The sequence below is a fragment of the Carassius gibelio genome, chromosome A1 (assembly GCF_023724105.1).
Source record: "Carassius gibelio isolate Cgi1373 ecotype wild population from Czech Republic chromosome A1, carGib1.2-hapl.c, whole genome shotgun sequence".
Lineage (NCBI taxonomy): Eukaryota > Metazoa > Chordata > Actinopteri > Cypriniformes > Cyprinidae > Carassius > Carassius gibelio.
The window spans coordinates 3,875,488-4,019,666 of NC_068371.1; the positions used below are offsets into that span (position 1 = coordinate 3,875,488).

Below are 144,179 nucleotides of genomic sequence, written 5' to 3' on the forward strand. Positions count from 1 at the left end.
GATGCGCAAAAATGGACTTTGGCGTGAATATATGCATGTGTTTGTCATGTGCATAATACGCGGTTTTCCCATGTATATGATACAACATTTGTTGGCATGCATATGATATGCAGGTTTCATGTACAAATGATATGCATCTAGCCCACAACCCTAAACCCTATCATATAAATACGCTCAGTTCAATTGGCAAATCCCTTTGGGTGTAATGGGATTTTCCGATATATGGTGCAAGGGCACTTTAGGGTTATATATTCACACTACCTGCTAAAGCATCTTCTGATGGGGACAAAAAAACAAAAAGCCAATTTGTTTGTTGTTCACAAGTAAAGATTAACATAATACAATTTGGCTTTGGAGATGCCATGCATATGCTTTTGTTTTCTGTTATCTGTAGACTACAGTCATCATGTAATGCTGCTTTTGTGCACCAGATATTTCAGTGATGTAAGCAATGTTAGTTAGATTTTAAATGGTGATCATTTTAACAATGCAAGTCAGTGGGAGACTTTTCAAAATTTTCTTAAGTATTTTATAAAATGCATTAATTATCCGTTTATTTAAAAAGTTTTAATGGAAACATGCAAACATCACTCCTTTCATTAAAAAGCTTATTATCATCTGATGCTATTTTGTATCATATTCTATTGATGATTGATTTTTACATTCAGAAACCCCATAATACAATGGTTTCCAATTGTTTAAAAGAATCCTCTTAGGGTTTTTATTGGAAGGGAAGAACAGGATGCTGTCACAAACCATTATTTACCATTATTTACCATTAATTAACCATTAATTATCACTTTAAATTGATGTAGATATTGTGAAATTTTGCTAATCATTTAATGATGCTACTTAAAAGCTACATAAAAAAACCTTCCTCTGTGAATCTGACTGCAATGGATGAATGATACAAACATTGACAGCCAATCAGAATCCATCCTACTGTAACGAGCTTGGGACGATATCACTTGCTGGTGTGGACGCTAATATCATTATATTTATAGTTATCATTCTTGGTGTGAACGGAGCTTAAATCTAGATAGGTTTGTAATTTTAACTCTAAACAATAATGGTATTTGGACAGAAATGTTCATAGTAATTCGTATAAAATAATCTCTTTTAGGGCACTGAGAGAACCTACTTTTGTAATGGGACTTTATCCTACAATGTTCATAAGAAAAACAGTATTTTTATTGAAGTAGCATTTAAAACGTTTTAATGTTCTCCGTTCAGTACGCAGAAAATACCACAAATAGTTTAAATAATACATAAACACAAAAATAAGTATGTGTTGATAAGTCTGAGAGGCAAATTAACAATTTTTCTCCATAGACTTTCACTGTAAGTAGATTTTTAGTCTTAGTGTATTATTATTATTATTGTTTTGTGATCACTTAGTTAGTTTAGTCTGTACAGTAACTAGTTATCTGCTTGTATAACTTTGTCGGAAATAGGCAAAAGTGTCTTTCTTTTATGCTTCCTGTTTAACAACATGGGATTTAGATCGTTGTTGAAGTATTCCTTGATGCTCCGTGTGTGGAAACGCCGCATTTGTTGCGTTTGTTTCAATGCAACGGATATTTTAACGCGTGCTGCCTGCTGTCAGTCTGATGGAACCGAACCCCACCCAAACTCATATTTTATTCCAGGTGGTCCGAGCTGAGCAGTGCAGTCCTCCCAGAATCCACAATCCCCCCCCCCCCCCCCCCACCTGGATTTTTCCTGGATCTCTTGAGGGAAAAGTAGAAATAATTCCCTTTGTCTTTCGTTATAATTCCAGACTGAGATATCGTTTTTAATAATGCCAGCTTTATGTTTGTTAATCTAATATGTCTGGTTATATTTAATGTGTATGTGTGTTTGAGTGTGTGTCTTCTGTTTCCACTTGTTTCATATCCATCCTTTATTGTTTCCACCTTTCCCAAAGTCCAGTTATGGGCTACGGCAGGAAAATAAAAAAAACAAATTAGAATCTTAAAGCGCTGTTATTTAATTACCCCAATGGCTATGGATTTGCAGTGTGTGTATGTGTGTGTGTGTGTGTGTGAGAGAGAGACTGAAGAGGGCAATAGAAAGGGCAGGATTATTCTTCTTTTTCAATTTACAGAAGCCCCACTTCCCACACACTCCCCAGAACCATAACACACACACACACACACACACACACAGTTCATCAGCCCCCCCAGCCACAGAAAGATAAAGCAGCATTATGGTAAATTCCACTTAATGACAATTTTTTTAATTTGCTGAACACGGCTGTCTCTCGCATCCCGTGTGTGTGTGTGTGTGTGTGTGTGTGTGTGTGCACGTTTACATTTTAGTGAGTGAGTGAATGTAAGGGAGGCCTAATTACAGTGTGGGTTGGATGGGAAGCAGAAAAGCCCTTCTCTCTTCCTATCAGTGGTAAGGGAAAGGGAATGTAGCCGATTAATGATGGAGTTTATCTCTTTTCGTATAATAACAATCATGAAAAGTCGATCTGCCCTTCAGCCCGATAGAAAAACATTCCCAGAGGAGAATTGAAGTCGCAAGCTAGTGGCTTTATTAAGCGTTTAATTTTTCCTTCTCGTATGTTTGTGAATACGTCGTGGAAGCAGAAGGAAAACTAAAGGTTTGGAATATTAGATAACTGTCCACACAGGGAATCACAGTTTTGAAATATATATACACTGTATAGAACATGCTAACAGATTGGTGTCTAGTAATGATGTTCATGCATCTCAAATACATTCAGAAACAAGCTATACATCTGATACTGGTGCCAAAACTGCTGCAATAGTATTTAGCATATTTAAGCATATGCATGGTGTCTCAGTGCTGTTCTCATTTGTACGGCAGGGCAAGCTGGGGACACATTTCTCTGGTGGGCTTTTAAAGCAGGTTTGTCACAGACTAGCGTTGTGACGAGTGACTGAGCATGACTGAGATGTGCATGTGCACACAAGCTGTTTCTATCGATGCACGTGCAGTCTGACTACCAGTACTCTTGCATCAAGTTTACATCCTTTGCATCATTATTTTTTTCATCTGTTTCTAACATTACTGGATTTAGATGAATTTCTGTAATCACTCTTAAATGAATGTAAGTTCATGCAGAGTTATGAATGTTTACAGTACATAACAATTCTGTCCATTATGTTTTTTGCATTTGTTTTGTTTGTAGCTTCATGTCATTATTAAACCCTTATGACTTTGTTCCATGGAACACAAACTAGAGCTGTTTTTGACCATGCAAACAAAAGCATATGTTATCAAGCTTCTAAAAATGACATAAAATCAACACCAAATTAGATCAGACGACTTAAAAATAATAATACTTTATGATTATTTTTTTTATAATTGATTTAATAATTTATATATAATTTATAATATAAAATAATATAATTTATAATGAATATTTTTAATTTAGTTTTTAATATTTAAATAAACAATGTATTCAGACTCCTTTGAAGCTTTGTGTTAGAAATAGACAAAAACATCAGTTTTTACTCTCAGAAAATATATGGTTTCCAATATGAATGCGATTTGAGAGCTATAATTTTGAACAAAGTTAATATTGACAAATAGAAATTTGAATTGTTTTTTTTTTTGTTCATTTTGGAGTTTGATAAGCCCTTGGCCACTGTTCTAAAAAATCAGAATTTCTCCTTTTGTGTTCCAAAAATCCTTTTCTATTTCTAACTGTTTTTACATTCATTTTAATTAAGTCAATTTTTGTATAATTTTCAAAGCTTTTGCCTTGCCTTGCCACTTAGGAAGGAGAGTCCTATAGGATTGGAATGATATGAGGGTAAATAAGGACAGATTTGAATTTTGGTGAACTTTGGTTTTTTTATGGTTGAAGGCTTTGTTTTTGTTTTTTCATTATCTTGACATCAGATTACCAAGTACAAGGAGTGATGTTGAGTGTGTGCGTGTGCTTTTCTCAGTCCCATGTGACTCTCTTCCCTCATCCCCTGTCACTTAATCGTCTGCCACTCTGATTGGAGCGTATGGTTGCCTTGTTTCCGCCATGCTGTTGCCATACCGTGCCCCGCTGGGCAGTAATTGGGCCCCCCCTGGGTTGCAAGAGGCAATGGCACATTGACAGACAGGTTTGGCCACCTGCCCCACCTCCCTCTTTACACGAGGAGTCAGGAATGCCATGATCGTGGCAGCATGCACTGTGTGCCATGATGAACCTGGGGTAGAAGGCACGGATTTGTCCACATGCCACAGTATCTTCTTGTACCAGCAGAGTTGGTGTAATATGGACTGATTGTCAGATTGTTTGGCAGACTTGAGGATATCCTTACTGTACACCATCGTTAATGAACATTTACCTGATTTCATATTCCTTTAACTTTTTCCTTTTAATGCTAATTATATTACTACCAACTAACCCAACATTTTTGCTTGTATTTTTTATTTTTTGGGGTTAAAAAACGCCAATTACAGGAAAAATTTTGGCCCCAAAATTATACATGGGCTACACAAAATATGTATTTATTATTTAAGAGAGGGATCATAATGTTATGATACAAGTTATTTGACACATGCCTGTGTATGTATAGAGGCCAAAAAAAGGTTATGATATGGTTATGATTTTTTTTTTTATGCATATAACCATAGAAAATTGTGCATGCATACACAAAGTCAAACAAAACATGCTAATTCTATCATAATTCATATTTATGTATTAGATAGCATTACTTGGCATTGCTGTTACATTTTTGTTGGAACACAAAATTCGAGGACTTTTAACACATCGTTTATAATATTTACTCCAACATATTTCAATTCATCCTGAATAATGAGTTAAATGTTGGCTGTTTTTGTAACAAATAGCTATTATATGGCTTGAGAAAAATTGCAATATAGTGCACAGGTCATATGAACTATAATATTTCCATACACTCACAGCTTCCAAAAGTTTTTTTAAGTGATATATATGCCCCTAAAAAACCATTCAGTGGACAGCTGTTAAAAAAACAATAATTGTCTTAGCATGGAGAACATTCAATAATCTTAAAGATCTTTTTTCAACACTAAAGCCACGCTTTTAATGTAAAGGTCCTCGTGGAACCATAGATGCCAACAAAGAACCTTTATATTTAAAAGTGTTGTTGTTTTTTAATAGTTTTCGGTGTCTATGATTTGTTTCTTGTATGGCAAGAGTTGCGTAATGATTTTTGAATAAATTCTACTTTTATGTGTCTCTGGTGAAATCGAGGCATTCAAGTGAGTAACTTATGACAGAATTCAGATTTACATGAACTGTCCCTTTAAAAACAATATAGAAACTGTGTGTGTGTGTCTTCCAAAGATAAGGTGATAAAGTTGTGTGTATGTGTGCAATAGAGATATCAGCGTAATCCATGTTGCAAGGCTCCACAGCAGAGCTGCAAACATGAAGACTGAGCATGAAATGAAATGTGCCGCTGTAATCCATAATCGACCTGTACATGATGATGTATTGACTGAGAGGGATACATCTCAACATGTCTGTCTCTTTCTGCTTGATTTGATGTCCTGGTCCTCTCTTCCAGCATGTTCTGTTTGTGATCCAACCGGATGCTTGAATTTAGTCGAGTGTGAAACACTAGTGAATATGTTTTCTGCACTCTCATGTAGTGAAGTACCCCGTGTGTATATTTTGTCTTTGAAGTGTGGCGTTGTTGCACACTGTTTGGTTTTCACACTCACATTCACCACTGCTCACCTAACTCACTGTGGTCTGTTCATGGACCATGATGCATTTCACTGCACCGCTCATTTGAATTCTGCCTTCCGTCTCCTCCGTCAAGTAGAGATTAATTGCCCGTGTGGATGTAAATCTGGCATTTCTGATATAAAGACAAAGGTTTAAAGAATAAAAAACAGCATGAAGGAACAGAGAGGACAGAGTTGTGGCTTAGTAGATGGTGGGAAATAAGTGTTTGAATCCGGCTAGCAACACATCTTTTTCCCATTCCCACATTAATTTCCTGTTCTCTCGCTGATTTCATTTCATTTCATTTGATTGATCATGAGTATGAGTGAGGAGATTATTTAGCTGATGAAGGAATTGGAGGAAATGGAGGAGAGAAAGACATGCCTTTGGTCAAGCAGATGTGAATGCTGTGTGTGTGTGTGTGTGTGTGTGTGTGTGTTTGATCACTTTTTGATTGGATTAAGGTCTGCTCTAGGCAGGGTGAATAGGGACGTAATGCATTTGCTCTGTGGTCCATGTCAAGTGTTTTTTAGGGGGTCTGTGAGGGCTGCTGACCCCCCATGACTGCCCTTCTGTGGGGCATCTATGCTTCTCTGTATCATAGTCTCACAAACCAGACCTATGACTTAACGGCAAAGAGTCTGGTCCACATCGCAGCTTATTCTGGCCAAGAAACGCCTCTTAGACAGGAAGAGAATGCGACCAGCCATAGTTCATTTTGCATTCTACTTGGAGGTTAAATAAGACTTCTGTCTACATACGTTTTCATACAACTTGAGAAATCAGTTGGAAACAACTGATGTGATCAATACTATGCAAAAAAAAAAAAAAAAAAGATTTTAGTTTCAAACTTATTTTATGATAAAAAAAAAAAAAAAAAAAAAAAAAAAATATATATATATATATATATATAATATATTTTGACTTGTCCAACCACAAAATGTGAGGCTTTTTAGCAACGTTTTATAATTTTATGTTATTTATACATTATAATTATTACACATTATAGGCTATATTTATATTTTATTTAGTATTTGTAAATTATATCAAACAAGCTCTAAAGAATATTAATTCATACAGACAAAGAAACAAAAACAAAAAAATATTTTGCATACTTTCTAAAATATTACTGATTAGTTTTTGATACTTAAACTTTCATACTACTGCCTTTTTTAGAATTGTATTCTCTTATGTTCACCAGGGCTATATTTATTGATTAAAAATACAGTAATAACAGCAAATCTTGTAATTTCTTTTAAATAAATGTAATTTATTCCTGTGATTTTCAACTCAAAGCTGATACGTCAGTGTCACATGATCCTTCAGAAATCATTTTAATATGCTTATTTGTGTTTGTGCTGCTTAATACATCTATGGAGACTGATATAATAATTTTTTTCCCCAAGGTTTTTTAATGAATAGAAAGTTATTCAGCTTTTTTTTTTTTTTAAACAAACAAACTGTTGAACAGAAGTATATGTTAGCCAAATAGGTCACGTGACCATTCTTTGAGTTGTCCCTAAACACTTACATTGACCCTGGTCCATCGGAGGGCTGACTATATTTTCGTGTCCTGCAATAAGAACCAAAAGTGGGACTGAACGTGAGCAACTTCTCCCATCCCTTTCTCTCTCCCTCTCTTAAACATACACCCTCACACACAAAGGTGCACGGGGTCGCACACACTCGGCCTCCATTGTTATGAATGGCTGTGTTAATCTGACTGCTGGCCCCTCTTCCGCTCTCTTTGTCCCGTCCGCAAGCCCAGTGGCAGAAGTCAACAGCACTGCACAAAGAGCCTGCAGAACTGGTTAACGGCGAGGCCTGCTTCAGGCTTTGATCAGCTTTTTTAGGGTTCAGTCCCATGTTTCGTCTCTTTGAGCCGGGGAGTCTGCTGGAGGAGGCTGAATGGTTTCATTCGAGGGAGACGAGTGCGGAGAGAGTTGCTCAGGATGGATGCATGTGTCACTGGTTTAGTTGGGGATGTTATGTGCTGTCTTTACAAACACTTTCATTTATCTTCAAAACACTATGTATTTTGAATTAAATCTGAGACATATGTTCCTGCGTTGAAAGTCCATTGCCCCAAAAATGTCCGAAGAGACACAAATTCTTCATATCACAAACCGTTTTAATTGCTGCATTAATTCACATATAAACAGTGATTTACGCACACAGAGCACATCAAATATGGAAAACATAAGTTCAGACCTGCTTGCTAGACACTGTTCAAATTGAATACATTTACATTGTCTATAAATTTTTTTCGAAGCGTGAAAGTTTGTTATTTTTAAAAATGCAACATGAAAATCTAAGCTAGGGACTGCAGATGAAAAGTAGTTGTTACTAATTCTGGCATATTTACATGGTGTATGTTTATATGAATGCATATGGTCCCTATTAAATCAATAAATAAAAATGGATGAAATAACATGAGCGTGAGTAATTGATGACAGTTTCCTTTTTTAAAGTGTAATATCCCTTTAATACACTTTCTCCCGGAAGCCCATTTCTGCCACTGAATAAAAAAAAATAAATCAATGTAATTGCAACTTTTTATCACACAATATAGATTAATATAAAAATGCAACTCTGAGGAAAAAGTCAGAATTGTGAGATGATAAGTTGCAATTATTGTGTTGTTACACTCTAAAAAATGCTGGGTTGTTTTAAACCAACTTTGGGTCACATATGGTTGTTTTAGTCCATATTTGACCCAAAGTTAGGTTAAAACATCCCAGCATTGTTTTGAGTGTAATATGCTCTCTCTTTCAGCTAAAATCACCTAGGTCACATCAGCTGGGAAAATAAACTGAATAACCACATACCGTAGCTGTTTAGCATTTAAAGCATTTTTTTTTTTTTATTACTGTTGTATTTGATTTAGCCTCTCTAAAATCTTTTTGGTTATAAATGCAGTAATGTATTGCCACTTAACAGTAATATAATACTAGCCAATAAATTTGAAAAGGACACATAGATGATTTTAATGGTGAACTTGACCTTCAGTTTCTGGATTTGGTTAGATACTGTTGTGTTTTCACCAATGAATGCAATCCAACATCAAGGTCTTGTTCCGTTATGGTATTGAACGCCTGCTTTTTATGATCCATTCATTTCAGATAAGTCAATAATATCCTGCTTTACCTTTTTTTTCTCTCATTGAGTATTCTGCTTCATTTGGAAATGCATCTCATTATAAATGCCTTGCTCAATGGTGGGAGCCTCAGATTCTTTTAAATGCATAATGCATGCAAAAATCGCAAGCTGCAAACAACAAAGTGGAGTGAATTTCATGCCCATAGTCAGAAGTCTGGCTGAGTGAGACTACAGTGATGGTATTTCATGGAGCACAATAAAGAAATCCATATAATGTCTAGAGAAAATAATTTGTTAGTATGACATAAATCTCGGTATGTAATGAAATTTCAAATCTGCCATGTTTGCTCCTGGTGGCTCATGGGTGGTCAATGAGTTTTAGAAGTACTCATAAACAGCCAATATGATAGTAATATGCATGCTAATAAGCAACTAGTTGAAACTTTGTTCAACCATGGACCCAACGATGGTGGCCGGGTGCATGCCAGCTTTCTTCTCTCTCAGACTATTAGTCAGCTGGAATTCATTAAAACACACACACACACACACACACTGATGAAGTTGCACCCTGCGTGCACAACTCATATTTTTATTCGTTGGTTCTGTTAATTAGCATGCCTATGAGACATACAAGTAGCATCTGTCGCTATTCTGCTATTCACTCCCTCCCTTGTTTTCTTCTCATCCCTCCATCTTCGTCTCGCTGCAAGGGTTTTGTGTGATGTTGGTTTTGGCTTACTCTGTAGCGCCCCCTCTGGTAGGTTTATTTTATGTTGTTGCCTATTGGAGAAATACTATTTTATTATTGGGTATTTGATGAAGACTAGGTGGATTTATGAAAATATTCCTAATATTCATATGAGAAGGAAATTATAGTGTCTTTTGATATATGTGTGTGTGTGTGTGTGTGTCATTGTGAATTGGCCTGGCAGGATTACCATAGTGAAGTCCTCCTTTCGCTGGCTTTGTGTGATTGCTGGGCCGTGACTGACGAGGCATTTCCCCCTAGTAGAGACACAGAGGTGTGTGTGTGTGTGTGAGAAGTGGGGGATCAGGATTAAAGGAAATGTTTCCTGTTTATTGTACTGGGGTCCTCAGGGATGTTTGGGGGGCATTGTTGCAATGATTTTTTTGGTGTGTAGATTAAAAAAAAAGACATTCATGAATGAATATATATGGTTTGTTTTCGTTATGACCATTTTTAATATTTTGCATTTAAGTAAAAAAAAAAAAAAAAAAAAAATATATATATATATATATATATATATATATATATATATATATATATATATATATATATATATAGTGTTTGTGTGTCTAAATGTTTCTTTTTGTGTGTGAAAATATGAATTAGAATTTTGTTTCATGAATTTTTTGTACAGTTTGTGCATGAAACGCTATGAAATTATCATCAGTAAATTTTTTATTATGCTGAATTTGATGGCCCTGGTCAGCTTTGTGTATTTTCATTACTTTGGAGTCAATGGAGTTTTATATGTGTGTGTGTGTGCTGCATTTTAAAGCTGTGTTTCTTGATCTGCAGCTGTGTATTGCTGTAGTAACTGTCTCTCTGTCTCTTGAGAGTGAGCTAAAAAAAAAGAAGAAGGTCAAATTAGGGGAGTGGGCCTCCTGTATTATCCACACACACACACACACACACACACATAATCACACAATCTAAAGTTTTATCTAAATTCATGTTGATGGTTTCAGTTTGTTTTTCTCATGTGCTGTTCTTTTTTTTTAATAGAATATGCAAACGATGAAGGGAATAAAAAGAACTGGACCATATCAGAAAAGGATAAATGGGTAATGTTGCATTTATTTTTATTTATTTATTTTATCAAATTTCAAATTGATATTTTATATACTTTTCAATTTGTTTTTTTTTTTTAAGCAGAAAATAATTGTTATTTTTAAGGATTGTCTTTCATAGGAGGTGATTACCATTTTGTCTCTCTCTGTGTGTGTGTGTGTGTTTAGGCTCAGATCTGTAATAAAGGAGCTGGCCCGAGGCGCATCTCAAACCGTTACTACGCTGAAAAATCCATCACGTGTCACAACTGCAGGAAGTCCGGCCATCTCTCTAAAAACTGTCCCACACCAAGGGTATACGATTATCCACCCTTCAGTCACCTGTCCCACAGCAGAGATCGAGACCCCCTCATCTCCACTCAGTGACACCTATAGTACTGCATTAGCCCAAAAACCTGTTAACTATTTAATTTAGCTGTTCTTGCAAAATGCTACAATTGACCAATCAGAACCAAGTCTTTCAAATATCAGCCCATTGGATATAACATAAAAATGGATAATTCATTAATGCTTTAAAGACAATGCCATATAGCAACTTAAAAGTGTTGGTAACAGTCAGTACAGAGATTTCAAAATGTGACCATAGCATTTTGAGTGCTGTTTGAAAGCCGTGTCTATCAGCGGATCCATCTATGAGATGATATATATAAGGCATCTGCTGATAGACATGGCTTTCAAATGCTCCCGTGTGTATCTGTGCAAGCACTCGGTGAAGAACATGAAACGATGATCACTGTAGCCAATCACAGACATATCTGTTGAGTGTCTGAACACAATGACCAATCAGAGCTGTTCGTGAATCCGCGGGAAATTCTGGAATTGTCGCTTTTTTTTTTCAGTACTGACATCTGTACTTTTGACAACACTAGTCAACTCAAAATTGTCCTTATTGTGACTTTGTGTGTGTGTGAGCAGAAGGTGCCATGCTGCTCATTATGTGGGCTTCGGGGACACTTACTGAGGACCTGTCCGAACCGTCACTGCTCGAACTGCTCACTGCCCGGCCACACTTATGACGACTGTCTGGAGAGAGCTTACTGGCACAAATGCTGCCGCCGCTGTGGCATGACCGGACATTTCTTTGACGTGAGTAGTGGTGTGTGTGTGTGTGTGCATCTATCTCTTGGGCCATTATTTCTCTCATTAAGACAGACGCTTCACGGGCTGTGAGTGGGACACACTCCACAAGAGGGGCGCTATAGCTTGTTAAAACAAAGGTTGGGAACACATTTTATAACTAGGGATGAGTCAGGATTGATTTTTTTTTTTTGCTTTGATCTCTGATCTTGCATTGTTTTTTTTGTTTTTTTTTATTGTTTTTTTTTGCATCTCACGCAATGAGCGTTGCATTTTTTTTAAGATGAGATTAAGTTACAAATATTGTCCGCTCATTGTATTCAGTGGTGTTTTTGAACAGGAACACATTCCCTCACCGTAAAAGCTGGTTATGTTTATTCATCTTCTGCTGTCTTGTGATTGGGAAACAGTTTTAATATAATTTTGGCATAGTTTTAATTGAAGCGGAATTAGCCCCATTCATGCAGAACACGACAAACAAACACATTTAGGATTCGGGTGCAGTTACACAATCCTGCTTCAAGATATTCTGCTGCATTCTATTAGTGCAAGTAAAAAGTTGTTCTGATCATCAAGTTCTCACATCACATGATCATAACCATAATGCCCATCATCCTCTAAGACTATAGTTGTTTATGAATCTAGAATGAGCAGAAAAGTTGATCTTGCTGGTTAACTGAACAAACAGTTCTTCAGCCGCCAGCACAACATGACTTCATTATGCTCATAATCTATAATTACACCAGTCTCAAAAACTGCTGTGTGGTGTTTGTTAATGAACTCTGAGAGTTAACAAATATCGGCCGGTCCATTTTCTTTTCAGTTTCTGGCTCGCTCTAATACACTTATTCATAATAAATGGCCGCAGTTCTCAAAATGTACATGTTTGGGATGTGTAAATGTTTTTATGAATTTATTGTGAATGCAAACTTGTTTGCATATTTTTACTTATTGTGTGAAGCCTCAAAAAGTTTTTTTCATTTTATTTCCTTTTTTCACTTTTATGTTTCTTCCTCATATGGTTTCACTCTTCACTTTTTTTTTTATTTTAATATTATATTATTATAATTAAATGTTTTTTTTTTTTAAGTTATTTTCTATTTAAAGCCATCTTTTTTTCTCCATGTTTAGTGATTTGTAGCACTTCCTGAAAATTAAATGAATATTTACTCTGATAACATGTTCAAACAATATTTGTGATCCTGGAGCACAAAACCAGTTTTAAATATCTGGGGTATATTTGTAGCAATAGTCAAAATAGTCATGTTTTTTTTTTTTTTTTTATGCCTAAAATCTTTAGGATATTAAGTTAAGATCATGTTCCATGAAGATATTTTATACATTTCCTACTGTAAATATATCAAAACTGAATTTTCGATCAGTAATATGCATTGCTAACAATTCATTTAGACAACTTTAAAGGCGATTGTTGCACCCTCAGATTCCAGGTTTTCAAATAGTTGTATCTCGGCCAAATATTGTCAGATCCTGATGCACACTATACATTAACTGAAACCTTATTTATTCAGCTTTCCGATGATGTATAAATCTTAATTTAAAAAAATTGACACTTAAGACCAGGGTCACATTTGTGCTTAATTTGCCACCAAGCTGATTTGGATGTGTAAATATGAACTTGTTTCAAATTGGTATACGTCTAATGTTCCTCAGTGTTCAAAATACCTTTTATTCCCCCCATCAAAGCATCCAAATTTATTAATCTATTAATTTATTTTTAGCAGTGTAAACTACCTGATAAACACACTGCACTCTTTCTTTTCCTACTATTATGCTTTCCTTTTCAATTCCCCCCCCTTTTCGCTTTTCCACTTCCTGTTCCATTTTCTTTTCCCTTTTCGTCATTTCTTTGTCTTTTTTACTTTTGCATTTTCATTTTATTTTTTCATTTTAGCCTTATTTGTTTTCTCTTTTCATCTCTTCTGTTCTCTTCTCTCCTCATTTCATCTCTCATCGTTTTACAGTTTTATCTTAATTTTCATATTATATATGTACATTTACTTTCATGAACTGGTTTTCTCTTTCAATCCTTCAAAACATCAACAGGTTCATGAATAGTTTCTAAACGGGCCCTAAAAGGTTTGACTTGTCCCTTCTGCAGTACACTTAATCGAAGAAGACAAAACTAAGCTTGGAAATGTATCCTAGAACAGAAACAAAGGTGAAAAGAGTGGATGTCTGCACCACTCCATGGATTTATTTATTTTTTTTACCATAAAGATTTTTTTTTTCTTAACTGTTAGACGTCATGTAAATATTGGGTTTCAACCGTGTCTTTTTCTGTTCTCAACAGGCCTGCCCAGAAATCTGGAGACAGTACCACCTTACAGTAAGCTTTCTTTCCTTAATCTCTCCTACAAAATATGAAGGATAATTTATGCACGAATCCATACAGAATCTCCCTGAGGGAATTCCAGGTGACCGACTGTGTTAAACATCTGAATCAAGGGAGTCATTTGTGACAGATGCATGCAAAGATGTCAGTCAAACCTCACATGCATGCAAACACACACACACTCATGAGCACTAGAGTCATGACTGTGGCTTGCAGAGAAAAGACTCTGTGTCCTGCTGCTTTTGTCTTTGTGTGAACGAGTATAAATGCTGGACTCCTGATGCTTTCCTTCACCACAAAGGGCTGCTTTAAAACTAGCCTTCTGTTAAAGTCACTCTTCAAAAACATCTCGGAGATATTTGTTACTTTTAAAACAAAACAACAGGATTTGTTGCATTGAGTTTTTTTTTTTGCTCAGACTCCTAGAATATAGACCTCAGCCTAAGAGAAAAGCGCAGCTTGTTTGTCAATTAAGAGACGTGATAAAGCATGAAATGTGCTGCCAGCATCTCGCTGCGCCGAGCAGTCACTCGACCCGGCACACACACAGTCTAATTAGCTAGGCTGCCTAATGAAAAGGCCAGATCGTTAGCACTAGCCTGGTGCGCGGGGTGGAGAAAGAGAAAACAGAACGGTGGGGTGAAAAGAAAAGGTTGCATCAGGCCTGTAAAAAGCTGCGTGGAGGGGTAAAAGTCTTTCAAATCTTCCTCACTTCTACCGTTTCTCAGCTTTATGATTTCTTTCCTCAGTGTTGAATAAAAAGTGTTTCCTGAGTTTGTTCTGATTAAGTTCATGGCACCAAGAAAGAAACTAATATTATTAGCAAAAATGTATATATATATATATATATATATATATAATAAAAAACATAATTAAAACCTAATTTCCTACAATAAAACCCAAGTGTACAATGGTCTAATTTAGCTTTACAGGAAAGCTTCTGCTACAGTTTTTCACTATATTAGTTTTATATTGTTTAATTACTGTTGATTGGCTTCTGCTTGGTTAAATTACTGCATGTCTGAAATCTATGTATAACTGGACAGTTTAATTTAACTTTTATTAGATACATTATTTGGAAACATAGTTAAATGTTACATGTGTTTACTACAGTAAAAAGAGTAAATTATGCATAATTGCAAGCAACTAATCATAATCTCTGACCCTATAGTAAGTACATGTAGTTAATTAATATAATTCAGCAATTATACTGTAATGTCACTTTAAAATAAAGTGATTCAATAGTGTGTTGATGTGAATTTGCGTCCAGAATTAAAAATACGATGAGACACAACAAATAAACAAGTAAAGAATAAAGTGATTTACACAGTTCGAAGGAGTGTTTTATGGGAGTAAAATTGGAAATATTATTTCAGTGGTAGCCATAGTTATCAAAAAAAAAGTTTTATCACACACAGTGTCTTAGTGGAGGACATATGTGGACTTCTGAGAGTCTGCAGGCTTTATAATGGTGTAAAATATCATGTGATGGTTTCCTACAGGTCCACTTGGTTCTGCTGGGCTGAGTCCATCTGCATGTGCAGTACTTTCATCCTCTGGGTCCTGCCCTGCTTCTGTGTGTGTGTGTGTGTGTGAAGGTACTTAAAATGAATCACCCTCAACAGACGCCTTTAAACTATTCTGGTGTCTAGAGGGCTCAAAGTTAAATACAGTACAGATAGCCCTGTGTGTGAGTGTGACCGTGTGTGTGTGTGTGTGTGGTGCTTTGGGAGCTCTGGCCTGTCGCCCTATGCTAGACCCAGTCAGGTGTGAAAAGGCATACTGTCAGACCAGTCCCTTTCTACTGGGTCTGTTTATACTGTGTGTGTGTGTGTGTGTGTGTGTGTGGGCAAGGCCTGCACCTGTCTTCACTTACAAACAACCACTCAACTCTGTTAGGTTTGCCACAAAACCCAAAGGAGACAGACTGAGAGAAGTGCGAGTGTTCACTGAGAAGCTACGCAGAGAGAGGAGGATTTACAAAGCATATGTGTTGTCTGGGCCACTGTGTGTTTATTCTTTTCCTTGGTTCAAGATTCTTTTTTTTGGCCACATTATTATATAATATGTTCACAACATGCTTTAACAACACTATAAGGACATCACTTACTCCAGAAGTTAAATCAAATATTCATTAATCTTAAAAGAAATACAGTTTTAGGCGTGTTCTGTACATATGCACAACTGGACATATTTCCATTTTGTTTAGTTGCATTTAGCAACACGTTTACAGAGCTTTTATGTTTTAATTCAGATATTTTACAGGTATGAAGGGGAAACGGGTTACAATCCTTTAAGAGAATATTAATGAGCAATTACCTTTTTTAAAACATCTTTATAAAATCCCTGCTTTCCTCAAGCTGATCAGCTTCGTAATCCTTTACACCGTCATGAAAATGAATTGTTAGCAAAAGTGAAATGAATGAGGAATGTACAGTTCATGGGTTCAAAGTGATCAAGTGATTATAAAGAGAAATTCAACAATAAAGAGAAATGGTTTCACTGTTGATATAAACATTTCTGGATATTGTTCTGTAATATATTTATATTTATATTTATATTGTTCTGACATTGCAAGACCGAGCCAGATATGGTCCAAAAACCTTGTGATGAATTAATTAATAGCAGGAAACTTTACTTTTTCAGTATAAATAATATTTTGCAGGTTGATTGGTCATTTAGCTATATCGTATGCCATCAGAAGATAGAAAGGTCTGGACTTCAAATGTTTGCACGGGAAGCAAATATATAGTTTGTTGATGGCTACATACATGAAATGTGATGTACATGTGGCGCCATCTACTGATTCAGCTGATGTACTGCAGTTATGAGGGTTTGGCTCTTTTTATTTGGGCCCTTTTGCAACCGACTAGCAATCAGATGATGTATTAAAGATTTAAACATCAAAGTGTAATTGTAACTCTACATTTATCTTCAATAAGTATAAACATTTGTGAATGTGTGTGCTGATATTTGTGTGAACGTAAAGACTGAAGAGAAACTTTATCTGACAGTTTATTTAGAGTGTTTTTATCGATTAGACTGCCTTGGGAACAGCTCAGTGAAAATGTCAAAGCAGAGCGCTCGGATAAAGCTGTTCTTCCTCACGGTGAAGCTTTATAAGAGACATCAGAGTTCAGGGGAAGAACAGGTTTTTAATCAATTTAGAAATGAACATGTGTGGGAGCTTGAATTGAGAATTTAGTTTGAATGCATTTTGATTAAATTGATTCTGATTTTATGCTCAGGCGGCATTCATTAGATCTGAAATACAGTCTTATTGTGAAATATTATTCCTATGATCAAAGCTGAATTTTCAGCATCATTACTCCAGTCTTCAGTGTCACATGATCCTTCAGAAATCATGCTGATATGCTGGTGTTTAAGAAACATTTGGTGCACAAGAATCATTTCTTATTACTTTTTTATGCATTTATACAGGATATATTTTTTCAAGATTCAAGATCATCCAAAAATTATATAAATATTTTGTAATAATATAGTATTTGATTATTTTTATCAATTTAATGCATCCTTACTGCATATGTTTTTATAAATATTTCATTTGCATATTGTTTTTCGGTTGATTTATTGGTTGTGTGGTGTCGCCACCTAGGAGGAAAAACTTCAAATGCTTTAGTAGATGTTTGTTGTTTGCCCTTTTGGAACTATTCTGATGTTTTCATTTTCTAATACCATTAATTTATCTCTCTTTGTGGCCTTAAGCAAATATTTTTTCTTTCTTGTCATGTCTTGTTTCTTCTGAGTCATGCTTTGAAACTCAGGTTTTCATTTAAGCAGAAAACATTGGGAAGTCTTTGCTTATAAACCGATTATTTTTCCTTTCAGCTGTTAGATTAGCTTTTTCTGTTTATCAGTCTGGAAAATGAAAATGTAACTAGAAAAAGAAAAATTATATATGGGAAAAATCATATTGCTCCTATCCTACCCATTTTTAAGCATAATATAATTTCTTCTTTTCTTTCCTTTGGTTTTTTTGAGTTTAGTATGAAGTTTTTTTTTTCCTGGAAGAATTGATTCATGATATTGTGACCTCGTTAGATGCAAACCCCTTCATCTCTGATGCAAAGACCGTTCTTAGGCTCTTTCTCTTTTTTCCTTTGCTTCTGTCTCTTTCTTAAACTCACAATCCCACACGCTGTCTCTTGCTCCTCCGCTGGTTTGGACGATGGCTTCTGGTTATCAGTTGGAAGGCAGGCACAGAGAGATTGGTGTGTGTGGCATTGCATGACAGGCCAGGGATCGATAGCATTATAAGGCATGTGTGTATGGCCGAACATCAGTCTAAGAGTGTGTATGTGTGCGTCTTTTGGCTGTCAGTTTCCTGTGTCTGCATTTGAATTACAAAGGCAAGCAGAGCTGGCATGAAAATATAAAAATGTATATCTTCTTTCTGCCCTACATGTCGCATACACACACTTCTTACTGAACTGAGAGAGACAGAAGAGTAAACGGTCTTCAGCTGAGAAACAGAAATGAGTCAGAGCATCCTTTTCTTTATCCTCTTTACATTTCTGAAATATTTTGTCGAGGAACAAACATGAAAAAGATGAATTTAACAGGTTTGTTGACATAGCGTTACGACACTCTTAAAAATAAAGCTTTCAGAAAGGGGTTTCACAGCGATGCCATAAAAGAACCATTTTGAGTTTCCCTCTCAGTGAAAAGGTGTTTTTCGTAGTGTATTTTCATAATCCAAAGAACATATTTCCATAGGAAAGGAAAGCATGGATGCTAAAAGATCTTTGCCAGTAAAGAACCTGTTTTTAAGTTTGCATAGCGGTTGTATGTTTTCAGATAACTTGCATTAGGCTGATATAAAAGTCAAGTCTATTTCTTTAGTTTATAGTACAACTATGCATAAAATGTTTTGGTACAATATTTTGCAAAGGGATGTGTGGTTTGAGGTTTAAATGTAGAAACTGAATTGGCAGCTAAATGTAGGGATTAATTCATGATTTCTGAAAAATGTTCGGAAAACTTTTTTTTTTCTTTTCTTATACTTTCTGAACATATCGGTGACATGCCTTCAGTATTGCCACTTTTAGCCTAAGAAGAACATCATTGGCAAACAATGATATTTTTATTTTTTGGGGTACATTTTGTCGATTAATAATTTTGCCAAGTATTTGGCTGGTTTGGGTTCGTCATGGATAAATAATAGGTCCCTATCTTAATGAGTTTTTCATTTATTCATGCGATTCGTTCAAAGCTGCTGATTCAATATGATATTATCATAATACGATAAATATCCTACAACCCTAGGGCTATCAGAGGTTTTATGCTTGATGTGCTATATATATATATATATATGTATATGTATATGTGTGTGTGTGTGTGTGAATAACGTGAATATATTTTTCAAAATATTTTTACTTGTGTGTGTGTATATATTTACATTTATAATTTAAATGAAATATAAATATTTTAAGTGTAAATAAAAAATATTTCTTATGTATAAAAGCATGTTTGTGTATTTATATATACATAATAAATATGCTCAGTACACACACACACACACACACACACATTATGTAAACAAAAACGTTTATTTTATATATGATTAAACATTTGACAGCACTGTTATATATTATTACTCCTTAATTTGAATGGATTGTATCAGATTGTGAAGTGAAGAATTCAGAGTAAAGAGTTCAGAATGTTCTGGATCCCCCTTAAATCCAGAAAATTGCAAAATAAACCCTGATCTGCTTATCTCTCTCTCTCTCTTTCTCTCTCTTTCTCTAAAAAGACATGTTATAGGTCAATCATGGTTTTTTAATCCATAATCTTTATTAGTTGTCTAATGAGTGATGCCATTTCGATGGATCATCTTATATTGAATCCATGCCGGGATGAAAAGGGTGAATGTCTTTACATGATTTCTTGTCACCTCACCCCTTTCCTCTCTTTCTGGGGGGTTCTGTAGAGTTTTCTATTACATATGCAAAAGTCACCCCAAATCTGCCACCTCTCCGTAATCCACCAAACACACAAAGACTGTTTACACTGTGTGTGTGTGTGTGTGTGTGAATTGTGATGACACTGGAAACAGTTTGAATCTGATGTGGGTTTATGGATTAAGGTTGTGTCCGTCTGTAGCCAAGGTGTGAAGCACTGTTGCCAGGATGGTGTGTGTGTGTGTGTGTAAATGTGTGTTTTATTTGCTTATGCGTGTGATTGTGTAAGCACAAGGTCTGTTTTCTTTGAGGAGGAAAGGGTGGTGGTTTCACTTCAAAACTTCATAGCATCTATCATGATTTTAACTGATCCGTAAGTCCGCTTCAGAGGCTGTTTTGTAGTTCTGGTTGGTTTAAATACGTTTAGTGTTGGTTTCTTTTTTATAGAGTTAGATAAATGCTTAGTTAACCCCCCCCCCCCCAAAAGAAAATTGGTAAATGAATAAATTAACTCGAAGTCAGAACATGAATAATGCACTGAATGCTTTTCGTTGACCAAAATAACCAATTTGACTTGCTCTCTGATTGTGGACCCCTCTATTTACCACAAATTTCTCACTACATTTTTTTTACATCAAAAACAAAAAGCACAAATATTCCTATACTCTATAAGATATTCCTTGAAACAAAATGTCCTACAAAATGTCTTAAATTTACAGTATAAATGTTTCAGGTACTACAGGTTGGTTTATTGGTGTCTATATTTTACAACTAAATGTTAACTGAAAATGAAACACCCTAATGTACATCACCTATTTAAAAAAAATTATATTTAGATTTAAAAAAATATATATTTTATGTGTAACAAAATGACTTTTACCGGGAATGTTTGACTGTAAATTATACGCTCATTAATTTGTTTTACTTGTTAAAAAAACACTCTTGACAGTATTTTATAATAAATTACATATTTTGTTAAACAATTTACAAATTCTCATATATGGCATATATTAAGGTATTTTTCAGTTAACCCCTTAAAAGATTTTTACTGTAGAATTTGTATTATTATTATTATTTATTTTATTTATTTATTTTGCATTATCTAGATTAAAAAGCATCCTTTTTTAAAGACATATTTGATGGTCACTGCTGGGAATGACATGCTACCCAACCAAATAATAAGGTAGCAGCGAGGGTCACAGTAAGACATGTTTTGAAGCTACAAACAAGATTCACGTTAAAATAATTTTAACTACAAATCAATTTGAATGAGAAAATATGATATATTTCAGATTCAAATTTGTCATCACTTTGTTTTAAATTACTCTTAACTAACTGAAAAAGATGGTGCAATTGAAAGATATTTGTGGCTACGAATGTAGTTTTGCACAAGCTTGCGTGCACAACACACACTTTAACTTGTGTGTGTGTGTGTGTGTGTGTGTGTTATCAGAGGCCAACCTCTGCCCCGATAATCCTTTCAGATCGAGGTGATACACACACACACACACACACACTAAAGAGAGGTAATTAATAGTGCCACTGAGCAGCTCTTATGCACAGAGGATTGATGAAGGAGGGGTCGCCCTGTCATCTTTTTTTGTTCCTTCTTTCTGTCTTCCTCCTTTTCCATCACATTCGAGCGTGAGCGTGATAACAAGAGCTCAGGGGCACAGCGTATCTGTGATGGGGGAGGGTCTTCTTACACACCAATTTACATGAGATATCTGCAGGAATGAGAATGAAAAAAGGTGGATAGAGAGGTACAGTTGAAAAGAAGAAAGAGTTAAAGGACAAAGGGACGGAAAGAGAAACAACAGTAAGATTTAGAAGTAGTGTGAAGTGAGCAATAGAAACATTCAGAAATGCGGAAAACAGGACAGAAAGAAAGAGAGACAGCGTGTGGAAAGGAGGAAGATATGTTTAAAATGTGTCTGCGTGCGGGCTTATAGAAAATGTGCATATATGAGTGTGTGTATGTCTCGATGCCCCCTTGAGGAGACATTTAAAGACAATATGTGTGTAGTTCCCGGCCACACACACACACACAGATGCATGCAAACACGTTTCGCACCAGTCGGCTTACCCTCTTTATCCTGCTGTATTTACGGAGAGCGATGGAGCATGAAACGCATTTGGGCTCCTCAGGACCAGATGGAGAAACACACACACACACACACACACACACACACACACATGCACACAGGCATCCAAAGCTGGCCTTATCACCAGCGCATTACTGGGTTTTATTGATACCCTCGGTAATCACTCCCTTAAATCACCTCAAAGAAAAGAAAAATCTAGAGATAATCTGAATGTCTGTGAGAGAGGTGTGGGAGGAGGAGACCGAGAGGATGATGGGAGAAAGAAAGTGTGATTGGGAAATGCAAGGGAGGTTTATAATAATTGAATTGAGTGAAGTCGAGTAATATAACGCAGGTATTGGCTGACATACGAGCACACAAAGGGCACAAGTGCATTCACACGCCTGACATGGCACAAATGCACATAACCGCATCGTAAAAATGGTCCATTGTTGAAAAAAAGCATCATCAACATTCTGCTAAACTTCTCTTTTTGTGGTCCACAAAGGATATAAACAGAGAGTAAATTATGACAGAATGTTCATTCTTGGGTCAAGTGGTTCTCAACCAGAGGACCGGGGCCCACCAAACAACAAAAAACTCTTTGTCTGTTAAGTGATTCCTTTATTTCTTTGAAGAACTGGGGCTCCCACTGGATATGCAATGAAACCTCAAATTAAAAGTGTGTTTTCTATACACACTTCCTTATTAGTAAATCATGGATTACTGGAAGAGTAATGTACTGTACATTAATTGGTTAAAAAACGGGATCGCTGAAGAAGTTTCAATTTGTGGCATGTCTGTAGATTAAAGTTAGTTTTCAATCTGTAAATGGGACTGGGGACAGTCAGACGGCCTTAGGGTCACTGTCGAAATTGTACAGCACTGAGTGTTAATGAAGGAATTTCTCTCTATGTTTCTTGTTATAGACATCAAATACAAGATTTTATGCATTTTGCTCAAAGGAGGCAGGCAAACTCTCATTCTGAAGTTTTTGTGACTCTGTATCTTCACGTTTCTCTGTAGACCACTAATGGACCCCTCCACAAGCCCAGTGATCCAGATGCCTGCAGGAGACCGGCCTACTGCTATAACTGCTCTAAGAAAGGACACTTCGGCCATGTGAGTGGATCAGCCTCATCTATGCTGATTGCTGATTGCTTTCTGCAATCAATAACAACCACAAAAACCACCCAGCAAAACATTTAAATACCATATGAGATTAAAGTGGGTTTTCTCTGCAGGAGTGCACTGAGAGGAGAATGTATAACGGGACGTATCCCACCCTGCCATTCATTTCCTATTATGACACAAAGAAGGACATGAATTGCCGGAATCATCGACTCAAAAAGCGAGCCAAAGGTTTGTTCTGATAAGTTGATTAAGATCTAAAGATTGAGACCTAAGGATTTAATGAAGTGTGTCTCTTACAGAACTTCAGGAAGCAGGATTGATTTCACCTGATGGAGCTTTCATTACAAATACCCCCCATCCGCCCAGAAAGAAACCTAAAACCAGCCACAAATACTCACACAACAACCAGCTCACGCCGAAGAGACGCATCGCACACACACCCAAACACCATCCAGAAGCGCACAAACCGAACACACACTTGAATTTCAAGCAGAACTCACAAACGCCAGGAAACCACAGCAAACCCACGCCACAGAGCAAGGTTAAACCGCAAAAGCAGAGCCAGAAGGAAGCCAAAAAGAAAACGCAATCTAAACGTATCGTTTTAGATGAAGACGCAGACTTTCCTAGAGGCTGTGAAAAGAGCCCTCACACCACGACAGTGTTTTCATCCCCTCGTGAAGACAGTGTGACGCAGAAGAAGCTCTTTGGACTGGAAAAGAACAATGAAAAGAAAACCGATCAAATATCGAAAAAGAACGAGAGGAGAAGGAGAAAGAGACAAAATAAAGCTGCAAAAGGTTCTCCTATGTGTCCCTCCGAGGAAAACCTTTTTCTGATTAAACAAAGAAAAGTATGAAGATTAAAAAAAGCTAATTGTGTGTGGTTGGTTTTGGCCCGTCTTCCTCCATGATATATTAATATTAATATTAAAAAGTGCATTATTGTTTGGGAGGGAAAAAATTATACATTTAGCAAACATCTGGTATTTTAAAAGCAAGTGTCCTGCCTGAACATGATTTTATTTTAAGTACATGCTGACTTCTGTAACATCATGATTAAATTAAAGTTTGTTTGTATTGATAATCTGTTTGAGATCTTTTGTAAATGACTAATATCATCAAAACAGAGAAAAAAAGGTCCAGAGGACTTTTATTTTTCTTTCTCGATGGTGGAGTTCGGGGGCGGGGCTATCTGTTTTGCCAACCAATGGCAGATGTTGGAGTTGAAACCAGTTTAAAAGCAGTCATTTCTGCAGTATTTTTCTAAAATGAAATCTGTGCTTGTCTCTTCGCTTTTCAAACAGGATGTGCATTAATATAACACCAGTAGGTGGAGAAAAGTGTCTTAATCAGACGTTCAATCACTTAAATAACACCGATTCATTCAGAAACAAAACAACACTCTGGTGTTTAGCTCAGAGATGCTGAACCAGTAAATTCTGCTTTGACTTTGTTTAGAATGTTATTGTTGGTGGATCAGAATCATGGCTGCTAACTCACATTGACTTTTCTCACATTCTCACCACACAATGCAGGATTCATTTTCAAAGAGGAGAAAAATATAATATCTCATAATAGATGTTCAAGCAATGTAAGTTCAGACCTTTAGGCATAGGAAATGACAATATTATATAAAGTTATAATGCTCTTTTAGTAATGCTCTTGATCTGTGTGCTGTGATTTCCTTTATTTTAAAAATCTGTTGACAGTATCAATCCCAGTTCTTATTGATTTCTTTAAACTAGCAAAAGAAAGAGTTGTTTACAGGTTTACATTTGCATTTGACGTCTTGCAGTGTGAGTGAGTTTGAATCATGAAACAATCTGGCCCTTGTCTGACCATGAAGCATGTGTGTGTGTGTGTGTGTGTGTCTCATTAGAGTGTTATGCTAAGAGAGACTGATGATGCTTTGAATGACAAATGTTCTAGGAAACAACTTCCTTTTAATTATAGTAGCAGTGTTGCCAAATCTTTAAATCTGAAACACAAGCGATATCTCTCCTCATCGATCAGGTCATGACATTTGTCTGTATCCGTCTGCAGTGTGGGTGAATATCAGCTTCAGTGTTTACATGTTCATTTACTGGGCACTGAATGAAATATGAATCAGAGAATCTGCTTTGAGTCTCATTTAATATAAATTAGAAATGATCGAAAGCATTTTTTTAATATATAGTCATATACACAGCTCGGTTTGAACGAGATGCGAGTGTGTTTGAGTGGAAGACAGCAGTGTCCTCTTGAAGAGCTACGTATGTTTGCTTTTTTTGATTAACTCTTGACAGATAAGACAGCCAATGTTGATTAATTTTCTGAAATCGAATCGTCTTAGCCGTTCAGTTTGATTGTAATCTTTTTATTAATAAGATCTCAGGCAAACACACCTGCCCATGTAGTCTCCGATTTAAAGTGGTCAAATCCCTGTCTTCATCTGTGTGGTGGTAGTCATTACTCAGGACTGAATCCGCTGTGTGTGTGTGTGTGTGTGTGTTACTGTGCAGGGCTGTGAGGGTTTCCAGGTGGATGTTTGCGGTGTGTGTGCAGGGGTCAGGAGCTCATGTGAGCTGTTTAGTGGGACACTCTTTCTTTCCATGCTTTCTGTTGGCTAACACAAGATCCTGGACATTCCCGCTGGAGCTGGAGCTCAACGAATCAAGGAAACACAGAAGACCAGGAACTATTTTGGAAATTGAACTGAATTCCTGCTAGCTCTTCTTTTTTACTTCACTTCAGGATCATTATGATGGCATGCTCGCTCACTCCTCATATAAGGTACAATTTAGTGTCCCATTAAGGATTTAAAACATAAAATGCAGTAGGATAAAATTGTCAAACAATAATTGTACACTACCTTTCAAACTTGTGGGGCCACTTTTGATTTTGATTATTTTTTTTAAATATCACCAATGCTCAAAAAAACAAACAAACAAAGCATCACTGAGCATCTCTCATCCTAACCAAGTTCCTTCAGACCTCTGAACCAGTTCCTCCGTACAGCCTCAAACACCCAGCAGTGCTACCTGTGGAACAGGTACAGTACTTTAGTTATTAGTCATTACATTATGTATCAAAACCTTGCATCGTGTGTTTGTGGTTCTTTCCTCCTGTTTAATTTGAACTAAATATGCTGTCAAAAGATCCCTAGAAAATGTCCGAGACAGAAATAGAAAATAATTGTTAGATTTTCAGTATTTCTGGCTCTGAGACATGAAAACACATTGATGTATCTGATGAACAGTGTTCTGTTTTATAAGATGACACAGGTGACACACACACACACACACCATTCTTGCATTCCAGGCCATTGCAGAGGTTCAATAATGTCTCACTGTTTAAAATCTAAATCAAAACCAGAGTAACCATACTTTTGTGTCTGCATATAAAACCAAAACAGACTGGTATTCTCTTAGCAACAGACACATCACATGACAATGTTATGTGTTCCTGTCTGTCTCTGTTTAATCTGTTTGTCGGATGTGTGTGTGTGTGTCATATCAGGACACAACTGTGTATAATGTCATGGGTATGACACAGGTATTACAAGGAGAGGGTGACTTATGAGGACATAACCCATGTCCCCATTTCTCAAAACGCTTATAAATCATACAGAATGAGTTTTTTTGAGAAAGTAAAAATGCACAAAGTTTCCTGTGAGGGTTAGGGTTAGGTGTAGGGTTGGTGAAGGGCCATAGAATATACAGTTTGTACAGTATAAAAACCATTACACCTATGGGATGAACCCACTTTTCACGAAAACAAAACTTCATAACATTTAATCTATATTTTTTGTCCACTTAAAAGAAATGTAGTTCTATAAACTTAATGTGATGCATATTTGTTGATCTTAATGTGATGCATTGATTTGTTGTAATGATGCCAATAAATTGAATGTGTTTTAAAAACACAATGACCAAGTTTATGTTTTTATCATCAGTTAACGCAGATTCTGAACTAATATTTGTTGTTCCACAGCTAACCATATTTTAACCGCATGTTCATACTTTTTAACTGACACGATGAACACATTTAAGCTGATTTTAAGCAATGTTAATAATGTTATTTAGAAAATGTCATAATCTAAATAAATCCAAATAATAGTACACTTTTTTTTTGTTAAAGTTCAAGAATCTTTGCTTGTTTCTTACCTGCAATGAATTAAGGTGAACGAATGCTACATCTATAAAGCTCCACAAATCAGGTGGTATATTTGATGTAAAAAAAAAAAAAAAACATACCTTTAATCTCTTAGTATCTCTCTCTTTGTGTCTCTCTCTCTGTAGACGAGTCCTGCAGGGATATGTACTATAAAGTGTGGTGGTGGTCCAGGCCTGTTTGTGTGTGATGCTCTCGGGTCATTCAGAAAGACACACTGCGTAGAATCGGGCGATCTGGCTGCCTTGTTGTTGGGATGTGACACCAGCGCTCTTAATTCCTGAAAGATGATGTACAGGTCTCATCATGACATCATCCCCCACCTGAGATGACATCACTGTTCAAAGACTTTAAATATCTGTTCACTGGCCTTTTTTTTTTTTTTTTTACACAAAATGAGAATGCAAATGAATATTTATTGCAAATAAGACAACCATGCCTCTTTTACTTCATTTATCATGTCTGAAAAATGAGCAATGAGAGATTTCAAATTACTCTTTGCATTTAAATGGTTATTTATATGACTAATAATTTACGTCTAAAGATTCAAAATAAACTCTTTAGCATTTGTCTAGATGTTAAGGCAAATACTAACTCTAAAGCTTTATAGAAAGGGTTACAAAAATGACACAAAACCTGATGAGGAAGGGTTCTAATATGTAGGAAAAAAAGAAGAAGAAGTTCCTTCGTACAATAAAACAAACGTTTTAAATCACTCTAAAAACCTTGCTTGTCATATATCATCTTAATCTTGGTCACTGGTGTCATGAAATAACAATTAGGTTCATACATTACAAATAGTTTACCCATGTGCTGAAATGGCCCCTCAAAAACTAAAATCACAAATCATGTGTAAATATTTCTCGATTTCAGTCATGCATACATTCTCACAGAAGCACATCAAAAATAAAAAGCATGCTTTTATATGTAGCTTTTCATGATGCACATTGTTCCAAAGAAGCTTTGAAAAAACTCAGCTGGAGAAACGCACCTCCTCAGGGTTTCTCATATTTACATTTATTCAGGAACAAATAATATATCCAGCCCTGTGCTGCATCCCTTTACAGAAATAGACCACTGCTGCCCCCTAGTGGAGGCAAAAGGACACGTTTAAATTCTGTATAATAACCAGTTTATTATAATACATTTTAAAATATATTTGACCTAAAAAAAATTGTGTTTTTAATTGTTTTACTCACAATTATTTTTTTTAAATAATTTTTTATCCTCAAAAAAGATACTTAGAGTATTAGTTTCCATCCATTTAACTTGTCATAATAATTGTGACATTTTACTCGCTTGCTCAATGTATTGCACTGTACTTCAACATATGCAACATTTCTCATCTTTAAAAGTATACTGGAGGATTTAACATTAAATTAGATTTTCATTTTATTCTTTATGTATTTATTATTTAATATTAGATAATATTAGACCATTCGAAATATACTAATTTATTCTAAGATATTGTTATATTATTTACAACTTCTATTTTCTGGGACTAATAGTCTATTTACATTAGTAAAATAAAAAAAAAAATATCCATTAATCCCCACAAACACTAGTAATAGTACTTCAGCTTGAACTAAGCCAAAGCAATGTTTAATATTCATATATATATATATATATATATATTCATATTCAGTTTCAGCTTTATTTCAGCACTGCATCTAAACAGATGTCTATCTGGAAGCGAGATCAACATTAGCAAACAAAGCGTCTCCTCTAGTGGCAGGACAAGCTACAGTATTACAGCTATATAGTAGCTCTAAAGTAAGGTTTTTTGTGGTGCTCTTTCTCTGTTGTTTTGTCTCCTGCACTCATGGTCATGGCATCTCTGATAACACACTTCTTCTTTGAGGTCCACTACAATTCTATGAAAAGAAGAATTAAGATCATTTGTAATTTGTTCCAGACCATCAAAAAGACCATGTAAAGCAATGCAAATCACAGCGGTAGAGACTCACATCATGTTGTTGCTCTTCTGAAAGCTAGCACTTCACATTGTGGCTCCAGCGGATTTTCTCAATATCATAAACCAGCAGCAGTTCAGATGCAAAGCAGCAGTCAGATACGACATTCAGTTAACAGCATTCGGCTGAAATTATTCCTTTTGTGAATAAGGTGCTTTCAGCAACACGTGGGCATAGAAGTTTCATAGAAGTGAAAGCATGGCACCATCTCTTTTTGTTCCTGTCACTTACTTCCTTGAATGCCATCCTTGCACACGAGTGTCAACACAAAATCTTTCACCTCTTTAAATGGAGACTGCTTCTGTTCACCTAACAGGTCTATATGGAGAAGGCAGAGTGAGAAGTCTCTACTTCTAGTAGTTACTTGTCAATGATGCAAACAGTAAAGCATGTCATTCAAGCAGGATGGGAAATGAACTTTTGGTCCAACAGTCCAATAGGAATAGTTAATGTTAAATTTCATGTATATTTAAATGTTTATTTTATACTGTTTGTATTTAATGCATATTTTAAGTGAACTACATTGCTGCACTGACCTGAAATCTGAGTTAATTTACTCATTTGTTTCCATAGCTACTCATTAGTTCTCACCTGTTCTGATTCTTGACATCATCTATATAAGCCCTCAGTTTTAGTCAGAAACATTTAATGGGAATAACTATGTATGGAAAATTTACTGTATAAATTAAAATAGTATATCAAATCATTCTGTTATATCTTCCAGATAGTTGAGAACCATCTTTGTACAAAGTTTGGTTAAAAATAGCCAAAACGTTGAGTTTGACTGTACATACAATTTCATGTCTTTTTTTATATAAATAACTTGTTCCTGGCATACTCTACAAACGACATGAAATAAAATAATTCTACATTTATTTCGTATTCCAACCAATTTAATGATAAAAAAAAAATGAACTCAAAACTTCGTTTTATGGTTTTCAGGAGAGATGCACTAAGATTAGTGTTAGGCAATCAAATAAATATAAGTGAAATATATATGTCTTTATTTTTTATGTATTTATCTTATTTAAAATTTCCTTTTACGTACTACGTTGTTTCGTCAAGCATGCCTTGCTGAACGCTGATTGGCTGCTGCTAAGCGGTTGCTAGGAGAGATCAAAGACGCGTCGGAGAGAAGCAGCTTGGGAAGTGAAACGTTTCGACAAAACAAAAATGAAGGCACGTATTTCTTTTTTTACATATATAAAACAGCAATGTCGCATTAAAAAAGGTAATATCTCTGTTTGTAGCGCACATGTGCTTTGGTGAAGACGAGTGTTGGCGTGTTTTTAAGAGCGTCACGGACAGCGTTAGCACGACGGCTAGTGAAGTTAGCTAGCAGTTCATGTCTTAGCAGAAAACATAAATGCGTGTAAATAATATATATATACATATATATACTTAGCGAAATATCGATTAACTAAAAAAAATGTTGATTTAAAGAACTGGTCGGTTTGTAACTTTATATTTGTTGATTATGTCGTTTAGAGTAATTTGTAATATGTTATTGTATGACTGTAATTGATCAGCGAACTCTATTGATGTCACATTTTGATGTTTGTCTCTTTTCAGCGTGTTTTCACGCTGTCAGAAAAGTCCTGGTCTGGATCATGTTTGCAATACAAATGGCAGAAAACAGTAGGAAACTATCTTGCAGTTGCAGGGTGAGAAACTGCTGGTTTATTACTCAATCTATTCTGGGAGCCTGTGAGTTAAAAGTGATGTATGTCATATTTTATATATCCACAGCCCTGACAATTTAGTAAAAATATTTGATCGGCATGGGCAGAAGGTGAATGAGTTAAATCTCCCAGGGTAAGTGAGCATTCAGACACCTTCTGTATATCTGACACTTTAATTGGAAGAGAGAGTTATGATGTGATTTGGTTTCTGAATAACTAAAGAGCTATAATTCTTCTCTTTCTGTTGTTGCTCACACTTGGATATTTTTGTGCATGCAGGAACTGTGTGTCTCTCGACTGGGATAAAGATGGCGATATCTTGGCTGTGCTTGCTGAGAAGTCCAGTTCTGTTTACTTGTGGGATGCAAATGTTAACAAGACCTCACAGCTGGACAGCGGCATGAAGTTAGTCGATGAGACGAGAGAGAGCGAACATGTTATTGAGAATAAATCGATTGAATCTGATTTCAATCATGTTTTCTTGTTGACACAGAGATCAGATGTCATTCCTGCTCTGGTCCAGAACTGGGCCGCTGTTGGCTGTTGGCACATCTAAAGGAAACCTGCTCATCTACAACCAGCAAACCTCACGCAAGATTCCGGTTCTGGGTGAAATTATATTTATTACAACTTTCAGTGTATTCATAATATGTTTCACATATATATTTTTGGCAGACACATGCACAGAAATAGATTTGCTGTATGCAATAAACTCTTCAAACACACTGGGGGTTTGATACTTCTAATATTTCTTTTAATTTTAAACTTTAAAACTGTTTTGAAAGCTAGGGATATGCCGGTATCAACTTTTCCAATTGCGGTTAATTGCTCATGCTTTCATCACAGTATACGGTATTATCATGGTATTGAAGTTTAACATTGGACATAATACAGTATAATAACAGGTTAAATAACTTTTTTATTATAACAAAAATAACTGAACATTTAAATACAATAAAGCAATACAGAAAAAAATATATAAAGTTAGGTTTTGCACAGATTAAAGTGCAAAATAACTATAAAGACCAACAGGTATAATTTTACAATAAGACTTCATTAGTTAATAATTAACATTCACAATGAGCAATAGCTACATTTGCTACAGAAGTCATTAATCTTTTTTATTTTATTTCTTAGTTCATGTTAGCTCATTAAACAAAACCGTTGCAACTTTAGATTTTTACAACATTATAAAATATTATACATTATAAAATATTGTAATACCTAAGATTAATGAATACGTTTTTTCAACTATGTTTTTTAGTTTGTTAACTAATGAATTAACCAATGAAGCCCTAACGTAAAGTGTGAACGAACAATAAAGAATCAAAACACTTTCAAACAATTATCTAGGGCATGTTATAGTCCAAATTAAAATGAAAAAAAAAAGTTTGAAAATAAATAGCCTATTAAGTCTAAATACTTTAGTATTTGGCGCTGTGATGAACATCATAGCGAATACACAAACCTGAATGGCTATTTAAAACTATTTAAATATGGTTTAGAAAGTAGCGCAGCTGCTTTATTTATGGGGTTTCCAGAGTAAAGGCTGCTTTTTTCTGCAGTTTAGCGCCATCTGCTGTCAGAGAGTGAATGTGCTTTCATTCAGCACATCTCTCACATGTTCCTCCATGTGCTTCTCATGTGAAATTCGGAATAATTTGTAATATATAATTATTCATGGTATTTAGGAGTGAATATTCATTAGCATATTCATTACCGTGATGTATCACATTTCCGACTACCGACATTTGTCTATTAAAAGCATATTTTCCTCTTTATTTTACTATTTAATCTGGGTAGAAATTTGATTAATTTATGAAACCTGAATTTTATAGAGTGCTGACTAGTTTTCACATCATGCATGTGTTCATGTAGGTAAGCACACAAAGAAAATCACTTGTGGCTGTTGGAGCTCCCATAACCTGCTGGCTTTGGGCAGCGAAGACCGCAGCATAACCATCAGCAACCACGAGGGAGACACCATTCGACAGGTGCGTCAGGGTCCTCAGAGAGAGAGAGATCCTGTAATGCTGTATATGTTGATTGCAGACCTATAAATAGCATAATCTATCTCCCTTTTTTCTTCTTCAGACTTCTGTGAGAGCAGATCCTGCAGATGTTCAGTTCTCAGTGATGAAAACAGACGAGAGATCATCTCCAGGAGAAAGCACTGTATGTTCACAAGCTCATTACTTATACAGTAGGTAGAAATTAATGTAAGAGCAAAATCTTAAATTGCAATAATATTTTTACGCTTTTTTATACATTACAATTTTTGCAAAACAATTTTTAAAATTTTTATTTTATTTTAAACTTTATTGGAAAATAAAAATAAAATTTCTAAACCCTAAGCATCTAATTTTTTCTTCATCTGCTCAGAAACATTGAGAAGCAACTTCTGCTGGCTGCTTCCACCAAATCTGTTTTTTTTTTTTTTTTTTTCACGTTGTTTCATGAGTATGAAAAAATATCTATAGATTTACTAAATGATCTTTAATTTACAGGTGAGTGTGGCTTTGGGGAAGAAGACTCTGTTTCTGTTTAATCTGAATGACCCTGATAACCCCATAGAACTGGCATTCCAGCAGCGTTACGGCAACATCATCTCCTACCGCTGGTACACACACACACACGCATACATGCACGCACGCACGCACACACACAGTTTTAATATGCATGTCAAAGTCTGGCTGTAGGTCATTTTATAATTATAATAATACATTTTATTTGTAATGTACCTTTCTTATACCTAAAGAATACAAAAAAAATACAAAGAGAAAACAAATCACTCAAATCAAGTAATTGCACATTTAGTTGTGTCTTTCATGTTTCTTTCTTTCTCTAGGTATGGGGATGGCTATATCATGATTGGCTTTTCACATGGCTACTTTGTGGTCATTTCCACACATATCCGTGAGATTGGCCAAGAGTTGTTTCAAGCGCACAATCATAAAGACAGCCTGACTAGCATCGCCATCTCACAGTCTCTAAACAAGGCTGCGTCCTGCGGGGACAACTGGTAAAAGTGTTCATTAGTATGCACCTCATAACGGTTTCATCCACCACTCTTCTTGTGCTTTGAGATAACATTATTATATCTCCCTGTCAGTATTAAGATACACGACTTGACTGATCTGAAGGAAATGTATGCTATAGTCACTCTGGATGAGGAGACCAAAGGTAAACTTAATATCTGGTGTGTACTCATGCAGTGTATTTGTATGTAAAGCATTGGTTCTTAGTTCTGTGGGTGTTTTTCTCAGGCCTTGATCAGATGTGTTGGACTGATGACGGCCAGCTGCTCGCTGTATCTTCTCAGCAGGGATCTTTGCACGTCTTCCTCACCAAGCTGCCAATATTGGGAGACAGCAGTGGCACTAGAATCGCTTATCTTACATCGCTGCTGGAAGTTACAGTCGACAACCAGGTGGAAGGGGTAAGAGACGACACACAGACATACAGTTGCTTTCTAGTGTGCTCTGGGTGGTCGCTAAATGGCTCAGCTTAAAAGAACCTGCAGATATGGTCAGAGGGATTTTTTTTAACCCGTTGCATCATCTCTGACTGCTTAGAAAATGAATGGCACACCTTATGGAGTCAATATAATGTCGCATTTATATGCAAAATAATTAAGTTTTGCAAACAAAATAATGAATTGCAAAAAAAAAAAAAAATGTAGTATTGTGAAAAAATTACGTTTTGCCAACAAAAATAAATAATTGTAAAACATGAATGAAACAGCGTGAAAGCAATGATTTTGCAATGCATATTTTCCATGGACAGATCTACTCATTTATTTGCAACGCTGCTTTTATTTTGCATTTCAGTCAAGTTTGTTTCCCCTTTGCGCTTCACGTTTTTGTGCGTCTTGATTTCTGGCACTGTTTTGACATGGGGGTGGAGCCAAGGGAATGATTCAGGGCACTTGAGAAACTGCATAGCAACACTTATGTTGTGTTTTGGCCAGAAAGTTTTTTAGAAGATGTAAAAGTATAATTTATTGATAGTTTTTTATCTCTTCTCAGGAGCCCCCCGTTGCTATTGCAGTGGAAGTAGAGCCTAGTTTCATAGCTGTTGGACCATATCATGTTGCTGTAGGCATGAATAACAGAGCATGGTTTTATGCGTTAGGAGACAGTGGTAAGTGAGAACCAGCATGAATTCACATTCACATTCCCTCAGGCAAAGGGAAAGTTTTGACTTTCTGTATTCAAAGGGAAAGTTCACCCAAAAAAGAAAAATCGGTCATCTTTTGCTCTTCCTCATATTGTTCTGAACCCATAAGACTTTAGTTATTCTTCACAAATTAAGATATATATGAAATCTCTGTTCATCTTATAAATCAATCATATTTCTTCACAAGACTGCTCGAGTCATATGGATTATTTTTATGACATTTTTATGACCGTATACGTTTTGATTACTTGGACTTTCAATGCAGGACAGAAACCTGTCAGATTTCAGTAAAAATAAGGTTTCATTTTGCGTTTTAAATTAAATTAAATTAAATTTACGCATTTAGCAGACGCTTTTATCCAAAGCGACTTACAGTGCATTCAGGCTATCAATTTTTACATATCATTTTAAAATCTTATGTGTTTTTGGAATGACATGATGGTGAGTAAATGCTGACAGAATGTTCATCTTTGGGTGAACTGTCCCTGAAAGTGTGCATGTGTGTGTTTCAGGTGTGGAGCGTGTAAAAGACACCGAGTATTTAGGAACAGTGGCCAGTATGTGTCTGAACTGTGACTATGCTGCTGCCTTGTTTGAGGGGAAGGTCCAGTTGCATGTGGTAAGAAGACAATCATGTGAAAAAATGTTTTAATTGGTCAGCTTTTTCATCTTAATTGTTGTTTTCATTTGTGTGTGTGTGCATGTGTATGAAAGATTGATGGAGATGAGCAGGTTGTTCAGGAGGACAGACAGACGAAACTGTTCCCAGAAGCCGATCAGAAATACCGCATACTCAGTCATGCTCTCACCTCTGAGTTTCTGTATTATGGGACGGACGTGAGTTTTTCTCCTTTACCTCGTTTTATTAAACCGATAGTTATGGTTTTAGATGCTAATTGGTTTGTGTTAAATATACTTCATAAATTGCATACATCACCTAATTCCTTACTATACAGTATGCAAAAACTAGTATGTCCAAAATGCAGCATTCATTAAACATTAGCCGAAAAGTACCCTGAAGGACACTTTACTATGCCACACGAGCGGAGACCTAATATTTTTAAATGGCATGAACACAGCTTTACATCATATTTGACATGACAGTGGATATTTAAAATATTATTAGTATTAATAATACATTAAAACAATCTTAACAATTTAAAAAGTACAATCAATATGTAAACTGAAATCAAACAGCATTTCTTTATCAAAAAAACAAGTTCTTGAAACGTAACAAAATGAATTATAGTTAATCAATCTACTTATATTAACATTCCCGGTTTCTGTTAATAATACATTATAGTTCTGTTATTTTTATATGGTATATATCCTCTAGCAAAGGATGCATAGGATGAAAGTTTATGTCCTTAACATTTCGAAGTTTTATAAAAGCAGTAAGGTACTAAAGTGTGTGTAATGTGTTCTCTTTAGTGCGACTGTTTCTTATATAACATGACCTCATGTACCTTATTAACCTAAACTTGTATCATTCTGAATGTTTTTCTGCTCATCTTTCTTTCTGTAGACCGGCTTGATTCAGTGTTTTTATTTTGAAGACTGGCAAAGTGTGAATGAGTATCGGCACACAGTGGGTGTACGCAAAGTCTTTCCAGACCCCAATGGAACACGTCTCGTTTTTATTGATGAAAAAAGTGACAGCTTCCTATATTGCCCGGTACAAAAACATATTTCATCTCTTAAAGGGATAGTACACCTAAAATGACTTCCCCTCATGTCGTTCCAAACCTGTGTGACTGACTTTATTTTCAAAACATCTTCTGAAGAGAATATTGGTAACCAAACAGTTGTGGTGACCATTGACTTCCAGATAAAAGGAAGTCGATCAGGTTTGGAAAGATCACGAGGGTTAAATAAATGATTACAGAATTAAAATTTTTGGGTGAACTATGTATTTAGTGAGCAGTAGTAAGAGGCTAATGTGAATTCTGTATTTCCTACAGGTGAATGATTCCGTGTTTGAGATCCCAGACTTCTCTCCTGCCATTAAAGGGGTATTGTGGGAAAACTGGTTCGGCAATAAAGGCGTGTTTGTGGCGTATGAGGAAGACAAAGTTTACACGTATGCCTTCCACAAAGACACCATACAGGGTAAAACTGATATCACTCAGACATTCTTTCAGTCGTTTTGAGGAAAACATGAACATTGCCTTGGAGAGATAAGCCTCAAATTGTCAAGTTATGAGAATATCAACATATATGCAATGCATTGTTTTTTTCTAGGTTCTAAAGTGATTCTAGTAGGTGCCACCAAGTTGCCATTTTCCCATAAGCCCTTGCTGTTGCATAACGGGGAGCTGACATGTCAGACCCAGAGTGGGAAGATTAATAGTGTGGTTCTGAACACACATTCATTCCTCAACAACCCACACAGTGACACCAGTAAAGACAAACTCCAGCCGTTACTGCAACAGGCTGTTATGCTCAAAAGGTATTTTCATGCTACATTGCTAGTTTATTGTGCAGGCTTTACTAAACCAAGCCAAATAATACAAACCTCAATGCTTCTGGAAGCATGGTTGTTGCATGCATAATGTATTAGTGATTGCAACTAATTTGACATCGGATTTCTTCAGCTACAGTGTGTGTGTGTGCAGGTTTTCTGATGCGTGGAATATCTGTAAAGCTTTGAACAGAAGCGAGGCATGGAGTGAGCTGGGCAGGGCATGTCTTCATCACATGGAGGTGGAACTGGCCATCAGAGTATACCGCATGATGGGAAACGTCGGCATGGTCATGTCCCTAGAGGACATCAAGGTGTGACCGCATGTCAAAATGTCATGAAACGACAGAATCTGGTGAAGGATTCCAGACTACTCCAGTTATTTTGTCAGCATAAACCCTACCTCTTTTTTACAGTCGACTGCAAGCTCGCATTAAGATCTGCGTCTATCCTGTCAACAACAAATAAATTATGTTTTGATGATGGATATGTGTGGAAGAAAAGATCTGTCACTAGTTCCGTTGCATTGCAACTATAAGGCATCATACAGTATATGCACTGCGGATTCAAAGCTGTTCCAAAAGCTGTGCATCTGCCACTAACATTAAGGCATTGCATGTATCTCTCAAAGAGAAAGTAACGCTCACACGGCAGCATTTACAAGTTTGCTGTAAGTTAATGCCAAGGTAATATAGTGTGTATGTCAATAATTGTTGAAAAATGATATCTGTCTGAGAAAGGGCTCCATTTAGGTGTAGTAGTAGGTTTTGGAAAAGAGCAATTTTTAAAAACGAGAAGTTTAAACTGTTTAATGCAATGCATTGTTTTTCTTCAACTGTGTCTGTAGGGAATTGAAGATCAAAATTTGCTGGCTGGTCATTTGGCCATGTTCTGCAACGACTACAACCGAGCCCAGGACTTGTATCTGACTTCTTCTTATCCGATGGCAGCTTTGGAGGTAAAACAGACATGCACACACATGCATGAAACCTCACATGTGTGCATTTAAGTATTACTTTTATCACTGTAGCAGTTGAGCTGTTGTGTGTGTAGATGAGAAGGGACCTGCAGCATTGGGACAGTGCATTACAGCTGGCCAAAAGACTGGACCCTGATGAGATCCCATTTATTTCTAAAGAATATGCCATACAGCTCGAATTTGTGTAAGTCAGCTACACTGCATTAGCTAATCACATACGACATCACATGCTCATGCACATGTTCCTGTACCTGACTGTAATGTCATACGTTGTTGTGTCGCCTTCTAGTGGAGATTATACAAATGCACTGGCTCACTACGAGAAAGGCATAACAGGAAACAAGAAGGTGAGATGGGATAGAACATAGAACATAGAACATAGATCCTGCATCTTGCATTACTTCCAAAAGTGTTGCAAAAGCTAATTTGTCTAAGAGCCAATGATATTTATAGTGTACAATAGCAGGTTTATTCAGCTGCTTCTTGAAAGATGTGATGGATGGAGGCCCGTAGTTGGCAGGAGATCCTGATACGTGTGTTTGTAGTTCCAGGATCATGATGAGAGCTGTCTGGCAGGAGTGGCTCGTATGTCTATTCGTATGGGTGACATCCGTAGAGGAGCCAACCAGGCCATCAAACACCCCAGCAGAGCTCTGAAGAAAGACTGTGGAGCCATTCTGGAAAGCATGAAGGTGCGTGTTTGTGTTTCTGAATGTGTGTTTATATCTCATTTGCGTCTGTTAAAGAGTAGTATGCTGTGATTCATGATGTTTTTGTTGTTAACTGAATGCTTTTTTTGTGTGTAGCAATATTCAGAAGCAGCTCAGTTGTATGAGAAAGGCCAGTACTATGACAAAGCTGCCTCTGTCTACATACGCTGCAAGAACTGGTAATGCAACTTCACCGCAAAACATCACAGATTTGAATGTTGTGCTGTGGAAACCTGTGATTTGTGGCTAATGTTGATCTGTTGACTCAGGGCAAAGGTGGGCGAGCTTTTGCCCCATGTGACTTCCCCAAAGATTCACCTGCAGTACGCCAAGGCAAAAGAGGCAGATGGCAAGTATGTATCAAATGCAGTACAGTCGCTCCAAGAAAACACACTTCCAACAACATATATCATTTATATATATGTATTTACTGTTATTAAAGATTTTCCACCAAAATGCAAAAAATAAATAAATTCCACCTTCTCATTAGAATTAAACCGTTGTTTTTGCGGTTGACTGTTGTGTACTACTGTGTGAATTGAGATACAGCATTGAGGATAGTTAAAAAATTTTAATTTTTTTTTCTGATTGACTGAAAATATTGAAAATGTTTTCAGCTCAGTTTAATTAATGGTTTGTTTCTCTCTAAATAGGAGCACTTGAATTCTAAAAGATAGTGTGTTTATCCAGGGAAACGTTTCTTCTCGTGTCATGAACATTATCATAAAATCATGTTCAAGCAACACTTAGTCCAGCATTCCCTGATTGCCACTTTCCAAATTTTGCGAATGTGAATAGATATAAAGAGGCAGCAATGGCCTATGAGAGTGCACGAGACTGGGACAACGTCATTCGGATCCTACTGGAGCATCTTAACAGCCCTGAGGATGCTGTCCGCATCGTACGAGAAACTCAGTCCATCGAAGGAGCCAAAATGGTGGCCAGGTGAGTAAAGAGAGAAACCACAAAAACCTCTGTCTAGGAAATTACCCGTATTTTTCGGACTATAAGTCGCACCTGAGTATAGGTCGCATCAGTCCCAAAAATATGTCACGATGAGGAAAAAAACATATATAAGTTGCACTGGACTATAAGTCGCATTTATTTAGAACCAAGAGAAAACATTACCATCTCCAGCCACGAGAGGGCGCTCTATGTTTTCAGTGTAGACTACAGAAGCAGCATAGAGCGCCCTCTCGTGGCTGGATATGGTAATGTTTTCTCTTGGTTCATTTCTCTCGGTTCATGTCAAATTAATTTTGATAAATAAGTCGCACCTGACTATAAGTCGCAGGACCAGCCAAACTATGAAAAAAAGTGTGACTTATAGTCCGGAAAATACGGTAAATGATATAATTTCTCCTCTTTTACAAGATGTATTCCTAACCAGTGAAAGTGCATTTTCCAGATTATTAGTCCTTTGTTTGCCTGACAAATGTTTTGTGACTGCACAGGTTCTTCCTGCGTTTGAGTGATTATGGCTCAGCGATCCAGTTCCTGGTTTTATCACGTTGCAGCGATGAAGCTTTCCAGCTCGCCCAGCAGCACGGGCAGATGGAGGTCTACGCTGACATCATCGGTGAGCTCTCTGATCTCCTCACTCCTGCTGCGCAGTACATGTCCACATCATATATGTGCTGATGAAATATGAGTTATAGTAGTTTTCAAAATAAATAGTTCAGTATGTCAATGCTCTGTTCATGTGTCCAGGTTCGGAGGCTACAGTAGAGGACTATCAGAGCATAGCGTTGTATTTTGAGGGGGAGAAGAATCATCTTCAGGCTGGGAAGTTCTTCCAGAAGTGTGGACAGTACAGCAGGGTACGAGAACTGTGTGTGCTTCTTTTCCTGTCTTTCCCTCCCTCCCATGCATGAGTGCACTTTCTCTTCATTTGCTCTCAGTCTTCGACACACTTGCTCGCCCTTCTCTCTTTGCTCATTAACTCCAAAGGGGTTCTTTACTCAACTGACTGTGCTAATTACCTCCGTCATTAAATGCGTATTAATATATCTGTGTCTGTCTGTCTGTCCACACACAGGCGCTGAAGCACTTCTTGAAATGTCCTAGCTCTGATGACAGTTTGTCCATAGAGATGGCCATTGAGACAGTGAGTACAGCTGGGGAGCAACTCACTCGCTCTTTACTACACTACAGCTCACATCATTTATTTTGAATAGTATTACCCAGAGATATCACCAGATCCCGTCTGATTCCCATTTCTAGATAATGTTTTTTAAAGACAAGAAATAAACAGATGTCAATGTTGCCTGATGCTTGAATTCACTTGCTTAAAAAAATAAATAATACAAAAATGTTATAGATTTATAATTATAATTAATTTCTGTTAAAGATTTGATCACTGTCTGTTTAACAGGTAGGGGAAGCAAAGGATGAAGCTCTGACCAATCAGCTTATTGATTATCTGATGGGGGAAAGTGACGGAATGCCAAAGGTAATATTATCTGGAATTAAATTAAATTCGGAATTTTGTTTAATACATTAATTGGAACTTAATGAATCGGAATATGACATTGTTCCTCAAAGAAATATAGTATATTTTAGTTTATAATAAAAATCTATAATAAAAAAATATATAATGTTTTGTCAAGATTTAGTTTAGCAAGATGAAATAAAGTGATCAAAAGTGAGAGTGGAGACTTCTACATTTTTACAAAACAAATTCAAATAAATCTTGTTCTTTTGGACTTTATTTTCATCCAAAAAAAAATACAAATGTATCTGAAAATGTATTATGGTTTCCAAAAAAAAAAAAAAAAACAGTTTTTTGATCAGCAAATCAGCATTAAAGACACTGAAGACTGGAGTAAATGTAATAATACTTAGTACACATTTATACATTAGTACTCTTTTAAATAGAGAGACTTTTAAATAGACTTTTACATATGTTTTTTAAATATCTAACTGCATTTGAATGGTATTGTAGAAACTTACCGCTTTTGTTCCAATCTGAATTTGGAGTCAGAACTATTTGTAAATGTTTATGTTCCATGACATCACTTCTTGTTCCAGGATTTTTACAAAATAAATTAAATTAGACACATGAGGATTATCTAGTAGTTGCTCTAACATTGCCTTTACTTTATCATTTATTGTCCGGTGTTTCTTTTGAAATTGTGGACCGTAACTATTTTCAAAACAAGCATCTATTGATATTTGCAATTTTATAATGTGAATGATTTGTTGCTCTCATCATGTGATTGGTTCCTGTTGTCCTTCCACTCATCATCTCTCACTCATCCTCTCTCTCTTCATGTCACTGCATGTGTGTAGTCTCTTGCCGTGAGTAGCTCATTGCATCTGCTGATATTTCCTTTGTGGTGACCCAGCAGAAGGCCCGTGTGTGTGTGTGTGTGTGTGTGTGTGTGTGTGCGCGTGTGCAATGTCAAAGTGTGTTTCAGTAAAGTTCCTCTGCTTTATTACTTCATATTCTGACTGTGTGTCTTTGTTTTGTAGTTATTAAAACAGTTTATGTTGGAAAATGGTTTGATTGGGAGCAAATCATTTGTGTAGGATGTTCTACCTTATTTGATGATATTAGTATTTACATTAGCATCAGAAGTCTGTTTTCAGATAAAGTGTATGGACTAGATAATGTTTGTTGGTTCTGCTCTTTTCTAGGATGCTAAATATCTGTTCCGGTTGTACATGGCTCTCAAACAGTACAGAGAGGCGGCGAGAACTGCTATTATTATCGCCAGAGAGGAGCAATCTGCAGGTCTGCTTTCAGTGCTTTTTGGTTATCCATGTAGTGAAGGTCTAATGGAGTACATTTACTAAACAGTCATTCACTGTTGCTGCTTTAAGCGCAAATGTTTGGGAGTGTGTTACACCAATGCAGACTCCAAGTTTAAGATAATAACTACTCAGGGAATTCCCACCCTGTGTTTTTTGTAAAGCACAATTAAAGTGTGTGTGTGTGTGTGTGTGTTGTAGGAAACTACAGGAATGCCCATGATGTGTTGTTCAGCATGTATGCTGAGCTTCAGACGCAGAACATTAAGATCCCTGCAGAGATGGCCACAAACCTGATGATCCTGCACAGCTACATACTAGTGAAGGTGGGAAACACATTCACACACATACAGGTCTGCTCTGTCACAACCTCACAGATCTTATTTGTAGAAAAATAATAAATGCAAATATTTCAGTGTTTTCACAACATTTATCTTTATGATAAAATATTTTATGTAGTGGGCCCAAAAAGGTAAAATGAATGAACGTTATTGCATTATATTGCAAAGTATCAATCCAAGAAGCATATTCCAAAGTTTTTAATGCATACTAAGAAATGCATACTTTAATTCATTAGGCAGGCGTTACATTGTTTAAAAGTGATGGTAAATATTTTTACATAATCACTATATATATATATATATGTATGTATATGTAGTCTATTTCAAATAAATGCAAATGTTCTTTGAAGCTTTGTTCATTAAATAGTGGTTAAAAATGATCAATGTTTCCAAAAAAAAAAAAAAAATAGATATATATATTTTCAAAATTTCTAATAATAAGAAATGAAAATAAGTTGAAAATAAAAGTAATAGACTAGAATAAAAGGTAAAAAAAGATATGAAACTTGAGCGCCAAATCAGCATGGGAGTATGATTTATGAAGTATGATTTATCCAACAGCTATTTAAAATTGTAAAATGTACAATTTAAAATAAATTGTATTTTTATCAAATATATGCAGCTTTGGTGATCGTAAGAGACTTTCAGAAACATTAAAAAATCTTCCAGATTGTTTTATTAATTTCAGAAACTGACTTCATAAATCCAGTAAAAATCACCTAGATACTGGTTGGTTGTGCATCACTTGATTTGATGGCTTGTATCTAATATTTTTAACATTAATTTTAAATTTGGTTGAAGTGAACAAAAGTGTTCAAATACTTATTGCGGCCTCAGTTTACTATTTATATTTTTATATTTATGTAAATAAACACGTTAGTGGATGGAATAGGTCTAGAATTCTGTAAATTGTACTAATGAGATATTCACTGTTCTGCAAAGTTTTACATGTTTGTGTTTTCATCAATTTTTCAGATCCATGTCAAAAGAGGAGATCATTTAAAGGGGGCACGAATGCTCATCCGTGTGTCCAACAACATCAGCAGATTCCCGTCCCGTGAGCCTCTCTCGTACAGCGAACTACTTCAGTACTGCTATAGCAGTCAGATCCACTAGACCGTTTCTTATATAGAGAGGAGATGACATATCTCTGGTTTAACAGTCAATAATAGATCTCTTGGATCACGTGTGCCTTTTAAGCTAATTATATGATGACCAACACAGCTTTAAGAGTTTTGACAGTGATGTGTAATGAGCTGATTCAACACAACAGCAGTTCATTCAGTCTATCAAGGCATCTCTGTCATAGTCTCTGTGGTTTCCCTGAACATTATGCCTTTTTTAGCTAACATAAGTCCACCTTTAATGTTGCATAAAGCTGTGTGTGTGTGTCCTACAGACATTGTCCCCATCCTCACATCAGCGGTGATTGAATGTCATCGTGCTGGATTAAGGAACTCTGCCTTCAGCTTTGCCTCTATGCTGATGAGACCAGAATATCGAAACAAGATTGATCTCAAATACAAGAAGAAGATCGAGGCCATGGTCCGGTAAGACGCACAAGGGACATTTAATGAGAATGTCTGTGCTTTGTTGTAGCTCTTGATTCACTAAAATAGATACAAATAAAGTAAATGCTGTAAATGGTGCATCAAGTGCAGTGCTTCATCAGTGCATTCAGCTTCTGTTTAAACCAGCAGTTCCTGAAAATGTGTTTTTGACTAATTCTTGACGAGTTGCATAATTTTGTAAAAAGGACTTCTGACGAGGGAAAGAAACTAACAGATTGAAATGACCTGAATATTGAGTCGTACTCCATCCGTTAGTTACTTGTGTCCACTCACTTTTGCCTACGCCACTGTTTTAAATCACCCCTTTCTTAAGCAAATAAAAATAAGTGTCTCCAGGAGTTACTTAAATAATTAGAATTAATTCAGTTTTAGAATTCCAAGCGTTCTCCAGCAACAACTAGTTTGGCATAACTAGAAAAATTTGTATTCTTTATAAAAATGCCCTTTTTGTTCTTATTTTCAAGCTTGTTTTGTCTTATTTTAAATTATTTCGGGTAATCTGAGGCCCTTCTTCTGCGCCCTGACCCCTTGTTGAAAACCACTGGTTTAAACCGGATTGCAGATGATGTGTAAACAAAATTGTTCTGAAATACAGTGTACAAAAGCTGCACAAAATTACTGTTCTAATTATAAGTAATTGTTTAAATTCATATAATAATTGATACTTTGGACTCATCCTCATCATGACTCATCACTTTTGACTCAGTGTTCCTGTAGCTCAATTGGTAGAGCATTGTGCTATCAAGCGTTGTGGGTTCGATTCCCCGGGAACACATGATAGGTAAAATTGAAAGCCTAAGTCGCTTTGGATAAAAGCGTCTGCTAAATGCATACATTTAAATTTAATTTTAATTCATCCATTTTCTTAAAAATGGTTTGAAGGCTGAAATGTGAAGTTTATAATTTTATAAAACTGTTTGTTTTGTGAAAACTTGTATCTGAACTGTGAATCATGCTTTATACAGTTTAGTATATGACATTGCCCTAATCGTATCTTAAATCTGAGCTTAAAAATCCGGCAGATATCCTGTACTTTACATTTTGTAAAACTTTTTTTCTTTCTTTGTTTTTCTTTACCCAAGGTATGTGAGAGTTTTATACATTTTTCATATGTACAGAAATATTTGCTTTGAGTTAAATGTATGAAACACATTTGCGTTGCAGTGAGCCAATCATTGACACTCTTGTGTTTTCCGTCAGTCGTCCAGATACTTCAGAGCTGGAGGAGGAGAGCTCCCCCTGTCCCTCCTGTGGCTTCGGTCTGCCTGACTGTGAGCTGCTCTGTCCCGGCTGTAAAAACAATCTGCCTTACTGTATCGCCACAGTGAGTACAGACACCTTCATCTACTGACCAACTGCTCCAGATCCAGAGAACCGCTCCTCAGCCTCTTCCTTAACTTCCTCTCTTGGTGCTATATTTCATTCTTTAGTTGTTTGTGTCTGCAAGGAGAGGAATGCCAGTAAACATGACTTGATCTTTTAGTGTGTATATGCAGACGCCGGTTGTCTGATAGATGTGCGTGTCATTATTTTCAGGGTCGTCACATGGTCAAGGAGGATTGGTGTGTGTGCCCACACTGTGATTTCCCCGCTCTCTATTCACAGTTCACCCAGTAAGTCTCATCCATCCGTGGTCCACGGATCTAGTCACCCAACCATCCATTGATTTTCTGTATCTGTATGCGTTTGTTTCAGACTCTTAGAGACCGAGTCGGTGTGTCCCATGTGCTCTGAGCCTTTAAATGTCAGTGAGGTGAAGAAAACCTCAGACTGCTCCAGATATCTGCAGCAGGACCAACTGGAGCACTGAGGACCAGAGATCAAGAGAGGGTGATGACAGAATAAAAACCCTTAAATATAGTTGTATCAGATTTAAGAGAATAAACTCTTGTTTAGCCAAAACTCTGAGACTGATGAAAATGAGAATTGAACGATTACATTTATTTTTTTACATTGAATTTACATTGAACATGGAATTTTAAAGTAATAGTTCACCTAAAAAATGAAAATTCTATTATCATTTACTAACTCTTATGTAATTCCAAATCTTTTTTTTATGTGAAACATAAAAGTTAGATATTTTGAAGAATGTTGGCAACCGAACAGACCTTTCTCGATGTCTTCTCTTATGTTTATTTTTTAGAGATTTATACCTTTAATAATTTATTTTTTATTTTACACAATTTCAACAGTCCTTTCATTTATGTATTTTTTTAATTTCCAGATTTTATTACATTTTATTTTCCCCAAACGCACACTCCAATAGACATAGAAACATTATATGTCAGAAAGTACAACAGTAACATAATTACACATCCAAACACTTATTTTAGCTTAAGGTAACATTATTTTTATTATGTAATAACGTTTGCATATTTTACTTTACAAAATACCACACCATCCCATATTTAATTGCTTACAGAATTGGAAATGCAGTGTTTAATACTTTTTGTTTCATGATTATTTTGTGAACAAAACTGTGGATGATTTTGAATAACTGTTGCTCTTATGTTTCCTGTTTTCAGATTGTTTCCTGTCTACTGAATTTTGAGAAGTCAGGAATGATCATCTTTTATTCAACATTAAAAAATATTTCTTTTATTTATTTACCAGTATTGTAGCAATTTGCAATCATGGTTTATTAATCTTAAAAAACTGAATAAAATATTTTTTTTGGTACATTGTAAACATGTTTGTCATCAGTAGTTACTCTGTATTTCTACAGTGTCTTATAGGTGAAAGATATACTTTCAGGAGGGACTAGGAACATTTATAATAATGAAAATGAAATGATGTTGCTTTATTAGGTGGCTCAAACACACAGCAATGTTAAAAACAATACAGCCACATAGCATTGATATTTTGGGGGAAATCAACTCATGAATGTTATCTCTGCACATTAACCTGGTAAAGAGGATCAGGTTTAATCGGAGGGGTTTGTACTGCTGTTTAATAGCTTGGCCACAAGAGTTCAGCACTGCAGTGTGAGCTAATAAAAGGAGAAAGACTGCTGACAGTTCTGTTGAGCTGGACTGTCCCTTCACCTTATATGTGGCCTTGAATGTTATAATGAATGAGTTTAAAGTCGGCTACTCTTGACTTAAAGTTTAGCTTTACTCCATAGCTTTTGACATACTGTATAGGCCAACTGTGTTTTGAATAAGCTGTAATATACAAATTGCTACATTTTTGTGAAGCCTGATTTATTTGCTGGTCTATCTGTGGTTTGAGATTGAATTATGTGCTTTAAAGAGGCAGTTCGCACTAAACATTAAATGCATGACCCAATCCTGCCTTGTGTTTGGTCATGGCATCTGAACAGTGAGCTCCATTCTTCATTTGTAGTGGTCAAATTTGCCCATGCAGAAGATAAATTGTGTTCCTGTTAGCCCTGGACAGATGGTGTGTGTGTGTCTGTGTGTGTGTGTGTGTGTGTGTGTGTTCTATACGTGCAGAAGCCATGAAAGCATGCCCCATATTTGGCATAGCATCTGTCTTGTTTTTTATTATCTGAATGGATGCGGTTGTGCAGTGATGACTTTTATAAGAATTATAGTCACTCGCTGTAATTGTTTTCTTTAAATCATAATTCACCTGTTAAACTACCACATCTGACACAAGTTTGTGTGTGTGTGTGATAGGTGTGAGTGCTGATGTTTTACAGCATCTGAAATGCTGATGTAAAGACCATCGTGAAGCAGTGTGTGTGTGTGTGTGTGTGTGTGTGTGTGTCTCCTCTGCAGCACGCTGGCATTGTGCCACGCTGTGAGCAGAATAGCTTCACAAATTCTGAAACCCAATTGAAGTGTTTTATTTCTCATTTGCGCTGTATTTCTACTGGGATCTTTCAGACACCTATGCACTAAAGTTTTTCTACTTCATATACATATAGAGAGAGAAGAAGATGAAATTTATTTGATATAACTCATACTGCTATGCATCAATGTATTAATAATTATTTCATGATTATTATATCATATAACTAATTATATGCATTTATAATTAATTATTCATTTATATGTTATCCATATGTATGATGATTTATTAAAGATTTTGATCAGTGTAGCTAATGTTTATAGAAATATATAATTATATATTGATAAATGTGTGTGTGCACAAACACGCAAACATCATAAATTTGCTATATAATTAATGATTTATTTAAATATAATTAATCTTATTCTCAGGGTACCTTCACAATGTTCGTGTGACTCTTGTTCTCTCTCATTCCCATTCTCACGTGGGATCATTTATCTTCCCCTCTCTCTCTCTCTCTCTCTCTCTCTCTCTCTCTCTCTCTCTCTCTCTCTCTCTCTCTCTATCCATCCCATGCCCTCGTTTAGTTCAGGGGCTCAGTGTGAATCTGTTTACAGGGAGGGTTGTGATTTAATGTGACACGAAGGACGCATCGAGGTGAGGAGGAGCTGTTCACAAAACCACTAACATCTCGTGAATTCTTAATGTAATCACAGCGCACATTCTTGATAAAGGTGTATGTGCTGCTGCGTTCAACAGTTTACATTTCTTCTACTCTGATTTTGCATAACACGGGTGCTTTATATCTTCGAATTCAGCCAGTGGTGCTGTAGCTCAGTGGGTTTCATAACTTAAATCCATGCGGAGAAAGTGACGCCGGTGCGGGACAGAGCTTGCTGCATCACGCGAGAGCTCAGCATCAGCAGCATCACTGCAGCGGGACAGGTGCGTGCACGCGCACTCCATCATCACCCACACCGAAACTGAACCCGGAGCGTGGATGCACGTACAATGACGGCCGTGTGTTTGCTGGAAGCTTGTTTGAGCGGGGGACACTAACATCTGCTGTGTTTTCTTCTTGAGGTAAGACTGCGTGTCTGTATATTCTGTCCTATGTTCAGATGTTCTCACTGACGCGCGCTTGTCTCGGTTCAGCATGATTTATCAAGTTCTTAGAGTGACTTATTACGCGTGTGTTTACTGGTCTTCGTGTATAAGTCTGGAGGAGTGTTTAATGGTGTGATGAGTGTGTCCTCCTCGGATCTAGTGCTGGATTCGTTCCCGAGGGTTTTTCACTCAGCTGTTATTATTCTGCACATTATTCTCAAGGTCTGATCAAAGCGCGTCTCTCAAACTGATCCAGGGGGGTTTGGACGAGATTGTTATTCAGTTTATTAAGTAAAAGCCATTTCTATATCAAGATACTCAAAAAGCAGACACTTTGTACAAGCATCCAGTTAAAAACGAATTCTAAGATCCAAGTGAAGGATGTAACAAACATGTAAGAAGAAAAAAACAGAATCACTGGGTTGGAAAAGGGATCAGCAGCCCCTTCTGCACCTTATGCTTTAATTACAGCCTTTAGCCTATTCTGTAGGGATTTGTCTCTACTAACTTTACACATATAGAATTTGCTATATTTGCTGTCTTCTTTGCAGAACTGCTCAAGTTCAGTTCAATTTGATGATGACAGTTTGTGGACTGCAGTCGTCAAGTCATTCCACAGATTTTCAGTCTGGGCTCTGACTGTCATGCAAAGGCATTCAGATTTTTCTCCTTAGGCCCTGTGGGCCATTGTCATGTTGGAAGGAAAGCAGATTTTCCTCAAGACAGTATTTTCCCACATCCATTTCCCTTCTGTTCTGACAAGAGCTCCAGTCCTGCTGCAGAGAAACACCCTCATTACAGGTTATCATCACCTCCATGCTTTACTGTTATTTAGATGGTGAGCTGTATTGGATTTCCACTAGACATATAATTTGGTGTTGAGGCTAAATAATTCAATTTTAGTCTCATCTGCCTCAGAATCTTCAAAGCTCAGTCTCACATGTGGCCTTTCTTGAGGAGCGGCTTTTTTCTTGCAACCCTGCCATACGAGCCACATTTGTGAGATTGTCGTCACATAAATTCCTGCAGCTGCTTCAGAGATGCTGTGGGACTCTTGGTTGCCTCTCTGACTCTTTCATCCAGTTTGGAGCGACTGTGTTATACCAAATACCTTCCACTTCTTAAAAACAGACTTCACTGTGCTTCTATGCATTGATAAAGCCTTTGAAATGTGTTTGTATCTATCTTCTGACTATCTTGTGCCTGTCCACAGCTTTGTCCCTGAGATCTTTTGACAGTGTCTTGCCACCCATAGTTGTTTGTTTGCTTCAGTTGCACTACCAAGGACTGAAATTCTCAAGGAAATCTATTTTCATGCTGGGCTGATCAAAATGAGCACAGCTGAAAGTCAAATGAATTTAAATAGCTACACCTGATGTACTGGTGTTTTGTACCTTACATGTTAGTGTTGAATCGATAATTTGGATGTTATAAGTTGAAATGAGTAAATGCAGCTGGATAAAACAAAAACTGTCTTCATGTCAGGCTGCAAAGCAATAAAATGTGATTGTTTTAAAGGGGGTTATTCTTTTCTATACCCACTGTTTAATGGACAATTTAATGTTTCATTGTGACAACCTAGAACGTAAAAGCTATGACAACATGTGCTCAGGTGAATGTGTGTTTGGTGAACTGTTTCTATTTTCACGGAAAATCACAGTCAAAAAGTTCAGACAAAGCCTTGGTCTCCAATGTAAAAATAAGTGACTTTATGTGACCCTGGAGCACAAAATCAGTCTTAAGTGGCAGTTTTTCGAAATTGAGATTTATACATCATCTGAAAGCTTTAGGAAAGTTTTTTAGGATCTGACAATATATGACCGAGATACAACTATTTTAATATCTGGCTTCGTAGGGTGCCAAAAATATCTAAATACTGAGATAATCCCCTTTAAATTGTCCAAAGGAATACTTAGCAGTGCATAGTACTAATCAAAAATTACGTTTTTATATATTTATGATAGGAAATTACAAAATATCATCATATAACATGATCCTAAAAGAAAAAAAAAACAATCATTTTAACCCATACAATGGTTTTTATTTATTTATTTTTTTATTTATTTTTTTGGCTATTGCTAAAAATACACCCCAGTGACTTAAGACTGGTTTTGTGCTCCAGGGTCACATTTGTGCGGGAGAAATATAAAACAATACAACATATAGCCATAGATTTCATTTTACTTGTTTGTTAATGCTTTTCTAAGAAAATTCTGAATTTGTCTTTAACAGCAGTAACTTGTTTAAATTAATTGATTAAAGGAACAATTCACCCAAAAATGAAAATGTGCTGAAAATGTGCTCACCCGCAGGCCATCCAAGATGTAAATGAGTACACTTCCTCAGCCATGGATGCACTGCAGTGAATGGGTGCCGTCAGAATGCAAGTCCAAACAGCTGATAAAAGCTTTACAGTAATCCAGAAGTAATCCACGACACTCCAGTCCATCACTTAACATCTTGTGAAGAGAAAAGCTGTGTTACAAGAAACTAATTCACTATTGGGAATAATTAAACCATTGCTTCTAAAGTATCCTCTGTCTATACACTGCTTATTGGAAAAGTCATCTTGATGTGAGGAGAATGGATTTTTTAGACTCATATTTTGGCCAGAAGTGATGATTTAAAGTTAAAATTGTCCTGCTGATGGATTATTTTCTTACAAGCACATACCTTTTCACTTCACAATCGATTAACTGATGAACTGGAGTGTCGTGGATTACTGTGATGTTTTTATCAGCTGTTTGGACTCTCATTCTGACGGCACCCATTCACTGCAGAGGATCCATTGGTGAGCAAGTCATCCAATACTACATTTCTCCAAATCTCATCTTTATCTTAGATGGCCAGATGTTTTGGCAGAACTGTTGATTTGAAGAAAAATCATTTATATTCCTTTATTACTGATGTTTTATATATGTTTCTGTGGCACTAACATAATAAATGCCATTGTTAAATGAATGCCACAGTTAGACTGCATTCATGTTTGTGCTGACTCATGTGTCTGTGCGCGTTGCAGGTGTGCAGTCATGCTTCTCAAAGGGCTGATCTTGTTGATGCTGTTAATACAGTTCTCTGCAGTGAGCTTTGCCAAAGAAGGAGGCAAACCCAAGAAGGGGAAAAAAGGCAAACAGGTCGTCTGTCCCTCGTAAGTCTCCCGGGCAGTAACACACTCGCATACACACATACGTGTGCTGGTCCCATAATCATTTAAGGCTTCCAAGAATGCAAGGATATCAGTCATGAAGAATTGCAATGCTGTTAAGCAGAGTGAAAGTCTGGCCATAAATTTAGGAGCCTGCCAGACTGGATAGCACTGTTAGCACTGGTCCAGGATCAGCTGTGTCCTTCTCAATGCTCTCGATTACATACTAACAGATCCAGCTAAACATATCCAGGGCCATATCTAAATGACTAAGCATAAAGAAGTGTCTGTGCATTTTACTGCATTTTCTCATAGCAGACGTTATTCCTTAGGAATGATGTGTCGAATAGTGAATAGTTCTTGAATCTGAGAGGGCTTTTACTCTTTGCCAGGGCAAGTTTCATCCTTGTATGACTTTGATATATGATGTACTGCCAGTATAGCGTGTGTGTGTCTGTTTTGACATTGCCAGTCAGTTATCAGCAGAGGACCTGGACAGAGTCCCAGCAAACTCAACCAGCAACATACTCAACCGCTTGATGATGACCTATGACTCACGAATACGACCAAACTTCAAAGGTACTGAGATTTACTTATTAACAAATTAAACCCTGCTATAGTCAATGAATAAACTAAATGGCCCACTCAGAAATGCACAAAAATATTAAACACATTTTCAGCTGACAGTAAGGCTCCATTGGGAACAATAAATATAACTATAAATAAACAAAATATCCTTGTGCTAATACATTAGGCATTATGAACTAACAGTTAACAAAATGCAGTTTTATAAATATAAAGTAAGTCAGTGTTGATTTCTTAATTTCTAAACACACACACACATGAAACATTATGAGATTTTATGAATTACATTTATGGATTCATTAATATTAATGAATTGTACCTTATTGTAAAGTGCTACCAAAATATTTAGTCTTTGGAATATGCCCTTCCTTTTCTGCTGACCATTTTTATTTTTCGAATATTTTTATCCTTTTCACTTGGAAATGCATCAGATATTTTTGATGCATTTTAATATTCATGTCATACCCTGGTTATCAAACCTCTCAAACCTCTAGCAATGTTCATGAAACAACTATAAAATTCAGCTCTTGCACTTTTTACACAAACATCATGAATAACATAATGAATGACTTCATTAGAATGATCATTTAATCACAGTGTCAGAGAATGGCAGAGTATGTATTGTACACAGTAATTGGATATTCTCCCCCGTCGTGCTGCTGGGCATCACAAGACCCTATAGAACCAGAACATGTCATTCTGAACCCAGCAGAAGAAGAAAATGTCTGAACGAAACTCTATTAGATCAATGGACATCTGCCAAGGTCCCGAGTTCTCACATCCTACAGTGCAATTTGCAACTATTTATTTTGCACTTTGGTGAATCTGAGAATAGCACACATCTTTTACACACGTGGTTGATGTGCTTGATTATATTGCTATCATGTGTTTGCAGGTATCCCAGTGGAGGACAAGGTGAACATCTTCATCAACAGCTTTGGGTCGATCCAGGAGACTACAATGGTAAGAAAAAAAAAGCAGTAGTTAATATGTGTGCGTAATTTACTTATTTGTGACCTTGGACCACAAAACCAGTGTCATTTTTTTTTTATTGAAATTTATGCATCATCTGAAAGCTGAATATTGAGAAAATCACCTTTAAAGTTGTCCGAATGAAGTTCATAGCAATGCATATTACTAAACAAAAATTATTTTTTTTAATATTTACAGTAGGAAATTTACAAAATATCTTAAAGATTTTTGGCATAAAAGAAAAATCGACAATTTTGACCCATATACAATGTTTTTTTGGCTATTGCTAAAAATATACCTCAGAGACTTAAAACAGTTTTTTGTGGTCCAGGATCACATGTAATATATTCTATCTGACCAAATCTTTTCTTTGCATCATTTATACCATATTAGTCAAGCATGCAGTCTTGTTAAATGTTCGTTTGATCTATTGACAGTATACTTTCTGTTTACCCTACATCATACCAAGACTAACTGTACGCTTCATGTCCAGGATTACCGTGTTAATATATTCCTGCGTCAGCGCTGGAATGACCCACGGCTGCGGCTACCAACTGATTTTAAGTCCGATGCATTGACCGTGGATCCAAAAATGTTCCAGTGCCTGTGGAAGCCAGATCTGTTTTTCGCCAATGAAAAAAGTGCTAATTTTCATGATGTCACACAGGAAAACATACTTCTGTTCATTTTCCGCAATGGAGATATCCTCATCAGCATGAGGTAAGTCACGGTCAGATGTTTTACAGTTTAAGAAAATAAATAAGCAACAGTGTAGAATTATATTAAACTTTTTACTGCATGTACTGCATTGCTCTGTGGTGAAAAATGCAAACTTACAAAAACATGCATTATTATATATGGACATGTATATTTTTCAGTTTTGTTTAATAAGCCTCAAGTGCACTGCTTAAGTTTATTGTTTTAATAATACAGTGGCAATATTATAATAATAACACCATTGTTCAGTGTATAGTTTCCAGTAAGTTATTCACTTTTAATAGTTGTATTATAAAATTCCATGTTTTGCCCTAATAAGGGATACAAATCTATTGTGTGTGTGTGTTTTGTGTCTGCAATGTTGTTCCTAAAAGCTGCTTCTCCAACTCCCACTGTGGTCAGTAAGATTTTTTTTCAAGCAAGTATTATCTTCATTCAGCAGGAATGCATTAAGTTGCTCAAAAGAGTCAGTAAAGACTTTTACATTTTACAATAAATAAACTCAAAAGTATCACAGTTTTTTTTTTTTATGTTTTCAACATTAAAAATAATAAGAAATGCTTCTTTAGCATCAAGTAAGCATATTAGAATGTCTTTAGAAGTGTTACTGTTTATACTGTGTTTTTACTCAGATAAATACATGAATCCTTGGTAAGTACAAGAGACTTATGAAAGCAACCCCAGACTTTTGAATGGTAGTGAAGATGAATGTCATTGCTGCATTTTTGATTAAATTTAAAGCAGTCAACATTCTTAGAGCTTTTTAATCATCCGATTCAAATCTAATATTATAATCTCTTTATTCTGTTTCAGAAAGTTTAGAGTTTTGTATCAGAGAACATCAGTGATTAATGCAATATTCACCATATGGTTTGCAGCAGATTAGAATTAGGCCTAAACAGTATGTACTGATAAATATGAGGAAAAACTGTTTATATCACATAAAAAAAAACATATGTCAAATGCTAATTGCAGTTTATCAGTGTTATTACCTTCTGTTTCAAGTCTACCCTTGGAGTTGATTTATTTCACAGATGTAAAATGCTTATTACACCTCTGGCAATGTGTTCGAGTTACATTTGTTTTGCTGAATGATCTATTGGAATGATTCTTCTTGCATTCACATTTTTCATTGGACACTTTCTTGCTATATATTAAACTTGCTGTTTTTCTTTCAGTTTTTTCTGCTCTGATCTTTAACCGCAGCATTTAGATAGAAGAATGTTTGAAGCCATGGCTGTTTGCTCAAGCTGAAAGGGTCTTTGAGGCAGATGAGAGAATATGCTACATCTTTGCTTAGCCGTGTGTGTGTGTGTGTGTGTGTGTGAGAGAGAGAGAGCGCCTTAGAGTGTGATTCTTTCTCTCTCTCTCTCTTTCTCTCTCTCTCTCTCTCTCTCTCATCTGCTGCTGCTGCTCCACATGCACTCAGGACTAATGAGCCTTGCAGTGTGTGTGTGTGTATCCTCTCTTCACACACTCTCTCTTGCTCACGTCCGTCTGTTTTAAACTCTAAAAAAACTGGCTACCTATTTACATAAATTCTCTCTTTTTTCAGATTGTCTGTCACTCTTTCTTGCCCTCTGGATCTAACGCTGTTTCCTATGGACACCCAGCTCTGCAAGATGCAGTTAGAGAGCTGTAAGTAAAACACACAAACACACACACACACACAAACTGGTACTCCTGCAATAAAATGAAACTAATATGTTTTATTTGTATTTTAAGAGAGAGTAATAATGGAAAGAATGAGGTAAAATGTTTGTCAATTGTGTGTGTGTGTGTGTGTGTGTGTAGTTGGCTATACCACAAAGGACCTGGTGTTTATGTGGCAGTCTGGAGACCCTGTTCAGATGGATGAGATTGCTTTGCCACAGTTTGATGTAAAGCAAGAGGATATCAAGTATGGAAATTGCACAAAGTTCTACCCGGGAACAGGTATGGATTGACATATAAAACACACTCATATCTGCATACATATTAAAAGAGGGTGACACTGAAATGGGACATGGTTTTCAGGAAGGCAACAGCTCAAGAATAGCACACACAAACACACACACACACACACTCATGCAAGTAAGGAAACGTTCACCTCATAGCTCTTTTACAGTCCTAGTTCAGACTCAAATGATTCAATACCTCTGAGATGGGTAGCTTGGCATTCATTCATAAATTCATTCAATGATGTCTCTTTGTACTCGCATGATAATTTCTAATCAAAATTTCACATTTAATTATTTAGGTAGCCATGAGGCATAGTGTATAGTCAGTCTGTCATTATTTCAAAATAAGACCCTTCAGGTAATTAAAATATATATTATTTTGGAATAATAACCTACTGACTGTACATTATCCATTACTTACTTTGCCCATTCATAAACACACATACTCATATTTGTACCTTTAACATAAAGTATAGTTTTAGAAGTATTGGAGTGTATTTCTCCTGTGGGAATCTATTACATAATACAGTATTGACTTCTTATGTAAGAGAACAGAACAGCATGAGCGTAACTTGCTAAGATTACACACACACACACACACACACACACACGTTCACATGAATGATCAAACACAGTCACACCATAAACAAGACGATAAAAAGAACACCTACAGCCTGCTCTTAATGATCTCGTTAATTATTTTACGGTAAAACAGTCACACAGAGCTCAGAGCTGGTTGTGTTTCTTGAGAAAAAGGTTTATTTGCATTCTGACGATGGTCTCCGCACATGAGACACAAGTCAGAGGTTTAGCCTCGTGTTTCTTAATGAACTGGTCTGTTCTTCATTTCTGTCAGTGATGATATACTGCTTTAAAATGAACACTAAGATGTGTGCAAATGATTTGGAGAAATGTAGCAGTGAATGGGTGCCGTCAGAATGAGAGTCCAAACAGCTGATAAAAACATCACAATAATCCACACCACTCCAGTCCATCAGTTAATGTCTTGTGAAGACAAAAGCTGCGTGTTATTTATGGCTGTATGCATGTATAAGACATCTAAATATAGACATTAATGGATTCATTTTTGCTCCACTTAATTTGCAAAAATAGAGCTTGTGCTTTGTTGTAGTTTATTTAGTGTTTTTTGACAGATGTTCAGTGTTCAACAGGGATTTCACAATGGCTCCAGGAGACAGATGAACTCTAAGGGAATCTGCAAATGCACACACACACACACACACACACACACATATACACACACACACACATATACACACACACACACACACACACACACACACACAAACACACACACAAACAGACACACTGAACTGTTTCTTTAACGTTTGGCACTGTGGACTTTTGGGAAATCGTTTTTTCAAACTGTTTTATTTTTGTCATTTTTTCTAAGCTAGTAACTGTTATTTTCACTACACTTCATAAAAAAAATCATGCAATTTGCTTGATAGCGTTCTGAGGTGAAAATGACAGTGATGGAAACATTTTTGGCATAATATGGCAGACTCCTTTGTCTTACTAAGACTAATTTCATAGCCAGCATTTCATGTATCCCGAGGACACAGAACTGAACTTTTGGAATATTTGACAAACTGACATTCCAAATTGGAAATGACGTGCAATAATAATATTCTGTTCACGAGTGACATTTACAGTTTCGTGAATATTCACTATCACTATCATCACTATCATCTCATATTTCATCTCATTCGCTCCACTGACATCTGGGATAAGAGTAAAACAATAAAACCTGTCCTATACAGTGCATAAAAAGCATTTCATAGGAACGATTTCAAGACTTTGATTTCATGTTTAATGCATCCTCTATAGGTTATTATACATGTGTGGAAGTCATCTTCACTCTCAGGAGGCAGGTGGGCTTCTATATGATGGGTGTTTATGCTCCCACCCTGCTGATTGTGGTCCTGTCATGGCTGTCCTTCTGGATAAACCCAGACGCCAGTGCAGCTCGAGTGCCTTTAGGTGAGTCAGTCTTCAGATGAACACCACTTACATTAGCTGCTATTAGAACTGCAGTGTTGTGTTTGATGACCCTTATCTTTCTTATATTGCATTTATGATTTAATAAGCCATGGGATTTTATGTGCAGGCTTTGTAAATACAAAATTCTAATAATTAACAAATTATATTTCTCAGTTTATATATACTGTTTAAAGTGCCCTTATTATGACACGTTTTATTTTCTCTTACAATAAGATTGCATGCATGCAAGCTAAAAAAAAAAACTTTCATTTTCTCAAAATATGCATTTAATATCACCTCATTTTCCAGTTCTCAAATGATTTAGTCTTTCTAAACCCCTTCCTTTCCATGAGCCTCTGATTGGTAAGATGGCCAGATCTGTTGTGATTGGTCCACCATTTACAGCGTGTGTCAGAAACAATACGCCCACTGCCATAGTTATGATTTATCATACCCTCAGGTTGTGATTCAGTGGAACCAGCTGGTCCAAATAAGCTGGGAACTAAGACATTATACACTGCATCAAATGCAATGATGGAAATAGTATAATAGGAGCACTTTAAATGTGTGGGGTAAAAAAAAATTCTTAGGATCACCAAAGCTGCATTTATTTGATAGCAAAACTGTAATATTGTGAAATCGTATTGCAGTTTAAAATAACTATTTTCTATGTGAATATATTTTAAAATGTAATTTATCGCTGTGATCAGAGCTGTATTTTCAGCATCATTACTCCACTCTTCAGTGTCACATGATCTTCAGAAATCATTCTACTGCTGCTCAAGGAACATTTCGGATTATTATCAATGTTGTATATAGTTGTGCTGCTTCATATTTTTATTGAAACCATGATGCATGTTTTTCTGGATTCTTTGATGAATAAAACATTTTATTTTTTATTTTTTTTATTTATATTTTTTATTCATTTATTCCAGGCAATGGCACAAAAAGTACAAGGTAGACAAATATAGTTAAATCATATAGTGCAAGGAAAACAAAAAACAAAACAAAAAACAAAATATACAGTATTCAAATATGACGATCGAATTTGAAAGAACATTTATTTGAAATCGATTTTTTGTAACAATTTATAATTTACCACAACTTTTTTTTATTAATTTAACACATCCTTGCAGAATAAATTCATTATTTATTTATTTTTATGTTTGGAATAAATAATGAATCATTTATAATCATCAAAATAATAAAATATTTTTCATAATAAATTACCATTTAAACATTTTTTTTTATTAAATTGTATTCATAAAAAAAAAAAAAAAAAAAAACAACTAAGATCCTTTAGTTATGTGCTTTCTTGAGCTTCAATTAACGTCTAATGGGGCAGCATAATAAATAAATAAATAAATAAATAAATAAATTATAGCAAGTCACCCAGTCCTGAATTTCTCTCTTCTCATCTCTCTAATTTATCCATATTTATCCCTGGAATAAAAAACAGCTTTATAAAATACATATATTAAGTTACATAATTTTAAAGAAAAATTACTCAATGTACTGAAATTAAAATCTGTCCTGGTTTTGCTAAAACTTTCAATCATCTAAGTATTTAAAATGAAATGCTAAACATTTATATTTGAAATGTATATGAAACTTCTGGACACACAGAGGAGTACAAATGTTAACGAATCTTTCCACTTACTCTGAGAGCTTCCTCCGTCAGTCATTCCCTTGATTACCTGTAATCCGGCCCGTTTTTCCTCTCTCATCTCTCCATCTTCCTCCTTTCATAGGCTCCACCTCTCCTTCATTCCTTTCTCTCATTTATTCATCTGTCCATTTCAGGGACGGCTGTCACTCCCAGGTCAGTTTGAACATTAAAGCATCATAAATCATTGTATAACTTGTGCTAAAGTGAGAAGAAACTCAAGAGCAGCGCACAGTCATATGATTTATGTAGTTACAGTATGTGGGATTTTTCCTTCTGTCTCTCCTGTCTGTCTGTCTCTCTCTTTAGGTATTCTGTCTGTCCTGTCGCTGTCGTCTGAGTGTATGTCTCTAGCGTCTGAGCTTCCTAAGGTCTCCTATGTGAAAGCCATTGATATCTGGATGATTGCCTGTTTGCTGTTTGGTTTTGCCTCTCTTGTGGAGTACGCTGTGGTTCAGGTGTGTATGCACATGTCTGCTCTTGTCTTGTATTCATATATTTCCTCGAGTCGGGACGTTGCAGAACTACAGATTTAGCCGCTTCAGGACACTGTGTGGGTGTTTCACACTTTGAGCCCTGTGTCAACTTTTAGAAAATAAAATTGCTTAAAATTTTACACTCTCCGTTTATTTTGTCCACAGTGAAAATCTGATTTGCATTTAAAATTATGTTTTTTTTAAATAACATTCTGTAGTGAAAATACCACTGAATTTTGGAGTAAAATGGGTTTCCTTTGCCTTGCTTGAGTAATAATTTTATATATCAAAAACACATTTAATTAAATGCTGTTTTAATAATTTTTGCATATTTTTTTTTTTTTACAAACTTACAGCTTAAAACTAAATCTAATTAAAAAAAGGAAAATATTCTTATGTACAATATAACTGTGCATAAGTGGTATTTACAGTTTTGTAAATGTGAGACCTTCGTATAACAAAACAAATAAATTAAAATACATTTCCAGTCAATCTATTGCTGCTAATGCTAAATTATTTTGCTAAAAGCAGTAAAGGTCATACATTACAGTATATTACAGTACCAAATGAAAAATAAAATAAAATGAAAAATACTTAGTTCATTTTGAATTAAATACAATCAATTAATTTGGTAAAAAATTGTATCTATTAATATTATTGGACTGACAATGAACCATTCTATTTATTATTAAATAATTTTAAGAAAGATTTATAAATACTGTAACAAATGTATAGCATGTTTTTGCTATGCTTTTGTTGATTAACCTATTAAATATAGTTAACTGAAACCTTATTGTCTAGTTTAGCCACTATAATAATAATAATCTGAATAAAAAATCTTAACATAGTTCTTGAAACTGTAGTGTTTCGCGATTATGAAACAAATTGTCACTTAAAACTAACTGATGTGCTCTCACTCCAGTCTTGTTTTGTGATATGTTTTAGGACATATTAGCAGGATTTGTGTTTGGATTTGACTTTCTCCAGTACCCAACATTTCTTATATAGCTGTTCCTTAAATAGGAAGCGAAAAAGGCAGACACGGAAATGCACTTTTTCTGAGAAGAGAAAATAGATCTGTAATCAAAGCCTGAAAACTGAAAACAGGACAGAAACCGCAAGAATAATGCATTTCTAAGGAACAGTGAACTCCTGAACTATGAAACAGACATACAGTTCATGTGGTTAAACTGTCCATTTTTTCTGCAAAACTGGGATAACAGAGCTGAATAATAATGTAATTACCGAATAATGTGTTCTTAATTTTGTGCTGGAAATCCAGAAATATAAAAAGTGTACTGTATGAAAGTAAACTGAACTGAAACTGATTTTGTGTATAAATAAATATATGTATATTTTTAAATGTAATTTGAATTCTCTCATGGAAAAATTTACAAAGCAGCAATATTTCTTTTTAAATATGGCCAATTTATATCTATTTGTGTGCAATATGACTTCCGCCAATAAGGAGATGTGTGATTGAGCAATCAATATAATGGAAACAAAAGGATAGAAGATTGCAATACAATGGGCCTAAAATTATATTAAATTTTATTTTATTTTTTGGAAGCACAGTATTTGTTCATTGGACACTTAAACTAAATTTGTATGAAGTGTATGAATATCATTGCATTTGATAACAAAATGTCAAAGTTGTCCCTTTTTTAGGTTGAAACATTAAACCTGAATAATGTGCCTTGCTTCAAAGTATGGAATAAATTCGATAGATTAATGAAATCATATAACATTGTTGTTTTCTCATGATGGTCGTTGCTTTTTGAGGTCGATAGGGAGCGTTTGCATTGCGTTAATTTGCTCCGTCTGTATGCTGTGTCCCAGGTGATGCTGAACAGTCCCAAGCGCATTGAGGAAGAGAAGGCAAAGATGACTCAGAAAGATAAAGCAAGAGAAAAAGAGAACAAGACACTAGCTAAGACTAACAGTGCCAATGGCACTGGAGGGACACCTATACATGTCAGCACACTACAGGTCAGTGTGTGTATACATGTTAATTCCTTTAATTAAGACGAATGCGTGCATTCATGTTTGCGCTCTTATGCAGAAAATGTGTGTATTCATATGAATGTGTGCGACGTGTAGGATGTGTGTGTATGTCTTCTCTTTATCTAAGATTAATGTGTGTGTGTGTGTGTGTGTGTGTGTTAATGGGGAGATGAAATGGCTGTAATTGAGACTCCTGCTCTGAGTGTGTGCTCAGTGGGATGGGTTCAGAGAAGAGCAGAGGATTCTGGGGGACTGAGAGTAATGTGACCCGACAGCAACGAGGCCTGAAGCTATGATAGAGCAGCACAGGGGTTCACAAGTGTGTGTGTGTGTGTTTGAGTGGGAGAGGTCATATTACAAACAATATTTAAGAGAAATGGCTTGTGATGATGACTGAAATGGCTTCACTGAAGTTTGAAGTTGAGAAACTGGTCATCTTTAGAATAAAAGATAGGGCACCAATCACATGTTTATCATTTAGCACCTAATGGACCAAACTGACTAAAGTTATTTTGAAGGTTTTGACTTATACTTCATTTTGTTAAATTAATAATAGATAGATGGATGGATGGATGGACGAAAGAGAAGAATGCATGGATGGATGTAAGAGATGGATGAAAGAGATGGGTGATGGATGGATTGATAGATGGGTGGACGGAAGCAAGGAGATGGATGGATGGATAAAAAAGATAGATGGATGGATGGATGGATGGACAGATGGATTGATGCATAAACGGACAGATGGATGGATGGTGAGTAATGTAGGATGGATGGATGGATCTATGGAAGGTGAGATATGTATGATAGATGATGGATGGATGACAGATGGATGGATGGAGATAGAGATATATATGGAGGATGGATGGATTGAGAGTGATATCTAGGATGGATTGATGGATGGATGGACAAAGCAAGCAAGGAGAGGGATGGATTCATGGATGGATGGACAGATGGATGGATGGAGAGATATGTATGATGGATAGATGGAGGAATGGATGGATGAAAGAGATGAATGGATGGATGGATGACAGACAGATGAATGGGTGGATGGATGGATGGATGGATGGACTGATCGAATGAAGGTGAGATATGTAGGATGGATGATGGATGGATATCAGATGGATGGATGAAGATAGAGATATATATGGAGGATGGATGGATGGATAGATGGATGGATGGAGATAGAGATATATATTGAGGATCGATGGATGGATGGATGGAGAGAGAGAGATGTAGGATATGATGGACAGACAAAAGCAAGCAAGGTGATGGATGGATTCATGGATCTGCAGATGGATGGATGGAGAGAAATGTATGATGGATGGATGGACGGATAACAGGTAGATGGATGGATGGATGAATGGATTGAGGGAAGATAGATAGATAGATAGATAGATAGATAGATAGATAGATAGATAGATAGATAGATAGATAGATAGATAGATAGATAGATATTCTTGTATGTAATCAGATGTCATTTGTGTTTGTGTAGGTTGTGGAAAACCGCTGTAAGAAGGTGTGTACTTCGAAATCTGATCTGCGCTCAAATGATTTCAGTATTGTCGGTTCTCTTCCACGAGATTTCGAACTCTCAAACTTCGACTGTTACGGCAAGCCCATAGAGGTCACAGACGCTGCGGGCAAATCACAGAAAAAGAACAACAAGAAGCCGGCGCCTCCGAAACCTGTCATTCCATCCGCTGCTAAACGGATTGATCTCTATGCACGAGCTCTGTTCCCTTTCACCTTCCTCTTCTTCAATGTTATCTACTGGTCTGTCTACCTGTGACATCACAAAGTGTATGTACGCGTGTGATTATGTATGTGTGCGTGTGCTTTTATGTCGATGAGGGTGATAATCCAGCATGAACAAAACATTCAAATGTTCATCGTTTTCAATCTTTGATGTCTGTTATGTTGGTCTGTCAGTTTTATATAGTCCTGCTTATTTCTATTTTTTCTCATAAAACGCTTTTTGAAATGTGCAGCTTTAATACAAGTAAACTTTGTAGCATGACTTTACAGACAGTGTGTTCAGCTGTGTTTGGTCCAAAGTGCTAGATGTCCATGATGTCCCATGCAAAGCATCCATAATTGTCAATTGTTTATAAACTCAGGCAACAATTTGCTTACGGAAAGAAAGACTGTATCAGATCTGGACTCAGACAACATGCAGTATATGTAATGGTCTTATTGGATATGAGTCTAGAAGTAAGAAGAAGGGATTTAACTGCTGTTGTACTGCCATACTAACTGCTGTTGTACTGCCATACAATAAAGATCCTTCATCATCATCATCCTCTCGTCTGTTATTTTGGATGAGCAGATGTTTGTGCTGTTGACACAGCTTAACATAAACTCATACAAACATAACACACAGACCTTCCAACCTTTTGTGAAGACTATTTTAGACAAAATCTCCCTTTCCCGTACTTTGACTCAACGCACAGTACTCAAATTGTAACCAAATGCAATCATCATTGTAATACTCTTTTATTACTCTTTTATTACATTACTCACATTTTACTGCTGGTTATATATTCTCTATATAATCGTGTATGTGACGAATAAAAATCTTGAATCTTGAATCTTGATTATTTCCATTTTGATTTACAACTGGTTGTCTTTTCAAAATCTATTTGAGTAAATATTTTTTGTGCATATATTTAGCCATATTTAACAGCTTTTATGCTGCACTTGTGATGATTCTTGTGTGCAGTCGCCTGACAACAGCTCTGTCACAGCATTTAAGCAGAAAGAAAAAAAAGAATACCTAATATTTATGAGTATTGCTGTTTTGCAAACACCTTCCTCGAAGATACAAATCAAGTTGAATACTTAAGGAATAACTACTTTTGTGTTTATAGGACTGGGCTTAATCAATGGAAACAATTTCACTATTATTTGACAAGATTATACAGCTATTATTTAAAACCCAAGGTAAACTATATAACAAAACAACATATTATGTTCTGATGTTTTATTTTAGTATGTTAATTTTCTCCTACTAATTCATGCCTGTGTGCATTGTACCACACTTTTGGTTATTAAATATGTACGTTGAGCTCTGACTTCTATAATCTAAATCCTTGTAAAATATCAAATTGTTGCAAAGTTAACACATATGTAACATTTTATGTAAGTTCTATATTTACATACAAATGTTTGGAACGAGGGCAAATTGAATATCATGCAACCGGCTAAATCTTTTTAAATATTTGATGTCTGCAAAGTGATTTGATTAATTAAATGAAGGAAAACACTGCTTGCTGGTTCATATTCTTAAAGTGTTCTTTAGTCTCTAAAACGTTCAGCACTTAATGTGTTGGAATGGTTTATGAACAGTAGATGCACCACGTGCAGTTTCAGGTTATGTTTGACAGGAGGGACATTTGAAATAATGGAACTTATACAAATTTGGCATATTATTCATTGAGCTTTTCATGGTCATGTTCACTGCAGCCTATCGCACACAGCAGACAGACACTCACACACACATACACACACACACACACACACATAGATGGATATGTGATATGTCGGGTCATGCTTCCACAGACTTCACTGCTCTCTGCTGCTCATGCTGGGAATTACTTCGCTGTGTGCAGATTTTGCCAGACAGGGCATTGTGGGACAATTGCTGTAACAACAACGACAACAACAACCGGAAGCTAGAGTGTGTACACACTTGTGTGATATGATAAATGCCTCATCATTGTGACCTAAATTGCAATGTTGTTAATAAGAGCTACACTTTATTTTCATTTTTACTTTAGTTGTTAAAAACTAGGTAACATGCCTTAATTTACAATAATGGCTCACAAGCTCAAGGAAATTCAGGGTCAGATATTTTGTACTGTGTTTTTTAAAAAACTGTGAAAAGGTGAAATGTGCACGTTTTTATTTTTGGCTGAACTCCTTTAAAGATACAACACTTATTTTTGGGGTCCATCGCTTCGGTCTTTGGTCTGAGCCAATTCTAGGTAACAATACGTGTAATGGGTGTGTGTCAGTTATTGATTAGTCCGAGTGAAGGTGGTTAAGCTGTTCATTACAATGTATTTCAGAAGATGGGGAACCCAAACCTATTGGATTACATCTGTCACCACTCTGGCTCAATCAATAAATTCATAACCATAAGAGATTACGCGACATATATTACACTAATGAATAAGATCGACGAATCGCAATCCTTTAACCCAGAGAAGCTAATAAGCCAGTCTCCCAGAGCGAGCGCGCGCCTCTCTCCATGCGCGTTCACAGCAGGAGCAGCTTCGGCTCCGCTCGGCTTTTTTCGTCTTCATCAGTATTCTTACCGTGTCCGCCGAGCTGAAACGATTCACAGGGACGGAGCCGCAAAGGAGGAGGGCAAGACTCCCGCATCATCTCGCCCGCTCTTTCGCTCACCAGCACCGCGGTATAACGAGAGCATCTGCGTTTTGACCCTGTAACAGTTTTAACATGTGTCGATTCGCTGTTTTGTGAACAGTGCGCGTTCGTTGGATGCGGGCGCGGGGATAAGCAGAAGACGATGATTTTGTCGGGTCTCCTCTTCCCCGCGTTATGGGGACTGACGCTCGGCGGATCTCCAAGCGTCCAAATCGGTGAGCGCACTTCACCTGTCTGCGCCTTTACACCACAGGCATCAAATTCTGACTTGATACGGCTGATAAAAGAAATAACATAAACATTTTTTTTTTTTTTGCTTGTGTGCCATGTGAGATTTTCGTGATAAAGCAATGTCTAATTTTAGAATATGAGACGAGATTGTTCTCACGACTGAATTTTGAATCATGTTTTAATGCGTTATCTTCTCAGGTGGCCTGTTCCCCAGAGGAGCAGATCAAGAGTACAGCGCGTTTCGGATCGGAATGGTTCAGTTCGGCACGAGCGAATTCCGCCTCACTCCTCACATTGATAACCTGGAGGTGGCTAACAGCTTCGCCATTACAAATTGCTGTAAGTCAATGAGATTTCCCCCCCACATGAGCTAATTTATTTCTTATATATTCTAATCTGAATGCTGTTATGAATTAGTCTACCCATGCACAGGTGTGATGATCATAGCGCGGCTAGGTTTCCTCCCTATTATTCATTCATCCTCCAGTCATGCCGCGTTAAATATTACAGGAGGCTTTATAGCAGCTTCTGTGTGTTATTCCTATTCGCCTGCTTACATATGTTCTATTATTAACGCTGGTTTGCTATCCGTTCACGCAACCCTTGATGTTGGCAAACAATGGGTTCATCATCTTTGAAGCACTTTATGCTTTTAATGAGTCTCGACTGTGGCACATTTTGGTTCTGGCTGTCTAGGTGTGCAAACTATGCACTGGGAAGATGGTGGTTATGTAAACCGGGTTTTTTTTGGGGGGGTGAGATAATTGGCATTCGCGGGAGCAGCATGATGATGGTTTCCACAGTAACGGAGGAGGAGAGGAGATGGCCCCGTTTTAGCAGCATCTGCACAATTCGATGGCAAATGAAACAGCAGGTTGCCTCCATCGAAAGTATTTAAGTGCCTTTTGTCGTTATCGAATGTTTTACGGTCGAATTTCACTTTATTTTATTATGCTATATGTGTATAATTCAAGGGTTTATGACAAGCGAGGCACGAGGGCGTAAAAAGGGACCTAGCTCGCGCGCTTCCCTCCCCCACGCATCTTCCAACTGAAGAGCAGTATACTGAGGGATGAAACGCGTTAGGATTCAAAAATCTGATTAATTATTAGTGCGTGTGAGTTTGTGTCAGTGTAAAGGGTTGGAAGATGCTTTGAAATTGTTGGCTTTTTACACAGCTTCCAGACACGCTGCAGTCAGCACTGTTCAATGCATTCACAAAACAGGCCTGAACGATTCATTCACGAATCAGACTGAATCGAGTCAACAACTCACTGATTCACTGAACTCTTTCCTAAAAAGAAAATGTGAATGAGGTGAGGGTGAAAAATAACTTGTAAAAATGTAACAAATAAAACGTCTTTGAGATTTAGAGAAGGCTATATTTACATTTATATGAATGTATTTGTTTTTATGTGCTGTATATATTGCATATCTACAACAGACCAAACCGGGAAAAAAACGTAAACATCAATAAAGTATTTATGTGCTACATACAATTTGTTAAAATAATGTTTCAGAACATTTATAATATAATATGGGGGTTGGGAGTGGGACTGTCAATTATGCATGACACAAATTAAGAATTTAATATTTTTTTAAACGCTTCTTCGAAACAAACTGTTCTCAAAACTAGTCACAAAAATGGAGTCAGATCTCCCATTACTATTTATATAAATGCATTAAAGTTTTATATACATTAATGTAAATGCATTCACATTTTTATGAACTGAATCATGCTCGCAACAGACTGAACTGGGCAAAAAATCTGCATAATAAACCGCAATATGTATTTGCCACATGCATATTTAAAAAAAAAAAAAAAAAAAGAGTACAATTAAAGTGCATTTTTAATTTGTCACGTCAAAATGGCAGAATCCACACTATGTCTTGATGCAAATTAATTTTTAAAATACTGTATGTTTTGAAACAAACTGTTTGCAAGAACGGATTCAAAGAAATGATTCAGTTTTTCCACCACTACTCTGGAATCTAATAAGCAGGCTTTTGAGGAATAATTAATATTTTATAGATATATTAAATTACCTTTTGTTTAACAATTGCAAATTGTAAGACATCATTAGACATCATAGAAGCAAATGCATGACAATTTGAATGTTTTACACTAGCAAACAAACACATTGCTTGAATGAGGTCTGTGAAGACAAGATGTGCGCAAACATGGACTGTGGAGACACTTGGCTTGGCATCTTTAGTGTAGTTTTCACCCAATGCATTAACCTGAATGAGTTGTCTCTCAGTCTGCATGGCTGCTTTTGATGTCAAACACTGATGCTTTGCGATGTGAGCTTCACTGCGACAAGTCTGTGTCTGTCAATAGCCTGAACTACTGCTGATTCATGGGAATGGCTTGGCCACCCACACATACCTGTCCCACACATACATAAATCATGCACGGAAAATCTCAATTATACTGCAGGGTGCACGTACATAACATTTTGAAAATTGCTTAGGCATTTGATTGTAAGAAAGTGTGAAGAATAGGGGTTTGTGTTTACTGCTTTAGGCTTGCAAATATAGAACGTGTTCACTGCACCTGGAAGATGAATTGGCCTATTATTTAGTCTGACTGTATACAAACATGCCTAGACCAACATTATGGTGTATGTTTACTGCACAGAAGGAATTTCCTTTCCCGTTGCATTTACCCACAGGGACAATTCCTCTGAGGATGCAAGGGAAGCAATGCCTCCTCAAAAAAATTGGATGGTAAATAATTCATAGTACCAAAATAAAAAAACTAACACTTTAGTTCAGGGACCAGTTCTCACTATTAACAAGTTGTTTATTAGCATGCATATTACTAGTTTATTGGCTGTTTAGCAGTGCTTATAAAGCACATATTATTCTGCATGTCCATATTATAGATTCCTTAATCCTACCCCATATCTACACTTAACAATCACCTTACTAAATATTAATTAGAAGTTTTTTGAGGCAGATGTTAGTGAGAATTAGTCCCTAAACTAAAGTGTGACCAAATAAAACAAATCAAATATTGCAAAAAAAAATATGATGTGAGGCAATGCCTCTATTGCACTATGATAGGTTCATTTGATAAATCCCGCTTCTTGGTTTTTGTGCGTGTTCTGCATTCACAAATTTAATGTGTTTAATGTTTTAGTGTAACTTAATATTTGATTTATAAAAACAAAACAAAACAAAACAAAACATAAAAAGAAGAAGTGTGTGGACCGCTGCATGCCACTGATGCTGATACATACATGGCATTAAGCAGGATTTTCTCTGAATGATATAAACATTATGATGATGAGAATTACTTTGCCAGAAAACCCAACTGTTTAGACAGTTTATGGTCTGCCATTGCAAAAAAACACATTTCTGTTTCAACACACCCTCTGTTATCACTTGTTTGTAACCTGTATCATCCAATTCTATTGACAGATATGTGCTCTAGTATGTTAGGAATTGTTTTTGCTGTTGTATGTTGTATCATATTCTTTGGTGTGCAGCAGTCTCTGTTATTCTGTTCAAAGATTTTAAATGGCATGATTTTTTTGGGGATAATCCCATTTGCTTATATACATTCCTTGATGATATTAGAGTTTGTGTTCCTGGAATCCAGCAGCTTTTCTTCAATATTTAGGCTGAATAACACCTTAATGTTAATGCTGAGCGTACAGTGCCTCCAGCTTGCTGTCAGTTATGAGATGCTATCACCAAACAACAGCAACTCTTCCTGTGATGCACTAACAATCAGAACACAACACGGCTCTGTAGATTCCTTGATTCTAGTTGGTTAATCGCAGTATTAATAAGGGCAGTTTTTTTTTCAATGCTAACTTATCTGTCTTTTTTGAGAGGTAACTAAATTCAATTTTTGTCACATTCTAACATTATTAAATTAATTAAAAATTAAATGTATGCATTTAGCAGACGCTTTTATCCAAAGCGACTTACAGTGCATTCAGGCTATCAATTTTTCACATATCATCTAACCTAACATTATAATATATACATTTTTCAACTTAAAGTAATATTTCATGGGCATGCATGTGCAGTCACCCAGTTATTATTGAACAATAAACCATTTCAAGATGATACAAGACCACTGCTGACATGCTGACTGTACATTACAGCTTTTATTTTATTTTATTAATTTTATATATATAAATTTTTTGAAGGGGGGTGCATTAATTTGATCACAAGTAACAATAAGAAATGTATAATATATAAAAAAATATTTTAGTATTGTGGTTTGCACACGAATATTAAGCTGTGCAATTGTTTTCAATTTGATAATAATCCAAAATGTTTCTTGAGCAACAAATCAGCATATTAGAATGATTTCTGAAGGATCATGTGACACTGAGCAATCATGCTGGAAAAAAGTTTTGCATCACAAGAATATATTCCATTTCAAAATATATTAAAATACAAGTCAATCTAACAATATTACTCTTTACTCTTTTACTGTGACCAGCTAAATACAGCCTTGGTGAGAGTAAGAGACTTTCAAAATCATTAACAAATCTTGCAGATGCCACTTTTTTTTAAGCGGAATTGAATTTTTTTTTGATGATTATTTTCCCATTTCAATTATTTACATTTTTTTTTTTTGATGTCACAGACACCCAAATATAATGATGTTCTTGTGACAAATCTAATTTATTGTGTCTATGAAATAAAAATCCATAAAACACACCAAAACGGCAGTTTCTGCTGGAATATATATATATATATATATATATATATATATATATATATATATATATATATATATATATATTAAGATCAGTCACTTCTACTATCTAAATCTGTTTCTTTCACATGCACAGTCAACCACCAGCATGTTGAAGGCATGTCTGTGTGTGTGTGTGTGTGTGTGTGTGTGTGTGTGCTATATTAAAGATATTCACATCAGTGTGTCAAAAAAGGGGTGTGGAGGATTTAGTGCTGAAGACAGAATGAAGAATGAGTGACTGAGTATTTTCTCTCCTTTTCTGACAGTCCCTCGATCCCTACAATCTGCAGTCACCTTGAGGAACAGAAAGAGAGAGAGGGGTCAAGTAAAGCAGGGTTCATTTAAAGCATTAGTTAATCAGGAGAACACAGCTGACATTTCAATGAGGAATGTGTATGAGACGTTATGATTTGGTGCTCTTCAGGGAAAATAGCTGTTATAAAGTCATTAATGTGTGTGTGTCTGCAAGAATATAAACCTGATCATTACAGAGGAAACATGTTTTTGAAGGTTAAAGATGATTGTGTGTTGTTAGAAGACAGATGAGCCCATCAATCAGTCAGAAGTGAGATAAAAAAGTAGGTATAATGTCATTGTTATTAAGAGGTGAGCTTGTTATCAAGGGTTGTGACTTGAGCAGATATTTGTGCACGGGTGAAATGTCACAACATGGTGCATTCACATTTAATTCAACTGATGTGCCATCATAGCTCTAAAAGTCTCTTTTTTTAGCTGTTAGTTCATTGTTAACTAAATTTGGTTCAGTAACAGTATGAATGTTGCAAAGTTCATTGATCATGAACTGAGCTCAGCTAAAAAAAACTCAACAGAAGATAATAGTGTCATTATTTGGCTCAAGTCAGTTGAGTGTTGGTATAGTTTAACTCATTTATACTCATATTTGAGTAATAACACGTTTGGAGCACATGAATAAAGGGAAGTTTAAGTGAGAAACTAGGAAATGTTGGGTTAATTTTTCATAGTATAATTGTTTTGTTTAGACTCTTCCATTTTTTTTCTGACTTGAATGTGTGGCATTGTAAGAACGAATGACCACATCTGAAGTATGAGTTTCCCAAGTGTACTTACGGATGAATAAGAAGATGTCATGTTGGGATGTCACATTCCCATTACAATATGTGTGTAAATGCAGGAACACGTAGGAATGCTCTGACTTTGGAAATGTTCCCAAATCAAAGACAAAATGAACTGTGAAACCACAATTTACTATTGGATTCAGTTGCAGTTTCATTGCGATGTAGGGGTGCGTTTATGTGCGATGTTCTTTACATATTCACACTGAATTTAGGGGGAGACTTTGAAGCTTTGGCAAAGGCTATTTTCTGTCATAAAGTCTCAGTAACATTTCCATATTCAAATGATAAATGACAGGAGTGATATGTGATATGCCCTGGACCAAATGCAAATGTGGGTGCATCTCTCCCTCGTTCAGGGCTGAATGCAGAAACAGCTATGATTTCTGATTAGCACAGTTTGACGGATAGACTGTCTTGTCAGTTGACTTTAATGTTTATGCCAATAACTGCTGACAGATCCAATCAGTTGACAGAGTTTGCCTTCTTTGTCATTAATCGGAAAATCCATTAAAATGTTTTTTTTTCTTTTTTTGTATTAGAACTAATGCTATGCACTGTTAGGGAAAATGGTTCTAAACAGTTCCAGATCCTTAATGAATCCCTTTTATTTAAGTTTCATAAAGAATCATGCTTTGAAAGTGCTATGAAGAACCTTAATGGTCTTATTAAAGGGGCGAGGGGGGGTGAAATGCTCGTTTTCACTCAATATCCTGTTAATCTTGAGTACCTATAGAGTAGTACTGCATCCTTCATAACTCCAAAAAGTCTTTAGTTTTATTATATTCATAAGAGAAAGATAGTCTGTACTGTTTTTTCCTGGAAAAACATGAGCGGCTGGAGGCGTGACGTGTGGGCGGAGCTAAAGAATCACGAGCGCCAGTAGGCTTTTGTGTTGAGAGCGTTTGGAAGCTGTGACATCCAGACATCCAAAACAAACCATGGCTTACAGTCAGATTCAGCCGTTTATTTATGATTCAGAATCAGATCCAGAGGCTGAAACTGAACGAGAGCAGAAGCAGCAATCAGTCTCTATGTGGTATGTACTGAAACTGTATATATTTGTTTTGGAAAATGACTAAGTTCCACTTTATGTCGTCTTTTTTTTTTTAACCTGTACTTGTGTAAAGTGCAGTTTGATGACAACATCGCATGTTGTTTACTTGATGTGCTTACGCGCCGATAGCTAAGTTAACAACACAGAGATATTTGAAGCAGTTTTACTCACCGCCTGCGGTTCCGACACACGATCGTGGCCCTTTGTTGTTGGGATTACATCATCCTTAAGAAATAAACGATACGCAAATCCGGCATCAAACTGGGCCTTGTTTGTAAAACAAGCATCTTCGAAATGCAGGGAACAAACACAAACACTTGCACAACTCCGTTGATGCTCTGTAAAAATAAGAAACTTGTGACAAACCGAAACTTTTTGTTCCAAAAATACTCTTTCAAACGTACAACTTAATTTTTGAAACTTTGTCCATGTTTAGCATGGGAATCCAACTCTTTAACAGTGTAAAAACTCAGTATGCATGAAATAGCATTTCACCCCCCCCCCCCCTTTAAGGGAACTATTTTTTAATAATAGTTTATTTTCAACTAACCCCTCTGTATAGTTCTTATAATACCTTGTAGCTTCTATTATGGATTTTCCATGAAACAACAACAACAACCGACAGCAAGATGTGTCATTTAGGAAGTTTTAGTTTTTTATGACATGAGAAACAAATGGTATGAAAATGACAGTTCTCGAACAAGATTGAACAAGAATAAACATAAAGAGACTGAACATTAATTAACACATAAAGAAATAAAACACCAAATATTAATGAATGTAATTAAGTTCCAGGGAAATAGCATCTATGTCTCAGTGATCGTGTGAGTGTTTATTATTTCTCAGTGTCTGAATAGAAATACACAAATGATTTCAGAGTCACAGTACATTTGTTCTACATGTTTAAATAAAATATGTTAAGTTTATAAAGGCCAAAAGTAGCCATTCTTAATGGACAGTATTAGAGCCCTTCACATATCAAAAAGAAAAGGTCAGTGGATAGCAGGTCAATATTTCTGTCATTAACATTAAAAAGTATCCTCAGTTGAACAAAGCTGGTCACATTTACATGTTTACAGTTTGAGCTCCATAAAATCAATAATAAAGTGGCTTTGAAAATATTTTATGACAGATTTAAAAAATGAGAAGGTGGGAATAAAGAACCCTTTAAAACACAAATCATCATTTTAGCAAAAATTGGTCATTCAAGACGATATGCTTCCAAATATAACTGTGTTAAGGTGTAGAAAGAGGATATATTTGTTTGAAACATTTGTAGTTATTACTTATCCTTTTGATTATACTGGAAGAATATTCTGGAAGAACATTGTTTTCAGGTCACGATTCCCACTATGAATACGGCATACAAACTGCCATACTGCAATTCCCTACTGTACTGACAACACGTTTAGACAGCGAGAGCAATTGACACACAAATGCATCCCCAGAGCATGTATGTGTGCGACCCCATTCACACACAGCCATATCCCATCAGCCCTGGTGTGTGGCCGTGCCAGCTCAGACTCTCTCTGCTGTTCTGTGTGACTGCTAATCAAAGTCTCATATTTAGCTTTCTGACTGCATGCGGATCACTCTGTGTGAGCACAAGATGCAGCATGGATTATGAATCTGTTTTATAGTTCGATGAGCACATACTGTAAATATGCACATGGAACATGCAAAGAAGAACACATAAAAAACAGTATATGTGACCTAGATGTGTGTGTGTGTGTGTGTGTGTGTGTGTGTGTGTCTAATATTCAGATTGCTGGGCAGTATTTAATGACTAATTATACCAGTGTTAGAGTTTAACTTCTCTATTAAGAAGCAATAATAGCCCCCTGGAATTGATTTTCAAGGAAAAAAATGTATAATAACTTTATTAATTGCATTTGTTATCTTTCATGTCCAATGCATCAATTACTTCAATCAATCAGAATAATATAGACTGTTATCAATAAAATTCTATCAACACTAAGTCACTTTAAGCCATCTCTACATGCATTCTCGCTAAACTGCGTGTTATAACAACTGTGAGAATGAAGATGAACATGCACACTGAATAGTGCTGACTAATCTAAATGCCTCTGATTGGTCATTGCATTAATGAGCTCCACAGAAATGTACGTGATTGGCTATAATACTCAGTGCTGCAAATACGCTTAAAAAGAAATCTAATGCAACATTAGCAGATCTACACTTTAATTGCATTACCATAACAGATTTAGTTTAATTGTGCAGGAGCATTATTTATCCCTTTAATTTCAGGCAATTGTACAATATTGTGCTTGTATTGAAGTTTCATAATATTGTGCATCACCTCAGGCTTTATGTCACTGGTGGCAAATTCCACTGTCTAATAAAATGAGTGTTTGCCCAAAATATTTTTTACAGAGATTATTCTTGTTGTTACCAATACCAAAAAAGAAAGAAAAAATACATTGGCATTCTTCTTTTAAATTTCAGGTCTTTATGTTGTTCACAATGCTGATACAAAATAAAGTTATATGTACAGTTATAGTCAGGCTTTTGCGTATTGTCCATTTGTCTGTCCAAGTATACATGACATATTTGAAATACATGTAATGGATTTGTGCACAGCACTGATCTATTTATCTGATTAACATGTACTGTATAGATACCTCAATCTCGTCATATGCTGTACATCTATTAGCCTGACTTTGCAAACACCACAGTGGCATGATTTAAATTGGACTAAAAAGATTACAGGACATTTTAAAAAGATGATTTATTGCTTTAATCTGACTGAAATTGAACTTTAAGTACACACACTTAAATCTCCAATTGATTTCTGTCTCATTGGTCAGAGTGTAGATCATTTAGTGGCTTCTGTCAAAACAAGAGACTCGAGACTAAATGGTTGTTGGCAGTGGATTGAGTTAGTGTACATATCATGTTTGCATAGATTTATTGTGTTTAAAAAGCCAGGGTGGCTTTAGGAGTGGACGACATCTATGTTGAATTCATTTCTTTCTCTTTAATGCTCAGTCACACTTTCTCAGATCAGATTAAGCACAATTCTCTGAATTAACAGAATTACAGGCACTCTTACACAGAATTCAGCTCTTCAGTCCCCTTCCAGTAAAAAAGAGGTTACATTTGTAAGTTTGTACATTTGTAATATTATCTGGAGTGTTCGTTCTGAAAAGTTTAATCCTGAAAATTGCTGCACAATTAACTTAAGTTACTACATTGCCATCCAGGAAAATAGTTAATCACTAATAATGATGTGTAGCATGATGAGTACACAATATTGGGACAGTAGAAAACGTATTTTGCCATCCTGTTTTCAATACCAATATAGCAATGGCTATAAGTGGGCAGGACTGCAACAAACAGGCATCGAGTCGTGTGAAAATAGAGAACGTCTCAAAGGGTTTAACATGACGTATTGGTTGCAAACTAATGCTGACTTATTGCAATGATTTTAAAACAGTTTTTCTATGACTTCATATGTTCCTCTTCCCTGTTAGGAATAATTGTCTTTTATTTATTTACTTTAAAAAGAGAAGTAAGAAGAGCAAATAATCAAGAAGTGCCTTTTATTTGTGCAACTCACTCTCACATGTTTATTTCTAATTTAAGATAGTTATATACAATTTTTGCTTTGAATATACGGTAAAAATAAAACTGCAAAACAATAATTTGGTCACAATGGTGCCCAGTTCTACTACCAATAATTTAGTTATTGTTACACTATTATTGGCCGATTTGTAAAGTATTTGTTTTGATAAATTATCTGTATTTTTGTGTGTGTGACACTGTATATTTAATTAGGAATGCTAATTTCCCCCATTTTTGCATTTAGATCACCATTGGCATAATTTATTGCTCACTTAAAATTTCATGTTATGACTTTTCTAAATGCATTAATTGTATTGTGAATGAACTATCAATGCATATTTTTCATTTTTTTTTAAATATCAGAAGTTCGAATGTCAAATCTCAGTTTTAATTTACAAAAATATAAATAGTTTAATTGCACTGTTAATTGTAATCTTTAGCCAAAATGAATATCAATTTTTTTTTCTTATAGACAAAAAAAGGTTAATTTAATATCGGGCATTTATTGGTATCAGCCAGAAATGTAATATCTTGCTATCTTAAAATATTTAGTTACTATATATTACTGTTTTTGTTTTTTCAGTTTGCTCACAGTTTTCTAGAGGAGTGTATGCCATCTTTGGCTTCTACGATAAGAAGTCAGTGAACACCATCACGTCGTTCTGCGAGACGCTGCACGTGTCCTTCATCACGCCCAGTTTTCCAGCTGATGGACTTAACCAGTTTGTTCTGCAGATGAGGCCTGATATCAAAGGGCCTCTCATCAGTCTGGTGGAGTATTACAAGTGGGAGAAGTTTGCCTATCTGTATGACAGCGACAGAGGTAAACACTGTCTCTCTGTCTTTTGAGAAATGCATGCATTCTTTATCTTTTTTTCTCAGCCATGGCTCTGTCAGAGCTGCTTGCACACACACTTAAACACACATACACCAGAGAATTCAATCAATAGTCCTATTACTTTGTGGTGAAATGTCTCTTGGAGAAAGAGCATGTGAGTTGGCAGTGCTTACAGATACATTACAGTCTCTTTCTCTCTCTCTCTCTATTTATATCTTTTAATTATTTAATTGAAGTTTCATCTGTCATTTATTTATTTAGACTAGTTTCTCTTGACAAGCCATTTATTTGTCCAAACTGAATGTAAAACTGCTGTGCATCATAATACAGTCATTGCTAATCAGATAATATTTAATGTGTAATGCACTAAAAATATAACACAAAATTAGAAACGAAGCAAATGACACGTTTCTTTAGTCACTTGTGATAGTCACAGCTGGTTAGGATACAGTGCTATTGTTTATTGTGTAATTATATTACAGCTGGGCAATATATTTAATATATAAATTGAAGTAACATCTTCAATGCTCTAATTTTTATTTGGCCATTAAGTTTCCTCATGACATGTTTTTATTGGGATTGTGATTCAACAATGTTTAAGAAACTCTGTGTGTGGCATTTTTCCTATATTAATAAAAATGTTTCTTAAAAAAAAATAGTAATAATAATAATTTTCATGGCTTTTCCATTCATTACTGAAATCCAGATTATTACTGGATAATTATCATTATTAATGGAATTTATTATTATTTTATTGGTATTGCAATAAATTGCTTATTAGCATTAGCATAACACAATCAAATTGGCTGTTCATTAGTTCTTATAAAGCAGATATTAATGTTTTTTTCTGCATGAAATCCCCTAATCCTACTCTATAACTAAATTTAACAACGACCTTACTATTAATAAGCATCAAATTAGAAGTTTATTGAGACAAAACTCATGGTTAATAGTTAGTTAATAGAGAGAATTGGACATAAAAATAAAGTGTGACCGAAATAATAATTTTTTTAATGTTCAGATTTTAACTCTAAAATGTCTGTTTGGTCAAATGTGATTATTATTCTAATTGGGGGGAAAATATATATGCTAAATAATAACACAATATCATAACTCTTGGACAATTTCAGTTACTATGACTAGTTAGCTGCATGCTTTCTGAATGGTGACTGGAGTGTGTGTTATGTGCTGCATCTCTGGTTTGAGGCGGCAAAATAAATCTCTCCCCCAAGACCTAGATATGAAATCAACCGAGAGAGATAGAGAGGGAGAGCAGGGAGAGATGTGCAGTAAAGAGGGAGGCTAAAGAAAAGAGGAGAACGAAAGGGCAGATGACCAAATGCGAAAAGGCTGAAAATAAAGAGAGCGAGGAGGAGAAATGATAAATGAAGGAGAAAAAGTGTCCCAAGGGGCCTTCAAGAGCAATAAAAATACTCCTCCTGATATCAAGGTCTCTGGGCGTAATTGTGGAGTAGCGGTTGATTAAAGTAGAACAGTGGTTAAAACAGAGAGTGGCCATAACGGAGATTGAATCTCATTTGAAAAGACACAGTGAAGCTAGTAGCAATTACACTTTAGGAAGGTAATTAAAGCTTGAGCAGATTGATGAAAAACGTGATGCAGGCATTTGATGTGAAGCACTCACATGCACGCTGCTGTGTGTCTCTCTATGTAGGTCTGTCGACCCTCCAGGCCGTCTTGGACACAGCGGCAGAGAGGAAATGGCAGGTAACAGCCATAAACGTCGGAAACCTGAAGGATGAGTGGAAGGACGAGGCATATCGTTCCCTCTTTCAGGACCTGGAGAACAAGAAAGAGAGGAGAGTCATTTTAGACTGTGAACAGGACAAAGTCAAGGACATTATGGAGCAGGTGAATGATGTACTAAAAACACATTACAGCACACGTGTAAGGTCAGCAATGTAGTTAAGGAATGATGTACTGCGTACACCTTCAACATTTATTATGTGAGGCTTTAATTAAATCTCTCTTGTGAATGACGCTTTCGGCCTGCTTCTCCACAGGTGATTACGATCGGTCGACATGTGAAAGGATATCATTACATCATTGCGAATTTTGTAAGTTGACAACGATCGAGTTTCACGAAACAATTCATCCAAAAAGAATAATTTTGTCATTATTTACTCACCCTCTTTTTGTTCCAAATACGTATGTCGATAATTTTTCCATGGATTTCTACCACAAAACAAATATATACAGTGACCAAGAGACTTAAAGCTTCCTAAAAGCATCAGAAAGGTGGCTAATATGGTTTATGGTATATATTCCAAGTAGCTTTGTAGTGCCACAAAAAAACTCTTATAATTGGCCTTTTTGTCAGAATAATCACATTTCAAAAATAAAGTTGTAATGTTTTGAGAGTAAAGTCAAAATGATGAGAATTAAGTTGTATCATTATGAAATTAATAGCATAATATTAGCTATGATAATTAAGTCATAAGTAAAGAGTGGAGTCAACCACCTGATGTGGTTTCAGATTGCAAGAGGCAATTTCCCGAATGTCTGTCAGGTTTTTTTTCTCCTGAATAAATTCATTTTGATACATAACTATCCTGCATAAGTAAGGCTTAACTAAATCCTACACATCCGTTTCCTGCATTACAGACGCTCACTGAGGCAGGCCTATTCCTACTGACATAATCACAGCATTGCTTTTAATAGTGTGATTCTTTTTCTTTAAATATTTTTAATATTATGGCTTTTTTTTGCAATTCATTTTTGTAATTAGGTTAAGGCTTAATTTTAATTTTAAAGTTTTTATGGCACTATTAAATTGCTATTTTTTATTTATTTTTTTGCATGTGGAGCAGAACAATGTTTATATAATTAATTTCCTAAAAAGCTAATCCCTAGGTGCTTCAGTTGTGTAGAAAAGAGCAACTTGGACATACTCTTAAACATCTCTTTTGGTTTATATGGATGAAAGAAGGTCATATGGTGTATGTTGAGTGAATAATGACAGAAATCCCTTTTTTTTTTTTTTTAGGAATTTTATAGTATTTCAGATTCTAATGATTGTGTATAATATGCATTTCGTAGTGCATGTGATCAGAATGTGTGTGTATGTTGTGTGAGTCATTTAGCATTTTTGTTCGTGATACTAACAATACAAATAGCATATATTTTTATGCAGCATTAATTCTATTATTACAAAACGTATGTGTGTGTGTGTGTGTGTGTGTGTGTGTTTCAGGGCTTTGTGGATGGAGATTTGTCCAAGATTCAGTATGGAGGAGCGAATGTATCTGGATTTCAGATAGTGGACTTTGATGACCCGCTTGTAGCTAAATTTGACCAGCGCTGGGAGGCACTGGAGGAGAAGGAGTACCCTGGAGCAGACAGCAGAATCAGGGTGAAGGAGTGCAAATATTTAAATGATGCTAAAATAAAAAATACAGCTGACCGCATTTTGATCATAGTTATCGTCTCTATTTGTTATGGAAGTTTTTATCGATCATAAAACACCAGAACGTTCTTTCTCTTGCAGTACACTTCTGCTCTCACATACGACGCTGTGCAAGTAATGACCGAGGCATTCCGCTTTCTGCATAAACAAAGGATTGATATCAGTCGCCGTGGCAACAACGGAGACTGCCTGGCCAATCCTGCGGTGCCGTGGGCTCAGGGGGTGGAGATAGAGCGTGCTCTCAAACAGGTCCCACTCTGCCGACACGTTATCAATGCCTGTTGTCTGTGTGTGAGAACTTTATAAGATTTAACATCTGTGCGTGTGTTTGCTCAGGTGCGTGTGGATGGATTGACAGGAAATATTCAATTCGATCAGTATGGCAGACGAGTGAATTACACAGTCAATGTCATGGAGCTGAAAAACAGTGGCCCTGTGAAGGTAACACAGTGTGCATCTAGAGTCTGCATTCTTCATGAACTTCAGTATGTGTATTTGGGATGGGAATTGTAAAAATTCTCACTAGAGAGTCTGATTTCATTACCACTTAATGATATCAAATGATTCTTGCATCCACCATAAAATTTGTTTTCATTATATAATAAAAACAAACTAAAGCAACACTTCCTTGATAACATATTTAATTTGTCTGTAATTTATTATTATTATTATTATTTTCAAATTGCCATTTATTTGAATTAAACTCAGTGTATCTTTATCAGAACTACCAATAAAAATGTTTTGGTCAGTAAGTAATTTATTCAGCAAGAACACATTAAATTGATCAAAAGTGACATTGTGACACTGTTACAAAAGCTTCTATTTCAAATAAACACTGTTCTTTAGAGCTTTCTACTCAACATTCATAATAAAAGCAAATGTTTGCTAAGCAGTAGTGTTTCTTGAGACATTAGCATAATAGTATGATTTCTGAACGATTATGTAACACTGAAGAGTAATGCCTGCTGAAATTAAGCTTTGCCTTTGCAGGAATTAATTACATTTTAAAATATATACTGTTGTTTCACTTTGTTGGAATATTTTACAATATTACTGTTTTTTACTGTAGTTTTATAAAAAGAAAAAATAAAGATTTGTCTTGTAAACATTAAATGGTCTTACTGACCCAGAACAAGATAGTAGATAACTAGATGACTACTACCTAACTAGATATAAAGTGATATAAAGTGTTTAACCGATCTGAAAGTACTACACTTTCATTAGAAGCTAAAGGCTTAATAAAATACTGGATAGCTAATAAATTAATTCATGAAGTGTGTAGTGTGGAATTTTATAAATGATTAGCCTGAGTTTGTGAATGATTCTTTAGTCTTTGCAATTCGTTACAAACGACCAGTTCATAAAAGTTATTAATGAAGAGCATTGATTGTGAGGGATGTTTGTGCAGCCAGCGGGTGCAATGCAATATAAATATGTGTTGACAGTTTATTCTTATTTCGCTGCACACAGTCTCTTTAATCATGTTTCTCTTTCATCACATTCAAGTCTGCAAGCAGACAGCCCAACTCAGACGTTATATCTTTTTTCTTGGCACTGTTGATTTGGTTGTACCTCGGCACCACTGCTGAATAGTGATAGAGGAAACACTGTCAGAGTATTTTAGTACAGTGTTCTATTCACATTTAGGAAAAAAATACATTAAAGAGCCCTTAAAGGGACAGCTCACCCAAAAATCTAAATTACCTCATAATTTTCTCACCCTGAAGCTAGGTATATAATATGACTTCCTTCTTTCAGATGGATACAATCGGAGTCATATTAAAAAGTGTCCTGGCCTCTTCCAAGCTTTTTAATGGCTGTTGAGATTTTGAAGTCCAATAAAGTGCATCCATCCATAATAAAATGTGCTCCGCATGGCTTTGGGGCTTTAATAAAGGCCTTCTGAATTGAATCAATGTGTTTGTGTATGAAAAAAAAAATTTTTTTACTTTAGAAACCATACTCTGTAGCTTCCGCTCTTATTCGTATGTGAGTACCCTTAACTTAACTAAAAAGAATGGTTCTCGGTAAGGTTATTGATTCCTAACCCCAACTTTGAGTACTTTTTTAAAGTAAATATTTTATATTATTAGTCTTTTGTGTGTGTACTTTCTATCAGATTGGTTACTGGAATGAGATGGACAAAATGGCCGTGACAAAATCTGACCTTTTCCCCAACGATACCATGGGAATGGAGAATAAAACAGTTGTTGTGACAACAATCCTGGTAAGACATATTCCATGATATTTCAAGTGCAATTGAAATCAACTTTGTTCGAAGATGATGTCAACGTCTTTTTCTCCCTGCATGTTTGTTGTAGGAGGCACCGTATGTAATGCTGAAAAAGAATGCAGAGTTATTCACCGATAATGAACGATATGAGGGATACTGTGTGGACCTGGCCGCCGAGATTGCAAAGCATTGTGGGTTTAAGTATCAGCTGAGGATTGTGGCAGACGGAAAATACGGCGCACGAGATGCTGAGACCAAAATCTGGAATGGAATGGTTGGAGAACTGGTTTACGGGGTGAGTAGTAAAACATAGACTCAGAGTGCACAGTAACACTTTAATTTAAGGACCAATTCTCACTATTGACTAGTTGTTTATTAGCATGGATATTACTAGCATATTGACAGTTTATTAGGACTTATAAAGCACATATTAAGTTATTGTTCTGCATGACCACATTCTAAATCCCAACCCCATACCCAAACTTAACAGTCACCTTACTAACTATTAATAAACGGCAGAAAATTAGGAGTTTATTGCATTTCATCACACATTTCCTAGAGGCCTATATGTGTAATTCGCCTAATTCCTCTTCTTTTTACTGTTGACAGAAAGCAGACATAGCTGTAGCTCCTCTTACCATCACTCTGGTTAGAGAGGAGGTGATAGACTTCTCGAAACCTTTCATGAGTCTGGGCATATCCATTATGATCAAGAAACCACAGAAATCCAAGCCGGGTGTCTTCTCTTTCCTGGACCCGTTGGCCTACGAGATCTGGATGTGCATTGTATTCGCCTACATCGGAGTTAGCGTCGTGCTCTTCCTTGTTAGCCGCTTCAGCCCTTACGAGTGGCACACTGAGGAGTTTGAGGATGGGCAGCTGGGCCCTAGCGAATCTACGAACGAATTTGGAATCTTTAATAGTCTGTGGTTTTCTCTGGGCGCTTTTATGCAGCAGGGATGCGATATTTCACCAAGGTTGGTGCGTGCAGTGGGTGCTAATGCTAGCCGGCTAGCGTGTGGGGTGTGCTTTCGGCTTAGTGCATCAACAGTTTTCCCACCATTGCCGTGGTTTCTGTATGTTCATGCTCCTGCAGCTCTGGCTTCGTATCCATTTCCATTGAAAATGGTGTAATATACAATTCCCAACTTCAATGTTCCAAGGGTAAGAAGAAAGAGCCAACACAGGATGAGAAATGTTTTATCAAAGTTGTGGTTTAAACTTTGGTTGAACATTTCTTCTGTGAACATGCATTCACCCGGTTGGGAACAATAAGATGCACAAGGTCACCATTTCTAGCCCTCTTGGAGAGGTACCGTGTTTCGGCTGCATATTCCCCATTTTTTACAAAGTGAAAGGGTTTATTTTCTTTCTATCTATCTAACTTTCTTTCTTTCTTTCTTTCTCTTGAATATTACTGTAAGAACAGTCTGGTTCTGTGGGTGGATCATGTTGGTGTTAGTGTGTGGCTGACTGTGTTTGCTGTGTGTAGGTCGTTGTCTGGCCGTATAGTTGGTGGTGTGTGGTGGTTTTTCACCCTCATCATCATCTCCTCCTACACGGCTAACTTGGCTGCCTTTCTCACTGTGGAGAGGATGGTGTCACCTATCGAGAGTGCTGAAGACCTGGCCAAGCAGACTGAGATTGCATATGGGACATTGGATGCAGGCTCCACCAAAGAGTTCTTTAGGGTGAGTGGAACAGTGTGGTTCATCAATAAAAACAAATCATTAAAATAATAAATAAATGGCATGCATATGAGTGTACACGTCATTATTTTCAAAAAAAGCTTTTAGATGTTTCAAAAGAAACAATGACGAATTACAAAATTTTGTCGCATCATGAAAATCTTGTTGCATTATGAAAATATAACATTTTCTGATATTTTAAGACTTATTGATCTCGATAAATGGTCAGGAGGGTCCTCGGTCCCGAATTTTTCTGCATTTTGTTGAATTTGACATTCTTTTTTTTATATATTTATAATATTTTAGAAAAACTGTCCCACTGTGTTTTTCAATTGAAACATAATAAATATTATGCCAGTTCACATAAGGGAATAGTTTACCCCAAATGAAAATTTTCTAAAATGTACTGTAGATGTAGATGAGTTTGTTTCTTCATCAGAACAGATTTGGAGAAATGTAGCATTGCATCTTTTGCTCACCAATGGATGCTCTACAGTGAATGGGTGCCGTCAGAATGAGAGTCTTAATGATCCACAAGTAATCCACACCACTCCAATCCATCAGTTAACATCTTGTTCAGTGAAAAGATGCATGTTTCTAAGAAACAAATCCATCATAAAGGCATTTTAACTTTGAACTTCTGCTTATGGCCAAAATACAAGTCCATAAATAGACTCTCATTCTGACGGAACCCATTTACTTCAGAGGAACCTTTGGTGAGCTACATTTCTCCAAATCTGTTCTGATGAACAAACAAGAATGAGGATGATTAAATTGAAAGCACATTATCCTTTTTGGGTAAACTATTCCTTTAATCAAGTTTTCAAGAATTAAATATTTTTAATGAAGCCATTTTTCATTATGTTTTTGGACTGTATCCCCATAAAATCAAAATTAATTTAATTTAATTTAGATTTTAAACACTTATTCATCACTGAGGTGCTGAATTAAATTGCATTTTTAATTTATTTTATTAAATTACAAGATAAAATGACATGTCATAGATCTATTCTTGATGTGCATATCTAGAATGAAAACTTTAATATTACTGACAATCATATCCTCACTACCTCGAATCTAAATGTCTCCATTTTTCTCTCTATCTTTGTGTCTTCACTTTAAACAGAGATCTAAGATTGCTCTCTTTGACAAGATGTGGCAGTACATGAAGAGTGCAGAGCCATCTGTGTTTGTTAAAAACACGGTGGAAGGCGTTTTGCGTGTCCGAAAATCCAAAGGCAAATATGCTTACCTTCTGGAGTCCACTATGAACGAATACATCGAGCAACGCAAGCCCTGTGACACCATGAAGGTCGGAGGGAACCTTGACTCTAAAGGCTACGGCATCGCTACACCCAAGGGATCTGCTTTAAGGTGGGTGGAGTAGTATAACAATATGGCCCATGTTGTTATAGTATCCCACCTACCCTGATGTAGGCCGGGGGTCCCCTTTTTTTAATGAGGTAAACTAGGTAATAGCAGTGCTGAGTATAGCGAGGGACAGTACCATAGGCAAAAACAGCGATAACAGATAACTGCAGCGATAGTGAGGGCTTTAAAAAGCCCAGCTGACATCTCTGCCAATGATGGCGTAGAAAATTTTGTAAAATGTAGTCTCGGACAAATAGGTAATTATCTTAACACAAGCTAAAAAACAAGTTCAGTTTTAAGTTTTTAATAGGAAGTAAGAGAGCGCCATAAAATGCACAACGAATTAAGATTATATAAAAACTATTAGGGCTGTCAGATGAAAATATTTGATTGCGGATAATTTCATAATCACGTTAATGCATTCAGTTTCTTTTAAGTAGTTGTAGTATTGAGTTTGATAATGCGTTGCTGTATGTGCATCTGCAATAATTAAGCAATATAACCGTTTTCACATACTTTATGGACTTAATATTAAATTTGAGAAATATCGGTAAAACCGATTATCGGTGACTCTCTAAAGAGAATGAAGATTAATTTGAAAAGCTCTCTCCCTGTCAATAATTTTGTTGGTTCAGGTATGCCGATAGGTGAAAACTGTTGTTAAAGGCACTAGACAATTTAATTAATTGCTTATTATCGTTCCAATTTTGACAGCCCTAACCATAATTGCAAGAATTAACATGTTTACTCTTGAAGTTTCTGAATCCTTTTTTTCTCCTGTTTTGCTGATAATCAACTGCCATGTGTTCAATGAAGCAAACATCAGCAAACATTAAATTACTTCTGCTCACAAATAGCTTCCTCTTTAAGCAAAGCATAGTGTAGTAATGTAAAACTGAAGCTATACACGTACAACCAAAATTCTAAAATCCTTTTTTGGTGGTTAGTATGACCCATTTTTGCTCATGTTTGCCACTAGTATCTGCTTTATTGAATGCATGTCTGTTTTTAATGACTGAAGCAATGGCCTCTTGCAACCAGACTGTGTTATGACAAAAGCTATTTATTGATAATGAGTAACAATCAATGCATGTGATTGGGCACTTGGATTTTGAATGATTCATAGACTGAAAACACAATAACTTGATTATGAATGCATTTGATGATGCACTGTTTGAAGTATGCATGCTGTCACTCTTGATACGTCTAACCAAATTTGTTTGCCTCTTAGAGTGTTTTCTGCTAACTGATTTGAGGATATGTATGTGCGATTATGTAATAACTGATACTATTGCTGATCCTCCTCTGTTCTAGCCTCCTGCCTAAAGAGTTTGAGTTTAAAAAGAACTCTTAAAGCTCGACCACCTTATATTTTAATGGGTTGTTTAACGTCATTTTGATTGGTTGGTTGATTTGATTGATTGATTGATGGATTGTCTAACCCAATGTTCCATTCATTCTATGCAACTTGTGGGGGCGTGGCCCATTGCAGCCCCGCCCCCCATGCTTTCTGACAAGTATGTTTTATCGTTTGTTTAAGAAATGCGGTAAACCTTGCAGTGCTAAAACTGAACGAGCAGGGGCTTCTGGATAAATTGAAAAACAAATGGTGGTACGACAAAGGAGAGTGCGGCAGCGGAGGCGGGGAGTCAAAGGTCAGACCCGTGCTGGGGACTTATGGGTAAAAAATGAAATGAACTAAATGCAAATGAGCAGGAAGCACTACCAGTGGCCCTCGGGAAACAAGCTGAGGCACCTACAAATTTGATTACGCCATCGGTTGGTCAGCTAGATTTTTCAGAAAGACATATCTTCTCCAAAAGGAAATCTAGACTACCTAAAAAAGACATTCCCAGAGGTACACGGCTCATTGGCGGGCTCTGTTTCTGCTTCCTGCTCGCGGCGATGAGTCTGTGCACATCTGGCACGGCAAAGCCGTGTTTGCCGACTGCCAAATGGAGCGCAGACTTCCGATCGCCACCACGCTCAGGGCTGAATCATTGCCAGCGCTGTTAGCGAGTGCAAATGTTACTGACAATAACATAAAATAACATTGGTAATGTTATTTATGTTATTTCCCATACGCAAAGAACGCCAGTAAACCTTGCGGTATTGAAACTCAGTGAGCAAGGCATCTTAGACAAGCTGAAAAACAAATGGTGGTACGATAAGGGAGAATGTGGAGCCAAGGACTCTGGAAGTAAGGTCAGTCACTGCAGGGAGCGTGAGTGTGTGTGTGTGTGTGTGTGTGTGTGTGTGTCTGGTAGGGCCAAAATGTGTATGTGTGTACACATGAAAACTTGTGAATACACTGTCTCAGTTTGGGCAATCCCAAGCATCAGCAGACTCTGTGTGTGTGTGTGTGTGTGTGTGTCTTTGTGTGTTCAAGTAGAAAATAGTATGAGAGCGATACAAAAGGAAGCTTGTGCAAAAAAGTAATATAGTTTATAGCGATGTGTGTGTGTCCAAACAAGTCCCTACACAGATTAAACACCGCATGAATCAGAACCTGATCTGTACTGTGTATATAATCAACGATGCCTATACAAACAGGGATGTAATATATAAACGCACAGTAATGCATGTGAGAGACACATAGCCAAGACACAGTTTATACACATATAAATGTCAACTTGATCCACATTTCTCTCACGCACAAACACGCGTACTCCTTCCTGTGTAGGTTCAGAATTTCCTTGTGCTCCTTTGTATTTCTATGTGCTTTAATTGAAAACTTGTCCTGTTCCTTTTTATTTTTTATCTTTCTTACACTCTCTCTTTCTCCCTCCTATCTCTCTTTCTCTTTCCCATGCGGTCTCTCCTTCTCCCTCATCAATGCTGTAAATGTTGTTTGTATATTTGCCTTTTACCTTAGCTGTCTTTAATTGCAATTCTGTAGGTGGCGTCTATTTTCCTTCTTTATGTGCACACACTGCACCGTATTGTTCTGTTGTACTTTTGTAGCTGTCTATGTATTTTACTGTTACTAGACACTCACATTAACACACTTAATACTGTACTTTTTTATGTAGTGCAATTACCTTTAAAGTCGTAGTCTGTCAAATATACAGTGATAGTTAGTAGTAATGGCATACTGTCATCCTTTCTCTCTCTCATCTTTGATTTTTGACCTTTAACCCCTTGCAGGAGAAGACTAGCGCCCTCAGCCTGAGTAATGTTGCGGGGGTCTTCTACATCCTGGTGGGTGGCCTCGGGTTGGCCATGCTGGTCGCTCTGGTGGAGTTCTGCTACAAGTCTCGCGCGGAGGCCAAACGCATGAAGGTTGCCAAGACTCAGACCCTAAATCCCTCCTCTTCCTCGCAGAATTCTCAGAATTTTGCTACTTATAAGGAAGGGTACAACGTTTATGGGCTGGAGAGTGTTAAGATCTAGTGGGGTAGGAACGGCAGAGGCTTTATTTTTGTCGTTTGTTCATTGTTTTTTTTTTTTTTTGGTCATTTTTTTATCGTGTGGCAAATGCTTCATCGCCACTGCATGATTCTCCAGGCATCACGCTGACATGCATTTAAGGGCTCGTGTCAAAATGTGGGTGATATAATAATTGGGTGAACTTGCCCTTTAATTTTAGCACGTAATTTCGTTTACCATAATTTTTTTCTCAACTCTTTTCTGAATTAAACAGGGCCTTTTCTCCAACATAAAATCTAAATGGACCCTGTTTAATTAGATGTTTCTGGTCTTACTGTGACTCATTTGTTATTTTAAGAGAAAAATGCTCCATCCTACATAATAGCATTTTTTGCAAAGTCTAAATGATACTGTGACAGATTTACAAAGACGTTTTCAGTTCTCAAACTTCACATTGTTTCATATATCAAGAGATGAAAGCAAATTAGAATTTTCATGATAGGTCCTCTTTAAAAATACAAAATCACACATACGGTTGTTTAACTGTATATTTTTGTTAAACTGTGCCTACACACACATCTTATGTGATCAGGATTGAAAAGATTGGTAAAGAATGAACAGAGGGAGGGTACAATGTATGGCTGGAAATAAAAGATTGATGTATCATAGAGAAATTAATTTGAGATAGTTTTCCGCTTGTTTATCATCATTGGCGCTTGTGGTTGTTTGTGGATTGGCTGCACCACTTGCTTTTGATACAAAGCTCCGTCTTCTTAGAGCGAGACCCATTAGCTGTCAATCATTCTCCACCCCATCTGCTCTCCATAAACATCTACAGTTATGTATAGATGTTAAATCTGTATATATAATATAATTTGTATTTCTATAAGCACTGTAAAACATTAACAAATGTTTTTGTTTTTCTCTCTTTCTGTCTCCATGTGTGTGAATCTGGGTGTGAATCGCTGTGTTTTTCTACATCTTGTTTGTGTGGGTGTGTGTTTGGTAACAGATGACGTTCACAGATGCTATGCGCAGTAAGGCCAGGTTGTCTATAACGGGCAGTACAGGAGAGAACGGGCGAGTGCTGACTCCAGACTTCTCTAAAGCCGTCCATGCTGTGCCGTACCTGAGACCTGGCATAGCAATGCCTGTGAGTGTGAGCGAGCTGTCCTGAGTGCCTTACACACACACACACACACACACACACACACTGGTGCAAGCATGCTGTACCTACTTTAATACATATCCAAACATGTGTACATATTCTTACACACACTGACACTATATATACAGACATAATAATAGTTAATTATTCCACCTACACACAGGATGTCAGATCCATACATGCATAGACATGTTATCACATATGTTTACTGTTCAGTGCAATCATATTTTGACCAGCGTTGATGTATACAACCACCATCTGCAAAAAAAAAAAAAAAAAAAAATGCTGACAAACACAAAGTATACAGGCACAATGCTGTGTGTACATATGCAGATAACTTCACAAACCTTGTGCAGCCACAGTCTTATAATGTTCCTTGTTGTGTGCATTTTACATCACTGCCTTTCCAAGTTCTCGTTTTGTCACACTTGAATACGCACATATAAAATGACCTCATTTTGCTCATGTATTCACACACTCGCCCCACTTCGGTTTTCGTGGATGTTTTACACAACGTAAAGTGATGAGGAACAATGTGCCACATTGAAAATAATTCCAATGGGAAAATCTCCACACCTGTTTCCATAGCAACCTGTTTTTGGAATCTCTGATTCTCAAGAACTCAAGCACACGAAACATCTGCATCAAATGTGATTTTGTTTACGCAAACTATGACATATATATATTAAAAAAAGTTTGTCTAGAATAATTTCTTATTATATGAGATATGTATAATAAATGATGTATATAATTACACTTTTGTTCATTTGATGTTAATGTTACCATGCAAATGCTTGACTTAAAGAAAACTGAATCTAAATGATTTGAGTAGGTCTGTTTCTCCTCCTCACTGGTTTGATTTGTTGTGATGTTCATTTTTGGGATTTTGGATCACTGTGTTCGGATCTGTTTTTTTCTTGCTTATGGGCGATGCAAGCTGTAGTTTTATAAGTCTTTTAATTAAAAAAAGAAAATATTTAAGAATATTTTACCTTCTGCATTACACAATTTAAATGGTATATTGAAAGTGTTATATTGATTAAGATGGATATATATATATATATATATATATATATATATATATATATATATATATATATATAAAATACCCCAAAATGCCAAATATTGATATGTGCCAAATTATGTCAAGGCATTTCAGATGCATTTATTAAAATTGTCTCTGTTTGGGAAAGTGTTGAGATTGAAAATTAGTACCCTATAATCAGAAGTTTGTTATTTATGTCATATTTGGCTTTTTTGTTTTGTTTTGTTTTTTCATATCAAATGCATTGTACTTTTATTAAGATGCACTACGATATGCAGTTTTAACTGTGAAAAGCATGACAACCTTTCTTTACGTTTGTTTTATAAAAGCGATGATTTTATCGCTAATACTAGTTAACTAGGACTTTAATTTATGTAGTCCAGTTTTGATCTGAAGACTAAGAGATAGAGATGATTATTACAGATAGTTATATTGATAAAGTGTAAGCTGATCACCGTTTTCTATGACATGACGTGTAACTGAAATCCTGCTCATTAGTTTTGTATGTATATGTACTGGACATGTAAATAGAAACCGTTTGAGTGTATAACTAAAAATCTTAGTTGATACACCAGCTTGCACACAAGAGGATTGCTTATATTGTGCATTTGGGAGCACGTTTGGGAACCTATGACCATCATACCAAGCTGTCTCTCACGTACTGACACACAAAGGGACCTGTCATCACTATCTTCATTTCAGTTATATGTCTGCCATAGGATGAAATGGAGGATGTTTTTCTTAATGGAATGTGGACTGATTGCTTTATTTTTTGGAATCTTTTGGAATAAACAGAGACTCAGAATCCACTGTTATTTTTCGTTTTATTCTGTTTCATGGGAAGGAGAAATGTGCCATTTAGACACATCTTGTGTCTAAAAATTAACACACAGCAAATGATAATGTTGAAACAGTTTGTCTATCATGCCTATTTAGTTTTTTTTTTTTTTTTACAGACCATATGGATTTGCCATATTACATTAAGCTACCAAAACGTAACTGTGAGCAACAAAAACTGTCGTCATGTTTTTTTATTTTGACGGGTGCAGCTCAACAGAAAGACCTGGACTGATATATAAAGAAGCTAAATAATTCCATTTGGACTAAATGTATTTTGAATAAAAATGTAAAATACTAAATAAAATGTAAATAATTTAAAATACCTTTTCATGGTCAGTACAAAATTATTGGTATTCTCAAATCAGATGTGGCAAAAACATTATTTAGACCCTGTTCAGATCATTATCTCAAAGTATAGTGAATATACAAATAGCTGTCTTTCTTTCACTGCCTTTTACCAATAGTGAGCTGTGCACTGACTGAACTCTGAGACTATAAAAATTGTTTGTTGGTTTGTTTAGGGCTAATTGCTTTGATCAACTCTGTAACACAGGAACAGATGTGGCCCTGTTCAGTATGTACTGGGGACACATTAGTGTTATGCTTCCACATGCTAAACAAGCCACTGCTTTAACCAAGTGTTTCTGATTGCCTGGTAATCTATTGGGGAGAGAAAAATTGCCAAAATGTGTGTGTGCTTTCTTATTGATTTCTTAGTGAAGACCAGTGCCAACTGCCTGATGTTCAGTTGTTCTGGGACACACACATAAACACACAATCTCTTTTAATCTCTTTTTAGGCAAGGCTCCCAGGCAAACAGACTGACCTAGCATCTGCAGCTCAGCAGTTGAGTTTCCTCTTGCTGTGTCTAGTTCCTTATTAGCTTTATCAGCCAATAAGAAATCAGTATTCTCTAGTAGCCAAACATAGTTGAATCCGTTGCAGCCAATTAACGCTCAGCGTCAAATCAATTAACCGAGCACATACAGGTCTCAGTTTGTAATCATGGTTGTGCTGGTTGCACAGTTTAACATGCTTTCTTTGTACTTTCATAGTTTTTATTCTTTATTTCGTATACTGTATTTAATGAGGGTGCCTCTGGGTTTAGTGCTGGGTCCAATCCTCTTTTGAACTCAACAAAGCCTGAAATAAAGCAGGTACCAAAATCATGGAAAGTATGGATTTCTATTAACAGGTCATTTCATTTCACTAGCCCTGCCTGATTACCATGCATTTTCTAAAAGTGGCCCTAATCTGCACAATTTTTGTGTTCCCCAATTCCAAATGTGAGCATCAGTGCGGTTTTACAAGCACTTTTAGTTGTTAAAGAGGTTGGAGACAGGCTCTAAAAATAAAAGAGAATTAATCTAGGATTATGATGCTGTTGATGTTGAAGTATGTGGGAGTTTGCAGCAGTGGAAAACGTTTGTTGAGAGCAGTGATGCCCTCTGGTGGTAATATGCACAGATAAGGTTGGTGAGAGGCAAGCAAAGCTTAAACATTTTTGTTATACTGGTTTTAAGTCTATTAAAATCCTGATAGCAATCAATATTTAAAGTGGTCTGTAGATTTCACGTGCCAGCGAAGTGATCCAATGAAGAATTCTGTCTTTTAACTTCCCTTTTAACTATTCCCTTATTGTACAGTTGTCATGTGCATTATTATGTTCCAAACAGATGGCATAATAAATGTCAGCAGACCGGTAGGACTTTAAACCTGACACTGTGAAAAACCAAACGGAAGACAGCCTAGCATTTATCATCATCATCATCATCATCATCATCATCATCATCATTATTCAATGCTTTGAACATTAACACAGAAAGTAACTTTCATGACTGAGAGATTTACAAATGCATTTACAAAATTCTGAATTTCGTTATAACATATAACAAAATAAAATGTAAAATAAAATAAAAACACTGAAGAAAAAATAAGAAATAAATACATATGAGAACTAAAAAGAAGTGTGGGAGTAGGATGTTTTCACATTATGAAACCAAAGTCCTCTAATAAAGTACGCAAAAATCTTGCTTTGGGGCTTTTCATCCCTCTTAACGTCTCCAAAAACATAAAAAAATTCAACAGTCTAGCATTTGTTGTTTACAATGTTTACAATGTCTGGCTCCGCCCCTTTATCGTCAGATTCAAACACACGTGATTCATCACATGCGTCGCGTGCCCGAGATATGCAGGAGATATGTCTTTTAACAATCATGTGATCCTGCCTATCAGCTGACACGGAAGTAAAACTCACCCTTATTCATGAGTCGCTCTCCTTCCTAATAGTTTATTTCAGCGATCTCCGCCTAAAAGTAGCTTTTATCGATATAAATTTTTTTATAGTTTGAATGCTGTTGCGAGTGTCTCTTTAAGATGAATCCTCGCGTGGACGCGCTCATCATTGCGCTCCTCTGCGCGTTGTCCATCGGCGCCGCGCAACACCTTGACACAGGTAACGAATAAAAAACGGATTGCCTGCATTGCATAAGTGATTCTTTGGTGAGTAAAACACAATGTAATGTAACTATGGCCCAGTAGAATGGCTCCCAGACGGTCCGAGCGCGTCCGTGGATCTTCAGCAAGAGAACAACAGCACAAACTCGTCTGATCTGACTTATGGGTTCATATCCTGCGCCGTGGCAGTAGTCTTCTACGGGAGCAACTTCGTGCCAGTGAAGAAGATAGATACTGGAGATGGTTAGTCAACTTCTTTTTAGTTTTGGACTCTCTATAAATGTGTGGTAGCTCACTCAGTGATTCTGGACACTGTAAATGTTTGTGGTACTAAATATCAACAGAAATAGTTAAGTCAGTCTCGATTTACTCGCCTTCTGTATCAGATCTGTAGGACTGCACAGGTGCTGGTCCTATAATTAGAATATCATCAAAAAGTTCATTTATTTAACTAATTCCATTCAAAAAGTGAAACTTGTATATTATATCCATTCATTACACACAGACTGATATATTTCAAATGTTTATTTCTTTTAATTTTGATGATTATAACTAACAACCAAGATAAATCCCTAATTCAGTATCTCAAATCTTCTTCATTCTTGGGTCTGGCATATCGCATCTTCCTCTTCACAGTACCCCATAGATATTCTATGGGGTTAAGGTCAGGCGAGTTTGCTGGCCAATTAAGAACAGGGATACCATCGTCCTTACACCAGGTACTGGTAGCTTTGGCACTGTGTGCAGGTGACAAGTCCTGTTGGAAAATGAAATCTGCATCTCCATAAAGTTGGTCAGCATCAGGAAGCATGAAGTGCTCTAAAACTTCCTGGTATACGGCTGCGTTGACCTTGGACCTCAGAAAACGCAGTGGACCAACACCAACAGATGACATGTCACCGCAAACCATCACTGACTGTGGAAACTTTACACTCTGGGACCCTGATTTCCAAAAGAAATGCTACATTTATTTTTTTATCAGAGAACATAAATTTGGACCACTCAGCAGCAGTCCAGTCCTTTTTGAAGCGAGAAGCTTCTGGCACTGTCTGTTGTTCAAGAGTGGCTTGTTCATAGGAATGCCACAGCTGAAACCCATGACTTGCATACGTCTGTGTGTAGTGGTTATTGAAGCACTGACTCCAGCTGCAGTCCACTCTTTGTGAATCTCCCCCACATTTTTGAATGGGTTTTGTTTCACAATCCTCTCCAGGGTGTGGTTATCCCTATTGCTTGGACACTTTTTTTTTTCTACCAAATCTTTTCCTTCCCTTCGCCTCTCTATTAATGTGCTTTGACACAGAGCTCTGTGAACAGTCAGCCTCTTTTGCAATGACCTTTTGTGTCTTGCCCTCCTTGTGCAAGGTGTCAATGGTCGTCTTTTGGACAACTGTCAAGTCAGCAGTCTTCCCCATGATTGTGTAGCCTACAGAACTAGACTGAGAGACTATTTAAAGGCCTTTTCAGGTGTTTTGAGTTGATTAGCTGATTAGAGTGTGGCACCAGGTGTCTTCAATATTGAACCTTTTCACAATATTCTAATTTTCTGAGATATTGAATTTGGGAAATAAAAATGAAAATAAATAAACAATTGAAATATATCAGTCTGTGTGTAATGAATGAATATAATAATATTATAATATAAGTTTCACTTTTTGAAGGGAATTACTAAAATTAACTTTTGATATGATATTCTAATTATATGACCAGCTACTGTATGTGTGTATAATATAATATAATATACACACACAAACACACACACACACACACATATATATACATCCAGTAGGTTTTTCTTGTAGAATAAACCCCAACAGGGTGATCAGCAGCCCTGACGTGAAACTTATCTTGCTTTGAAAGCACACTAAAGAGAGGAAGTTTGCTAATAATATTTAATTCATTTTCAGTTCACACTACTATGTATATGTGCAGGCATGTTTTTCCAATGGATTCTGTGTGCTGCTATATGGACGGTCTCCCTAGTGGTGAACATCATTCTTCATAGTCCAAAGTTTTGGCCTCTTGTTATGCTGGGAGGAGCAATCTGGGCTACTGGTAACATCTAACTATTTAATATGTTAATATAATTTGATTACTGCTTGACAAAAATAGTAAACACTAAAATAGTTCTATTCTTGAAAGACTTTCTCATTTATACTGACTGAAATTCTGTCCCGTGTTTGTGTGTTTTCATCTAGGTAATATAACTGTAGTTCCTATCGTAAAGACTATTGGGCTTGGTCTTGGTCTTCTCATATGGGCTTCATTTAATCTGCTTTTAGGTTGGGCCAGCTCTCGGTAAGCAAAATTTCATTTCAGAATTCAGTTATTGGCAGCATAAACACACACACACTGATTCTTGCTGCTGATTTTAGGTTTGGTTGGTTTGGTATTGGTGCGGAGACTGTATCCAAACCAGTTCTGAACTACTGTGGAGCAGGTCTTTGTTTACTTAGGTAAATGTGCATGCATTAATTTTTTAATTCTTTTATTTTCAGAATGTGATGTCACTTGTAAGTCTCATTATTTGAAATAATGTCTTTTTTTCCACCCTTTTTATTTCCCTCATTTTTGTATGTTTACAGTGCCATAATTTTTTTCTTTGTGAAGACTGATGTACAAAGATCTGCAACATCTGAAGAAACACCATTACTAATAGACCATGTATGTTGACATAGTTTTTAAAAAATGTGATAAAATATACTTTTTTTTCAGAGGGACATGGTGATGGGGTTAAAAAAAAATTTGAAAATTTATTTTTCACTTCTTTTTTTTTTTCTACTGAGGTCTAAATTATTTTTTGCATTCCCCTGAGAAACTTTGCATTTGCCCCTTAAAACTGTTCATCAGAACGCAAAATTTTGAGATTTAACGAAATGTTACTCAGAGGAACTGAAAACCATTTAAATATAATTTTCCGTCTCATCTCGTATTTTTTCTCCATTACCATGTTCCTTTAGAAGCTCTGTACATTCTTAAATATTTCATGTTTGGATATTCTAGTTAACAATGTTTTATTAATTTTATCCGAAGACTGTGAACTCTGACTCTGTCGTAGCAACAGATGATTCCTGGGTGGATGCATTAACACCACGCACCAAACGTCTTGTGTATGTACACATCTCACTTACATGACAACATGAGTAAATGTTTTTGTACTACTAGCATATAGTATCAACAACAATAAATTCATTATTAAAATTTATAAGTATCTCTATACTGCATCTAACAGAAAAAATGCCTTTATGAATCCGTTTATATTAAGATGTTATGTGTTGCAGTGGATCGTTTCTGGCTGTTGTCGCTGGACTGCTGTATGGAGCATCATTTGTTCCAGTTCTGTACATTAAAAACCATGCATCAGATCCAGACAGCCAGTACAATGGGGCTAGCCAGTTTGGTAAATCAAGATGACCTCCTTATAAACATTGGTTGGATTCTTAAATATGAACTGTGATGTATTTTCTGTTTTGTACGTAGATCTGGATTACGTCTTTGCACAATACAGTGGGATTTTCCTCACCAGTACTGTGTATTTCGTCCTGTACTGTGCCATCAAAAAAAACAAACCTCAAGTTTTTCCTAAAGCAGTGCTGCCAGGTAACACCATCACTTCAATTTAAAGGAACAGTTCACCCAAAAATTACATTTTGCTTGGAAATATACTGACCCCTGGGCCATACAAGATGTAGATGAGTTAGTTTCTTCATCAGATTTGGAGAAATGTAGCATTGCATTCAGTGTCTAATAAATGAATGCTCTACAGTGAATGGGTGCCGTCAGAATGAGAGTCCAAACAACTGATAAAAAAACATCACAATAATCCACACCACTCCAGTGGATTACTGTGATGTTTTTAGCAGATGTTTGGACTCTCATTCTGACGGCACCCATTCACTGCAGAGCATCCATTGGTGAACAAATGATGCAATGCTACAAATCTGTTCTGATGAAGAAATAAACTCCTCTACATCTTCAATGGCCTACGAGAGAGTACTTTTCATTAGCAATTTTGTATTTATATCTTTGGCTGAACTACTCCGGTAATTAGCATTTCCTTTAGCATTGTTTATCTTTCTTCCACATACCTCTGTTGTTTCCTTGTAGGATTCCTTTCTGGTATCATGTGGGGTATAGCCACGTGCTGCTGGTTCCTTGCCAACAATTACCTCAGTGCTGTAGTCAGCTTCCCTATTATAACCACAGTGAGTGACCGAGCTCACAAGAACGCACATCTTTATGTACTTTTCACATTTTTTTTTTTCCAATAATGTGCATTTGGTTCATTCCAGGTTCCTGGATTGATTGCAGCTCTTTGGGGTGTTGTAGTGTTCAAAGAAGTGAAGGTAAATACTTGTGTTCCCACTGTCTATTGCTTTTACATTTTTATACTGAGCCCTTCATCTCCTCCTCTTTCTCCTTCAGGGCTGGCGAAATTACATTGTTCTCATCATTGCTTTCTGTCTCGTTCTGTCTGGAGCATTACTGACTGCATTTTCAAAGATTTAAACCTACTTTTAGACAACAGCAGGAAATGTGAAGAAGAAGTTAACACTTTATAAGTTCTTCTTTAAAATCACTTCTGCTGTTTTATATATTTTGAATACTGTAAATGAGAGATTTATCATGCAGCTGAACATACTGAAGTGGAACAATATTGTTTATATCAGGGAGGGATATGGTCCTAAAATAGATAAGATACTTGAAATGTTCTAGCAATATTAGAACAGATGTTATGTTAATGTTATTGGGAACACAATTCAATATATTTGTGTTGTATTTGTAGTAACATACTTTTTAAAAGTCATGTTTACACTATAATGGACCTCATTTCACTGTATGTTTGCACGACAATGAAGCCCATTTTAAAACCATTTAGAACAAAAAAAAATAAAAAAATTTGCATGACATTTTCATGAGTTTTGCACATTTTACCTTCAAATTATTTTTTTTATTAAGTTTTTGTATTTCCAATTATTCCTAATGGTGATCCACGTGTACTGTAATACAGTATTTTTTATTTTACTGTATATTACATTTAAATGCTGCAGTGCAGTAACTTTAAATATTTACTTTTCATGTTACAATGTTTTTTTTTTTGACATTTGCAATGATATTGCATTACAAAAAATGTCATGTAAATATATTACAAAACAAATAAATGTTGAGAATGTCACATGCAAAAATGTTCATGGTTTTAAGAGTAGGCTTTGTTTTCTTGTATATATAATCTCTTTCCTTTCTTTTGATTTTGATTAGTCATGATATTTTTGTCATTTTGGCTTGTTCTTTAGAAGTTTCACCCATTTATTGATCAATTAATTGCTGTTGGGTTTTTATTGTTGCCAAATTATATCAGAGGCCTTAGATTTTTATTTGTTGATTTGACTTTAACTTTACTAAAAGGGAAATACAATTAATTACAAACGCAAGGTTTGTGGGTCGTTGAAAAATAGTTGAAAACTTGATACAGCATGTTATAAAGGAAGGAAGAAGATAAAAGCACTGAGCAGAAAGAAAAAGTAATGTATAGTGCTGGACAGTGATGGGAATAACGGCGTTATAAATAACGGCGTTACTAACGGCATTACTTTTTCCAGTAACGAGTAATCTAATTGATTACTCTTCTCATCTTAATAACGCCGTTACCGTTACTGCCAAAAAATGCGGCGCGTTACTATAACTGATGATGAAGCTGTTTTTTTTTTTCCATCAGACCAACTAGATCTCTGAGCGAGAGGCAAATACTTTTTTTACTGTTCTTCCTTGGTTAGTGGGCAGAGCACGAGACAAGCGCATAAATGCTGACGATTGGCTGAGGTAGAGTAAAATTTCATTGTAAGCCAATCAGAGGTAGAGTTGGGCGGGTTTTCGAAAGCACGCATAGTAGTGATGGGAATTCGGCTCTTTTGACTCAGCTCACTGAAAAGAGCCGGCTCTTTGGCTCACAAACGGCTCTTTAAATGACTTTGACTATAATATTTCAATTTTTATTACATAATTATTTAATTTCTATAGGCTTAATTTGAAAAAAATAGAGTTGGCTCTTCAGATATGCGAGCCAGCTCCCGAAGTTCAACTAAAAAAGCCGGCTCTTAGAGTCGGCTCATTCGCGAATCGCGAACGACTCATCAAAAGCTCATTCGCGAACGAGTCGATCCATCATCACTAACGCTCATTCGCGAACGACCCATCATCGGACAGGACAGGACACACAACGAACAACACAAGCCAGTCAGTCAACCAGAGACAGGTATGGCGACGAGCCCAAATAATCCAAAAGTAGCCTTCTCTAAATGGAAGTATATACATTACTTTTTCCTTCAAGAAATTAAAGAAACAATAAAAGGAAATATCAAAAGTTCCCAAAAATCTATCGTGTTATTTGCATTTATCCACTATATAAACATAATATCTACATACATGGCATTTGATTGGAGGCTAGTCTCACTTTGTCCCACAGCAACTTTTTTTTTTAGATGTGTGTACAATGTTTCATGTTTCTGTTAATAATGTATTGTATTAAGTGTCCATTTCATTATAATATTCAGATTTATCATAAATAATTGAACATGCACATGTATTTTAAGTTCCTTTAAAGAGGGGTAGAGGTGGGGTCACGTTTGAGCATTTAAAATGTAATTTTACTTGAAAGTAACGCAATAGTTACTTTCTTAAGTAACTAGTTACTTTAAAAATTTGTAACTGAGTTACTAATTTAGTTACTTTTTGGAAGAAGTAACTAGTAACTGTAACTAATTACTTTTTAAAAGTAACTTGCCCAACACTGGTGCTGGACTGCCATGCCAGGGGATGAAGGAAGACCAAAGGGAACTTAAAAAAAAAATGTACTAATGTTCAACAAAACGTGTTTATTTGAAACTTTTCAAAAGATGTTTTAATAAAATTTTTAAAATCTCTCAAACGGAATTTTTTTTTTTTTTTTTCTGGTCACTGTAGCTCAATGAACATATCTATATGAAACGTTAAAAATTTGATTTATTTGTCATAACATGTCCTACCTAACAAACTGAGTTTTAAGTATGCTTCTGACTAATTGTCAAAGACTCTAGTTCTTCAAGATGACCTCCTCGTGAGAGATATGTGGAAGTGATGTCCTTTAGCACCTCTTGAAGCACATCATTGATGTATATTACAAAATCATCACGTACGAAGGCGTATAGCACAGCTTGCTCGACAGAGAGAAAGAAGGGGGTGTTGTGGACATGCTTCAGTTTGGTTTCAAGGGAGCAGGGAGGATTGTTGAGGCCTGTTCCAGGGAGGCCAGTGGACTCTGTGGCAGTTCTGTGGGCTTCTTGTGCTGGACGTTGATGTCCTCCAACACCTGCTGCCAGTGATGGATCTTAGTAAGATGTTTCTGAATCAACATCTCCTTCCTTTGGAGTTCATTCTTCAGTTCTGATGCATCCTGAAACATAGAAACGGTTTAAACTAAACTAGTATACAGTATGTTTCAAAGGTTAGAACGCAACTGTAAATGTTTTAAAAGGTTTGTGGACGAGGTGAGGGTTTAAAAACAAATATACGGGTTTTCACCTCTTTTTCCACCTGTTCTGGTTTCTGTACAGACAGCTACAGTCTTTTCTGAAGGAAGAAACTTTCAGTCTGTCTGGCTACATCCAGAAGCTTCTGTATACACTGATCCACTCCTGAAACGCAGAATCATGAAGGCAAGACTTTACATACAAGTCAAACCATTGCTAGTTTGTTTTTCATGCACGGGTCCATTTTGAAGATTTCGGGCTGTTTCATCTTTACAACAGGTCTTCCTTCAGATCAGTGGAAGGAAAACATCCAAATTACCCTTTATCTATTTGTGTAGATTTTAGTTGAAATACACATCTTAAAAGGCAACTTTCTTAAAAATGAGTTTTGTCTCATGTACAGCCAGAAATATCCACTTCAGTAGAATTTTTACACCAAACATTTCAGGTTCACTGCTATCTATATCAAGGTGTATCTTTTTTTTTTTTTTTTAACTGAGGAATTTTTTTTATATTTTATTTGCCTCATTTACATAATATTCTATTCCTAAAACATTTTTTTTCTGGCTGTATTTATGGAATGATAAATAATTTATATATATATATTGAGAGTGTGTATCATCAGTTAATTCTCTTTCATGAAGCATTCAATCTTGTACAGAACATCTATCTCTGACACGTAAGCAGGAGTAGTTTTCTCGAGCTCCTCACCTGGAAAGAAGCTTCCAGTTCATCTGCTAAAGTGTTATTTGTTCCTCTATTACCTGAGGGAGCTGTGAGAAGCCATGGCTGACCTGGACCCCCGGGACCTGCAGGTGCATGAGGTCCAGGAGGATGCTGACCAGGAAACATCCCGCCCATGGACAAAGCCATTTGTCCACTAACAACAGCTCCCACAATCATTCTTGTTCTTCTAGAACTCGAGGTAGGCTGGACGCATCACCGGTGTGTTACTGTACTCCTCAGTGTATCTGGATACAGCAATGCGAATGATTTGTGCATGCGTTCAACATGTTTAATTATCATTATAAATGCTCTTAAAAGAAAAATGTTACAAACAAGCAAATTTCCACCACCGTCATTTCCACTAAAGAATTTTACACATCACATTTCTCAACCGCAATCGCATTCTTTTCAACATTATTAACCTTCTGATGGAATGCATTGTGTTCTAACCATGAAATAAGCTTAAATCATTCAAATCGAAACAATAAATAAATAAATACTAAGGGAAAAATGGGCAAAAAAGTTGATTTTCTGTAAGATTTTGATTTAAATGTACATTTCTTTTAGAAATGGACAGATCTAAATACTCGGAAATTCATGCAAACAAATAAATAAATGAGTAGATCCCTATCATATAACCTTCACTCTCATTACATGGATGAGCTTAATCTGCACTCCATAATATATTGCTGTATTCATTTTCTAAAAAGATGAAACAACTTTTTTCATTTAGACTATATGTCAATAATCACTTAAAATAAATAAATAACTGCAATTACATTATTGATGATACTATCTATAAATAAAATTCCCAATGGGGAAATACATTACTGCAATCCCACTGTGGTACAGCATTGCCATGGAAACACTGATATTTTCTCAGTTTAGAGTAAATCTTGGACAAAGTTAAACTGTGAATAAAAGTATCTAATTTACTTCACGAAGAAGAAAAAAATCCCCTTGAAAAGATATGTATATGAATTAGGTTAATGTAATAGCATATAATAATTCATGACATGGATTTTTATCTTTTAAGGCTGAAAGGGTATTGTACATGACAATTATACATGCCTTGACATTAAAGTAGGCTATGCAAACTTCTTATCTGTTGCTGAATCTTATTCTGTATCCATGGTGACCTGAAAACCAGACTTCTTATTTCAGCTGCATGCCATTGCACATTGCTCATTACACACACAGATGGATAACAGCTCAAAATTCACCCTTTTCACCTCCCCACTGACTTGGGCCTTTTAAAGAAAAGCTTGAGCAAAAGAACCAGGCAGATAAAAAGTGACAGCTCACACAAACAGGTCAAAGAGAAAGTTCACTGACATTTAAAAAAACTTGAGCTCCAGAGCTACGTCTAATGAAATTGGCAGAAAAATCTATAGAGCATCTGTCTAGTTGTCATTAAGTATTAGAATAGTGTTGCAAAGCCTTTTCATCATTACAGTATATATGATAATATTGACTTTTATCCACAAACTTGAACGCACTTTTAGTCATTAAAGTTCTTCCACCAGGTGGCGCTGCTCTATCTGCGAAGAGAGAGTTCATTGGGGGTAATGGAAATATTTCCACAGCTTTTGTCAGGTAGGTTTATTTTTAAGCGCCAGATGATGAGAACTTACAGTCTTGGCTACAAAAAGATAATTTTAAGAAACTTTCCAAAAATTGTAGGCTTGTATAGGCTAAATGTTCTCTTAGACTGCATGTGACAAACTGAACTTGCATTGACCTGACGTCTTTGTCCTGAGAACATGCCAGGGTGATTTACTGTGTTCACTTGTTTACCCAGCAGCTATTATATGATATTGAAATTTCAATTTAGAGGATATAATTCACTGTAATTTATGAGGGTTTTGAACTAGGATAGAAACCATCACGTGACAGTTTGTCTACGTGAGTCCCAACTAACAGGGAACGCCCTCAGAACTTTGGCTAATATTCTCAAGATTCTCTGAACGTTCTAAACAAATATTCTTCCAGAAACGCCAATAGAACTCTTTCTCAAAGTTTTCTGGTTTGCCTTAACGTTCTAAAGACCTCAGCACACACACACATACAAAATGTTATTTCTACATATTTCTTGTGCCTTTTTTTCTTAAACGAATTAACATGAACCATTTAGCGGACTTGGATGTTTGTATGTTTTTTTTTTTTAAGTTATTTTCCCCAGAACGTTTAACGTCAAAAACGTTTCATCTTACGTTTGCCTATTATTATTAAAAATTATATAAAAAAGAACGTTCCGAACATTAAGATGTCACTCAGAAAAATGTTTTCATTTAATTGAAACGTTAACAAAACCATTTTACACTAAAAAATGCTGGGTTGTTTCAACCCAATTTAACCCAGTGGTTGGACCAAGTAGAACAGTGTTGAACATATTTTGATTATCTGAGTAGGCCTAAAAGACGAAGAAGCATTTATTACTTTTAATACACTGCAAACCTTTTCCATTCTAAAGAACATTTTGGGCAATTTAACGGTTCTATGGATGTGAAAGGTTCTTCTACCAGTAAATAATTGTTATTTTTAAGAGAGCAAAAAGCCTCATATTTATCAAATCACTAGAGACCATCTTTCATCATCTCTTGAATAAGCTATGCGTGCTTCACAGCGTCGTGCGTGTGTTTTCGGACAGCCGTGGACCCCCGCGTCGTGCAGAGGCGCAGTGAAGCAGCGGTCAGTTCAGTGCGCGCGTTCACTCATTCAGACTGATGGAGACTCGCGCGTGAAGCGCCGCAGGTAAGAGTCTGGCACGCGCAATCTCTTCACTCGATAGTCATTATTTCTGTTTTTCCGTGCGCGAAAATCTCGTAATATTAGACTGTGTTAAAAACAACCAACCACGCAATTCCATTCAATCCTCCTCTATATGGTTGATGTTATTCTGTTCATTAAGATGCGATTCGCGTTTTGGTTCCAGGTGAAAATGCGGTGGAATATAGGATACATAGGTTTGGCAAATTTCATAATGGGTGATAAAACAAACTTTACGCGTCCAGACGCGCGAGACCGAGCGCAGCTTAGGGGCAAGAAGAAATGGATCATTAGCTTATGAGGAACGAAGCACCTGCAGGACTTTGATCTGTTTACGATACACTCAATGAAAGCACTTAACTCGGGAGTTTGCAGGCTAATAACGCGCAATAATTGATCTTAATGCTTTCTTCGAAACGGTCTCTCGTGGGAACAAGATCAGATGCCTCACACGCCTGCATGTTCTCCTTGGCTGGGCTTGTCTTTCTCTTTAGGATTAAATAGCACATATCTGATTGTTGCGAGGAGACATTAAGGTAAAGTGTTGGTGAGCTCAAATCGAATCGATTTTTTTTGTCTTTTCAAAATTGTATTTCAACACAAAGATGCATATTATTGGAACTGCTTTCTGTGAATGTGTTTTTTATGGTGTTCTATAAATACTGGGTGCAGACTGAAAATATCAAGGTTCATTGTGTGTCTTCATTCTAGCCTTAGGATGTCTGCTGCAGACGTTTTCATCATTTTTTAATACTGATTTCTATAGTTTTACAATGTGAACATGATTTTTTGTGATTGTGTTCTCTTTATTTGCATCTGGTATTTATGGCTTAGAATGTATACACACATAAGGATTTATTAGAACATATAAAACAAAATAAAAAAATAATTGTTTTTTCTGTCTCTCCCTCCCTCCCTCCCAATCTTTCTCCCTGTCTCATTTGTCATCCGATATGTCACTGTGTTCTTCCATCCTTCTCCTTCTTTATCTCAGTGCTAGTCTGAGCACGTCTCTCCCTCGTTTGGTTCCCATGGCTTCCAGTGACTCTTTTGAGAAAGTTTCATAATTGTTTATCATTAAGTCATGTCCATTCTGAGCAAATCTTGTTTTCAGATGTATGAAACTCATTTCAGCTCTTCAAAAACTCAATTTGAAGATTTTATATATTTCATATCAGCTTCATTACGCACTCGATGTCTCTGTTTCATCAGCGAGTCTCTCCATGGGGCTCTAGTCCATGATCTAATTATATTGTCATGTCAATGGCATTATACGTGTCTGCTGATTCATTGAAAGACTATAAACGCATTAATTTTATGGTTTATCAGCTGTATTGTTTCAGCTGCCTATAATCACAAGTTTCCAAGTCACAGGAGTGCCATATAATTCATGTGTTTCTGTCTCACCCTCATATGACTTCCAGCTGAGGAACAAAACATGGATACTATGAAGTGTTTTTTTTTTTACATGGAATAACGATTGACAATGACTATAAAACTCAATTTATGTAGCTACTGTATGTAGCCTATGTTTGTTTCTGTCTATTTATTTATTTATTGGTTATAGACGATCAACATAAGGCCAATGCTATGACCAATATTAAATCCTACTGTTTCATTTTAATCCTCAGTAATACAGTAAATAGACCATACATTCTCTTGCATACACACTTTTTATTTTATTTTAATATGGCAAATGCTGTCACTGTTTAATGTTCCAGCACAGCCTCATTAATATGTAAACTGTGAACATAACTTTTCTTGTCTCATTAACATTTAACTTTATTAATTCAGCAGACTGTTTTATTCAAAGTTACTTCCAAAAGAAAGAAAAAAAAAAAAAAAAAAAAATATATATATATATATATATATATATATATATATATACAGTATGTGAAAATGAGACAGATTCTAAAACAATGCAATGCACCATGATATTTTAAAGATGCATTGTAGTGGATGTAGACACAACTTTTTATTTATTTTTTTGGTCTGTATTGTGACATATAGTAGAGTATAACAGCAAATCGGGAAAAAATGGTTTTTATTTGGTATTTATGTTGAAGTAATAATTGGAGATATCTAATATTTGCCATGATATTCAAAGATTTCACATTTACAAGGTCCAAAAAAACAAACAACAACAAAAAAAAACATATGCATTGATGAATCATTCACGTAAGATTTAGAAAACAGATAAGATCAATTTCCATTTCGTGTCAAACAGTGTAACTTATCTGAAAGGTTTTATGGCTGTTGTTAACACATCAGTTCAAGAGAAAAACAGACCTGTCAGATTGTCATTCACTGAACGCTCTGTTCTACTGAAGCACAACTACCAAAGTCTTAAACATAACCCAGATATGAGTTATGCATGCATTATTCACCCAAGATACCACAACAGCCAAGCCTCTTGCAGCTTTCAAAAAATATCTAAAGACACTTCTTCTTCTGTCAGCATTCAACTCAAACCTTCAAATGCAATAACACCTTCCTTTCACCGATTCTGTTATATCTCTGTCCTAGTGTGTAGTTCTCACATTATAAGTGTAGGCAGCACTGCACCTCCTTAGGATGAATCACTCCTCATTTGTAAGTTGCTTTGAAGAAAAGAGTCTACTAAATGATTAAAAACAAATATCAGTGCGATAAGAGACTATTATTCAGATAATTTATGTATTAATGAGGCTCTGCTGGAACATAAAACAGTAGGGAGGAATATTTATCATTGCATATGACATATGTTGTCCATAAAAACAAAGTAAATCAAACACACCCTTATAATAATTAACTACCATCACACATTCCTTCAGTCTTAAGTGACATTGTGTTTTTGAGTGATATCGAATTGAAATTCGCTGGAATACATTTTTTAATACGCTGCACACCTAATTTGATTTTCTCTTTACAGTCATGCAAAGGCAAATGAATGACTCCTGTTCCATCTTGACATTAAAGTGCCTGCTTCAAATGCTGGTGTAGTGCCTTTGTAGCCTACTCTACTCTTAAGGTCACTTTGTAGAACAGTATACCGCCGAGGGAGCAGCCTGTTATTTAGCCTCAGTCTCTCGGGATCAGCCACCGTCTGCATATCCCATTGCAATTCATACACATGAGACTATTGTACTGTAAGCGTATCGGGCTGCTATGAATAAGAAAGTTTAATTCGAGATTCACGGCTGGGCTTCTAGAAATATTTCTGTTGTTTGTTCAATTTATTCCCAATAACTGAATAAGCTGAATTATATAAGCCGGTGAATGTAGAGTTGAATTCGGCTGCTGATAGAGACAGAAGAAGACGGAGTGGGAGATGAAAGAGCCAGAGCCCTAAAACTGGAGGCTTTGTCACCTCTGTTACCTTGACAACCTGCTTCAGACTCTGATACCCAGACATAGAGTTGATGTCTGTGCTTATGTCTGATTTCTATTCATGCCATATTTACAATGTGCAGGTCGCAAACGGCTTACTAAATAATGTTTTAGATTATCTGTAAACAGGGTTATAAAAAATATAATTAGCTTACTATTATTTGTTACATTTATTGAGTTTTTTACTGGGTACTCAAAGCACTTTGCGTGAAAGGGGGGATCTCCTCAACCACCAGCACTGTGCAGCATCCACATTTTTGCTTGTAATTTATGGTTATTGTTAAAGTAAGTACATGCAATATGTTAACTACATCATGTTAAAATAAAGTTTTACTGTCAGTAGAAAATGCCCAGACGTGTGTGTGTGTGTGTGTGTGTGTACCCAGATTTCCCTACTTTATGAGGACCAAATTTCCCCACAAGGATAGAGGGGAAACCAGCATATAAATTATACAAAATGAAGTGTTTTGGAAATCTAAAAGTGCCTGAAGTTTTGTGTGAGGCCTAGGTTTAGGTGTAGGGTAAGGGTAAGGGGATAGAAAATACAGTTTGTACAGCATAAAACCCATTATGCCTATTGAATGTCCCTATAATGATAGTAATAACTCTCTCTCTCTCTCTCTCTCTCTCTGGGTGTGTGTGTGTATGTGTGTGTGTGTGTGAGCCAAAATCCATTGGCTTCATTCATATTATAAGCCAGTAGCTCAGTCAGGAGTATTTGATGGCTTAATTTAAAAAAGATTCAAGTGCCAAAATCTTAATTAACTTCTCAGTTCCATGCATACCATGCAGGCTTAATCAAATACCTTTTAGAAATGGAAAACATTATTAATATTATTTTGTATATATATATATAATTAAATAAACAGTGGAACACTGTTGGATGATTCATAATTATTGCACAAATGTGTATTACTTGCCCTTTCAAACTGTAAAGTCTTAGGAATAAAGGTCAATAAGGTAAATGCTAGAAGATTGAAAAATCTCTTTATTAAATGAAACTGAAGGGGAACATTTATTGATTTTCATAATCCATCATGACAGTAGAGGTGGTCTTGTCTTTTCTGAGTATTGATTTAACTGATTTCTGTCTCCACAGTGTGTTGTCAGAATTACAAAATCATGGTCCTGGAAAGGAGTGTATGATATCCTGATATAAACCAACACTAACCAAAGGAGGCGGAACAATGCCAGACTCCGCCCTCTCTCCACCTGTTCCACCAATCACTGCTCTGAACTGTTCCTTGGATGTTTCAAATTGCTCCTTCGCTAACCTCTCCACAGTCGCATATGGAGACGAGTGCTACGGCAGCCACTCTTTGTTTGTTGTAATGGCGGTTGCCTACAGTGCTGTGGTACTTTTGGGTGTCGTTGGCAACCTGGCTCTCATCCTTGTCATCACCCGGCAACGGGAACTTCACAATGTCACAAATGTCCTAATCGCAAACCTCTCTGTTTCGGACCTGCTGATGTCCCTAGTGTGCCTGCCGTTCACCTTCATCTACACCTTCATGGACCACTGGGTGTTCGGCGCGGTCATGTGCAAACTCAACAGCCTGGTCCAGTGCTGCTCCGTCTCGGTCTCCATCTTCTCCTTGGTTCTGATCGCCATTGAGAGGCACCAGCTCATCCTACACCCTCGCGGATGGAGGCCCAGCCTGAACCACGCCTGCCTGGGCATCAGCCTCACCTGGGCCCTGGCCGCCCTCACTGCTACACCCTTTCTGTTGTTCTCCAGGGTGACAGACACCCCGCTGAAGCAGCTGCCCTCAGTGTTTCAGGAGCAGTACCGGGGGAAGGTGGTGTGTGTGGAAGAGTGGCCCTCCAGAGGAATCAAGCTTACCTACACCACTGGCATGCTGGTGCTACAGTACATCACTCCTCTCACCTTCATCTTCATCTGTTACCTGAAGGTAAGACCAGAGAGACCAGTAAGAAAAGATGGCGACACACCCTTATTGTAGCATACAGGTGCATCTCAATAAATTAGAATGTCAAGGAAAAGTTGTCTGTGGTTCAACAAATTCCTCGACACGTCTGTGTGTGTTGGCTCTTGATGCCTTGACCCCAGCCTCAGTCCATTCCTTGTGAAGTTCACTCAAATTCTGCTTGGCAATCCTCATAAAGCTTCAGTTCTCTCGGTTGGTTGTGCATCTTTTTCTTCCACACTTTTCCTTTCACTCAACTTTCTGTTAACATGCTTAGATACAGCACTCTGTGAACATCCAGCTTCTTTGGCATTGAATGTTTGTGGCTCACCCTCGTTGTGAAGGGTGTCAATGATTGTCTTCTGGACATCTGTCAGATCAGTAGTCATCCCCTTTATTGTGTAGCCTAGTGAACCAAACTGAGAGACCACTTTGAAGCCTCAGGAAACCTTTGCAGGTGTTTTAAGTTGATTAGATGATTGGCATGTCACCATATTCTAAGTTTTTGATTTTGTTGAGTGAATTGGTGGTTTTTTGTTTAATGTGAGCCAAAATCATCACAGTTAACAGAAGCAAAGCCTTACACTACTTTAGTCTGTGTGCATTGAATTCATTTAATACGAGAGTTTCACAATTTGAGTTGAATTACTGAGATAAATGAACTTTTCCATGAAATTCTAATTTATTGAGATGCACTGTACTATTTCAGTTGTTCTGCTTCAAAATGTCATGTTTAATTCAAAATGTTACTTGCCATTTCTTTGTAACTTTTTGTGAAATTTCCATGCAATTTTCTATATAAATCTATAGGTCTAAGACATCCATGTGTCATGTATATGTATGGCATATATATGTGACCCTGTCTGTGAAAAACCCAGCTAAAGTCTTTTTTTGTGATTTACTGTTTTCTACATAAAATCATCCTTCATAAAGATGTAGAACATTCTGTGAAAATATAACCTTTCTATCTTTAATATTGACTGAGTAAGGCCATGTCAAAGATTGAAATCATAGTGAAATTAATGGTTGAATTAGATTTTGAGAATTCAGCCTGGATTTCATAGACCGGGTCACATATATTTGTATATTAGTACCATTCAAGATTTTGCGGTCAGTTAGATTATATATATTCTTTTAGGAAATTAATATTCAGCAGTGATGCACTGAATTGTTCAAAAGTGACAATAAAGACTTTTACATTGCTGAAGAAAATCTAATGTTAAATAAATGCTGTTAGTTTGATTTTTCTGTTCATCAAAGAATCCTGAAAATAATGTGTTATGGTTTTCACAAAAATATAAAGTAGCACAATTGTTTGCAACATTGATAATATATATATATATATATATATATATATATATATATATATATATATATATATATATATATATATATATATATATATATATATATATATATATATATATATATATATATATATATATATATATATGATAATAAGTGTTAATTTAAAATCAGCATCTTAGAATGATTTCTGAAGCATCATGTGACACTGGAGACTGGATGCTAATGATGCTGAAAATCCAGTTTGCATTACAGAAATAAAATGAAAATAGGTAACAGCTATTCTAAATGTTAAAAACATTTAATAATATTACTGTTTTTACTGTATTTTAAATGCAGAGTTTTATAAAGAGAATTTTTCATTAGTATTCCAAATTTATGCTAATTGTCAGTCATCATTGATGATAGTTGTCCAAACAGAAATACATATACAGAACATTTAGTATATGATTTTAATACAAGTTTTGAGCTTGTGCTGAAGTGGTTATTCACTGTTCAAATTCACTAATCATCTATGCCACTTATGACACATACTGGGCATCAGCATCATCAGACGTCACTGAGTGTCTCTTAACCAAATGTCACGATCTAGAACTCTAGACAGAGATTATCAGGAAATAATTTATTTAAATTATGGCCTGTTCCTCACAAAAAAAATATTTTGTAATATGTTAAAGTGCATGAATCATACAAACCCCTAAAATGCTTATTTGTCTTTTTATTTTGAGTCTGTGGCCTTTATGAACAGCTGTATAAAACATGTACAGTACTATAAGTAACGTTTATTTAAAAACATTCCTATTTTATTCTCCTATGAAAATAAAAATACTGATTTGGTGTGTCACATAGATGAGTAATGACAGAATTTTAATTTTGGGGTGAAATATTCCTTTAAGAAAAGTCTCTATTTATTTTATTTTTTTCTGTATTTAATCTCATTGCTGTCTAAGCAAGAACAAATGAAGAAGTCTCATGTCTTTTTTTCTTTTGGGTTCAGTTCAGAATAATAACTGAGAAGTTTGCCTTCAAGGTTTTTCCTAAAACACTTAACAGACTTTAATACAGTTTACTATGACACTGAATAATGTATCGTGTTTTGGGGCACTACATTGGGGAACGCTTGTTTATTCCATATTCTTATCTCCTACATCTTCCTGACCGGAGTATCACAGCCTCTCGTGAAAGACATTCAGTGGATATTCAAGCAGATGTACTGTACATGTTTGCTGCTCTTCTCTCAGTCCTGGGGAGTTGAGCTTATGTCTGACCTGTGAGGTTAGGGGTCGATGAGACGCCACTGAGCGCTTTACAGTTTGACATTTATACAGGCTTATCTAAATATGTCTGGTATTATTTGTAAATGTTAAGCTGGCATGCTTGATAGATTTCTATTTAATATTCAAAGAGCCTCAGGCTCCTAATGTGGTCTAAACAAGTAAAGTGATAAACTAACAGTTGTTATCAATTTTTTATTAATGTGGATAATTCAGATGCATTTAATGTGTAAAAATGTATTTTTAAGTTTTATTTCATGTGTGGTTGCCTAGATTTTCAGACTTTTTAGCCCCCCCCCCCCAAATGTGATAAATGTGATGATCTGTTACTAAAATATATATTACCGTATATTAAATTTTTCAGCCTTTAAAAAAAATAATAATAATAAATAAATGAGCTTTTATATTGTTATTATACTAAAGATAATTATTAAAATCTTATCTGGAAAAATATTTATTTAGTTTTAAGCTGTTATTACAGTAATGCTGTATTTATAAAGCTTTAAAATATTTAAAATATTTTAAACATGATGCATCCAGGCTGCCAATAAAATAAAATAAAATAAAATATACATGAATAATTGTGTGATTCCAAAAAGCAGAATGAAATCCAATTTGGTAAATGTGTTAAATAATCTTGATATATTAAATTAATTTTGACAGCCCAAAAATGTATTTTGTAATTCTAATTTTCCAATTCCCAAGCATCCCCGTGCATGGTAAATTTCCAGCAGGGTAAATGATGCATTATACATTCCAGTGACAAGACACTTTATAAAGGCATAAGCAAAAAAAGTAAAATGGGTCAGTCAGTGTTGGATAGTGAATGAATATACCATGCACTTCATTGATCTCGTTGTAAAGGATTTATCAGTGCACATTAATTCAAAAATAAAAACTGGTCATCTCAAATCAAAATGAACTGATGTCACTTTAGCCATGTTAGTTTAAAGTAATGTTAACCATTATTCATAACTCTTTCCCTGCCAGAGTTTTTAAATTTGCAAGCCAACGCTAGCATTTCTGATAGTTTTCATAAAAATGTTATGGCCCCTGGATTATTTTGTTGTAGGAATATCCTCTGCTTTAAAAATGAATTAATAAATAAGGTTTTATTTGAGCTTCATGCTTTTTTTTTAAATCAAAATTTTAATGTGGGTAAGTTTCATTAAAAAAAGCTTTGACCAAAAGTCGAGAAAATCTAATTTTTGTCAAAGTCAACATCTGGATCAGTTTCAAATTTATGATCAAAACACAAATGGAGTGCTGTTCATAACAAAAGTGTAATCCCAATTTTTGTTGACTTTTTAGGACTAGAGTCACGTTACAGATACAAAACTATCAGTCTCACAATAAAAAAAAACACACATACATAAACAAAAAGGCATGTCTCTTCCGGTGTGCTGAATAGTCTTAAGATGATTGCTGAGGTTTTTTGTCCTAGAATCAAACATCAGTTTTGGACATAGCTCAGTGTGTATATTCTGACTGAACATGACCAGCAGCCAACATGACCTGCCACATCAACTCATTTCCAACACAAACCCAGAACTGCTGCTGTTTTGAAATAGAAGAAAGAGAGAGAGAGAGGGTGGGATTGGTCAGAGAATGGGAGAATAAATGAGTAAGAGGGAGATAGAAGATGAGAAGAAAGCCTCTGTGCAAAAACTGATCATTTCGAAATTCAAAGGCCTCCAAGATCACAAGAATGACTCATAATCGCTTCTCCGCAAAGGGTACAAAAATAGTAGGAATAAATGAACAGAAAGATATGCTGCGATACAAATGATTCAAAACTTTATGATGTGTAAAGAACAGTGTGAATGGAAAGGAAGATTCATGTGACAAGCTCCCGTCTCCCAGTAATGGGTTTAAAATGGAGATTATTATGCTAATAGAGTTGTAGAAATTAAAATGCGTGTGTTGGGTGACAGAATGAGCATTCTGCCGTCACTGTGATGATGGCTCACTGTTCAGATTGTCAAGTTCTGTCGAGCGTTTGTTGGTGTTCGAGTTTTGTCAAAGATGCTTGTCACTTTTACACCCGATTAACCACGGACGGTTAGTTCAGAAATGGAGCAGCACTTACACCTCATGCACACATATCCATATTTATCTCATTATTTCTCTTCCCCTCTACCGCACTCATTTTTTACCGTGTCTGTGCTTTTGTTGTGGTTTGGACTAAATTGCAACACAGAAAAACAAAAAACACTTGCCAGTTTGTTTAATTGCATGCATTTCTGACTTTAACTTTTTATTATAGCCATACATTTGAAATTTAGTATTTTGCTTCATAATCTCATTTTAGTCTCATAATTCATCAACCACTTTTAATGTTTTTTAGAAAGTAAAATAATGCCAAAAACCTTTGGACAGCAGTTTTTTTTCATACAATTACCAAAAAGCTTTTCGTTTTGGTTATAGTTTTAAAACATGCAATAAATTCTATTTGTATACTGAATTTCCATAGGTTAAAATTAAAACAAGTGTAAAAAAAAAAAAAAAATGTACACCTACTTCAAAAATGGCAAATATAAATGACAGAGGCATTGTAAAATGTGTCCAAGTGCTTTATAGAACAAAAAGATAAATCTGAAGTTGAACTGTACACCAAATAGTACAGTTTAATAATGGTAAATATGATGTGCATAGATTTTCATATTATTTAAATCAACACTTGTTTCACAAACCCGATTCCAAAAAAGTTGGGACACTGTACAAATTGTGAGTAAAAAAAGAATATATAACATATCAAATGTTGAAAGTGAGACATTTTGAAATATTGGCTCATTTTGGATTTCATGAGAGCTACACATTCTAAAACAGTTGGGAAAGGTAGCAATAAGATTCCGGAAAAGTTAAATGTACATATAAGGAACATCTGGAGGACCAATTTGCAACTTATTAGGTCAATTGGCAACATGATTGGGTATAAAAAGAGCCTCTCAGAGCGGCAGTGTCTCTCAGAAGTCAAGATCGGCAGAGGATCACCAATTCCCCCAATGCTGCGACGAAAAATAGTGGAGCAACAATAGAAAGGAGTTTCTCAGAGAAAAATTGCTAAGAGTTTGAAGTTATCATCATCAACAGTGCATAATATCATCCAGAGATTCAGAGAATCTGGAACAATCTCTGTGTGTAAAGGTCAAGGCCAGAAAACCATACTGGATGACCGTGATCTTCGTGCCCTTAGACGGCACTGCATCACATACAGGAATGATACTGTAATGGAAATCACAACATGGGCTGAGTAATACTTCCAGAAAACATTATCTGTGAACACAATCTACAACGCCATTCACCGTTGCCGGCTAAGACTCTATCGGTCAAAAAAGCAGCCATATCTAAACATGATCCAGAAGCGCAGGCGTTTTCTCTGGGTCAAGGCTCATTTATAATGGACTGTGGCAAAAAAGTTAAAAACTGCTCTATGGTGACACTATCAAAATTTGAAGTTCTTTTTGGAAAACTGGGACTTCATGTCATCAGGACTAAAGAGGACAAAGACGACCCAAGTTGTTATCAGCGCTCAGTTCAGAAGCCTGCATCTCTGATGGTTTGGGGTTGCATGAGTGCGTGTGGCATGGGCAGCTTACACATCTGAAAAGGCTCCATCAGTGCTGAAAGGTATATCCAAGTTCTAGAACAACATATGCTCCCATCCATACATCATCTCTTTCAGGGAAGACCTTGTATTTTCCAACATGACAATCCCAGACCACACACTGCATCAATTACAACATCATGGCTGTGTAGAAGAAGGATCCGGGTACTGAAATGACCAGCCTGCAGTCCAGATCTTTCACCCTTAGAAAACATTTGGCGCATCGTAAAGAGGAAGATGCGACGAAGAAGACCTAAGACAGTTGAGCAACAAGAAGCCTGTATTAGACAAGAATGGGACAACATTCCTATTCCTAAACTTCCAACTTGTCTCCTCAGTCCCCAGACGTTTGCAGACTGTTATAAAAAGAAGAGGGGATGCCACACAGTGTTAAACATGGCCTTATCCCAACTTTTTTGAGATGTGTTGATGCCATCAAATTTAAAATCAACTTATTTTTCCCTTGAAATGACACATTTTCTCAGTTTAAACACTTGATATGTCATCTATGTCGAATTCTGAATAAAACATTGAAATTTGAAATGTCCACATCATTGCATTCTGTTTTTATTCACAATTTGTACAGTGTCCAAACTTTTTGGAATCTGGTTTGTTTCAAAAAACAAAAAAATAAATAAATAAATAAATTCTACCAATATATTTTTGGACATTTTCTATATCTATTTTTAAATTATATAAAGAAATCAATTTTATACCTATATATATATATATATATATATATATATATATATATATACAAAATGTGCAATATATATATATATACTTTTTTTTGCTGTATGGGAAAATTCACAGCAATATTTGAAAGCAGAAAATTTACTGTTTTCTGAATAAACTGTTAGTAGATTTTGATTTGTTTTGTAACAGGAGATCTCAAAATAGCGATGACCAGCCAGTAACATACCCTGGCTAATATTTCAGTCTATCTATCACTACCACAGAATATGACTAAAGCATTTATATTCAGTTGGATCCTTAGGTGCTACTGTCATCCAACCATCCCACGGTCCAATACTTCAGAATGTGATGCCAACAAAGATTCTGGCTGTCCGGTCAGGGAAGCAACTGTCGGATTGCATCAGATCAGTCTCTCTCTCTCTGTATAAACCAACGACTTTATGAGTCCTAATGACTGAGGGACTTTTTTTGTTCAGCAGTCAGTAATATCGACCTAGAATCACATTTAATTAGCCCACTAAACAAAGCCAGTTCTCCATGGAAATAATTTGGATATGGAGACAAACCTACAAATTCCAGTCTGGTTAACGCTGGGTTTCAAATGTGAGCTGAAGTTAATAATAAGTTATGAACACATGCATCTCAGTCTGTTTATTCATTCTCTCTCTCTGCCTCTGGGTTTTGTGTCATGCAGTTATTTCAGGTCACAGGACTCTGTGCCAGGGCTGCCATTCATCAAATAAAGAGAGAACCAAACTTTGAGGAAAGCAGAGCTAGAAATAAAGAGGAGAGAACAGGAGTCTGGAGTCAGTTGTGCTTGCAAGACTCTGATCTGTTGGCGTCTAATGAACTAATGATTAATTCATTCATCTGGTCATGCTAATAAGGCATGCATTTGCAAATGCACTGGGAGGAGCTCGTACAGATGTTCTGTTCTAGTGGACAGACAAGGATTTTGACAGCAACACAGCTCTGTCCCATGGCTATACAACTAAACATTAATGGCACTGACATAATTTTTTGTTTCTACAGAATATTTTGAAAGAAATGTTGAAATGTGGTTGATCTAAATTGCCTTTTGGAGCCGAATGTATACGATTGTAAAAATGTATTCTAGTGTTTAATATGATATGTAAATGACTTATAATGACAGTATTTATGCTGTATGTGTTCTATAATGAGCTAAACATAAATTGCTTTGTTTTACTTCTGAAAAGCGTTGTTGAAAACAATTCTTTAACAATGTGAAAATATGAGTGTTGGTTTAATATTTTAAGTACTATCATATATATATATAGCAAAATTTGAAATTAGCTTTTATTTTTTTTATATTTAATGCATTTCATTTATTGAAATAATTTTATTATATTAAAATACATTTAATTAATATTTAGTATATTTAATTTATTTATTTTAGTACTTCACCTTAAATCTGTTTATTCCAGTTAGTTTCCAAGGCACCGTTAATAATTAATAATACATTTTTTATTATTATTTTTAAGTAGATTTTTTTTATATTCAAATATTTGTATTTTCTTTTCTTTCAGCTTAATTCAAATCAAAGAAAATATTTGTATTTTTCTAACAGCTTTAGTTTTAGTTAAATAAACAAACAAACAAACAGTGTATGTAACAAACAAACAACAATGTAGCAATGGTTTCCATTTGGTGCAGGATGCTCAAAAACATCTGGCATGGTATATTATTATTTGAAACCATCAAAATACTGTTAAATATAATTATTATTTCTTTTTACATTTGAATGTTGCTTGAAAAAAAAATATTTAGTTAGAAAAGTTTTGAATGCTCATCATTGGAGAAAGATGCTCTTTATAATTCAGATATAATTCCAATATCTACCAGTAGGAGCTAAAAAGTCCATGCAAATCAGCAATACCTTGACCTTTGCCTCCCAGTGTCTCTTTTTACCTGTCTTCTGTTTGTTGTTATCTCCATGCATTTGCCTTGACTTTGTTTTGGGGAGTTCAGTGCTTACTGAGGCACATTAACATTGTGTGACAACACAGTGACGTTGTAACACAATTATTTAACTTTCAACATTGTGTGTGTGACCCTTAAAGAGGGTTCTGTTTGTATTCCCTCTGTCGGTTTGTGTTAACTCAATAATGTAAAATACATAGAGCTTGAAAAACACAAACACACAAAGATCATCACCTGAAATGTCATTGCAGCTTTCCCTCGTGCTCTTAATGATGGTTTGCCCTCAGGTCAGCTATAGTTATGAGCTTCGGTGAGTGTGTAAGTGTGTATAAGGTTGTGTACTGTGCTTCTTGGAGGAGGGTGTTGATTTTACACTGCAAATCTAAAACTAAAACTGATGTTTTACTCTTTTCCAAGACCTAGACAAAGAGTTATAAACTATGCAAATTCATATATATACATATATATCTATTAGTAGGTTTAAAACGATGATACTTTAAACAGAGAGTGGAAAAAACAAATCATTTCAATATTTCATGTTTATAATAATAAACAATTGTGTATATGTGTACACAGGAATGTATGAGTGATAGTTATGATATTGCTGATTTGGAGTAGTATTTTATTCTTCTATTTTAGTGTTATGTTGTAGTGCCTTGAGTGTAAGGAAGACTCACTATAAATTAAATGTATTATTATTGTTATTATTTCTATTATTATGCATAATGTGATTGAACAAACTGATGCTTCGCTTTTTCTAATTTGATAATGACATTAAATACCTTTCATTTAATATTATATATGTTATGTGTGAGGTACTATTGTTTATTTACAGATTTTGTAAATTTTGTATTAAATTTGATATATTTTTATTTTTAAGATTCTTTCTTTTCCCTTCATAATTAAACAAATGTTGCCAAAGTTTCAGTTTACTATCGTTTGAAATTGCAGCAGCAAAAGTGATTTATGATACAGTGATTGCAGGATTTGACATCGGATGAATTATGAAAATCATTTTCTAAAAGTCCACAGGCCCAAAAGCATTCATAATTAAAAAGACACCCTTATGAAATATGAATAAATGCTTGTTGAATTGGTCCCCCTCCTCTCTTCCAGTCAGATACACTTTTTTTTTGGTTTAGTTTTTAATTAGTTTTTTTAATGTCCTGCAGAGTGTAGCCCCATAATAATTAAACCATAATTGTATTTGTTTATTTATTTATTATGAGCTACTCTCACCTAATTGTCATTAAATACAAACCAACAAATAGCAATGTGTAAGTATAGTTTAATTAATGTATGTATGTTTTGATTCATATTGCAATTGAACATAATGTTTTTTTTTATTATTTGGTAATGATATTAATTACCTCTACTTTAATATTAAATGTGTTGTGTTTTCAGTTACCGTGCCCAGGGAGGTTTTCAATTTCAGACTACCATTAGAAATTGTAGCAGCAAATATAATTTATGATGCAGTAATTAGACATTGAATACTGTAAATGATATAATACTTTTGTAAACATCCACAGGGCCAAAAGTGTTTGTAATTGAGGAAACACTTTAATATGAGAGATGAATTAATATTGTTTCTCTCCACTCAGATCTACACTCGTCTGCAACGGCGTAATAACATGATGGACAGAATACGTGAAAACAAAAACCGTAGCAGTGAGACTAAACGGATAAACATCATGCTCTTTTCCATCGTGGTGGCATTTGCGGTTTGCTGGCTCCCGTTGAACGTCTTTAACGCCGTCATCGACTGGAACCATGAAGTGGCTATGAACTGTACCCACAATCTCCTGTTCTCGCTGTGTCACCTGACTGCGATGTGCTCGGTCTGCATAAACCCGGTGTTTTACGGCTTCCTAAACCACAACTTCCAGCGAGACCTCCGGGCTTTCCGACTCTGCAAGATTGCGTCAGTACGGGAAAATGAATATGATATGGTTGCCATGTCCACTGTTCACACAGACGTGTCCAAGATGTCACTGAAAAATAGTAGCATAGATTTCTAATGACAGCGACACTCGTGTCTGTTCTGAAAAATGCACTTAATAAAACAATTTTTTTTAGATATAGTGTGCATTTACAGTGAAGTGATTGTTAGTAAACATAACAATTCATGTCAAGACTTATGCTTCAAGAAAGCAACTGTTTTCCAAGCTCTGTATTATAGTATAATCATAACATTGTACATACAAAATCAAGCGAGGATACTGAATAGCTTTCTTCTAATGTCCCGCATCAGCGAGGTCTCATTGGGGCCAAATGAAATCTGAAGACATGAATCGTATGATGTTCAGACGATTGGACTGAGCTTTGATCACTAACATGAAATCTTCCCACTGCTGTTTGACTCGGAATGAAGACAGAAGAACAGATAATTAATGCAAAGCCCAAGAGGTCACAAATTCAAAGATGTAAATAATGAATGTAAGATGTGACATTTAAGAGACACAGCGAACTGTTTCTGACATGGATTCATTTCTTTTTTCTAAAACTAAATTGATTTTCTTCTTTGTTATCCCTTGACAAACCAAGCCTGCAGAAAAGCAATTTACTTTTTTAGAGGCATTCACACAGACAGCAATTTGCAGCAACATAGAGACCTGACATTGTTCATTTTTAAAGAGACGTGGCAATTTCTGACATCACGAGTGACAGCGGCTGTTGGCGATGTGATAAAACCTCCAGCCATTGAAATGGTATCAGCGTGAACAAGACAGTTGTCTTGTTGCTCACAGTGGTTTATTTTAAACCAGGGGTGTCTGGTCCTTCTCCTGGAAGGCCGATGTCCTGCAGAGTGTAGCTCATTAATAATTAATACACATATAAAGCACACCAGAACTAGTTAAACAAGGTCTTCTGGGGTGCAAGAAATTTCCAGGCAGGATTGGGTAACCCTTCTTTACACAGTTTTTGTTTTTTGTTTTGTTTTGTTTTGTTATGTTATCTTTTGTTATATGTTTTGATTTGTTTTATGTTATGTTATGTTATGTTATGTTATGTTATGCTGTTATGCTATGCTGTTATGTTATGTTATGTTATGTTATGTTATGTTATGTTATGTTATGTTATGCTAGGTTATGCTATGCTATGCTGTTATGTTATGTTATTTTATGTTATGCTGTTATGTTATGTTATGTTATGCTATGCTATGCAATGTTATGTTATGCCATGCTGTTATGTTGTTATGTTATGTTATGTTATGCTATATGTTTTGATTTGCTTAGTTTTTTATTTTTATTTTTTTAATTTAATTTTTTTTTCTCTCACCAAATCCACATTATGCACAAACAAATAGGAATGTGTCAGTAGTTTAATCCGTGTACATCCTCATTGATAAATATTGATTGTAACTGAATCTTTTTTATTCCTAATTTGATAATGATGTAAATGACCTCTGCTTTATTACATGTTATGTGTGAGGTACTAATGCTTACTGATACTGATTTTCAGTATATTTCTAAGATTTATTCCTTTATAATTAGATGAAGAAATATAATGCCTTCACTATTTGTTTTATGGAGACTGTGGTCATTGATGTTTTAGTTTTTAGAGTACCATTTGAAGGTGTAGTAGCAGAATAGTTTATGATACAGTAATGTCAGGATTTGATTTGAAATATTTTTGATGATTTACCCTCACAATGATAAATAGAGGGCCACTGAAGTGGTTATGAAGCTCATGTCATGTGCTATTGTTGGGAGTTTGCCAACATCAGTGATTGATCTCTTTTAAATTACCAGATTACAAAGCAATGCAATTATAGAGCTTGCTGTGGCATGTTTATGTTTGTGCGTAGCAAGTCACTGTGCTTTTTGTGTATGAAATGTACCTTATACTGTATATATGATGAATTTTTCATTTTTCTATTCTTCTTGAATTTCAGATTTCTATTTTTTACATGTTTGTTCACTTTTTTTTCTCATTTTTTCATTGCGTGTTCTAAATACAGATTGCAATATTGAAAACATGTTTTAAACAATACTGTATATCCTGATCTGAATTCTTTCAAAGAGTTGAATTACTGTTGTCCACCCTGAAAAAGATATTTTGGTTTTCATGTAGACGTTTTAAAAAGATGGCATCAATATGACAGTTACTGGTGCCAACTAGTGAGCAAAAATGCATCTCTTCTGAAGGAAGAAGCATTTCATGTTTACTTTCGGCGTGAGAAAAAGCTCTTTAACTTCCCACAAGAGCTTAGCGACGCAGGGCCAGAATTGGAGCAAAACAAAAATACAACAACACCAACAAACACGACTGACAGATTTATTTCTTTATTTATTTTGAAGTGTAAGTGAGCGCTGATGCTCCTGCCACCATTATATGGAATCAACAGGGAATAGTGTGCTGAGAAAATAACAAGCAAAATAATTAAATATGGATTTCCAGAACCTGCTGTTTTCATTCTGAATATTCCAACTGTTTGTTATGCATACTTGTAATATTCAAAAGGAACCGTAGTGTTTTTGTTTTTTTACTTTAATGGAATATTTTACTGCTAGTGTGGATATCCTGTGGTTTCTACAGTGATCTTCTACTTTTTATATTGCATACAGTATATCTAGCCTTTCTCTGTGGGAATTTTTCATGATTTCTGTCATTGTATCACTTTATTATGTTCAGACACATTGTAATTAAGATGTTCTGCATTGTGCACTGTAGATCAAAATCATCTATAACACTTTATTTTAAGGACCAATTCCCACTATTAACTAGTTGCCTATAAGCATGCATATCACTAGCATATTGGCTGTTTATTAGTACTCATAAAGCACATAATCTCATATTTTAGATGCCTTAACCCTACCCCATACCTAAACTTAAAGTGTGCATGAAATCTAAATGTACAATATGTACTTTGTTAACACACATCTTAAATCTTGAGATAAACAATTAATCTGTGCAAGTAAATCCACTGAAAAACAATTGTCTAGGTAATCTTTAATCAAAATCTGAAGATTTGTTTCAGCTCTGGAACCGTATTTGTCTATTCAGTATTCCTTTTCAGTTCAGATGTATTTTTTTAAAAATATGTCAATGCTAAAATAAATTTGCGAGTAATTTATGGTTCATGCAGACTTATGAATGAAGCAGCAAATTAGGAGTTTATTGAGGCAAAAGTCGTAGTTGGTCCATAAACTAAAGTGTGACCAAACCATCAAAGTTTACTTCACTTAGTGCTGTGATCTTTTCTCTCTGATAGGGAATTGTAACGCTTGACCTCTGACTCAATCATCATTTGTAGTATGAGCAGTCAAATAATAAAAATGTAATGTGAAAATGCATGTAAAGATATTTGGTCTTTTGTTTGTGTGTTTGTTTCATATGGACACTTTTGAAATCCTAAAAGTTTGACAGCTAATATTTATTAAGGACTATAAAAAGTGAGTTATAGAGATGGACAGTGATCTATGTTAAGGAAAAAAGGAAATAATGACCAAATGTCACCTACAGGAAGGATCAACTAGCACCATAAAAGTTGACACTTTTTTTTAGTAATTCATCATTAGTTTGCTTCTAGTCAAACAGAAATGTCCGACAGTTGGACAGGGAGTGTGAAGGGTACCGGACTGAGGGGGAATAGAATTTGGAGAGGATTTGATGAAAGTGAGGATGAGTCTAACCAGAGGGAGGACGGTCACCTCTCCTTCATGCAGTTAAACACTCCTGACAGCCGCCATGAGCTACTCTAACAACAAGGAGCAGGGATGACAGATGCTGGGAATGAATAGAGATAAAGGCAAAAGATGCCACACAGCAGGCTTTGTTTTATGATGTAAAACTTGAGAAGCTAGTCTGAAAACTCACATTTCCAATGAGCTCCAAAACATGGGGTTTAACAAAGTGGCAAACTCTTATGCTTGGCAACAAGATGTAGACAACTTGAAGATGACAAAGTTGTGGATCTTAGATGACTTTTTCTCTTTTGTCTGAAGCGGATATCTTTCATCATTAAAAAAAGATCTGAAGCATTAAATGTTTTGAGATTTTAATACGGGATGTTTAGAATTGTGTGCTTTTACATTTTTATGTAAACAATGATAAAAGCATTTTTTATTTCAAAAGTACTGAAAAAAATGGATTGTGTAATTTCTTGTGTAAATGTATTGTTATTATCATTGGTAAATGATGAGTGGACCTTTACCTCTGATGAAATGTGTGTGGATTTGTGTCTGAGCTTATACACATCTGAATGAAAGTATTATGTGTCAACTACATTATATGGTTTTAGGAACCATTCATATTCTGATGGTGGTTTTGTTATCCTTGCATTTACCTTGTTAAAACAAAATCATGTATGAGATCATGTATGAATCTGTTTAGTTTTCTGTTTCCTTTCTCCTGCCTTGTTTGTTTCAATGTTTTTTGATTAATTAGCTCCACACCTGTTTCAGTTCTCCCAATTAAGTTTCTAGTATAAGTTCTGTGTTTTTCCACTGGTGCTTGTCTGCTGTTGTTTGGATTTGTGTTTGGTTATGCTCATTCTCACCTGTCGAATAGTAAAATAGCTATTTTGTTATACTCCTTTGTCATGCACTTTGTTTTGCACACCAGCACGTGAAAATAACACACACTCTCACTTAATCCGGTTTTATGTATTTATTTTTATTATTATTTGCACAACAGCAGATACAGACTTAACTGGAATATGCATATTGTAAATCAAATCAGATAAAAGAGGATCTGACAAAGATATAAAGCTTACTATCTCAGACAGGCACATGCAAGAAAAAAATAGTTTTGTAACATGTGACATCTGAATCAGTTTGTCTAGGTCTTGTTTGGATACATGCACTTGCATAGAGAGTCTGTGGCAATGTAATGGCTTGGTGATAGAGCTATGTGTGTATTTAATATTGCTTTGGTAAGAATATATATATATTTTTTTTTTGGGGGGGGGGGGTATAGTAATAGCAGAATCAAACAGAAAAGGTCAGAGGACTGAGCCCTGGGGCCTCCACAGTTCATAGAGGCTCTCACAGATTTTTAGTTGTTAATATAAGTAATCCTTGCTTTCTACATATTATCTAAACCAGCTGAGCATAATCTCAGAGAGTGTTGTCCGGGTCTTGGAGTACACTATAGATGACAGTATCTAAGATCCAGTAATCTAAGATCTGTGGAGCTGCGTGAAGTTCCCTGCTGATTCAAATGCTCTACAATCATCCCGGTCCCCCCCAAAATGCAAATCACTGGACTTAATAAATACAGACCTGTTGCTCTCACGTCTGTGGTCATTAAGTAATTTGAAAGACTGGTCCTAGCCTACCTGAAGGATATAACTGGAAATTTGCTGGATCCTCTTCAGTTTGTGTACAGATGAGACATCAGAAAACTACACCGGACAGTCAGGACTTCCACTTCTAATTCTTGAAATCTATTTCTAATATTGTCTAATGACAATATAAATGTGTAAATTGGAGAGTGGTGAAAAAGAAAGGTAAGGATTTTTTAAATAAACTGACAGCTTTCATGCTAGAAATTAGAAAAGAAAAAAAAAACTACCGTGATTTTTATATTTAAAAATTTTGAAAATGTACTACATAGCAGGAATGACCCACATACTGTGTGCCTTATTTACAGACACAAACATATAAAGCACATCATAAGGCTTCCTTAGATGAATGAGGGTAACACACACACACACACACACGCATACACACAATATCAACACATTCAAACCAGATGCGAAAGTGAGCAAACCAAGAAAAAATAAGATGTCTCTTAGGATACTGAATTTCCTTGCCTCAATATGTTCCTCTCTCTGTCCTCTCCATTATGAGCTCAATTCATTAAGATGGTTTCTAATCTCTTCGGTTAATAATGATGGACTAATATGACTACGCTCTTACAGCAGCAGCAGTCTAGAGGACCTTTATTCATCCACTTCCACAAAATATCATTAAAACATCTTGGTTGTAAGATGTGGATGAGGTAAGAAATAGCTTCAATTGTGCAAAAGGGAAGAGAACAAATTGCAGCAATGCAGGCGTTCTCATTATTCGTGTTACGTCTGTTGTGTTAAAGCACTTGCTCTAATGATGGCTCCTACTGTTTCTGCCACAGTTTCTTTGATTATGACTGGCAACGAAAGAGAGAATAAGTCTCCTTCCAAATGCTCAAAAGCTTCATTTTGACATGTTTCAAAGTGGAAAAGAATGGCTTGTATCATTAAAGCTTCGTTGTTGGTTGCTTTTCGACTGAAAATACAGAGGTATAAAGTGCAGAGGTATAAACGTCACATATACAGTTACTTTTTTCTTTAAATATAACATTTGTAATGTTGTAGCTTTAAAAAAACTTTAGAAATGCATTTCAGTGTGCTTTTTATTATTTCTTATATGACAGTAACATTATAACTGTAGTGGAAAGTATTTACCATGCCATCATCATTTATGTTTGCTACGAATGCCTATTTGTTTTTGCTTTTTTTGTCCACGATCCAGATTTCCAAAATATTAAAATTTATACAATAAGTTAAATATGAATCATTACACTTGATAATTAAAACCGTCACATTTTTACAGTATTGATGTTTTTCCACCATGACAACAGTTTTGCAACCACTAAAGTTTTAAAATTATAAAGTTAGCAAACTTGGTTACCTGAAAACAAACATATTTAAGATGTGCAAAGAAAGAAAGAAAGAAAGAAAGAAAGAGAAAAAAATGTAACATGAAAAGAAAATTTTAAATCAAAACTTGACATTGTTATGGACAATCTTGGTTGTGTTTTAAGAAAGTTTATTTTCTAAATATTCACGGGTCCAAAATATGCATATTTTGAAGAATTACCAATTAATGAAAGAGACATTAACTTAGTGATGCATAGAGATGAACAATGAAATGTGTGTTTTTTTGATGCATGTAGAATCGGTAACGTCTAAAGAGAATTATTAAACTGGTTTTCTATGGGAATCTGATTTACTCCTCAATGCTTCTGAACTGAGAGTGTTTCCTGTGTGTGTGTGTGGGGGGGGGGGGTGCATGTCAGGAGGTATGATAAAGTGTGTTGTTCTTAATCTTAAGGAAAATTCTTAGACCCAAATGTTTTATAATGCTGCTGCATAAAGTTGTACTTACATGGTTAAAATGTACTTAATCATGTTTAATATCTAAATGCTTTATCTTACATACAAATCTGACCTTACATGCTTGTGCTGTGACCCAGTTTTAGTATTAAGCAAATTATTTAAACTCTATCAGAGTCTTGTTCTGTTTGTCTGTATATCAGCTAATGATGATATCACACTAAGCCCTTTATTATGCCTAATACAGTTTTTCTTTTGTTTTTTTGAATCACAAAATGTTATTTTTGTATGCCAAAGTCTGGGCCAAATTCTAATTACTAATTAGTAATTCATTCAGTGTAGTCAACAAAAAAAGCTTTTGATTTATTGCAAGTTGCAACATTTATGGGATAATCCTTTGATCTTTTTTATGCAATCAGCGAATTATTTTATTTTTATTTAAATGTTAAACTTGATATATATATGTATATATATATCCCCATTTTATTGTCTGCTGATTCTTCTTGCAAATGTGGGGATATACTTTTTGTCTTTGGCCCTTTGACTGAACAGGTTATAAATGGATATTGTTTATATAAATGGATATGGATTTTGAACTGTCTGAAGCAGCAGAAAGAAGGTTGAGCATGTTGCATGTTTAATAAGGTTCTGTGAGGAAGACACAAATGGGGAGACAGTTTTTCACAAGCTTTGAAGTGCTGCCCAAAATACAGACCCAGCTCATTATTTTCATATACTATCAGCTGCTCTTGAGCATCAAACATGATATGAATTAAATCCTTCTAAGAGGATGTCAAGTGTCCAAAGATAAAAAGAAAAGTCTTACATATTATTTAACAAATGTCATTTATGTACTAAAATGTGTGCATTTATCTACACCACATAAACAAAAGTAAGGGAACAAACTGATTTAAATTGACAGATTTGGCTTTCAGAGAAACTCTAGTGGTGACTAAATGTATATAAAATTATTGATGATTGAAACTAAACGTTGGGGAAAAAAATCTATTTTATATCTATATTTTATTTAGGGTATGTACTAAAAACGCAAACTAAAAAAAAAACTGAATCAAACTGTATAGTAAAAAAAATACTGCAAAAAAAATATCACCAAATGTATGAAATATATTGATTAAAAATATTAAAAATTACTTTTATAAATTCTTCTATTACAACTTGTTCATTACTTGAGGCATAAAGCTCAAATTTTAGTGAGTGGTATATACGGATTTATTCTGAAAAATGTCTCAGTATTGTTAGTTATTTTTTGTTTCTCAGAAGAAAGAAAGACATGCAGGTTTGGAACAAACATTCAGGTTTCCACATCCTTCTGGTTGTGCTGTTTGTAATAGGAGTCATATACGATTGATGGCATTGTGTGATCAGTCTGTTTGGAGATTTTACAGTTGCCTGTTTGTGTGTGTGTTATCTCAAGCAGTGCTGACCGATGCAATTAGACAACAGCTGTTGAACAACAGGCGACACACAAACACACACACGCCAAACAGTAATTACTGTAAGAACAGATTCATTTAAGATAGATGTCTTTCTGAAATGGATTCTGGATCCTTCATCAAACGTTTGGTTTTCCCCATAGCAATCATTCTTCCATCGTTACCTCAATTAAATCAGAGAGCAGCTCCGAATAACAATGAAGGAACCAAGCGACTTTTTAAATCATACTCACGGTCAATATTTGCATAGGACAAAAACACAAGTAGGTGGGTGAAGTGTTTGCTTTTACAGGATGATGAAATTATATTTTGTATGTTGTTACGTTTTGATTGTGGATGTAAATTACAGGATGAATAAAGGTTCAGAATAACACATGTAGAGTAAGCATACAAAAGCATCCATAAATCAAACAAGCACCTATAATTTCACACCGATTCCTCATATACCCACACACACCCATGTTTTCATTTAACCATCTGACCATATAGATTAGGTAGATAAAGCAGCAATAATATCAGAAGTTCTTTGTTGCAAAGGGAACAGAACACAGACACACTTGGTCTTAGTCTCTTACTTCTAACACCCATCCTCAAATAGTTTCCTATATCTTTGTACAAACATGTTAGTGGCCCTTGTTTCTCTTATACAGGACTGTTACACAAGCGGAAGAATTTCTGCCCCCCCCCCCCAACACCCATATCACACACTCCGTTCACCAAACGCTTGCTCTTTCTCTTTGTGTATCTGATCCTTCCCACTTCTTTCATTACAGATATATCAGTGACCTCGTGATTTACACAAGTCCTCTTTTCAATCTCAGTATCTATGGTCTGAATGCTTTAAAATACCCTGTTTATGTTCACTTAAATTAATGCATTTCATCACATCTGTGTAGGCGTGTGTTATGTGGGATTTATTTTTTTGCCTGGGTGCATGCTTGGATAAATACTGTATCACTTTATTAAGACACAATGAGGATTTGTTAGTAGGCTGAAAATGATTAGGGTGATCCTTTGATAACCCATTTTAATGCTTTCTTTTAATTTTAATGCTATTTTCTAATAGATGGTGACACACTGGTTTTCATGTTTCATGGTGAACTTCAATAGGTGTAATGGTTTTTAATAGGGATGCAACAATACAGTTAACCCACGGTTCAATACATACCTATTGTCAACCTCGCTCACAATTTCTGTTTCTCTTCTCAGACAACAAGATGAATATGAAATAATGACTGAAACAAGGCCCATTAAGGCTATATAACTAGTGCTCCTTTCCAAGCCGTTAATCTGCACTAAAGTTCACGATTTCACTAAATGCACAGTGATCTAGCGCCACCTGCTGGTCGCTATCGGCAGTGGACAAATCTGTCAGCTGGTACAACACACACATAAATAATAATAACATTAAAACTCAATGTATAAAAGCAAATAATAAGTTTTGATGAAGACGCGCAGCAGTAGCCCATCAGCTGTCCTGAGCGCAGGGGCGGATTTAGTAATTTGGGGGGCCCAGGCAACATAAAGCATGGGCCCCTATAGATTTGCACACATTTACCTCAATTAACCTTGAGGTTCCTCTGTTGTGATGCTTGCTCTGGCACAATGGTGCCTCATAGTTGTGTCCAACGTTTCTACATGTTTCATGTACATCTCATCATGTCGGACCCTATTTGAGAAGATTGGACACTAGGTGGTGCTTTAGAGTAACACCCAGCCACTCTCCAAAGGCTGTCTGATTCTAAACTTTAAAATACATGTATTTTACCAACCTAGTTATTTGAACTACAAATCTAAATGAAACTGGAAGGAAAATAAAAAAATGACATTGAAATTATACATTTCCACATGGATTATATCAACCAAAAATGAAGAACACGTGCAGCGCAGTGTCAGTGGAAAGTAACTGCGCATGCGTACTTTACTTGGGTCCTTCTCATAAACGAATAAGCGGCATTTAAAACAATAACCATATGACATGCACTGTTACACAATATAGAGGATCAGTTCTTCTTAGTGTTGTTGCTTGCATTTTTTCCAATTAATTATATTTAATTAATTTTTATACAAAAGTAAAAACATTTAAGAGTTTAAAATGTTTTAGGGACGTTTTCTGGGTTTGTAAAGCGCTTTGTTTTCCACTGGTCGCCGCTCCACTGTAACAGCTCTGACTCAAAGTTTGGCAGAACTTGTTGTCCACTGGAGGCGCCAGAATCCGGCTGTTTAATATCTATATTCAACTCTTGTGAATCACGGCGATGTCATCGGTCCAGTTTCACCCCGCCCGTCCGTCCGTCCGTCTGTCCGGTATCCGCTGCGCAGTCGCTATGGACGCACGTAATTTAGTTAAACTACTTTAACTTGGATTATCGGACACTTAGTGTCGGCTTTCGCTTTCGCCGCGACTGAAGAGACTCACGAGACTCACGGAGTGATGAACAGCCACCCCGAAACAACGGAGAACCGTGAACCTCCAATCAGACACAAGCCAATGCGCAGACCTTTATAGACGTCTATATCTGTTTCAATGATGTTACTCGCCAAAACGTGATTCTGTTACCCTATAATCTTTACGCGCTCTTTAGAAATATATTATTGAATGCCATTAACGTTTGACGGTGTAACGTTATATATTTTGCTCTGTACCCGACTGCCAGGATCTAACGTTACTGTTACCCGAGGATTGAAAACAACTCCAGCCCGGGGCTCGGAAACTGGCCCTCTTTTGGGACATTTTTGACTTTGAGGAACGCATGGGGTTTTACAGATTAAGGCTCTGCTAAAACCAAGGACTCGGAAGCGTTAGAAGCAATGTTCGAGGTTTACTAAAGGAGATCTTTTGTTGCATGTGAATGCACGCGGACAGAATGGCGTCATATGTGGACAATAGTTTCCGTCACGCGATCATCAAAAATCCTGTCGAGAGAACGCAACAGGTGAGAGACCAGACCATTGCAGTAATGCTGCCTAGATAGGGAACACACTCGATTTCGAGTCAGCTTGTGCGTTTGTGATTGTTTCTTTAGTTTGGTTGCTACACTGTAGCAGTTCTGAGAGACTGTGGACAGGCTGATTGATACAATGTATACAACTAGAAAAGTTTTCCCCAGTAGAAAACGTGTTATGTAACTCTAGCTGACTTAAAATGTTTAACTGTTACAATTTAAGTTATCTCAGTTAATCAGATTGTGCAACTAGAAACCACATACAGTTAATACAACACAAGGACACAGTTTAGCTTGTTTCATTTAAACATTTTAAATCAGCTTGAAATAGTTTCATTTGGATAGTTGACTTACAAACATCTAAATAAATCACCTTCTAATAGTGGAATTGAATACATTGTTTCATTTAGACCTTGTTTAAAGGCCCCAGCTCCAGTTTGAATATTTTTTTGGAGGGGAATGTGGTGTCCCTTTATTATTCAGTTGATCAAGTTGCTATTTTGTTCCACATAATCAGATCCCGTAATCAGATCCCACAGGGTTTTTTTTAAGCGTTGCTTAATATAGAGTAGACACTCATTAGAGTTGGAAGGACGTTGTTTCTAGACACGTATTATTACTCATCGGTCAGAAGGGAGCGTTTCCTCACCTTGCCCTTCAGTCTAAATCATCTTTATTTAAACCATCTGAAATAAACAAATGTCTCCGCAACATTTACCCCAGACCACAAGCTCATTAAGAGTCCCAGCAATGTATGGATGTCTGAGCACACTGAGCCTCTTGTCTGTGGCCGCTTAAAACTACATTTGAGTTGTGTGTGTGGGACTTTTGGGTCGTGAGCTTCAAGCCCAGAAATTTAATGAATCAAAAGAATGTGTGGAATGTAGTGTAGGCCATTCAGATCTGGGCTTCTTTGTGCTGCCATGAAGAATTAAAGCACTTCCTTAAAGGAATTCACAGTTTGTTTGTACACTTCTGAGTGTGATGTGTTCAGATACACCACTAAATAAATCCAAGAAAGGATTAGGGATCAGGGTGTCTGACTTCCAGGAGTCTCAAGCTGAGAGAAACCCAAAAGCCACTCACTGTTGGGCCGGTGTGAAATAAATGAAGAGCTACGCACTAACACCTTCTGAACACATTATTGCAGCTTTGACGTTGTGTACTAGCTTTTGCATAATTAAGTAATTGCATTGTGTCTCTGACTGCAAACTGTTAGTTAGAAATCTGAGGAAGTAACCAAAAGGGGTTGTTGTATATTTAAATCTGCTGAAGGTTGGAACTGGAAATGCCCAGATTTCGGTAAAAGGTGTTTTGTGACTGTCACTTCGAGTAAGTGTCAGCTCAATAATAAATTAGCAGTATTAGTCTAGTCCACTGAAACTAAGAGTCTTGTCAAGTAGTAAAGAGAGAGATGCAGTGGTTGGAGAAAGGACAGGAATAGGCAATTGTTTAATATTGTTTTGCCATTTTCCTGTTTCTTTTTGATCGTTTACTGTAAGCAGTTGCACAGTTGCCATCATGTAGGCAAGCTGCAGTTGGTTTATGGTCAGGGCCTCAGATGTTTGTGAAACTGTCGCACAGGTCAATGCATTAGTCACGCTATTAGTCAGATGCAGAAATATTCCCACTCCTTCTGTGCAGCACAGTATATTTGTGCCGATTCAAATAAATCTTTAATCACACTTTGAGTAAGAGGTTTTAACACTTTCTTACTTGCAAGATAAAAACCCGCCAAATGAAATCAGTGTACTTATGTTTCTGAGATATGTAATGCATGTCAAATAACTGACAATAACAAGAATATCATTCTTCCCTAACTCACACTATAATCAATTGCCTTGTGTTTATATCTTATCTCAATCTCTTTTTTTCTCTCTTCCTGCACTCTCTATATTTCACATGCTCATTCAGTTTCATACATGGTTAAGATACCAGGTGCCCACAATGAGAGCGGAAAGCTGCACTGAACCATGCTTTCAATTGTGTCTGTGCACAACATTCTCATGTCTGTGTGTGTGTGTGTGTGTGTGTAAGGAAGTGTGTTTGTGTGTCGTTTGCTCTTCTCCATTTGTAAACACATCTGGATATTAAAGCTTTGCCGTCTCCTGCGACTCTGCGTCTCTATTCTCTTCTTAGTTACTGTGTGTGACCAGTTGTCTGTGTTCCCCAGCAAGTCATTTTATTTTATGTCCTTGAGCACAGTAATATTAGAGGACGTGTGTGTACAACACAGGCTTTCGAGTTTAAGGTGTCACTTCCCGATGTAATGAGTCTCGTCATGGTGTGCTGGCTGCTGAGATCAACAGGAAAAGAGCAGAAGAATGAGATGTACTGAGATAAGAGAGGAGCAGAAGAAAGAGAGGAAGAGGGAACAAGAGAGAGAAACAGAAAAGCGAAAACAACTCGACTGAGGTTGAAATCTAGCCACTAGACTTTATTCTAAAATTCCTGTTTTGGTGTTGGTGTTAAGACTAAATCTGTTGTAACTCTTAAATCAGACTAGAGTGCGACTAACAGATTTTGATTGACTTATTTATTATTGTTAATATTTTCATGAAAACATTTAAGAGCAGAGGGTTCAAAGGTACAAATCTCAGGCTGAATATAATCTGACAAGAGTACTATTAATTTGAGCAAAAGTTCACAATTCAAATAATTATTATAATATTTATTATATAATATTTACATTTCCCATACCCTGTTCCTCATTGTAAATTTTAAAATATAAAAAGTAAAACTCTTTATAAACATCCAATGATTTGAACATAATATATATTATACATTTATAACTCAAATGATGGTTTTATTTAGGTCTACATTTGTGTCAATATTTGTTTAGATGACTTGTAAAAGCTGAAGTTATCCAGCTCAGCAGGGTTTTTTTTTTTTTTGGTCAATATGATGTTTGATTTTAATATTTGCTAATTCACATACTTGCCAGCATTTTAAATGTCATCTAAAGTCTCTTGGCTTATATTGAACATGAAGTTAATTCTGTACAAGCTCCAGAAGATCACATGTTGAGTATTTACACCAATGCTGAACAAATAAATCCGAAAATGATTTTGATACCCTATCTTCTGAGAAGTTACCCGTGTGCCATAATGACATTAAATTTCCATTTACCAAAAACTGTGCCATGCAGAATTTTTTTTTGACATTTATGCCACCCACACATACAGATCTCATATTTTTTTCCTCCAAGGCATAAAAGTGTCATGTTTCATCTGCATGATGACTTAATATGGGACGTCTGTTTGCCAGGGTTTGGTAAACATTTTGAGCTTGCTGAAACGTACATCAAATCTCAAGAAGAACCATCTGCTCGGATTTCAGGCAATGTTAGGACAGCAAGAAGGATTTGAAAATTGAGCTCTCCAATGATCCCAGGCATACTCTGTCTATTTAAAGATTTAGATCACAAAATATAACATTTTGTAGTAAAAAGGTGTGATGTTGGGATCTGTAGAGCAGAAGAACAATGTTAATATGGTCTAACTTTACTTTGGCATTGTGTGAAATAATGGACTTTGGAACTGATTCACGTTCTTCCGAAATGCATTATCCCTGCCGTTTCATAACAATGGTTTCGTTTCCTTCCCTCCTGCTTATATTTGTGTAATTTCATTAGTGAGCGAGACCTCCTGAAAGGGCTTTTAGAGAAATGCAGAAGCACATGTTGTTTGAGATTTAAATGGAACAAAAAACAATTCTTGACCGTTATCTATTGCACATAATACCACAAGACTATTTAAAGACCAGCTGATCTTGATAACCCACCAAATACTTATTTATGGCTATCGCTAGTTATTGTTAATAAAAAGATAATGCCTAGTTACTATTTATGTTAGTGTTGTTTAACTAGTTTTTTATAATGTGTGAATGTGTTTCTAATATGCATGTAAATAAAGTATGTGCACAAAGCATGCAATCGCAAATTCTTGACATGCACGAGTTTTCTTAATTCATAAGAATCAATTCCTATTTGATTCATACAGTAAAGACTATGCCGTGTTTTAGTTATGCACTTGATTATTTCTTGCATGTAAATAAACCTGCTGTAGCTGCCAACTTAGTTACATTTTTTATCTTTTTATTTGTAATTATTTTTTATTTCGTACACCTCACAGAAACTGAGGCCTAATTCTCAGCTGTGAATCCATTCATTTTTTTCCCAGAACTTTGCTGACATCATCATTAAGGTCAGCGGTGAAACTTGTATTGGAGTATTTTTAGTAAATGTTGTTTCCGTTTTTATCCCAGTTGAGCGTGTGAAGGATGTTTTTCTGTTCCTCTTTCTCTTTATTAAAGTGGTGTGTCAGTGCTGATTAGTGCATTGACACATTACTGTAATGATAATAATGTCTTGTCAGCTTTTCCTCTCCTCCTGTCATGTTCTCCTCAACCCTGTGCATTAATCAGTGCTGATAATGTACCTCCTCTTCTGCATCATCACTGAACTCAAGCCTTTCTGTAAATGCATGCTTAGTCAAATTAAATAGTGGGCTAACAGCAGGAATGCTTTCATTACTTCAGTTCTGGTATGCCAAGCCCTCACTGTAAGTGTGTGGGATATTTTGAGATTTTCCAGAGGAATGGTGACTCAAGACAATGCTTTGTTCTCATAAGAAAAACATTTGAAAAGACTGTCTTGAGTTTAAGTGGACTTGATGTAATCTTTCTGCTTTCTCTTGTGGTTTAATGGTAGAACACTTATGCAAAGTCTGTTTCTGTAAAAGTGCTGTTGGTGTGAGTGTGTCTCCTCTCTGGAGTCTGATAGCTTTAAGGAGTTCTTGATTGTTATGGAAAGACATGAACCAGAGCAGTATTGCCTGCTGGTGGATGTTTACATGGAATCAAAGTTATTCCAGGGTCATTAAAAGGATAGTTCACCCAAAAATGAAAATTATCCCATGGTTTATTCACCCTCAAGGCATCCTATAGGTGTATCTGACATTATATATGTCCTGGTTCTTCCAAGCTGTATAATGGCAGTAAATGGTGCCCCTCATTTTGAAGCCTAAAAACTACAACCATAAAACTTCTCCATAGGCTAATTCTCATTTTGGGGTGAACTATCCCTTTAAGTGCAATTTCTGTTGCACTCGCGCTGGTTGAGATGGTTAATGAATCAAATGTTTGCTCTTATTGAGGAATCAACCTATTGCTGGCGTAGAATTGTCTTTGCAAGTTAAGCTACAATAGAAGAGAGTTTTTAAAATAAATATGTACATGCATATTATGTACAAGAACAAATAAGATCTGTTCTGTTTAGAATTTGAATGAACGAGCATCCCAATAACACAGGTCCACAGCATAAACCGTCTAGTTACACAGTGTCTGTGTGCTTTTAGTGGACTAACTGGAATGTGAGTAATTCAGGGTCAGAGGTCAGAATCTGCATTCATGTAGGACGATAGGTTTTTTTTAACATTTATGTGTGTACAGGATGCATATGGATGTTTGTCGCGATGACAATGGCCTATTCACCATCTGAACCGTAGCTCAGACAATGTTTTGCTCAATTTAGCCGCGCTCGTTTCTCAGTTGTGGTGTTGCTCTTAAATCCTTCCCCATCTGGGTATAATGGTTTTTCCCACCTGCTAACACGGTCACCGATGCACCGGGTTGGGCGGGGGGGTTCATGCTTTACACAGACCGTGCTGTGAAACTCAGAAACCACACAAACACAGATGCTGGGCAACCGTTAGCTTTCTAGTTTTCATTTGTACTTTTTCACTTTACACCTTCACAGGATCTTTCTTAGGAGAACAACTTGAAGAGGGTTGTCAGTTCGCTTAATAGGAAAAGTACAGGATCATGTTGTAAACAAGTTGTTCACATGGACGTGTTGTGTCATCAGAGAACTCAACGCCCTTTGTTTTGGACTACAGAAAAGACTTACTCTAGACTACCACAAAGTTTGCCTGTGATACAAAAGAGGACCAGAATTAGAACAGAACATTTCATGCATCGCTGAGAATGTACTGCTCTTCATTGATGACAGATCTTCGTTATTAAATGTTACTTATATGATTAAGGATTTAACATGATGCGATTATTATTCACAATACAATTTTTTTTTGCTTGTATAAACATCTAATCCGACTTGAATTGTCACATTTATATTGACTTCCACCCAGCTCGGGGTGCATCATTAAATCCCTTCTTAAAGATCTAAATGTTGTAAATTATTGTCCCTTCATGAAAAGTGCTGTGGCTGTAATGTTTGGCACTTTCTAAATTTACCTTGCTACTTTCTTAAATGCCATTCAGGATCATAGATTATACTCCAAAATATCTCAAAGAGCAATGGTGTGCATGTTAAATGTTTCTTCCGTGTGCTTTTTTGTACTTTTCCATGGTATAAGGCGGTTTAGGTTTGAGGTAATAATGTGTTTGTAGTGTATCAGTAATGGTGTCAATGTAATAATGTTCACTGCTAATGTGTGAGCTTCGTGACTCATTGCTATTTCTAATTGCTCACATGGTTTACTAATAAACAGCTGTGAGAACTGAAAGGGAAGTGGGTGGAAAGTTTCTTTCTCTGCAGCTTGTGTCGGCTTGTTTGATTTTGAGGCGGCTGTGTGTTTATTCTTATAGGAAAGAGTGTAAAGAAAAACCTGTACACTAATTCATGTAGAGGAACATTGGCACATTTTTTTACAGTTGATACTGAGAACTTCATTAAAGCTGTCTGCTAAAACAGGTACTGACACTGATGTCTTCAAATGTTTGTTTGTGTATAGTAGCAGTCATTTGGCTATATCAGTTTTAGGATGGAGAGGGAGGGGTGCAAAAGTCTGCCAAGATGCCAACCGATTTTAGGCCTCCGAAGAGAACGGAATCTCTGGAGGTTCCTGAAGAATTGAAAGTTAACGACTTTGCTTTTGAATTTGAAAATAAACAAAAAGGAAGTTGGCGCATAATGCAAACAGAAAACCGAAGGAAGCGGTGTTTCCCAAATGAATCGTGCTCGAGTGTTCCCACAGTCAGGGAGTTTTACTTTTTTTTTCGAGGCCTGGAATTCACATATGTAAATAAAATGTTTGTGTAAAATGTTGAACGTTTTTGTAGCTGTTAATATTCTGTCAACTCTGTATTGTTGTTGAGCAGAGTGAAATTTGCTTACAAGTTAATGAGTAAATTAAATTAAAGTAATTAAAAATTTAATGAGTAATGTGCTGTTTGTAAGGAAAATTGATTTTCATTCAGTAAATGATTAAACTAGATTGGTCTGAATAATTTATTTTCTGAATTTGAATTTGAATGATCCAATCATCCTAAACTATTGGAAAACATTTAGCAAATTGAGTTGTCTAAAAGTGAGAAAACCCTATTTGCAATGGACGATTTTCAGATTAAGTCAGAGATCATATTGGGCTAGTTTACTGATTTGAAACTTCTGATGCCAGATTTTAATAGAATGGAAGTAAACAATGCAGTTATTATTTTATTTGTTGGTATTTTACTGAAGAGGAACTGCAACTTCGTTACACCAACATAATTACCCTGAAGGGACATGCCAACAGTTAATACGTTCCAGATTTGATTCATTTAATTGAGTGGCCAGGTCTTCTACAACCAACTGAAATGTGATTTTGGTCTCTTGACTCGGTGGTCTCAGTCCGTTGCCGTAATCAGAACTCTATGTGCGTGTCTGTCTCTCAAAGAGGAAATGCCATCGTCCAAGAATAAACATTTCTTCCCTTCTACTCAAATCAACCAATTGCAGGCCACAGCACGACGCCCCTGACTGGACCCCATTGGGCAGTTTGAATTTAGTTTCATTTGACTGTAGTAAGTGTAAATGAGAGATATGGATGGGTCAGAGGGGCGTCAGAGATCATGAGAAAGGTTGTTGGAATGTCAGGGAGGAGAGAAGGAAATGATGACTCCTCTGATGTCCCGTTTGAGAGAGTTTACTGTGGAGGGCTGATGGGACAGATTAGGGGTGGGCGATATGGCAAAAATATATCACAATTTTGTTCCAGGAAAATTACGATTTGTGATTTTATCATGATTCAAACATATTTTTAAAAACGATGCCTTACAAGGTAACAAAATCTAAAATAAAAAAGATTGGCAGATATTTAGGCCCAAAGTGTTCAAACAAACGGCGCTTCGGTTTTTAGGAGTAGAATTCATGAAATTGAATGAACAAATATAAAGAAAAAACACTTATGTACATCAATTGTACATTGATTCTTATTAAAGCAACTGTATTAAACGTCTTCAGTCAAGAGCAGTGAGTGATTTTCCTCTTTGTGTTTTGTTGTTTTATTAATATTAAAGGCATAGTTCACCCAAAAAATGAAAATCCTATCATCATTTACTCACTCTCAAGTTGTTTTAATCCTGAATGAGTTTCTCTCTTCTGTTGAACATGAAAGTTAGTTTGAAGAATGCAGGAAACTAAACAGTTGCTAAACAGTTTTTTTTTTCTGCTATCAACATCAATGGGGACCAGTGACTGTTTGGTTACCCACATTCTTCAAAATATCATCTTTTGTGTTCAGCTCAAAAAAGAAATTAATACAGGCTTGGGAGGACATGAGAGTGAGTAAAAGATGATACACTTAAAATGTTGGAATGGACTTTCACTTTAATGCCAAGCAGCAGCATGTTTAGTAATATTAGACTGCTGTCACTTTTAGAGCTGCATGCATCTGTTTTTTCTCCCAGCTATTTACTTTCCCTTTAGACATGACCAGCTGTTTATATGTAAACCTATTGTGTTTTT

At 35.9% G+C, this 144,179-nt stretch overlaps 8 protein-coding genes across 19 annotated transcripts in view; 7 read left to right on the forward strand and 1 right to left on the reverse strand.

The window, feature by feature from the left end:
- LOC127959151 (zinc finger CCHC domain-containing protein 7-like) overlaps positions 1 to 24,261 on the forward strand; it is a 37,394-nt gene extending 13,133 nt beyond the window's left edge. For all 3 annotated transcript variants that reach the window (XM_052558344.1, XM_052558194.1, XM_052558273.1), the window contains exons 3-9: positions 10,542 to 10,600; positions 10,775 to 10,900; positions 11,522 to 11,692; positions 13,995 to 14,030; positions 23,068 to 23,163; positions 23,286 to 23,403; positions 23,475 to 24,261. In XM_052558344.1, coding sequence (XP_052414304.1) covers positions 10,542 to 10,600; positions 10,775 to 10,900; positions 11,522 to 11,692; positions 13,995 to 14,030; positions 23,068 to 23,163; positions 23,286 to 23,403; positions 23,475 to 24,034 — 1,166 coding nt within the window. In that variant the 3' untranslated portion in view covers positions 24,035 to 24,261. The remainder of the gene's footprint in view (positions 1 to 10,541; positions 10,601 to 10,774; positions 10,901 to 11,521; positions 11,693 to 13,994; positions 14,031 to 23,067; positions 23,164 to 23,285; positions 23,404 to 23,474) is intronic.
- Positions 24,262 to 29,949: 5,688 nt separating this feature from the next.
- LOC127959328 (WD repeat-containing protein 19) lies at positions 29,950 to 47,666 on the forward strand. 2 transcript variants are annotated; one of them, XM_052558455.1, is made up of 37 exons: positions 29,950 to 30,481; positions 30,875 to 30,966; positions 31,052 to 31,117; positions 31,264 to 31,389; positions 31,478 to 31,593; positions 32,863 to 32,978; positions 33,079 to 33,159; positions 33,492 to 33,604; positions 33,833 to 34,006; positions 34,097 to 34,167; positions 34,251 to 34,423; positions 35,013 to 35,127; positions 35,676 to 35,782; positions 35,878 to 36,000; positions 36,689 to 36,838; positions 37,125 to 37,272; positions 37,405 to 37,612; positions 37,779 to 37,938; positions 38,472 to 38,582; positions 38,678 to 38,787; positions 38,893 to 38,950; positions 39,149 to 39,295; positions 39,410 to 39,492; positions 39,583 to 39,666; positions 40,112 to 40,258; positions 40,768 to 40,892; positions 41,024 to 41,133; positions 41,352 to 41,420; positions 41,688 to 41,765; positions 42,953 to 43,049; positions 43,268 to 43,392; positions 44,383 to 44,464; positions 44,807 to 44,957; positions 46,179 to 46,302; positions 46,515 to 46,591; positions 46,674 to 46,808; positions 47,504 to 47,666. In XM_052558455.1, the coding sequence occupies exons 1-36, from the start codon at positions 30,476 to 30,478 to the stop codon at positions 46,786 to 46,788; spliced, it is 4,038 nt and encodes a 1,345-aa protein (XP_052414415.1). In that variant the 5' UTR covers positions 29,950 to 30,475; the 3' UTR covers positions 46,789 to 46,808; positions 47,504 to 47,666. The 2 variants fall into 2 exon arrangements, with proteins under 2 accessions (XP_052414415.1, XP_052414499.1); XM_052558539.1 differs by lacking the exon at positions 47,504 to 47,666 and having other exon boundaries at positions 30,350 to 30,481; positions 46,674 to 46,880.
- Positions 47,667 to 49,378: 1,712 nt separating this feature from the next.
- LOC127959708 (glycine receptor subunit beta-like) lies at positions 49,379 to 65,938 on the forward strand. 3 transcript variants are annotated; one of them, XR_008154290.1, is made up of 11 exons: positions 49,379 to 49,817; positions 52,861 to 52,989; positions 53,459 to 53,565; positions 54,467 to 54,534; positions 55,037 to 55,263; positions 56,816 to 56,898; positions 57,055 to 57,195; positions 59,052 to 59,204; positions 60,956 to 61,026; positions 61,180 to 61,328; positions 63,186 to 63,333. XR_008154290.1 is itself a non-coding variant. In XM_052559075.1 (11 exons), exons 2-11 carry the CDS (start codon positions 52,871 to 52,873, stop codon positions 65,137 to 65,139), a joined length of 1,494 nt encoding a protein of 497 aa, XP_052415035.1. In that variant the 5' UTR covers positions 49,392 to 49,817; positions 52,861 to 52,870; the 3' UTR covers positions 65,140 to 65,938. The 3 variants fall into 3 exon arrangements, 1 of the variants encoding a protein (XP_052415035.1); XM_052559075.1 differs by lacking the exon at positions 60,956 to 61,026 and adding an exon at positions 64,843 to 65,938 and having other exon boundaries at positions 49,392 to 49,817; positions 63,186 to 63,335; XR_008154301.1 differs by lacking the exons at positions 60,956 to 61,026; positions 61,180 to 61,328 and adding an exon at positions 64,843 to 64,992 and having other exon boundaries at positions 49,383 to 49,817; positions 63,186 to 63,335.
- A 1,733-nt stretch (positions 65,939 to 67,671) lies between these two features.
- LOC127959434 (glutamate receptor 2-like) lies at positions 67,672 to 94,733 on the forward strand. Of its 5 annotated transcripts, none has more exons than XM_052558727.1 (16): positions 67,672 to 67,954; positions 68,169 to 68,309; positions 79,016 to 79,255; positions 80,946 to 81,142; positions 81,295 to 81,348; positions 82,485 to 82,643; positions 82,779 to 82,946; positions 83,034 to 83,138; positions 84,817 to 84,924; positions 85,019 to 85,225; positions 85,540 to 85,907; positions 86,423 to 86,621; positions 87,745 to 87,992; positions 90,080 to 90,194; positions 91,137 to 91,271; positions 92,371 to 94,733. In XM_052558727.1, the coding sequence occupies exons 1-16, from the start codon at positions 67,882 to 67,884 to the stop codon at positions 92,533 to 92,535; spliced, it is 2,682 nt and encodes an 893-aa protein (XP_052414687.1). In that variant the 5' UTR covers positions 67,672 to 67,881; the 3' UTR covers positions 92,536 to 94,733. The 5 variants fall into 5 exon arrangements, with proteins under 5 accessions (XP_052414687.1, XP_052414845.1, XP_052414917.1 ...); XM_052558885.1 differs by having other exon boundaries at positions 91,137 to 91,386; positions 92,371 to 92,518; XM_052558957.1 differs by lacking the exon at positions 90,080 to 90,194 and adding an exon at positions 89,530 to 89,644 and having other exon boundaries at positions 67,673 to 67,954; positions 91,137 to 91,352.
- Positions 94,734 to 96,606: 1,873 nt separating this feature from the next.
- On the forward strand, positions 96,607 to 103,784 carry tmem144a (transmembrane protein 144a). 2 transcript variants are annotated; one of them, XM_052559251.1, is made up of 12 exons: positions 96,607 to 96,866; positions 96,950 to 97,111; positions 98,801 to 98,923; positions 99,067 to 99,166; positions 99,244 to 99,324; positions 99,454 to 99,532; positions 99,902 to 99,978; positions 100,150 to 100,268; positions 100,349 to 100,468; positions 100,976 to 101,073; positions 101,161 to 101,214; positions 101,294 to 103,784. In XM_052559251.1, exons 1-12 carry the CDS (start codon positions 96,788 to 96,790, stop codon positions 101,375 to 101,377), a joined length of 1,176 nt encoding a protein of 391 aa, XP_052415211.1. In that variant the 5' UTR covers positions 96,607 to 96,787; the 3' UTR covers positions 101,378 to 103,784. The 2 variants fall into 2 exon arrangements, with proteins under 2 accessions (XP_052415211.1, XP_052415291.1); XM_052559331.1 differs by having other exon boundaries at positions 96,618 to 96,866; positions 96,953 to 97,111.
- Positions 103,785 to 104,099: 315 nt separating this feature from the next.
- LOC127975002 (mediator of RNA polymerase II transcription subunit 28-like) lies at positions 104,100 to 105,276 on the reverse strand. The gene is made up of 2 exons (XM_052578752.1): positions 105,085 to 105,276; positions 104,100 to 104,297 (listed from the first exon to the last, which is right to left on the reverse strand). The coding sequence occupies exons 1-2, from the start codon at positions 105,274 to 105,276 to the stop codon at positions 104,100 to 104,102; spliced, it is 390 nt and encodes a 129-aa protein (XP_052434712.1).
- Positions 105,277 to 107,855: 2,579 nt separating this feature from the next.
- Positions 107,856 to 127,353, forward strand: LOC127959934 (neuropeptide Y receptor type 1-like). Its single transcript, XM_052559461.1, has 3 exons — positions 107,856 to 108,404; positions 112,337 to 113,150; positions 123,593 to 127,353. The coding sequence occupies exons 2-3, from the start codon at positions 112,425 to 112,427 to the stop codon at positions 124,007 to 124,009; spliced, it is 1,143 nt and encodes a 380-aa protein (XP_052415421.1). The 5' UTR covers positions 107,856 to 108,404; positions 112,337 to 112,424; the 3' UTR covers positions 124,010 to 127,353.
- A 7,268-nt stretch (positions 127,354 to 134,621) lies between these two features.
- The window catches only part of LOC127960013 (rap guanine nucleotide exchange factor 2), a 31,854-nt gene continuing 22,296 nt past the window's right edge, over positions 134,622 to 144,179 (forward strand). The window contains exon 1 of one of the 2 annotated variants that reach the window (XM_052559644.1): positions 134,622 to 135,424. In XM_052559644.1, coding sequence (XP_052415604.1) covers positions 135,341 to 135,424 — 84 coding nt within the window. In that variant the 5' untranslated portion in view covers positions 134,622 to 135,340. The remainder of the gene's footprint in view (positions 135,425 to 144,179) is intronic. The other variant, XM_052559575.1, reaches the window with a different exon arrangement.

What these genes read in the sequence shown, in the direction of transcription:
- LOC127959328 (XM_052558455.1), top strand. An exon ending in AACATCATCTCCTACCGCTG is followed by an intron (nt 33,605 to 33,832) that starts GTACACACACAC and finishes TTCTTTCTCTAG; the next exon opens with GTATGGGGATGGCTATATCA. An exon ending in ACAGCTACATACTAGTGAAG is followed by an intron (nt 43,393 to 44,382) that starts GTGGGAAACACA and finishes TCAATTTTTCAG; the next exon opens with ATCCATGTCAAAAGAGGAGA.
- LOC127959708 (XM_052559075.1), top strand. Translation starts at nt 52,871, where the DNA reads ATGCTTCTCAAAGGGCTGATCTTGTTGATGCTGTTAATACAGTTCTCT. An exon ending in AAAGTTCTACCCGGGAACAG is followed by an intron (nt 57,196 to 59,051) that starts GTATGGATTGAC and finishes CATCCTCTATAG; the next exon opens with GTTATTATACATGTGTGGAA. An exon ending in TGGAGTACGCTGTGGTTCAG is followed by an intron (nt 61,329 to 63,185) that starts GTGTGTATGCAC and finishes GCTGTGTCCCAG; the next exon opens with GTGATGCTGAACAGTCCCAA.
- LOC127959434 (XM_052558957.1), top strand. Translation starts at nt 67,882, where the DNA reads ATGATTTTGTCGGGTCTCCTCTTCCCCGCGTTATGGGGACTGACGCTC. An exon ending in CTTCGCCATTACAAATTGCT is followed by an intron (nt 68,310 to 79,015) that starts GTAAGTCAATGA and finishes TTGTTTTTTCAG; the next exon opens with TTTGCTCACAGTTTTCTAGA. An exon ending in AAAACAGTGGCCCTGTGAAG is followed by an intron (nt 83,139 to 84,816) that starts GTAACACAGTGT and finishes ACTTTCTATCAG; the next exon opens with ATTGGTTACTGGAATGAGAT.
- tmem144a (XM_052559251.1), top strand. Translation starts at nt 96,788, where the DNA reads ATGAATCCTCGCGTGGACGCGCTCATCATTGCGCTCCTCTGCGCGTTG. An exon ending in GAAGATAGATACTGGAGATG is followed by an intron (nt 97,112 to 98,800) that starts GTTAGTCAACTT and finishes GTATATGTGCAG; the next exon opens with GCATGTTTTTCCAATGGATT. An exon ending in GCAGGTCTTTGTTTACTTAG is followed by an intron (nt 99,325 to 99,453) that starts GTAAATGTGCAT and finishes GTATGTTTACAG; the next exon opens with TGCCATAATTTTTTTCTTTG.
- LOC127975002 (XM_052578752.1), bottom strand. Translation starts at nt 105,276, where the DNA reads ATGATTGTGGGAGCTGTTGTTAGTGGACAAATGGCTTTGTCCATGGGC. An exon ending in AACTGGAAGCTTCTTTCCAG is followed by an intron (nt 104,298 to 105,084) that starts GTGAGGAGCTCG and finishes TCTATGTTTCAG; the next exon opens with GATGCATCAGAACTGAAGAA.
- LOC127959934 (XM_052559461.1), top strand. Translation starts at nt 112,425, where the DNA reads ATGCCAGACTCCGCCCTCTCTCCACCTGTTCCACCAATCACTGCTCTG. An exon ending in TCTTCATCTGTTACCTGAAG is followed by an intron (nt 113,151 to 123,592) that starts GTAAGACCAGAG and finishes CTCTCCACTCAG; the next exon opens with ATCTACACTCGTCTGCAACG.